General features: G+C 35.4%; 5 protein-coding genes across 9 annotated transcripts; 3 read left to right on the top strand and 2 right to left on the bottom strand.

The window, feature by feature from the left end:
- The first annotated feature begins 4954 nt into the window (after positions 1–4954).
- On the top strand, positions 4955–17585 carry LOC123534610 (uncharacterized). The gene is made up of 6 exons (XM_045316927.2): positions 4955–5173; positions 6762–6834; positions 10047–10110; positions 11366–11496; positions 13492–13516; positions 17508–17585. The coding sequence occupies exons 1-6, from the start codon at positions 5059–5061 to the stop codon at positions 17577–17579; spliced, it is 480 nt and encodes a 159-aa protein (XP_045172862.2). The 5' UTR covers positions 4955–5058; the 3' UTR covers positions 17580–17585.
- A 7556-nt stretch (positions 17586–25141) lies between these two features.
- Positions 25142–30026, top strand: LOC123534602 (uncharacterized). The gene is made up of 6 exons (XM_045316916.2): positions 25142–25325; positions 26115–26187; positions 27550–27613; positions 28104–28219; positions 28693–28720; positions 29755–30026. The coding sequence occupies exons 1-6, from the start codon at positions 25211–25213 to the stop codon at positions 29827–29829; spliced, it is 471 nt and encodes a 156-aa protein (XP_045172851.2). The 5' UTR covers positions 25142–25210; the 3' UTR covers positions 29830–30026.
- A 7222-nt stretch (positions 30027–37248) lies between these two features.
- On the bottom strand, positions 37249–62646 carry LOC123534573 (exportin-1-like). 4 transcript variants are annotated; one of them, XM_045316873.2, is made up of 21 exons: positions 62498–62646; positions 60500–60644; positions 58021–58195; positions 57367–57473; positions 56977–57092; positions 54790–55024; positions 53246–53300; positions 52770–52843; positions 51711–51869; positions 50769–50966; positions 50235–50373; positions 49728–49831; positions 49156–49390; positions 48374–48537; positions 47695–47934; positions 47083–47391; positions 46505–46652; positions 46035–46262; positions 45571–45736; positions 40211–40307; positions 37249–39090 (listed from the first exon to the last, which is right to left on the bottom strand). In XM_045316873.2, exons 2-21 carry the CDS (start codon positions 60626–60628, stop codon positions 38944–38946), a joined length of 3225 nt encoding a protein of 1074 aa, XP_045172808.1. In that variant the 5' UTR covers positions 60629–60644; positions 62498–62646; the 3' UTR covers positions 37249–38943. The 4 variants fall into 4 exon arrangements, with proteins under 4 accessions (XP_045172808.1, XP_045172815.1, XP_045172825.1 ...); XM_045316880.2 differs by lacking the exon at positions 62498–62646 and adding an exon at positions 62252–62339; XM_045316890.2 differs by lacking the exon at positions 62498–62646 and adding an exon at positions 62054–62184.
- An 8373-nt stretch (positions 62647–71019) lies between these two features.
- Positions 71020–100618, bottom strand: LOC123534593 (26S proteasome regulatory subunit 4). The gene is made up of 11 exons (XM_045316906.2): positions 100557–100618; positions 92863–92916; positions 90793–90889; positions 89505–89629; positions 87881–88066; positions 87306–87434; positions 86609–86705; positions 86056–86144; positions 85560–85660; positions 82017–82113; positions 71020–71043 (listed from the first exon to the last, which is right to left on the bottom strand). The coding sequence occupies exons 1-11, from the start codon at positions 100557–100559 to the stop codon at positions 71020–71022; spliced, it is 1002 nt and encodes a 333-aa protein (XP_045172841.2). The 5' UTR covers positions 100560–100618.
- A 5468-nt stretch (positions 100619–106086) lies between these two features.
- On the top strand, positions 106087–125107 carry LOC123545505 (uncharacterized). 2 transcript variants are annotated; one of them, XM_053550262.1, is made up of 10 exons: positions 106087–106337; positions 107313–107447; positions 107977–108024; positions 113651–113862; positions 114199–114288; positions 115294–115627; positions 117179–117343; positions 117629–117751; positions 119147–119264; positions 124642–125107. In XM_053550262.1, exons 1-10 carry the CDS (start codon positions 106148–106150, stop codon positions 124919–124921), a joined length of 1695 nt encoding a protein of 564 aa, XP_053406237.1. In that variant the 5' UTR covers positions 106087–106147; the 3' UTR covers positions 124922–125107. The 2 variants fall into 2 exon arrangements, with proteins under 2 accessions (XP_053406237.1, XP_053406245.1); XM_053550270.1 differs by lacking the exon at positions 114199–114288.
- Positions 125108–139889: the final 14782 nt, after the last annotated feature.

Here is a 139889-nt window from a genome sequence, read left to right as displayed (position 1 = left end):
TCAGGGAACACGGATATTGCAATATGTAAGAAGACTTTGATATCATGCTAACGTCCATTTACTAGCGGATTTGTAGAAGAAACTAGTGAATGAAGAATGTTTCCCATGAGCAATTGTTTGTTTCAGATAAACATCTTCCACACTGAACACCGGATGCACCATTTTCACGACCGACATTAGTGATGATTTTAGTACAGATGTATTTCAGACTGAATTGAACCCATTATATAACAATAATTAAGAACAATGCGATGTTCCGAATTCGTTCTGTATTCAGAACAACCGCAATTGTTTATTTCATTTGAAAATCGTACTTTAACAGTTGTTATCTTATGTTCTGACTATTCTGTCCTTAAAGTATTTTATTTTATAAAGCGGAAGAAGGAGAAACGCAATGTTCTAGTATACGTTCTAATGACAAGTTCATATATGTCTATGTCGCGGTTTTTATTTAATGTAGATCCTTGAAATTATTGAAATTTCAGGCTGCAGTCTCTTCTCCCACATAACAGTATCTAGGTTAAATTACTTTCAATAAACACTTATTAACTGGATTCAGACTGAAATACTGTTGAAAAACGGCGTTAAACCCAATACAAAAAAAAAGAAGATAATTCCAAAAGTGGTCCCCTTTAACGTTCAGAACCTGCCGTTTAAGAAAAATCGCTGTCACAACTGATCAAAAGTAAATGATATTATCAGCGTGATTACAAGACAGAAGAAATTAAAACACGCCTCACCAGTCGGTCACACGGAGAAATGGTTTCGAACGAGCCTTGGTAATGGATTTTTGGGCAGTGTCCCGGATTTCAGGATGATTTCTGTGTCAGTTACTATTATCGAAAACGAAAGCAGGTTGGCAGTTCACAGAATTGATGTCTGTTCAATATAAAACTTATTTTTAATAATATAGATATAGTGTAATTTTGTCTAAAACAAATGACTAATATTGAAAAAAAAGTGTGGAAACAGCAAAAAAAAAAACAAACAAAAAAAACAACCTGATATACCATTTGTCGCTTAAATGTCACGAATTTCTGTCATTTATACCTAAGAAATAAGGGTATGTTAGGCTTTTTCTTTATAGAAAATTCTTCTGTGATACATGAGACAGACACTTCTTGTATACCAGTAAATTAGGGGCCTATCCATACTTTTTTCAGTTAGTGTTGGTGGCAGTTCATACTGAACAAATTCTCTCGCTGGTATTTACCACATCCTGTTGAAATATTTTGTGAGCATTTATGCAGAACTTCTATGATTGGGGAATTGTCCATCGATTGGGTGTTTAACAGAATGAATCCCGGAACTATGCCAAATTTAAGTTCGCAAAAAACATTTTACATCGTTGTCAGGTTTTCCGTATGCACTTATCTGATAACGTCAACAGAAAAGAAAAGAAACAAAACAGGCTTGCTAAAAGTATTTGATTGTTTTAAAATAACCTTCAAATATGAAGTCCATTCTCGTGCCCATTGTTTTTCTTCTTCTTTTTTCAACAAAATGTGTCATAACATTTAAAAACAAAAATAACCTCCCAAAACAAAACTAAAGACATGAAGTCCATACTTGTGCACATTTTGTTTGTTTTTTCGACAAAATGTTTCATAGCCTTTGAAAACAACACTTAATTACAAAATCCGCAAGCAGACTGTTTAAGCAGACGCATGGGTAACCACATTGGAGCTGCAGCGTGGAACCAGATGAGCTATGTTCCAAAGTGGAGGAGATTATGATAGGGAACAGAGGTATGTAGGGCTATCCCTATTTCATTCAAAGTTCATCCGACCCGTGGGCGGTATTAACGCCGAATTGAATATAAACGGATATGATCCAGAAACAGAACCTGCCAAGTTTGCCTGTCCTGATGTAAAACCTTTGCACAAATAGAAAAGACGTCATAATCCCATGTATTAATATGTCAAACACCCAAGTGATGGAAATTATACCACTGGCAATTTCCAAATTACTAACGTTGTGTATAGATGCAGTAGGGCCTTCTTATGGTAGGGCGACAATTAGGCCATTCAAAAAGTTGAACCCGGACCCAATTTTTAACAAGGAAAGTTATATACTAAAATGTTCATAAAGGTCTGACGTACTCAGGGTACCATGAATGCTACTCAGTATGCAGTACTCACAGTACCGTGAACACTACTCAGTGAGCAGAACTCACGGTAATGTGAACACTACTCAGTGAACAGTACTCACGGTAATGTGAACACTACTCAGTGAACAGTACTCACGGTAATGTGAACACTACTCAGTGAGCAGTACTCACGGTAACGTGAACACTACTCAGTGAGCAGTATTCACGGTAATGTGAACACTACTCAGTGAGCAGTACTCATGGTATCGGGAACACTACTCAGTGAACAGTATTCACGATAACGTGAACACTACTCAGTGAGCAGTACTCACGTTAACGTGAACACTACTCAGTGAGCAGTACTCATGGTAACGTGAACACTACCCAGTGAACAGTATTCACGGTAACGTGAACACTACTCAGTGAACAGTACTCACGGTATTGTGAACACTACTCACGGTACCGTGAATACTACTCACAGTAACGGGAATACTACTCAGTGAACAGGACTCACAGTAATGTGAACACTTATCAGTGAGCAGTATTCACGGCGCCGTGAACGCTACTCAGTGAGCAGTATTCACGGAGCCGTGAACACTACTCAGTGAGCAGTACTCACAGTACCGTGAACACTATTCATTGAGCAGTACTTACAGTAATGTGAATACTACTCAGTGAGCAGTATTCACGGAGCCGTGAACACTACTCAGTGAGCAGTACTCACCCAGTGAGCAGTACTCACAGTATTGTGAACACTACTAGATGATCAATGTTCTGTGAAAAATACTCAGAGCTGTGATCACTTCACACTGATCATAAGCAATGATCACTGAGAAACTGTAACCCCAGCACACTAAGAGTCCTCCCCACTGAACACTTCTCACCACACTAAAAAGAGACACCGTTGTAAAAAAACTGTGACCGTGCGACCACATACACGCATCACAGGATCGATGCCCGTTTCTCTAACGAAAAAGGGGCGACATTTTTGTCAACCTACCATATCCCCTTTTTGGATAGGTTATCTGTCAACTATTAAACAAGGGGTTTGAAGAAATAGTTTATATATGGCATCTTTCTTACGTTTAAGCAGGGTAACAGTGTCAATTTGTTTTCAGTTTTGACATTTAAAACCGAATATGATTATATATTTGTTTGGAAAATATGACGATGTTTATTTTTTCTGCTGCTGTAAAACTGATTTATTAAACTTAAAATTGTTTCAGTGACATCGCCGAAACGTTTTAAAAACGTTTTATAATGTTCTGTCAAGGTGCATATATTTCAAGTCATGCAAAAATATACTCTGTTTTTGTACGTAAATCTTTGCTTAAGGCTATATGCGCACAATAATACAGTGTCGATTGTATTGAGGTCAGCTGCCACATTATCAAAGTTTATTAGTAATACGACATTATCCATGTCCATGATCACAAATATAAATAATTGTACTAATATATAGAATTTAGAACAATTACCGTAAATGAACCAAATATGTAGCTATTCTGATGTTCTGACCTCATAATGGATAAAAAATCCCTATCCTTGGGATAAAATTTAGGAGTTTTACCTTTTTTATATATTTTATTTTTACCATTAAATAACAATTAAAATGTTTTACGATTCATGAAAGGTGTGTTGTAATAATTCTACAAAACAAAGCCAGCAGTTTATTTCATCAAAACCTTATTTTTACAAAAAAGCACCTTTTCCATTTTATGGCGGCCATATTGGGCGCCATCTTAGATTTCTCAGCTTGCCACCAATATGCCAACTTATGCCGTCACTTTCGGAATCTACAAACTTTTACGAACATTTCGGTATATAACATGCCTTGTTAAAAATTGGGTCCGAGTTACCCCTAGAAATAGTGGCTTTTCTTGAACGAAGTCACCATACCATTACCAATCAACAAATCTAACCGTCTTCTGGAAACATTACGCAAAACACTGGAAGTCTTCGCCTACAACCGAGGCAGAACTACGCCGGTACCCCTGAGTTGCAAAAAAAAAGAGCATTAGCCTAAGATCCATCTATGTACAAATATTACCAGCCAGATTACGAAGGGCTGTTAGAGTAAATCTCAGTTAAGTAGATCTCAACTACCAACTTTAAAAATTAGAAGATTAAGATATATGGCCATAGAAACTTTTAAGATGATTAATAAGCAATCACCATCTTATCTCCACCACTTTGTTAAATACAAAAAAAATAAATACTTACTCTTTTAGATTCACCACATGGCTAAAGTCCCACATGTAAGAAGCACAAGGTACGGTCTCACATCTTTCCGTTCTTCAGAACTTTCATAGACTCTGGAACTCATTACCCAAGCATTTTAGAGATGTAACGGGGCTGAATCCGTTCCGGAGTGTGACGGGCACAATTGTAGATGCTCTTGTTGTTGTTCTAATTAAATTATTTTTCTATGACACAATGTTCAGTTTCTGCTTTTTTTCCACCATCGATCAACCTTTGTAGATTCTATTTTTCAGTGTGCTTAATATAATGCACGTGCTGGTTGCTTGTATTATGCACGTTGGTTTGCTTTATGTTTTACTTAGAAATAAGTTCTAGGCTATTTCGATGTGTCTGCTCTTCTTTTCTTCTTTTATTGACCTCTGATTTCTTACAGCTCAAATCTAGTTATAGTTTTAACTGTTTTATGAGTTGTAAGACATATATAGAAATCAATTAGGTGTCTTGTTTCCCATTAATCACTAGACTATAGCACGTGCGCACGAGAGACAAGTTGTTGTCAATGCGCGTGTCCGCAACTCAAATCCCAAAATAGTACAGCGTACGCAACGAGATGGTCACGTGATAGTAAAGTTCACGTGATGTGTCATATGATCATTTGAACCGGTGTACTAGTGTTTATTTACATAACTCAAACACTACGAACGTAAATGAAAATAAGGAAGTAAATCTGCTCCAATACAACGTCAGTTCTTGGCAGTTTTGAAAGAATGAATACGATAATGTTTGCAGCGTATTTCGCGGCCGCTCTGGGCCTAGCATCAGCTCATTTGTGTCTTATTGGCCCCCATCAAAGAGGAACTATGACTGGTTTAAACAAAAAAGGTGAGTGGAAAAAGAGGCTGCCAGGATTTCCGGAATTGTGGTTTATACTCCCATCTTTAAGTAAGTGCTTTTGTAGAATTGATTGCGCATTTCTAGTATGCTCTTGATACCCATGCTTGAAGCACAGGTATTGTAACGTTTTAGTGCCACACAAATCCCGTCAGTGAAAAGCTAGCTCATCATCAAAGGTGATTTAATGTCCATATATACTGTCATTTTACTCCAGTGACAATTGACAGGTTTACAAATTTGCATATTAATGCAATTACTTCCCTTTATGCATTCAGTTATCGTTACATTAATTTCCCCTCCGAGAAATCTCGTCCCGAGATTTGGCCTAGGAAATACATGGGTAAGGCAACTCCAGTCCGGCAGTTGACTTCATCCCACCGCTGCCACCATTTGTAACGTTTGTTTTAGTGCCACACAAATCCCGTCAGTGAAAAGCTAGCTCATCACCAAAGGTGATTTAATGTGCATATATACTGTCATTTTACTCCAGTGACAATTGACAGGTTTACAAATTTGCATATTAATGCAATTACTTCCCTTTATGCATTCAGTAATCGTTACAGTATCAATATTCCAAAATTTGACGTCAGAACTGATTCTGAGTCTAGACTGAGATATTTTCGTCATAGGGCAGAATCCTCTTGAGAAGAGACATTGACCTGTTGGCCTATGCAAAAATTATCACAATATCGTATCTCATGTACAGTTAGATGGATTAACGTATCAAACCTTGGATGAAAAAAAGTCTGACCAGATACAGATAAAACCCCTGGTCAAGATAATTCAATGTTCAGATTGTTTTATATTTGTTATATTGTCCATATGAAGAAATTATCTCATTATTTCCTAGGATCACGTCAAATTTGTTGGACTAATAAAAAAACCTGATTTTATACTGATATTATATTCCAAAGTGAAAAATGTGTGGTGAAAAGTGAGCCCCTTTCAAATGATATATAGATCTACCATCTACATAGTATGTATAATTTAAAAGAGGCTCATATGTAATAAATAATGCCTTCTCATGGTTTATCATCTTATTTACCATGGTTAATCTTTTAGATGCATGGATATTGAACCACTAGGGCTAGAGCCCTCTGATTTATGACAACAATATGTTCTTCTTTTAGATACATTGATATTAATCCCTCTGTTGTTCCTCCTTTGGTCTTGGGCAAATGAACTCTGAACTGTGGTAAATCAGGCAATAAACCATGCAATGACTATTTAGTAAATTCTATCAGTTAGACATGTCATCTTACCTATTTTACAGGATATTGAAATAATTCAATTTTATTCAAAATGAATTTCATCAGTTAAGTCATTTACAAATTTCAGTTAACACTAGTTTCCACTTCTAAGAAATAGTGACATGATTTGAAATACCAACAGTAAGTTTAAATTGTATGCAAGTCTTCATAATCTAATTTTTTACTGGTTGCGTAGAACAGACTGAGGTAAAAATGTAGGTGGTAAGTTTATAGTTATACTGAACAATTGGACACTTTCTTTAAAATGTACAAAAAGCATCAGTAAAGAGTTTTAATAGTGCTCATCTTTTTCTCTATTTATATAGGGTCAGATGATTGTATCTTGCTGAAAGGACCATGTGGGGGCAGACCATCTTCTACACCACTGGCAATCTTGATGTAAGTGTCAGTTTTTGGCTTGAGTTCTGTTTGGCCATTGGTTTCACTTTTGAATGTTTAAAGTTGCCTTTAAGCCTATGAAAGGAGATTCTTTATTCCTAGGTGTGCATACTTTTTATATGATAAAAAGAGAATTTTTAGCTCTACTATACAAAGTATGGACAGCTGTCCTACTTAACCGGGTGTCAGCGGTGGCATCGGCGTCCTTCCGCGTCCGCACTTTGGTTAAAGTTTTGATGCACTTTCACTTTATCTCTGTAATTACTTGTTGGATTTGTTTCAATCTTAAAATAGTTATTCCTCATCATCACCCACATCATATGGCACAAGAGCTATAACTCTCGCACTAATATTTCATGGATTATCCCCCTTTTTACTTAGAATTTCAGGTTTGAGTTTTGATGCACTTTCAATTTATCTCAGTTATTACTAAATGGATTAGATTCAAACTTAAAATAGTTGTTCCACTTTATCAACAACATTATTTGACACAAGGTCGATAACTCTGGTACCAATATTTCATGAATTATGCCCCCACCCCTTTTACTTAACTTTCAGGTTAATTTTGATTCACTTTCACTATATTTCAGTTATTACTAAATGGGTATGATCCAAACTTGAAGTTGTTATACCACATCGTCACCCACATCATATGACACAAGGTGCAAAAATCACTCTTGCACCAATATTTCATGAATTATCACTGTTTGCTTAGAATTGTATTTATTTAATGTTCTTTATCTCTCTTATTACTTAGTACTTTTGACACAGACTCAAGCTTTGTCCAATATCTTCTTTCTTATTGGAGTCATTAAACCCTAGTGAAAGCTCCAACTAAAAAAACCAACTTCCTCAGTTACACTATCCATCATCGAAATAGTCTCCTGTGACTGCTCATGTTATATTTAGTGGCTCATGTTGGTTTTCAGTCTGGCAGAAAATGCCATAGTGGCAGGTTTTTTAAATTCTTTTTTTTTTTTTCAATGGGCATGCTGTGAGGTGTACTTTAAGATATGATAATGTTTAAGCAGATAGGTATTTCAGTACTATTTAAGGAATATGTTAGCTTAAATTAATTTTGACCAACACAGCTAAATGAGTTTCTGCATTAATCTACAGATTTTTTTAGCTCACCTGTCACAAAGTGACAAGGTGAGCTTTTGTGATCGCGCGGTGTCCGTCGTCCGTCGTCCGTGCGTGCATGCGTGCATGCGTGCGTCCGTAAACTTTTGCTTGTGACCACTCTAGAGGTCACATTTTTCATGGGATCTTTATGAAAGTTGGTCAGAATGTTCATCTTGATGATATCTAGGTCAAGTTCAAAACTGGGTCACGTGCCTTCAAAAACTAGGTCAGAAGGTCTAAAAATAGAAAAACCTTGTGACCTCTCTAGAGGCCATATATTTCAAAAGATCTTCATGAAAATTGGTCAGAATGTTCAACTTGATGATATCTAGTTCAAGTTCGAAACTGGGTCACGTGCCTTCAAAAACAAGGTCAGTAGGTCTAAAAATAGAAAAACCTTGTGACCTCTCTAGAGGCCATATATTTCACAAGATCTTCATGAAAATTGGTCAGAACGTTCATCTTGATGATATCTAGGTCAAGTTCGAAACTGGGTCACGTGCCGTCAAAAACTAGGTCAGTAGGTCAAATAATAGAAAAACCTTGTGACCTCTCTAAAGGCCACATTTTTCATGGGATCTGTATGAAAGTTGGTCTGAATGTTCATCTTGATGATATCTAGGTCAAATTCGAAACTGGGTCACGTGCAGTCAAAAACTAGGCCAGTAGGTCTAAAAATAGAAAAACCTTGTGACCTCTCTAGAGGCCATATATTTCATGAGATCTTCATGAAAATTGGTCAGAATGTTCACCTTGATGATATCTAGGTCAAGTTCAAAAGTGGGTCACGTGCAGTCAAAAACTAGGTCAGTAGGTCAAATAATAGAAAAACCTTGTGACCTCTCTGGAGGCCATATTTTTCATGGGATCTGTATGAAAGTTGGTCTGAATGTTCATCTTGATGATATCTAGGTCAGTTTTGAAAGTGGGTTACGTGCTGTCAAAAACTAGGTCAGTAGGTCAAATAATAGAAAAACCTTGTGACCTCTCTAGAAGCCATATTTTTCATGGGATCTGTATGAAAGTTGGTGTGATTGTTCATCTTGATGATATCTAGGCTAACTTCGAAACAGGGTCATGTGCAGTCAAAAGCTAGGTCAGTAGGTCTAAAATTATTAAAATCTTTTGACCTCTCTAGAGGCCATATTTTTCAATGGATCTTCATGAAAATTGATCAGAATATTCACCTTGATGATATCTAGGTCAAGTTTGAAACTGGTTCATGTGCCTTAAAAACTAGGTCAGTAGGTCAAATAATAAAAAAACCTTGTGACCTCTCTAGAGGCCATACTTTTCATGGGATCTGTATGAAAGTTGGTCTGAATGTTCATCTTGATGATATCTAGGTCAAGTTTGAAACTGGGTCAACTGCGGTCAAAAACTAGGTCGGTAGGTCTAAAATTATTAAAATCTTTTGACCTCTCTAGAGGCCATATTTTTCAATGGATCTTCATGAAAATTGATCTGAATGTTCACCTTGATGATATCTAGGTCAGTTTCAAAACTGTTTCATGTGTAGTCAAAAACTAGGCCAGTAGGTATAAAAATAGAAAAACCTTGTGACCTCTCTAGAGGCCATATTTTTCATGAGATCTTCATGAAAATTAGTGAGAATGTTCATCTTGATGATATCTAGATAAAATTCGAAACAGGGTCAGGTACCTTCGAAAACCAGGTCAATAGGTCAAATAATAGAAAAACCTTGTGACCTCTCTAGAGACCATATTTTTCAATGGATCTTCTTGAAAATTGGTCAGAATTTTTATCTTGATAATATCTAGGTCAAGTTCAAAACTGGGTCACATGAGCTCAAAAACTAGGTCACTATGTCAAATAATAGAAAAAACGACGTCATACTCAAAACTGGGTCATGTGGGAAGAGGTGAGCGATTCAGGACCATCATGGTCCTCTTGTTTATATAAGTAAGTCATTAAAATAGCAAGTGACCCCTGGTCAGGTGGTGACCTTTTCTAAATTTTGGTGTGCATATTAAGCAATTTAATTCTAGTGAAAATTGCAGAATGAGATAAGTCATGGACTAAATAAAATTTGATTTACATTTAATGAAATGTGTATTTTTCTATAGGTCTGGAAAGAATACAACTGTAACATTCCAGAAAAATCTTGATCACTGGGTCAAGGCAAGTCCAGTAAGTTCATATTCATTTTACCTAGCTAGCTGGGTCGAAAGATAACAGGTCTTGTGTCTCACTTGATTAGTATGTGTACAGTCAAACTTGGTTATCTGGAACTCGACAGGACTGGCAAAGTTTGTTTGAGTTTACGGTAGTTTGAGCCATTGGACAATGTAGAATATAGAGGGATTTGGCCGGGACCTAAAGATGCGTTTGAGCAAAGGGTAGTATTCGAATTATCTGAGTTCGAGCGACATAGTTCAGTTGAATTCTGTTTTACTGTCTCAGTCAAACTTTGCTTAAATTATATACATTTTGTCTAAACCATTAAAAGTGATCAGCATTTAAAGTGTAACAAGAAATAATAAAAGAAGTGATAATATTGTGTATTGGCACTTATATATTACTTTGTGAACCTTAGTCAAAACGTTATTTCACAATTTTCATTCAGAGAATTCATTTTTACTTTATTTTATCTTTATTTGGGTAAAACATTTCTAGTTTGCCAACCACTTATAGCAACTTCCATTTTAGAGGAATTTCATCAACTTCAGTTGTTTAGAAAGTCCATGCTCTGCTGTGTGTAATGAAACGATTTTCTTGAAAATAAATGAAGAAATTAATGGTAAATACATGTTCGCAGTCTTATAGGCTGGTTCAGTATCATGGAATGGCAGAAAGTTAAAAAAAGTCAAATACTTTTTAAAAGTCTTATTTTTTGTTACAGCGCTTTTGAACGTTTATTTTATAGATGAAAAGAGCGCTATAAAAATCTGGTAAATAATAATAATACATTACAATTGTTTGCTTTTTAATAATCGAATTTTACTGTAAGGAAAGACCAAAGGGGTCCGGCACATGAGTGGATTAAGTTTAATGACTTATTTTTGAGACCTAGAGCCATAATCATGAAAAAATTCGAACTAATATAGGGAGTAGTTATATTAGTATGAAATTTTTTTTATAATTATGGCTGTAGGACTCAAAAGTAAGTCATTAAACTTAATGCACTCATGTGCCGGACCCCTTTGGGAAAGACTTTTATGGACTGAAAACATCAGCCATGGCAACTATTATAATATTGATTGACTATTTTTGTTTTCAGACATGTTATTTTAGACCCAGATTTTTAACATTTTTGGGGGCTCGAAGAATGAGACAATTATAATTAATGGTTATTTCTACAAATTAGTAAGAGGGAAACAAACTTGTTTCTTAATTTTGTTTCTTAAATTGACACTCTTGCATCTTTGAATGTTTATTTTTTCAGGGGTATTTTGCTGTGGCAATTATGCAGGAAAGTAAACAGAGAATCATGGATTATAAGGAGATAGCTCGGGTACCAGACATGGGTGAACCATCCCTCACCCTGTATTCAGTAACGGGCATGGTCCCATCAAGGTGAGCTTGCTTTTATTGCATTACAGAATATTACATTAAGCATGGTGTCATATTTCTCTTTTTTCCTTCCTATTTAGTGAAAATACCCTACTTTCATGAGAAGATGTTTGAAAATACCCTACTTTCATGAGAAGATGTTTGAAAATACCTTACTTTTATGAGAAGATGTTTGAAAATACCCTACTTTCATGAGATGTTTGAAAATACCCTACTTTCATGAGAAGATGTTTATAGGTTTTCCTATTTTTAGCTCACCTGTCACAAAGTGACAAGGTGAGCTTTTGTGATCGCGCGGTGTCCGTCGTCCGTCGTCCGTCCGTGCGTCGTGCGTCCGTGCGTCCGTGCGTGCGTCCGTAAACTTTTGCTTGTGACCACTCTAGAGGTCACATTTTTCATGGGATCTTTATGAAAGTTGGTCAGAATGTTCATCTTGATGGTATCTAGGTCAAGTTCGAAACTGTGTCACGTGCCGTCAAAAACTAGGTCAGTAGGTCTAAAAATAGAAAAACCTTGTGACCTCTCTAGAGGCCATATATTTCACAAGATCTTCATGAAAATTGGTCAGATTGTTCACCTTGATGATATCTAGGTCAAGTTCGAAACTGGGTCACGTGCCATCAAAAACTAGGTCAGTAGGTCAAATAATAGAAAAACCTTGTGACCTCTCTAAAGGCCATATTTTTCATGGGATCTGTATGAAAGTTGGTCTGAATGTTCGTCTTGATGATATCTAGGTCAAGTTCGAAACTGGGTCACGTGCGGTCAAAAACTAGGTCAGTAGGTCTAAAAATAGAAAAACCTTGTGACCTCTCTAGAGGCCATATATTTCATGAGACCTTCATGAAAATTGGTCAGAATGTTCACCTTGATGATATCTAGGTCAAGTTCGAAAGTGGGTCACGTGCCATCAAAAACTAGGTCAGTAGGTCAAATAATAGAAAAACCTTGTACCTCTCTAGAGGCCATATTTTTTATGGGATCTGTATGAAAGTTGGTCTGAATATTCATCTTGATGATATCTAGGTCAAGTTCGAAAGTGGGTCACGTGCCTTCAAAAACTAGGTCAGTAGGTCAAATAATAGAAAAACCTTGTGACCTCTCTAAAGGCCATATTTTTCATGGGATCTGTATGAAAATTGGTCTGAATGTTCATCTTGATGATATCTAGGTCAAGTTCGAAACAGGGTCATGTGCGGTCAAAAACTAGGTCAGTAGGTCTAAAAATAGAAAAACCTTGTGACCTCTCTAGAGGCCATACTTGTGAATGGATCTCCATAAAAATTGGTCAGAATGTTCACCATGATGATATCTAGGTCAAATTTGAAACTGGGTCACGTGCCTTAAAAAACTAGGTCAGTAGGTCAAATAATAAAAAAACCTTGTGACCTCTCTAGAGGCCATACTTTTCATGGGATCTGTATGAAAGTTGGTCTGAATTTTCACCTTGATGATATCTAGGTCAGTTTTGAAACTGGGTCACGTGCGGTCAAAAACTAGGCCAGTAGGTATAAAAATAGAAAAACCTTGTGACCTCTATAGAGGCCATATTTTTCATGAGATCTTCATGAAAATTAGTGAGAATGTTCACCTTGATGATATCTAGGTAAAGTTCAAAACAGGGTCACGTACCTTCGAAAACTAGGTCAATAGGTCAAATAATAGAAAAACCTTGTGACCTCTCTAGAGACCATATTTTTCAATGGATCTTCATGAAAATTGGTCAGAATTTTTATCTTGATAATATCTAGGTCAAGTTCAAAACTGGGTCACATGAGCTCAAAAGCTAGGTCACTATGTCAAATAATAGAAAAAATGACGTCATACTCAAAACTGGGTCATGTGGGAAGAGGTGAGCGATTCAGGACCATCATGGTCCTCTTGTTAGCTATGGCAGCACCTAAAATGTGTCCAAAAATTAATGTTATTGAATGATTTTTTTAAATGTCATTAGTTATGTAAAAAAAAGATGTGAAGTGCCTGTTTTCTTATTTCCAGGATATCAGGAACAGCTGTTTTACAGGTAAATTCTTACATCTGATTTACATTTTAATGACCTATAATTGTGTCCGTGCTACTTTAAACACAACAAAATGAATAAAATAAATTACATTTTAATGTGCCATGTACAATTTTATGGCTGCCTGCATCCATCACTTTCTTTTGTTTTGAACATGTACAATTTTTAACAAAAATGTAGCTTTTTAGCTCATCTGAGTACAATGTATCTAGGATGAGCTATTGTGATCAACCTTTGTCTGTCGTACATTGTGCATCATTGTCAACAGTTTATCTGTTAACACTTTTGAGGCATACATGTGATCTCCCGCGCGGGAGGGTCAAAATCCCGATTTTTTCACCTTGCCTCCCGTCTCCCGACCAAAACCATATTTCTCCCGCTTTTCAAAAAAAAAAAAAAAAAATCAGTATTATGACTGGGTTGATAATTACCGAGGAGTGCCAAAGATGTTTGCACAGTAAATCAAAGTGTCACCGACTGTTGTGTATTATACATGTTTGACACACATGTAACTGGAGGAAAGAGTTTTTTCACAGGTGAATTATTGATTGTTTGTTTTGATAAGGGATTAGACAAGCAGGGCATTTTCCACCTGTCTCACGGGGCCAATTAAGCTCCGTTTTTACCAGTTTGAAGCAAAAAACTCCCAGTCATAAGAAATAATTCCCAACTGAAATGAATTTTGATCATTCAAAGAAAAAGTTTGCTCGGTAATAAAATCACATAAATAATTGTTGGAAAAACCAACCCATAACTATTTTTAGAACAGTACTGAGTAGTGTTATTTCCCCTTATGCAGTTACGCCATTTTCTTCCAATGTTTACCAAATTAATTTATTACTAAATCGGACATATTTCATTGAAAATTGGATGAAAACACACACTCATTTATTTGATAACATCAATCTACATTATTTTGGTAAGGGTAAATACATGTTGATGCATTTCTGTTTTCTATTTTTCATGTCGAAATCATCAGTATTTTTATACAAAAGTGGGTGGGGTAAGGAATTTATTAGTTGTGTTCAGACCAATTTAGAGCTTCGTTTTTTGTAAAGTCCTCGAGTAGAATAATGTTAATGCATGTTCACCTTCATTTCAGACCTAAATTGAGAGGGAGCTTCTGTAAGATAACATGCTCGACTTTTCTCAGTGATTGATTCTGAATTAAAGCTTTGCCAGTAACAGGGGCAATTAAAGCTTTGCCAGTAAAAGGGGCATAAGCATAGTCAGTAGCTTTGAATGTAACAGAGATATTAGACATTATATAAAACTTTAACAAAAAAAAAAAATGAAGTTAAAAAGTGGCATAACTCTGTCAAAATTCAAATCAAGAGTTATGAGGATTGTTTCTTCTGGTGTAGACTTATATACATTATTTTGTGGCCAAAAATGTTGGATTTTGCCTGTAAGTTATGTGTCCGCGCGCTTAATTTATGTCGATGAAAAACCTCCAGTTTTGAGACCCCAACTCCAGCTGAAAAATGGCAAACCTCCAGTTTTGGGATTCTGAACTTATCACATGTATGTTTGAGGTCACAATTTTGGTTCAAGAAACTTGGTAAGAATGTTTGTCGTGATAACTGACACGGAGTCATCTTAGGTCAACAAGGTTACTAGAATAATAGACAAAATTTTATTAGTGCCATAGAGGCCACATTTTTCTACCAGAGTTTTATTAAACATGGCCAAAATGTTTGTCTTTATTACATCTAGCTCAAGTTTGAAACTTAGTAATGTTCATCTGTTGTTAAAAACAATGTCACTTCATCAAATAATAGAAAAAAAAGCTTGGTTAACACTCTTAGTACCTGTAGAGGCTACATTTTTACCAGATATACACAAGAAATGTGAGTCTTAGCAAAAATTAAGTGAAATTGCATACTGAGTCTTATGAGGTAAGACTAGGTCAGGTTAGCAATACAGGGCCTTTATGGCTCTCTTTTTTGACATCATCTGGACACAAAGTGCTGAAGTCAGTATAGATGAGCTCTTGTGCTTGTCTTTGTCTGTTGTGGTCAGTCATTCATTATTTTAATGCTAACAATCTAGAGGTAATAATTTTTGCCCAGACTTAGTCAAACTGAGCCAGAATATTTACCTGAATAAATTCTTAGAGGAGACTGATACTGGATTATCAGGGTCAAAAAGTATGTCTCCAGTCAAATCATCAACAAAACTTGTTAGTACAATACTAGTACTCCAGAGGCCACAATTTAGTTATTTATTAATCCCCCGCTGTGGCGGAGGGATTATAGGAATGGTCTGCTTCCGTCCGTCCTTCGTCCGTAACAAAATCGTGTCCGGTGCATATCTCCTAAACCCCTTGAAGGATTTTCATGAAACTTGGGTCAAATGATCACCTCATCAAGACGATGTGCAGAACCCATGAGTCAGCCTTGTCGGTTCAAGTCAAGGTCACAACTCAAGGTCAAAGGTTTGAGCCTGCCGTTTTGTGTCCGCTCTATATCTCATAAACCCCTTGAAGGAATTTTTTAAAACTTGGGTCAAATGATCACCTCATCAAGACGATGTGCAGAACCCATGAGTCAGCCATGCCGGTTCAAGGTCAAGGTCACAACTTAGGGTCAAAGGTTTGAGCCTTCCATTTTGTGTCCGCTCTATATCTTCTAAACTCCATGAAGGATTTTCATGAAACTTGGGTCAAATTATCACCTTATCAAGACGATGTGCAGAACCCATGGGTCAGCCTTGTTGGCTCAAGGTCAAGGTCACAACTCAAGGTCAAAGGTTTGAGCCTTCCATTTTGTGTCCGCACTATATCTCCTAAACCCCTTGAAGGAATTTTATCAAACTTGGGTCAAATGATCACCTCATCAAGACAATGTGCAGAACCCATGAGTCAGTCATGCCGGCTCAAGGTCAAGGTCACAACTTAGGGTCAAAGGTTTGAGCCTTCCATTTTATGTCCACTCTGTATCTCCTAAACTCCTTGAAGGATTTTCATCAAACTTGGGTCAAACGATCACCTCATCAAGGCGATGTGCAGAACTTATGTGTTAGCCATGTCGGCTCAAGGTCAAGGTCACAACTGAAGGTCAAAGGTTTGAGCCTTCCATTTCGTGTCCCCTCTATATCTCCTTAACCCCTTGAAGGAATTTCATCAAACTCGGGTCAAATGATCACCTCATCAAAACGATGTGCAGAAATTATGAGTCAACCATGCTGGCTCAAGGTCAAGGTCACAACTTAGGGTCAAAGGTTTGAGCCTTCCATTTAGTGTCCACTCTGTATCTCCTTGAAGGATTTTCATCAAACTCGGGTCAAATGATCACCTCATCAAGAACTCATGAGTCAGCCATGTCAAATCAAGGTCAAGGTCACAACTGAAGGTCAAATGTTTCAGCTCTATATCTCCTAAACCCCTTGAAGGATTTTCATGAAACTTGGGTCAAATGATCACCTCATCAAGACGTTGTGCAGAATTCATGAGTCAGCCTTGTCAGTTCAAGGTCAAGGTCACAGCTTAAATCAAAGGTTTACCCTTTCACTATCCGTAGCAGTGGCGGGGGATTTAGCTGTCTGGTCTTTCAGACTGCCTTGTTTTATGTATTTGGGTTTTACGGTGCACCAACACAGTATAGGTTATATCCAGAGGCCACAAAACATTGTGCCTGAAATACATGAAATCTGGTCAGAATGTTTGTCTTTATGAAATTCTTTGACAGTTCAAAACTTGGTCATCTGGGATCAAAACTAGGTAGGGCCTTCATTGCCCTCCTTTTTTCATGTGTAAAAAAAGTGTTGAACCATTATTTTGTAATCGATCTTTGTGCCTTTTATAATAATTATTTTTATTAAGTTCAGTGGGAATTTTCTTTCACACTTTATGTGGAATATAAGATCCCTGAAATCATGCCTCCACCCCCACCCCAAAGCACCGACAAAAAAAAGCAATTTAGGCACAAACCACCAAATTCTCGTGCATTTAAATTATCGCACAATATCGGGTTTCTTTCTTTCCTCTTTTCAGGTAACATATGTGACGAACAATCCTGATGCTCCGCCTGTGTTTTATCAGTGTGCCGATGTTGCAATTAATTAAAAAGAACAAACACTTTTTTTATGAACTTTTTCATTTTGTTGTTTACAGATCTAATACCTCAAATATATAACTAACACAGCTGTTGTGATCTGTATGATATTATACTCGTCAATGTACATTTAATAATCAAAATTTCTTTTACTTTTTGGAATGTTTATTTTTGTTATAAAATGCTGCCAATAAATTTTGTTTTGTATTTTTTGTGTTGTACAAGGTAATGTTTCTCTGTCATGTATTAACTTTATTTTCAATGCTTTATGTCACATGTAATTTTTAGCTCAACTATTCAAAGAATAGGGTAGTAAAGCTATTGGATTCTCCTTTGCGTTGGCATCAGCATCCATGTCTGCATCTGCATCCGCATCCCGATTGTTAAGTTTTGTGTAATGTAACCTGTATCTCAGTAACCACTTGTGGAATGGATTGAAACTTCACACACTTTATTCACTGTGAAAACTGACTTACATGCTAAGGTTCCATACTCAGTTTGCTTTTAGCTCACCTGCACATAGTGACAGGTGAGCTTTGTGATCACCCTTCGTCCGTCGTCAGTTCCGTGCGTCCGTCCGTCAACAATTCATGTCTGCACGATAGTGCTTTCATTATGATTTATTTTAACCAAACTTGCACACAACTTGTATCACCATATGATCACGGTTCCTTTCTTGAGCTGGCCAAGTCCCATTATGGTTCCAGAGTTATGGCCCTGAAGGCCAAAATTAGCTATTTTGATCTTGTCTGCCACAATAGCAGCTTTATTTATGATTTGAATTTACCAAACTGGCACACAACTTGTATCACCATAAGATCTTGGTTCCTTTCTTGAACTGGCCAGATTCCAAATGGTTCCAGAGTTATGCCCTGAAAGACCAGAATTAGCTATTTTGATCTTGTCTGCACATAGCAGCTCATTATGTTTTTATTTAACCAAACTTGCAAAAACTTGTGTCACCATAAGATTCGGTTCCTTTCTTGAACCGGCCAGTCCCATAATGGGTTCCAAGTTATGGCCCCTGAAAGGGCCAAAATTAGCATTTTGACCTGTCTGCACAATAGCAGCTTCATTTATGATTAGATTTTAACCAGACTTCACACAACTGTATCACAAAGATTTGGTCCCTTTCTCGAATTGGACTAGATTCCTTCATGGTCCAAGATTATGGCCCCTTAAAGGCCAGAATTGGTATTTTGGCTTTTGCAGCTATATGAGACTTCATTTATGGTTTATTTGATACAAAAATTCCAAATATCTTCAACAACAATAAACTTGGATTCCATGACAAATCAGATCCAATCATAGTTCCAGAGTTATATTATATCTGATTCCTCCCCTGATTGTAATCAAAATGGATTATATCAGTAAGTACCCTTACAGACTATTGTAATTTCATTTGTATAGTTGACTGAGACAATCAGGGTAGATAACTATGGACTGATTTTTGTCAAATTACCTCCATGAATTTCAAATTAAATTGTTATATCTCAAATAATGAGATACTGATCTGAAATTTCATTTATGTCAACATATTTATTTGGCAGATCCTTCTTTTGTCCACTTACAATATTTATTTTTTTTAAATTACTTCCCTTTTACGTTACTATAAATAGCTTATTTTTAGTAACTTTTTTATTATTGGCCGTAGGGAAAACACAAGACCAGTTTTCTGTGGTACAACATGGACGGTACTTCCAATTTTTAGGTATATTTTAACATATCTATACATTGTAAGTTTTTTTTTCTTTTTGGTTAAATTTCTTCCCTTTGTTGTTCCTGTCCTTTGGACTTAGATATTTTTAGGACTTTCTTGTCCTCAAGTGCAATGATAACAGGTGAGCGATATAGGGCCATCATGGCCCTCTTGTTTACAAAATTATGCCCCTTTTTCGACTTAGAATGTTTGGTTAAGGTTTTGTATGTAAGCTGGTACCTCAGTACTCACCAATGGGAATGGATTGAAACTTCACACACTTGTTCACTGCCATCATCTTACATGCACTAAGCAGGTCCCATAACTCTACTTTGCAACTTTCAAAATTATGCCCTTTCCGACTTAGCAGTTTTTGGTTAAGTTTTTGTATGTAAGCTGATATCTCAGTACCCACTAATGGGAATGGATTGAAACTTCACACACTTGGTCACTGTCATGATATGACATGTACTATGCAGGTCCCATAACTCTACTTTTCATTTTTTCAAAATTATGCCCCCATTTTTACTTAGAAGTTTTTGGTTAAGTTTTTGTATGTAAGCTGGTATCTTAGTACCCACTAATGGGAATGGATGCAAACTTCACACACTTGTCCACTGTCATGAGCTGATAAGCACTGTGCAGGTTCCATAACTCTGTTTCCCATTTTTACAAAATTATGCCCCTTTTTCGACTTTTGTATTCATACAGTTGACAAGGCTGTTGAATAGTCGAGCGTTGCTGTCCTCTGTATTAAAGAAATTAGTGTGGCCTACTTTTTAGCTGACCTGAGCACAAAGTGCTTTGGGTGAGCTATTGTGATCGCTCAATGTCCGTCTTCTGTTTACATTTTTTTTTCAGGTGACACATCCTCAGAAACTACTGGTTTGAATATCAGAATTGCACCAAACTTGGTCAGTACCTTCCTGGCATTTTCCTCTCAAGTTTGTTTAAATGTTTCAGCCTGGGCCCTTTCAGGGGCCACCAGAGCTAAAAAAGAAAAAACAAACTTTAAATGACTTTTTCTCATGAAACGTTTGATAAATCATCATGCGACTTCAGTTCTGTAGCATCATTATAGGATCTTCTCCAGATTTTGTTCAAATGGGGATACTTGGCCCCTTTTGGCGGTTGCTAGAGCTAAAAGCAGAAATACCTTTAACCTTTAGCCTGCTGGCGGCAAGTGATTCTGCCTTTGCGACCAGTGCAGACCAAGATCCATGCAGTCTGATCATGGTCTGCACTGTTCGCTATTCAGTCAGTAAATTTTCAGTGAACACCGCTTCGAATAATAAATGGTATTGCCCAAATTGAATGATGGACCAGTCCATTTTAGAAATTTAGCAGGGTAAGGGTTAAATGATTTTTTTCATGAATCACTTGATGGATCTTCATCAAACTTGATCTCTAGTATTATTATACAGTCCTCTCCCAAACCTGTTGAAATAGGGAACCTCTGGAGCTAAAAATAGAAATATCTTCAAATAATTTCTTCTCAAGAACCACTTGATTGACCTTCATGAAACTTTGTCAGTGGCATTATTATATGGTTCTCTCCAAAATTTCTTCAAACAGGGAACCCCTCATAGGGGCCGCTGGAGTTGAAAGTAGAAATACCTTTAAAGGACTTCTTCTCATGAACTGCTTGATGGATCTTCATCAAACCTGGTCTCTAGCATTATTACTAGAGCTAAGTATAAAATATCTTTAAACAATTTCGCATGAACCACTGGATGCATCTCATCAGACTTAGTTTGTAGCATCATAATAAGGTCCTCACCCAATTTCAATTATATGGGGGCATTTGGCCTCTTTTAGGGGCCACTAGAAGTAAAATAAAACCATTATAAAGAGACTTTGTAAAATACTCTTAGTCTTTATTTCGATGTAAATGAAATGTGGAACAAAAATTTGTAGTCCTGTGTGGCGCCATATAACATATACTATGTTGGTGCGCCGTAAACCCTCCCCCTCACCCCACACCAAAAAAAAAAAAAAAGTCTGTCCTAGTTATCTGTGTGTATTTCTCCTTACAGTTTTAAAGACCTAAGAACCATAATTATAGTGTTTGAACTGTTTGTGACCTATCAGACTGTCACATCAATTTATGAAATCATCTTCTACTACTTCTGGAACTTTTGGCACCTGGAGCACATTATGATCTCCTTCCATAGTTGCACAGTCTTTGTTTAAGCTCTCAAATTCAAGTTCGCGATCTATGGCCATTATGACCCTCTTAGCAAAGCAGTTATGGTTCTTGTGCACTGCACTTCCTCTGAATGGCCTCTGTCGATATGTGAAGTTAGTCTTTTTCTTAGTTATGGAATTCTACTGAGGACAAGAGTAATGAGTAATTTGATCAAAGGGAGGAAATTCATATCCCCCATTTCTGTGTGCAGTTTGAATTAAACCCCTTCCACGCTTGAAAATCAGTTATATATTTGTTAGTCATGGTTCTTTCACTATGCACTTCCTCTCAATGGGCTATTATTAATGTGTGAAATTTTAGAGTTCCATAAGGCTTTAAATTTTACGTTAAAAACAGATGAAACAGCTGTCCAAATAGATGTTGCGCATAATTGCATTGGTATAAATTTTAAAGCACTAATTTTAATACTGCACATGAACTTTTACAGTTAAAGCCATAAAGGGAGATGATAAAAAAACAATTGATTCAAGAAAACTTTCCACTGTGTTAATCAGTTTTCAGTCTTTTGTCAAAAATAAGAGAAAAACAATTATCGGAAATAGGATTTAACTGTGTAACGGCAGGCAGTTAGCCTGGATTCTGTTCTAGTTCAATGCTGTTCTCCGCAAGTAACTGCCGACTTCCCCACATGAATCAGAGGGGGAGGACGGATGATTTCAGACACAATGACTTCTATCAAATCGTCACAGAGAACATACGCCCCGCCCGGGGATCGAATTCACGACCTCGCGATCCGTAGATCTGCGCTCTCCCTACTGAGCTCAGCGGGCGGATGTGATTTTAAGGTTTAGCAGTACATCAACAAACCACAACAATCTGACTAAAGTACTTGATCTTCTAAACGAAGATCTGAGAACGACCAATTCACATTCGTCTTCTGTATATTTTGGATTTCCAGTATTGCTATTTTTATTTTATCCAATCAGACGACATGTTCGAATGTCAAAGAGTAAGAAAAATGTGCAGTTATTCCAGGGCTCGAACCCAGGACCCCTCGCTTACAAAGCAAGTGACCTACCGACTGATCTAACCGGCTATCTGATACATTATGACATAAGAATTGTAAATATCAAAAGTCAAGGCAACAGGTAGATTTGCAAGATGTTGTAAGTTAGACTCTGATTGGCTAGCGAAAGGGTCGTCAGAACGAGGCAATGAATAGGTCGTTCTCAGATCCTATGCGTAGCGTAATAGGATATGTACTTTAGTCAGATTGCAAACCACAACGAACAACATCTTTAACTACCATTTGCATGTTGTACATTACTCTGCCGTGCGACTGAATACTTGAACTATTCTTTAAAAGGTATCCCCCATTAGCAAACTGAGAATGCCATTCAGTGTAAAGAAATAAAAAGAAACAACTGATGAAAACTACGTTAAACTTGGTTATGTGAAATATCGGCACTGGGACATTATTGAAGATTTATCAAAACAAACATATATTCCGAAAATCGTTTGAAAATGGTTTTGTTTTAATGCTTTGAAATTTTGTGTGGCAACTTCCTATTCCGGAATTCTATGCATATATCAGTAACTTTAAAATCGTTTTAGAGTAATAGACATGTATTATATGCTGTTCAGTTTTCAGGTGAAACAGCTCTTTCTTTATGTGGTTTAGTGCTTGAACGTGGACTTAACTATTAAATGTTCATGCACGCAAATTTTAAAGTAGGCTTTCGGCCCAGATGATACACCATATATTTCAGTTCCCCGATGTCCTCGATGAAAGCTAGTGCAGTTGCCCACATAGCTGTTTGACCTTGAATAACGTCGTAATAAATAGTAAAAGCTGTTGGAGTTCTTGTTTGTGTTCCCATTACCTTTTGGAAAGTCTGTTATAGAAATTATTATCTTATATGTTCTGATTGTTCTGTTTGTCGTCAATTGACATGTCAGTACAATTTTAGCCACAACTCTTTCACCAAAAGCGGACTGGAGAGACAGTACCGGTTCTTTAGGCCGTCGTTCTAGAGAACCGAGAGCCAGATATTGACAAATACATGTTTTTAGTCGTCTTAAATATTTCCTATTTTAGCGACAGGGAATAGGTTCCACACTAACAGAGCGGACCGAGTTGTCCAGTGTTAATACTGTCCGACAGCGAAACCAGGGGTTGTGCCCCTCGAGCCCCGGCTCCTACAGCTAAACTATACTAGCATTGCGATAAGAGTCCCGTGTATGGATGCTTCACGCTAAGGAACCAGGGAAAATTCTTGCATTGGGGCTTCTTCTCTTTCTTTCACTATTTCTTGCAGTCTTCTGCAGAAGTTGCCCAAATATGTCACAGTGTCTACTATACTATTAAGTAAACTTTCGAATAAACAAACATCTACACTTGTATACCTCCATGATCAAGTTGCTTATATCAAGACTGTCGGATTTTCTTAAAGTGTCATAAAACTAATGGTATGCCATAACAACTATCATTCGCATCATTCAGAGGGTCGTAAGGGTCTCGAGACGAGCGTACAGTCAGGGATCTATGCTAGACCTCTGGCATGCAAGAATGAACAATTAGCTCTATTAGCCCACAGCTTAAAATTGTAAGCCAGACAACTTAATTTCAATCGCATACAGATATATTTGGGATGCTGATGTCTAAATGCCAGTTATTTGTTGGCACACCGTCTCAGTGACATGAACATTGTAGCCAATTACAAAAGGCAGTGATCTGACATGACCTTTGACCCTTTGTTGTGATATTGACCTTTGATATAAGGACCAGTGTCTTTTCAATGAGATTATTATTTCTGCCAAACAAGAACATTGCTCAATGCATGTCAAATGTATGGTCCAGATAAGGTCTTATGTGAACTTTGACCCCAGTGTGACCTTTGCCTTTGATATTGGGACTTGTCGTTTGTGCGCGACACTCCATCTCATTGAGGCAAACATTTATGCCAAATAAAACTTGTGACGGCTATACCATGTATGCTTAAGTTACGACCCGGACAAGCTCCATAATGATCTTTGACCCCAAAGTGTGAGCTTAGCCTTTCGAAATGGAGGCATTGAGTTTGCGCATTCACTTCGTCTCAATGCACGAATACAACAATCATAAAATGGGTCCGGCGATGTGAGAATGTCTCGGCTAAACAAATTTAATTGCTTGAATTGATCTTGGATTTATTAGAAACTGACACGTCATTTGTTTCAGTTGATATACAAACGCAAGATTAACTCTTCAATTCGGATAAAGTATCAAATGTTACCACGTCGAGAAAATAGTGCCATACGTATTATTATTATACATGTCTGGTCGGGATCCATGTTCTTCGCTAACGGTTTCTCTAATTGCAATAGGCTTTGAAAGCGAACATCATGGATCCTGACCAGACTGCGCAGGCTGGTCTGGATCCATTCTGGTCGCAAATGCACTATGTTTGTTTTCTCATGGCGCGGCTCATTTATTAATGGTGGCAAACTTGGCTATTGTTATTTCTCAATAGTTGATAGCTGAGGTGTTGTTTTTAAAAAAAAAATAAAATCTGTTACTTCAGTGAAAGTTTTTTCTCCAAAAATAAGTCATTTGTAATGTACCCTTAAACGGTAGAATATAAATTAGTACAACGAACGCGTGATAAGAAAACGTTCACGTGATGTATCATGTGATCACCTAGCTGAACCCCTTTACGCAATCAAAACAACTGATATACGTATATATAAAAGGAATGTTGAAACGTTTGTAGTACAATTCTGTTCTGATACAACTTCCAGTCAATTTAGCAAGGATGAATACTATATTCTCTGTAGTGTGTTTCGCGGCCATTATGGCACTATCATCAGCTCACATGTGCCTTATTAACCCCCATCAGAGAGGATCTATGATGGGCTTGAACAAAGCAGGTGAGTAGTTTCTCACAGAAATCATTTACAGTTTAAAGTGTCAGCTGGTCACTAAGAATGCAATCATACGTTGTGTTTTTGTGGTTAGAAAAGGGTAAAGTTTCTTGTAAAACGTGGGAAGTTTACGGAAGTCCCCACCTGGAATGGATGGAACAACTTATTTCCAGCCGAGTCCACTGCAGGCGTCATATTTACTTCTCCAGCATTCAGTCTAGGCCGATACTGCTGGAAACAGTACCCATTTAAGTAAATCATCCAGCATTGAACACTAGTCGGGAGATCAGCCGCGACCGGGAATCGAACCCGACGTTGTAGTCCAACCTGCTAACCACTGCACCACTGACTCTGCTTGTTGGGCAGTTACTGGTACAATTAATCTTATTTATATGTTGAAAATATTTTTAAAAATATGATGAAAAAAAAAACACAAAAAAAACACGAGTACAAAAGTAAAAACTGTTGCAGTATATTTTAGATATTATCAATTTATAATGTAGCCACACATGAGTTTTTAAACCGTGTGACATTTCTGTCACAGACTTCATTGAAGAAATTTACAGATAAAATGTACAAGCTACATTTGAATTTCATTTTATTTCTTTTTGTTTAATCACAAGGGTTTGAAGTTATTTCAACAAAATATTGAACGAGCAGTGAATTTTCAGATACTTGTAAACACATGGTTACGTATGAAAGACCAACGTGCCGCACTGGCCTTCCATACTTGCATTACCGTTTTTTTTTCTTTAGAAATGCAGTGTTCTACAAAATGAATTATTTTTGTTACAGGATCAGATGATTGTATCTTGTTGACTGGACCATGCGGAGGCAGAGCAATCTCTACACCAACGGCAATCTTAAAGTAAGCGTCACTTTCTTTCCCCGTTGTTTGCTGCCACAGGTTCTTGGTTCGAGCCTTAGTTTGGTCGTTGTTTGTCTGTTTGAGTGTCCACTTGAAATCTGTGTATGTGATTGTTTTGTCGAGCCCGCTTGTCGTCCAAATGGTTGTTCGGTGTATTTGCGTGCGTGCGTCGGAATATGTTTGGCCAGACCATAATTTTAACATGCATGGAGCAATTTTGTTTATATCTGGCATGAATGTTAACCTCAGTGGGACGGAGTGTCATGCGCAAGGGTCCTAACTCAAAGTTCAAGGTCACAGGTGGAGGTCAAAGGTCATGTCAGGTCCTGTCCGGCCCATAACTTTGACATGCGTTTAGGAATCTTGTTTATATTTGACATGGAGTGTAATGTGCAAACCCCAGGTTCCTATCTCAAAGGTCAAGGCCACAGTTAGGGGTCAAAGGGCGGGCTTGACATGTTGCCCGTGAGCATCTACTTTATTTGTAAGTTCAAAACTTAATGTGAATTTTTTTTTCATTTAATTGATGTCTAATCAAAGGGGGCAAAAGACACAAAGCAGATGTACACAAGTTGTTTCTGAATTACCACACAGATATAGCTTAAGCATTTTGTGATTTTATGTTAAAAATGGACTTTCCTCTTCAAAACTGGCTTATTAGCGGCTCTTGCTGTTTTTAGTTTGGATAATTATGAACATATCACCTCATAGCTATCATATATAATAATTGTTGATCAAAGCAAACGTTGCTAGTGAGTGAACTTTAGGACGCAAACGGTCGAATTGCACAAAAATCTCTACCTTATGTTAGTACTTCGGCTTCTTCAAAGTTTCTGGTCTTAATACTAGAAATGGTACATTTTCTTAGTTAAAGAAATGCAAAGACAGTCGCATCTTTTTGTTGTTGTTAAAATGAGGACCAAATGCCAATTTAAATAGATTTGGCCTCGTAAGTGATTTGATGTTTAAATTGTAGCAAAGTTTCTATAAGTATTCTTTAAGACATTCCATGAAAACGTTTTGAGCAGACAGATAAATAATTTAAGTATCAAAACCCCAAAGTGTACAGGTTATAAAAGATTAATTTATGATTTGCTATAAATTACTTATGGAATCACGACATTTCTTTAATTCCAGTTATATGTACGTGTGTGTACGCCAATATTTCGTAAATTTGTCAGAATGTGACTGTTTCTATAACATGTGACTGCTTCTTTTAAATTTATATTTACTTGTAATTCTAACATCCATAAATATTGAACTGAGTACATTTTATGCAATATTATTAACAATCAGTATAAAAAATGTGTGGTTTACAAATTTAAGAATTTCAATTTTACTGAAGTACTTCTTTATTTATAGCCCTGGAAAGAATACCACTGTAACGCTACAGAAGAATCTTGACCACTGGGCAAAGGCAACTCCAGTAAGTCCATATTCATTTAATACTCTCATGCGACTGACGTACAAGGATGAGCGTTCTTTGATTATCTAAACCACTACTGTTTCAGTTTTGCTTTTATGAAGGATTTATCGCTATTTGTAGCAAATGGTGACTTTGGTGGAATAGCTTCATCTTCAAATGGTGGAAGAAAACCCAGAAGCCCGTTAGGGCGACATTTAATAAAAGGTGACCCCCTATTTACCCATCCCCGCTACAGCTTGTAGAACCATCAACCCTTTCTCTCATTAGAGCTCAGGTTGATACTTGGACACACATCATTGAAGGGCATGTGATTCAGCGTTGTAGACCAATTGACCATGTACGAAAGTATGTCTTTTGCTACGACATTTTTCAAGTCCTGTGCAGCGGCAAATTTGAAATAAATGTTGAAACGATTTTGCTTAAATTCTGTGAATTTAAAAGAGCAACACTGTATGATTGTTTCTTAAACATGTATATGTTTGTTTTTCAGGGATATTTTGCCGTGACAATTATGCAGGGAACCATGATGAAAGAGATTGGCCGAGTAATGGACATGGGAGAACCATCCCTCCACCTCTATTCAGTAGAGGCCATGGTCCCAACCGGGTAAGCAATATTTATTACAATATTTATTTTATCTTTTTTACGTTGTAGTAGTTATACATGTATCTCAAAAAAAGTGTCTGACCCCCTCCTCCCACCCGCCCTTGAAACCCACCCTCACCCACAAAAATGTCACTTGTTTGTTAGTTAAATTTATTTGATGACTTTTTGAAAGTCACAGCTTCCCAATATAAATCGGAAGTGGGGGCGAATGACTTCAGACACACATAGCCTTATGTCAAAATTTCCCTCTTTGATACTGTTTTAACGAACTAATAAATCGGACTCCCACATGAACCTAGCTTTACTTATTCGGCTTATTAGGATGTTGTTAACGTAACTTAATAAGACATTTTTCGTGAAAAAAAAAGTTTGATGCGACTCTACTGTATGCAAAATAATTTTACCATTTGATTAATGATTTTTTAATGATTTCTTCTTAAACAGTAAAATTCTTCTTTTTGTCTTATTTTCAGAATGACGATTGGGGGAGCTGTGCTACAGGTAACTTTATTTTTTATTTGATATACAGTACATTTGTGTCTGTACATCACAATATTTGAGCCGCACCATGAAAAAACCAACAGAGTGCATTTGCGACCAGCATGTATCCAGACCAGTCTGCGCATCCGCGCAGTCTAGTCAGGATCCATACTGTTCGCTTTCAAAGCCTATTGCAATTAGAGAGAACCCGTTAGCGAACAGTATGGATCCTGACCAGACTGCGCGGCGGCGCAGGCTGGTCTGGATCCATGTTGGTCGCAAATGCACTATGTTGGTTATCTCATGGTGCGGCTCATTTGTCACGTCCTTCTTTCTGGACTCTACAATGCCTGCAATTAATTGAAAATAACGTAGAATGTTTTCAAACGAATTGTGAAACCACCACTGGCGAAATATTTCAACATAAATTCCTTCTCTTACCTGAAATGAATATTCTTATTGACTAGGATAGTCAATACGTGATTTATTATTAGCACCAACCGATTCTTGGACAAAAATCAATGTTGGATAACACCACAGTGTGATTTAAAAAATAGAGATAAGATGGCGATTTGATAATACGAGTTCATGGAAAAATCGAAGAAAGGGTACATCTTATTCGATCAGTTGCCTCTATAAGGTATTGATTAGTCCCCATACTAGGGAAATTTCACCGTTCTATCATGTGTGTGTGGGGGGGGGGGGGGGGGGGGGGGGGGGCATAGCGTTGCTGCTGTCCGTACGTCCCGAAATATTGTGCGTCCAACTCTTCCCACACTATTAGCATAATGATCAAGCTTAATGTGCAGATGACCATAAAGGATGAACAATTTTACTGCAGTTATGGCCCTTTGACAACTTTTGCCATATAGAGAATGATGCAGTATGTGGGTGCATCCGTGTCCTATGGGCACAATATTATGTACACACCTGCCAGGTTGTCATCCTAGTCTTAAGAGGCAAGAAATAAAAATCTAACTTATCTTTAAAATTCTGAATTCATGAAATCAGTGACTATTTTAAGGTTTTAAAGGGTTTCTTCTACTTTTTTTCAGGCAACATACGTAACAAACAATTCTCAGGCTCCAGCCGTCTTTTATCAGTGTGCTGATGTGAAGGTTGAGATGTGAGCTGGGATCCAAAACACAAGACTTGGCCTTTTTGTAGTTTACCAATTGACTATACAATCATATACCTCACCCATTTAATCCAACATAGCTGTTATGATGTATATTGTATTCACTGGTAAATGCATGCCTTATAATCTACATAACGTTTTTTTCTATTCTTGAATTTATTTATGTATTAATAAAAAGCTACCAATTAACTCAGTGTCGTATTTTTGTCTCCATGTATTCATTTTCGTTGGGTTTTACGTCGCACCGGCACAGTTATAAGTCATAAGGCGGCTTTCGAACTTTAATGGTGGAAGAAGATCCCATGGCTCTGGCCGAGCAGGCATCTGGGAAGAATCGCAGACTTTTCTAAGCTAGCTGGATTGCTTCCTCGTTGTTAAGAGTTCTACGCTCTAAGGGAGGATTCTAACCCACAGCGGTGAGCGGCAAGTGAGTGAGTCAGCTACATTAACCACCCGGCAACAGAGGCCCTTATGTCTCAAATGTTCATGAAACATTATATGGAACAGGTTCTCCTATGTGTATTATTAAAACAAAATAGCATTTTTTTGTAAAATATATTTTTGTTATTTACGGGGTTTAATCTTTTCTACAATGTAGAATTTGATTAAACTCTGATTTTTCAAAACTTCGGAATATACTTAGAAAAATCAGCAAATAAAAAAGATAGGGTCATGTGCTTGATTTTTTGCTAGACTGATTTGAAAGTTTGGACCGCACGCAATCTTTCATAATGGGAGCCTATGGGAAAATTGCAACTTTCATAACATTTTCGCGAATATTTTTTTTTTCTAAAATGTAGATTTTAATGAAACTTCTCACAGTCGTAAATAAACATATGGCCTATAATATGGTGAAAAAAAATGTATAGGTCCGTGTGCTTATTTTTGTGATATTTGGCCATGATTAAAGTGAACCGCCTATTTCAAGCGAATTTTAAGACATTATTTTGAATTATTTAACGTGTCACATGTTTAAATAATATATTTTAACTTTAGAAATATAGTAACTGTCCTATTTTAATAAAATAACGCACAGGTTGCCATTAATTCATAAAATGATTTTCATTTCCGTACGCCGAATCCAGGCTTTATTCTACGTTTTCCGGACAAGTGACGTTACGCCATCACTTCCGGCTTATCAAACGTGCAGAACTACCTTAAGTCACACCAATACAGTTCTTATCGTTCAGGTGACTTTTCGGATTGAATGTTGGCAGCAGGACCTAGACGTTTCTTCAGTTGGGTATCTAAGCGATAACAACGACCTTCCACAAGTCGGCTAGATAGTTCACAAGAAACGTTCGATGCCCCCACCCAAAACACACTTTGTTACATAATAGGTATCAGACATATCTAACTTCCTTCCTGTTCTGTAAAACTTAATTGTTGTTGAGCGCCAAGGAACTGCGGATGGGTTTGAACGTGTGGCGGTTTCCCAACTAGGTGCTCGAGTTTGAATCACATGAATGGAATTTGTGATATAGTATTCAGTGCATATAACTGGCGTCAACAAGTTAACTTCTTAAACTGATCAGATGTATTCTAGATCATGTGTTTAGTTGGTACAAGTTGACGAAATCTGGTACAAACCAGGGTTGACGGAATTGATATAATCTAGGACTGAACAGACAAGTTTGTTATCTCGTCTCAACCTTTCGACCTCCCTTGACCCATTTTTATCTAATTTCACTAGTGTTATGGGAAGAGAATAGATTTAACATCTGTTATGTCAGACAATTTAATCAGTTTTGCTCTAGATTTCATCATTATAGTATGCAAGGACGAATTTTAAAAATATTGGTTATCAGTCAAAGTTCACAAGCACTACTGTACTCTATCAACGAAAGCTTTATACCATGATTCAGTGGAAGGTAGATTTTATTTACAAGTATAAAAACAAGAAACTAGCTACCAGTAACAGACAAGAAAAAAATCTTCCAAAACCAGCTTTAAATAATTTTCCTGAATATAGAGTAGGTGTACATAGATGGACTAGCTTTATACCTTTTTTTTGTTATTTGGCCAATCTGTTTCAAATACAATTTCAAACAGAAATTCTGTTTGTATCTCATGATGTTTCAATTATCTAGAGAAATTGTTTTATGATGAGGTTTTTATCTGAAAACGCCAACTTCACTCTAAATAGTTCTAATATTCAGCAAGCACTGTATGAAATGTTTAAAATTTATGTGATGTAATGATCAGTTTAACTTCCCCAAATATTTGACAAAAATATAATGTACACCAAGTCATCAGCTTGTGACAGAAAAATGTCCCCACAAGGACGAATATGAACCATTGTTGTAATGCAGACAATTTCTCCACAAGTACAAACTAGAAGATGCTTTTGTAGAAAAGCACACGTTTCCCCCAATGCATAGTCCTATAGGCAAGAAGTCAATAGGAGACAGGAGCAAAAGTAAAAGAAACACTGATGGTTGGCTGCAATAGTGTTCATCTACTTGGCATGTCCAATCACCACACTAACTTTCAACATTTTGGGTCAAGTGGTTCTCAAGTTATTGATTGAAAAGAGTTTTTTATGTTCAGCGCCCTGTGACCTTGACCTTTGATGGAGGCACCCCAAAAACAATAGGGGTCATCTACTCTGTAAGTCCTATCACCCTATGAAATTTGAGGTTCTAGGTCAAATGGTTCTCAAAAGTTACCGGAAATGGATTTCCATATTCTGTCTGCTGCGACCTTTACCTTTAATAGAGTGACCCTAAAAACAATAGGGGTCATCTAATCTGTAGGTCCTATCACCCTATGAAGTTTCAACATTCTGGGTCAAGTAGTTTTCCAGTTACTGACCGGAAATGGATTTCCATGTTCTGTTTACTGCGACCTTGACCTTTAATAGAGTGACCCCAAAATAAATAGGGGTCATCTACTCTGCATGTCCAATCATCCTATGAAGTTTCAACATTCTGGGTAAATTGGTTCTCGAGTTACTGACTGGAAAAGGTTTTCCTTGTTCAGGCCCCTGTGACCTTGACCTTTATCAGAGTGACCCCAAAATAAATAGGGATCATCTACTCTGAATGACCAATCGTCCTATGAAGTTTCAACATTCTGAGTCAAGTGGTTCTCAAGTTACTGATCGGAAATGGTTTTCCATGTTCAGGCCCGTGACCTTTAATAGAGTGACCCCAAAATCAATAGGGGTCATTTACTCTGCATGATCAATCGTCCTATGAAGTTTCAACATTCTGGGTAAAGTGGTTCTCAAGTTATTGATCGGAAATGGTTTTCCATGTTCAGGCACGACCTTTGATAGGGTGACCCCCAAAACAATAGGGGTCGTCTACTCCATAAGCCCTGCAACCCTATGAAGTTTGAAGGTTCTAGATCAAATGGTTCTCTAGATATTGATCGGAAATGAAGTGTGACGGACGGACAGGGCAAAAACAAGTTCTTGGTATCTGCTTGTAAAACGCAACTGAAAACTTGCACATTCAATACAAAATATGTTCTCTATGAAAGTGACAACTTCCTCACATGAAAATAATCCATGGGCAAGTTGCCTGTATTACAGTAGATTAAGTTGTAAACTAGCAACTGAATTTGAGAACAACTTCCCCACCACTGAACAGATAAGCTATACTATTCTGACATCAAAAGAATAAATAACAACAAAACCAATGTGTTTCTAGCCATATTTAATTTTTTATCAACCATTTATCAATCATTGAATATAGATGCTGACAGCTAGGATGACTTGACCAACACTGATCTAAATTACAAAATGTTTAATCACAATGTACATACACAATGATGTTATGAAAACGGAGATAATCTACTTGAAATGTCATAATATTTAAATTTCAGACAAGCTCGAATGTGTTTGGTCAATTTTCCAAAATCATACAGCATGTCCTGTCCAAGTTCTATTTTCCTTCTACTGAACACAGCATGTCAATTCAAAATACTTGACTTTGCAGGTATATTCACTGCCATTTGTTTAACAATAACAAATATTTATATAATCAATTATAATACAGAAAAACAAATACATATATAAAACTATATCCTAGAGCTTTCATATTTAATGGACCAATACAGGACAAATTCACCCCTATCAAACTGTATAGGTAGACAAGCTCCCTATCTAACTATGTCAAGACCTATCTGTTTTTTTTATGTACTTTCAATAACCATCATGCATTTCAAGTTTTGATTCTATTGGTTTGAGAACAGGAAAGTTTGTTTTTGTTGGGTTTTTAATTATAGGTCTTGTGAATTTTCTAGTTTTATGGTGGATGAAGAGTGCAGGCATGGGTGTGTAGCTGAGTAGAACCGCAGGCCTTACATTATGCCAGTTGGATAGCTTTCTCACATTAGAGGATTCTACACCCCAAGAGAGGTTTCAAACACGCAGCTGTGTGGGGCAAGTTATTTAAAGTACAAGACCTTAACAACTTAGTCATGGAGGGCACAGAGAATATGACAGACTACGAGGAAAGAGAGTTGGAGGAATTTGTCCATCTATACACTTGAGAAAAGGGAATTTGTCCCAGATTCTGTGCCACTGAAGCAAGATATTACATACAAAGAAATTATGACAAATTACAATCCAAACTTTCAGTCTTTAATAAATGGTTGACATCCAAGCAAAATATTAAATAATAAAGAACTTGTGATGCATTACAATGTTATCTTGCAGTCTTTAAATGGAAAACATGATTTCTTGGTCAAATATAATCACTATTCTTCCTTCAACTGAAAAACTTTTACCACCTTTTTCATTATAGAATTGACATTTCACAGTTATTAGAATACACAACCATTCCTAAAATCAAAAATATAGAAGTTACATCAAGTAATTTTTACACAAGTTTTTCGTTGGTTTTCTGACAGTGAAACAGTACGATCTTATTTTAAGAATACACCTAAATTTGATAAAGGCATACACTTCAAATGCACTAGCATTAAGAGAAAGAGACATACAGGTAGCTGCCTATAATATCTATGTCAAGACTCCTTCTCATAATATCTAACCTGAAAACATACTGTCTTAACACAGAGGCAAGTAATCCAAATATACATAAATATTTTGTTTAAAGTACAAAAAAGTTACTAAACAAGCAAAGCCTTTTTTGTAACTCACTGATCAATACCATCGTACTTTATATAAAAAATATCAAATTACAGCTCCTAAAATATACATATCATACCCTCTATACATTGTGCGCAGTAAAAAGTGTTAACAGAAAGACAATATAACTTTACGGATTTCACATAGGGGTCTGCCTTTGATAAAGAATATAATAAAAATGATACAGTAAAACCTTTTTATTAACCACAACTCTAAAGTCCACATATCTCCTGACAAAGGCAACAATTCAGTTTCTGACTGGACCAGTTTCTTAGTAATTTAACCTTTAAAAATCAACAAACTCTCTTTCTGTCTTAACAGCTACATGTATGTTTAAGCATGTTAAGTGAAGAGGTTTAACTGCAATACTTATCACTTTTACAATCTGAGGCCATTTCAATTTTGCTGCATGAAGTTTTGAATTCTAGTCAATTTTTCTACAAAAATTTATCCATTTAGCCAAATTTGTTGTTATAAAAAATGAACGGTATCTATACAGAGTTAGCTCGCTGAACAATGTATGTGTTGCTGACAGCAACATAGAGTACACATATAAAATTAGGTCAAGGAAAAATTGCAAACAAGTATAAAATAGCATTGTAAAATCTAGAATCAATTACACAATATTTCAGAAGTATATATATACCATTTGTGGAGACAGAAACATGCTAAAAACAGCTACCAAAACTATGTCTATGAATATGTACTCATGGTCTGTACAGTCTGAAGTACAAATAATTTAAGGCTTAAATTTAAGTAAAAATACTTTATTTAAGGAGGTAGGTTACCTTGTTACAAGGGTAAATTCAAATTAGTTGAACCGCAGCATCTTTTTGTATTTCGTGTAATATGAAGTTTTAACTGCTAAAATCTCAGTTTCGTTTGTCCCTGTCCCTTCAAGTTCAATTTTTATCCAGGTTTGAAGAACATGACCATCCAAAGGTATTTCATATTGAAAGAAGAAGGAAAATACGGATATTTAACACTTTTCGGTGTATTTTAGTTTCATTGATATCCGTAGAAGTCAACATAATCTATAATTTTACTAGTATGCACGTTAGCTTTCTAAGATAAGCTTAAAATGTATATGTCGCGGGGCTCGTGTTTCCATGGTAACGCATTTTCTCTCAGTTTTAAACAACTATGTATAAAAATAGGGGTTTTCGACGGCTTCAGTGCCATTCTGTTAATGACCAACATTGAATATTTGGGTAATATTATTAGCAAAATACCAAGCACTATACATGGTACACTATTTTTCTTAAAGTTTAAAGTAACCATGGCAACAGAGATGTTTAAAATGGCTTATATCTTGCTTTTTGTCGTAATTTCTTATAAAATGATATTGAATAAGATTATCTTTCTAGTTGATGTAGCTTTAAAACATATTATTTCTAACGTAAGTTATATTTTCGTGTAATCTGCATTTATTCAAACAAATTTCTAAGCTTAGAATACTTACAGCAGTACCCCTCGTCTGGCATTTTTCATGGAAAAATCGTTCAGCATGCTACTATTATTCTCATGGATATTGTTGAAATGAAAATAAAAAGCCGAAGCTGTGTTTCTTAAATAGACAAGTGTCAACGCTTTTGAATTTTACATTTAGATACATAGGTCACGGGCTTCGTTTCCATGGTAACATCAATTCAATTCAAGAAACCACAATTTTCTACTGAAATTTGAACAATTTTAGATCTTAGTTTTAGTATATAAGTAACAAATTATCAACGGAACCTGTAAAATAGGTATTACAAATCAAACTGCTAGATTTTTTATTTGAAAATGGCCGTTACAAGTAACCTCTCACCCAACTATATTCCAAATAATATTGGTTACCATCATCCATTTTCTTACATTCCGCATAACATTTCAATATAACTACATAAAAGAAGCAAAATATTGATTATTATTCAGAGCAAAAGACTCATAAAAAATATTTCAGCAAATAATGGTTACTTGAAAATAGTTTGAATAAAGAAAATGCACAGAATTACGTACTTTCAAGATAAAAGCTGTTAATTTTGCGCGGTAACTGACACGTAACGTCATGACGTCAATGACGTCATTTTAAGGCAACATTGTTTTGAAGCGTTTCTGCGGCAATTTATTCATTATTTCTGCATTATTTAACCATAAAGCGTCAGATCGAAGACAGGTCTATGATTTGTTTTCAGAAGAATGGATATACAAAGACATTTAGTTTGTCGTAAACGTCGTCGTAAATCGTCACGCTAGCTTCCGGTTGGACATGCGCACATACAAATATAAAGGTAACCTACCTCCTTAAAGGTTTGGTTTTGTCTTTTTAGGTTTAACACTTTTTTTTCAAGAGTGTTTCAGTTATGTGACGGAGAGCAGTTTACCTAACCAGTGTTCCTGGATTCTGAACCAGTACAAACCTGTTCTCCTCAAGTAACTGACGACTTGCCCATGTGAATCAAAGGTGGAGGACGAATTACTACCGACACAGTGTCTTTTATCAAATTGTAATGGCCTTGCCCAATGATCAAACTCATGACCCCGTGATCTGACCGTAGATCTGGTGTTTCTTTTTGTTTTTAAGGACTTCTTTGCATTTTTCAAGGATTTCAGTAAATGATGCCAAATAAGTCTGCTCAATACTTAATGAATATGCCTTTGTTTGCCATATTCCTTGTTTTTCAAAATCAAAAACCTAAACAGACATTCAGACAATAAAATCTCTAAAATATAGCAGAATGTAATCCCATGTAAAATTTGAACAAACCAATGTCACTCATTTCACTTATTTTTAAACCTTAAAACTTATTCCTAAAACAAATACATTCATGTTCTTTGTACAGCGTTTAGGCTCATGACATATCTAAAGGACCATTCCCTCAAAAAATGGACAAAATTTACTTTACACAAGATATTTCATTAAAGACTGCACAAACCCTGGTACATGTTCTTACTGCAATACAAAGTCCTTCCAAAAACATCTCACACACTGACATATTATACATATAAATGCATATTGTCACATGGTAATACATGAACATTTTGTTGGTCAAATGAAAAAATGAAACAAAATTCCTAGTAAACTAAAGCACCTTCACTTTAAATATTGTTGTACAGTACACAGCACTTCTACTACAAGATTTGAAATATATCAACAGCAGATTCAAACACTATAATATACTGTAATGTAGTTCAGTGCATGGGGTTACAATTCATATAAATGTGCATCAGCTGTACACGTGCACCAAATGTACACTCTATCCTGTTTCCACATTCACAACATTGAAATTTATTGCACCAAGATAACAAGATATCTCTGAAGAAAATTGTAAAATTTCTTTCATGAAAAAGTCTGTAAATTACTTTAATATAAAGCAACTGTCAGAATGCCGCATTTTGCATTTGAATCAAAGTTTAATTCTGTTCAGATATCAAATAAGAATATATGCCCAATTTCAAGCTAAAAGTAATTTTCAGACCTTGGATTTTGATCAAGGCACATTAAAAATCTGCACAAGAAGAATCTTGTTTTCTTCCTGCAACAGATTTTTGTACACTTTTCCCAACAGAGGTATCTCGAACTTGTCGGCCTAAACTCCAATTTAATGTACAGTCTTCAACTTTCATCACAATGTTCCCAGATCACATGTCACAGAAGAATAATTTAATAGTATTATTACATATGGCCATAGTAGTTTTTACAGTCACAATGTGAACCCAGTCCATAATGTAATCCATCTACTGTCAGGTTCTCTCCATTTTTGAGACAAACACCAATCCACATTCCACATACCGTATAAAAATGTTTCCTTTTTATGTGGATTTGCTTTTCACCAACCTCTTCCAAAAGACTGATACAGTCAACTATGTGGACCCCTCTTAACTCCTAGCGAGATCCTTCAAACCAGTGCAAACCCAACGGCACATTTTCAACAGCCTGTCTAAAACTGTGATTACAACCCATTTCACATTGTGCCATTTTTGTTTGGTTAACGTGTCCCCAATTATGTTTCAGTATTGGCCCCTCTAGTCTTGCATATCCTCCTGTATCTCGTGAGGACCTATGATACCTGGAACAGACATTTGAATCTTCTTCTTCTCCTCCTGGGCTTGTTTGATTGTAAGTTCTCGCTCCTCCAGGAATAAATCACTGTTGTCCTCACCCGCAAACTCCTGAAATTATAAAATTATTAGCTAGTTACTACATCACTTCTTATACCAGTTAGGCATAAGATATAATATAGGGCTGGGATGATTTCAAAATTTTGAAACCGGTTAATCATTTGTTTGAAATCGAATCGGACCGGTTAATCGGCGGGCATATTGAAAATGCTGTTTTCTTTCCTGACGACGATATCAAGGTACTTTCAGTAGCTGACTTCATTTGAAACTTACTGGCCTTATTGTTCGCAAGCAGTGTGACAATAAGTCATATTTTGGTGTTCTTTATTCTAAATATAACACAACATACAAATCCGAGACTACTGATTATGTTCAGCTGATGTGTTTTAGCAGAAATATACTGCGGGTCTATGTGCTGGTCAAAGAAACACATGAAGATAAAGTGCGACTCATGATGTTTATTGTTTGAGAGCGATTTTTCCGGTTTTGTAAAACTGAAACCGGTTTCACCCAGTAATCGAATCGCATCCAATTAATCGTCCCAGTCCTAATATAATATGGCAGCTTCTCTTTAGCTACAATCATTTTAGTAAGTATTTCATTATTTAGTAAATTTTGCAGCTAACCAAAAAACTCTCTAACTTGAGCTGCTTTTGAGAAAAACGCATGTCTCCCACAACTGCCTAATCATCTGAATAGTAAGTCTGTCTTTATATACTGTTTACTCACAGAAAATTTTCCTTTGACAGTTTTGGAGTAAGCGGCCAATCAGTAAATTTTGGAGTAAGTGGCCTATCAGTAATTCAAGGGCCATAATTCCGAAGTGCCTGGGCCGATTTCGCTTGTTATCGAACTTGGCCGAGGACTTACTGGCAAACACATTTTGTTCAAGTTTGGTGAAGATTGGATGAGAAATGTTTGACTTGAGTGCCTACAAGATTTGTGGCAGACAGATGGACACACACAGACAGGAGTAAATCAATATGTTCCCCACCACATATGGTGTGGGAGACATAGTTATATCTGGTGCCATTTAGTTATATCTGGTGCCATTTTAGCTTTTCAAGTTTTTAAATATGGAAATATGAATATTCGCAACTCTTAATAACATACAGAGACAGACCAGAACAAGCATTTATGAACAGCAAATACTATCTGGAAGAGTACTTACCCTAATTTGTACCAGGAAATCTCTAAGATGCTCTTTAAATGCTGAGATGTCTTGATTGAAACTGAACAACCCTTCAATGAATATCTTTATCTGTGGTCTGAAAAACATTAACAATCTTGGTACATACTGCATGCTTTGAAAAAAGACATACAACTACAAATTTGTGCAAATATAAATATTTTCTTTTTAAGTAATACGAATTAACAAGGCTGATTATCCCACAATTACCATCCCAGGTCTTATTTTCTCACCTATAAGTTCTAATCAATCAAAAACATGATTGTCATTTTTGACATTTTAATTCACAGAATGAAGACAACAGCACTCTTAAGGCATTTTGTTTGTCAACATTTAAACAGCAAAATCTACTGTATGAAACAGCATATCCATTCAAGTCTCCCCGAATATATACAAGTGGGCTGTTTTAAAAAAAATGGCTAGTTTTAGTTTTTCTTAAACTGCTATCACATTATGCATTATTAGATGCTGATTAGTTTGTCTAAAAATGCAAACTGGTGTCATAGAGCTGTATGTAAAGTTTGGTCAAGATTGCTTAACAGAAAAAAAAGTTATGTCTGAAAAACATGCCAAAAATGTCAGGAGTGCAACAAAAAAGTGTGACACTTTAAGAAAAGCTTAAAATTCAAAATATTATTTTAATGTCAAAATGTATATGAGAGAGTAAAACATGTATTTTTTATTCAAGTTGAATGTCTTGACTAAAAGATAACATAAAACTATGGATAATATAAGAATGTTTTAGACAAAATACAAGGCTGAAAAGGAATGAGGGCGGTTTTGTTATTTTCCATAAAAAATCAGTATAAATCTATGTAAATGACTACAAATTTTTGGTACTAATAGTATTTCATAACCTACACTTACTATTATAGAGTAACAGGTATAATTGACTTTAAAAAGTAATAATTTAATCATAATATCTCCCAAAACTATTTTTAACACGGTATATCGCAGTGGACCCAAATTTGGTCAGGAGTGAAACATTTGCGCTTAATGAGCCACCGTGTTTGAAAATAAAACATACATGTATCCAAATGCAGTTTTCCAAGTAGTGTGTGTAGTGTGGCAATCATAAAAGACAGTCATGAGTGAAGTTTGTGTTTTTGTATGGAGTACGTGGCTCGTATGTAAATGTCAGGAGTGAAACATTATTTTCAATTTTGGTGCTATTCTTAAAACTAGCATATTAAAAAGCAACACTGTTCAGCTGGGCATTTGTTAAAATTCTGGGTGATGAATGGAGGATATCACTGCAAACTAGTTCATGTAAGGTAAGTGTTTTACTGCTCTATAAACTGAAATTGATACATTAATAGTTTAGCAGTAGAAAATATGTCTTATAAATATCTATGTCCACAAAGTAAAACATTTTTATGTATTACTTTTAAGTTTTTCCTGTTTATGTTTTATCAAATGTATTTACCTATTGCTGAAAATAACAAATTACAGCATATATCTTTTCTTTTTAGCATGCTTTTTTGCATGAGTAAAAATGTTTCACTCCTGACATTAAAATGGTAAAATTGCATACATTCATTTTATAGAGTAAATATGAAGCAGCCAGATGAGAAAACTTATTGTTAGCCTTCCAGCCATAAGAAAAATCACAAAGAACATAAAGACTGAAACCAATAGAATAACATCCACAGAAAGAGTTTGAAAACTTACAAAAGCTGAAAAAGGATGGAAAACTACTTGAAAAGGCGAAACTGAAAAAAACAGAAACAAGTCAAAAGAGCTGGTCAGAAAAGAAAGAAAATCAAACAAAGTTGTAGATGAAAGAATGAAATCTAAACAGACAGAATGGATAAAAGAAAAGTAGAAAACAAGCAGTATCATTGTTGAAGGTAATACTAAAAACACTAAGGCTATCACTGAAGCTGATGAATGTACCCTACTCCCCTGCACACAATGACTCAGTACATTGCAATTTGATGCAAAAAAGATTGCATAATTATGTGGAGTGTATGTTTAGTAACAAAAAACAAAGTGCCATAACTCTGCGGAATATTTATCAAACAGAACGTAACATGCACCGTTCACTGTACTAGAGTTTTTACTGATCACTTGTGTGAAGTTCCATTAAATTTGTATGCAGGGGTTCGGGATATTAGGAGTGCACAAGATTGCATCTGCAGATTGTATGTATATAGTTTATTAACAAAATACAAAGTCCCATAACTGTGCAGTATTTTTTTCTGAAAGAACCTAACAAGCACCATGCACAACTAGGGTTACTACTGATCACTTGTCTTAAGTTTCATCAAATTGTGTGCATAGGTTCAGGAGATTAGGCACGCACAAGAATGCATATGCAGACTATGTATATAGTATAGTAACAAAAAAACAAAGTCCCATAACTCTGCATATTTTTTTTTCTGAAAGAACATAACCTGCACCATGTACAACTACAGTTGTTAAATTTCACTTTTGTGAAGTTTGTTTCATCAAATTGTGTCAAGGGGATGAGGAGAGTTGATTTGCACAAGATTGTGTATAGACAGACAAAATGAAACTAGTATACCCCCTTACAACTTGAGTTTTTTGGGGGGTAACAATTGGTGAGCACAAGGTTGTGTCTACAGACAGATGGACAGACAGGCAGATGAACAGACTGATAGTCAGACAAACTGAAACCAGTTAACCCACCTTACAACTTTGATGTTCAGGGGGTTTAATTACCATAGTAGAAACTGACACTTCAAATAATATAAAATAATCAAGTTTATATGTTAAGGTAATAAAATATGACTTATGTAATATTTAGCTCGAATTTCAAAATATAACCTTGCAGTTCACATAATTTTGCAGGTTGAAAAGGTTGATGAACCGGAAATACAGTTGAGGTTCCTCCAGAAGACACTGCGGCCTTCTGGGAGTTCAAACATAGTCAAACAATGGTGTGTCCTGGCAGTCACTAAATGATACTTAACAAACTCTAACTCAGCCTGAACTGTTGCCTTGCAGTGGAATCAAAATGGAGTTCAACATACCAGAGCTTGAATGTGCAGGATGTACTATTCATTCTTAGTGTTTAAACGTGTCTGGAGTGAAACATTTTGACATTTTTATGTTTTTAGAAGTTATCATGGTTATATTCTATTAATAGCACATTGTTACTTTGACATGAAACAAAGCAGCACTGTGAGGAGCTGTTCTTATAAAACTGTTAGTAAGTTAACTCAAAGTTGAAAATCTATTGTTGTTTCTTGAATCAAATTCATCATTGTTGTTCTAAAACTGTAAAAATATCAAAGTTTCAGAATCAAAACTGTTAAAAAGTCGCTTCTTTTCTGCATTGCAATAATAAATTAAGGTGTTATTACACTTGCATTCTGTTTAGATCACAAGATTAAGTTCAAATCTAAGTTATGGTAATAATGTGTATTATGTCAGGAGTGAAACATTTATTGGTCAAACTGTTTATCAGTTCTGTAAGATGAAATACTAACAGGGTTTTTTTTTACGACTGGGGGAAGAGGCCCCAGCCTGTCATTGGGGGAAGAAAATAGCGCGCAACGAGCAGTTTTGGGGGATTTTTTCACTCAGGGGGGAATTTACAATTATGCATAATAAACACTTTAAACTATGTTTTTATTACATATTCTTGCAACTTTTAGCAACTATACACACTGTCACTTAGCAATAGATGGACTTGCACTAATGTTCACTTATCATTGTAACAAGGTGGGTGGGGAGAGTTGAAATGCTCAAATCATTCAATATTTAAAGGTCACATGCTTTTATTCACAAAAAATGCTTTAAAATAAGAGTTGCTTTTGCAAGAGTCATCATATTATTATTAAATGCATACTTTTGTTGGCTTTTTATTTCAATTGTACTAGAAAATCTTGTAAGAAAGGATAAAAAAAGTCCGAAAATCACGATCGCGAAAACGTGTGACAAATATGAAAAAACGAAAGCAAACATTAAAAATTCTTGATAAAATACTCGTTTTAAATTTCATCTTTTCACCAGAACTATTCCATACTTATAATATCTGATTACTTAAAACATTTATATTTTATTTTGCTCTATCAAAATACGTCGGCAAAGATAATAAATTTGCGTAACGGCCGACCGGCTTATTTAATCGAATCAAGCACATAAAATAATTACTTTAAATTAACAACACATATTACACAATACAGCATAAGCTGTTACCGCTAATTAACAAGAGGTACAAACACGATAATCTGACTCTGCATTGTTAATCAATCATCTATATTACATACTGATGATAACCACGTGTCAGTCGGCGCGTGGCGTGATTGACATCTGTCAGTAGCTAATTAACATACGACGCTCCGCCTACTGTCATACTTACGCTGGTGTCGACAAACAGTATGAAGTTCACTGGGATTTTGATTGACAAGGGGCAGAGCTTTCGAACTCGTTACGCATCAAAGAGTATTACCGCGAGACAAGCAGACGCCCACGGCATATTATGTGCGGGTCAGATACGAGTTTTTATCGATTTTCGCTGGTCAAAACCGGAACCTCGGGTCCACTGAACGCTCTTCTAACATTTTTCTACTATCTCTAAAGGTTTTCACACCCATTGAAAATTGTGAAAGACCGTCTGCAATTGTGAACGGGTCCGATATTCGGTCGGGAAAATCGCTGGGAGTAATCTCCACTGCTTTGTTTACGATTTTGGAGGGGGGAATTTCGGACGTAGGGGAATTTCGACTGCGGTAGGGGAAATCCTTGGCTGTGGGGGAAATCCTCGGCTGGGGGACGAGGCCGATATTCGGCCTCTGCTATAGAATAAAAAAAAACCCCTGACTAAGTCATGTTTATGTAATACCTTGTGGTATTTATTTGATATTCTTTAAAATATAAGGCAAAGTTGCCTTTTTGTATTAAGGGTACACAGTTAATTTAAAAAACAAACTTTCTTCATTATAATAGCCATAAAATTGGGCTAAATAACGAAAAAAACAATTAATTTAATTTTTTGGAGGCATATAGCTAGCTCAGACATTTTTTTCATTTTCTTTAACACCTTAACTAAGAAAAGTTAGCATAAAAAGACACAAAGAATTATATTTTTTGTTTCTGCAGTGACTTTGAAGATGGTATGTTGTTTTCTCTTTTTTTGTTGGGTCAGTTGAATTAAAGATAAATAAAAAACTTAATATGTGTTGTATTGTTTGCACCCAACCATTTTTATAGACTGCAATGACGGCTTATTAAAATGAGGTAATAAGAATGCTACTTAGACCTGTTTTAATTTTTGATCATTTTTACATGTTTCCTGCCATTTTTTTTAAAACAGCCCAAGTGAGAAAATGTTCACGAATTCATTTAGATAAAGGTATAAAAATATCACTTACTCATTTAAATGCGGGAATGCTGCCTTGAGAAGGTTCAACAGGAATCCCTGTATGTATACATTGTTGTCAGCTGCTGTTGATGTATTACCACCCAATGATACAGTGATCTTCCCTCGTTCCACGAGACTGAACATGTACGACAAAATTGTAGCTTGCATTGTCAAACCTGAAATTGATAGGTGAATCACTGTAATAAAATTAGCAAGTTACACTCTTATATGTAAAAAAAACCCAACTGCTTATATTGTCAGAAAATCAGATTATGATTGTGAAACATATTTTTTTCGTATCTATCACAGAAATACTTTTTTTTCACAGCTGGTGACATTTATGAAATATATTTGGCCAAGTTTATTCACTTTTAAATGTCTTGAGGAAATGACTATCAAAAGTTGTGGTTTTTGCTACTATAACTTCATGAACGATGTAATTAAAACCATCACTTTTTACCAGACAAAACTCACCAGCTGTGTGTGAACTGTCAGTGACTACAGAGAATATATGTTGAAGTATATCGGTGAAGAATGTCTGGTAGAAGCTCTGTGCAGCGTTCTCCTCTCCAGCTACATTCTGCAGCAACACGTAAAGAATGTCAAGTCCAGTGTCCGCTACATTCCTCATAGTGTGCTTGAATGCCCAGATAATTGAATCCAACACTAATTTGAACTGTGCTGCCGGTATATTCAAGAATGCTGCAAAAAGAAAATGCACCAGTCTGAAAAATTAGCAATCCTTGCTGAAGGTCTAAAAGTATCAAATACATGCAATACATGTTTCAAGAGTATCCGTTTTACTATTTAAATGATTACAGATTAAGCTCTCGTTGTATTCAATTTCATTCACGTGAACATAATCAAGAGGAGAGATTTCATTGCAAACGGCTAATTATATGCAAACTGTTACAGATCCAGTGTGATTATAACTGTATGTTTACCTTGGAAGCAATGTGTGTTGACAGACTGTAAGAGAAGGAAGAAGTTGGTTCTATGTTCTGGGAACTCCTCAAAATCTTTGTTGATCATTTCAAGCGTACACTCAAATACTGCATCAAATATCTGTGGAATGTCTTTTGTAATATGATTCTGAAAGGAAAACATTTCAAGTTTATGAATCGCTATCAGTAAATATCTAACAATCAAGGGAAATCACTCAGTAGAAGCAACAGTCTTATTAATCAATACAGACTTATGCATCTTGTGAAAGTTATCTGACACAGGAAATATTTCTAAGACATTTTTATAAATTTAGCACTTGTCCATAATTATTCAAAACTTAGAAATATTCAAAAATATACTACATCTGAAGCATAGTTAGAAGCTAATGGTAGTCTTACCATGTTACTTTGGACACTACTCCAAATATGGCTACTTTTGTCAGCTGGTTATTTGATTAGAAACCAGGTCAATATAATGTATGTAAAGTTGTTTTTTTCCCATTTATGACATATAATTAAAACAATGGACTTCGTTAAAAGTCCAAAGTGTAGTTGAGCAAGTATATTCTATTACTCACTTCTAATCTGTTGACTATAGTCGCCATGGTACTAAGGACTTCTGGTTCTCGGGCTGCCGGAACGTTCCTCTGGTAATCCAATAACACAGCGTCTAACAGTGGTGGTACAAAGTTTTCTGCTACCATGGATGGGTCACTAGATCGACTCACCCACCCAGATATCAGTTTCAATGTTTCTTTTTTCACTGTTCTCATACTGCGTATTAGCGGTTGTTTTGTAACACTTTCACCGTTTGTTGCTATAGCACTACTAATGTTTTCACTCATCACTTTATATACATTCAACATATCCAAATAAATACGTCCCAGCTGAAAATGTTAATATTTTTCCAATTAACATAAAAGCTCCAAGACACCTTTGAATGAAATGTGCTGCACAAACATTTGTACAATATGTGTATGTGACATAAGTGACAAACTGTTGTTCTTTTTACTTTATACAGTATTTATCAAGAATTTTGAAAACTGACTTTTAATATCAAGCAAGAAAGTAATTACCAGAAATAATACTAAAACGATCACTTGAGAATCTATGCATATAAAAATTCTTCATTTGGGTAAATATTTTACATGTAGGTATAAAAAACCAACTTCATTAAACTAACTGTTTACCTGCACAACATATGGGTGCCCAAGAGCTTTACAAGCTCTGACGTTTGTTTTGAGAATATTGCCTAGCTGTTTAACAGCATCACCGTCTTTCAAGACTTCAACGTTCTGTGTTGCCTGGTTAATGATGCCGTCCCAGACTTGGTTTGGCAATAACATGTAGCGTTCTATCAGGTGCTCCTGGGCTACCTGGTCTGTCTGTGCACTTATCATCATACCAACTGCCTCGTAGAATGTGTGTACCTGAAGAATTGAAGCACAAAGTTGCAAATATATCACATAAAACGCAACTTCATTCAAGTATAGGGTGAATATCTAGCATTTCACAAAGATCAAAAACTTATTATTGTTAGTTGTAAAAACTCATCTGATCCAAATTCCGAGCTTTTCTAACTGGAATCTGGTTCAACATGTTTCCTCAAGCCTTTTCAATTATCTTTAAGCTCAATTCATAACTCTTACTGTTCAAATCCAGACTTAGTTTTTTGTGTGTATCACAATGATTTTCAACATTAAATGGCAACTTCTCCACAAGAAACAGTAGAGGAGAACACTTGATCTTTTACTAACCTGTCCTTAACAAATCAAAAGGGTGTGGTATAAAGCTCTCCAAGTTCAGATGATCATGATATTTGTTTAATATTATCAAGTATGTATTCAAAATATTTACAACTTTATTTACCTGTTGTGGTTGCAAATCACAGATTATTGTGTTTATACCATTGAGTATTTCTTCAATAAATGGCATCACTTCCCCAACCTGTACTTGTACAAAATGTCGTCTACATTTCTGTGCTATCTTGATGAATGTGTCACATGCCATATCCTGCACACCGTCATGTGTTTCTACAATGCGAGAATCAATTTCAATACTGTAAAAACTGAAAGCCTTATTGACTTCATTCCAAAGAGTTAACTTGACTATATAATGTTGTATAAAGAAAATATTAATGGTTGACTTACTTGATTAAGTTCTTCCATGAATGTTATTTCAAACTTATATTTATTTTATTTCTTTCTTCATTGACATTTAGTTCAACATCACACAGATATAATTATAAGTCATATGGGGACTCTTCAGCTTCTCATATAGGAGGAAGACCCAAGGCGTCCCTCTGCACATTACATCGAAGGAGGGCACCTGGGTAGAGTCACCAACCTTCCAAAAGCCAGCTACATGGCTCCCACACATGAATTCAATGCCCCCCAGTGAGCCTCGAACCAACATCGGTCAGGGGCAAGTGATTTGAAGGCAGCAACTTTAACAGCTCGTCCACAGAGGCCCCTCAAACTGACATTCCTATTTCTTAAAGTCAAATTTTCATAAAACTGCTAAGACTCCATCAGCATACATGACAGCAATCCCTTTAATTTAGAGTAGATCAATGTAAACAAATCATGCATGAATTAGAACTGTTATAGATCACAACACCTATAATTTAAAATATAGTACAACATATTTACCATGCATGAATTCAAACAGTTTATTGACAACAGTTTTCAGAAATCTCCAGTGGGCCCTCAGGAATCTAGGGTATTGACCAACCACATACATGATGTTTGATGCTACAATAGCTTTGTTGTCCTTGCCACGTTTCTGCTCACACAGACCAAGCAGGTCTTTGATTACCGTAACCAGGAATCTTTTCTCATCATCCTCATGCATAGCACCACTGATAGATCCTATAGCCCAACATAACTGAAACACACCGCCAGAAATCAACATTTTTTATTCTAACAAAGTAAAACTTAGTTGTGAGTGTTCCCCACTATAAAACCAAAAAATAAGCTAAGAAGTCTCTGCCTACAATATAACTGGTGTCTTTTCTTTTTATTTCCTGTTTGTTCCCAAAAGAAAACTATTCCATAAATCATCTTTATCTGAAAACACAAGGCATTCAAAGAAATGCAAAAGTAACAGCTATCCAAAATTTGTAGTAGAAGAGTTAGACCATGTTGCTTATGCTGCAAACTATCTTGTATTTTCGTAAGAAAGAACCTGTTCTACCACTTATATTTAAGAAACAAATACTAACTGTATTGAGATTTTTCCATGACCACTCAGTTCCGTTGACTTGATTGTGTAGTTTCTCTGTCATGATTGCCTCTGTATCCGCATAATCCAAATGTGTTAAATATACTGAAATGAAATACACACCATTGAAAAGGCTGTCGTATATTTTCATACAGTGGACAAAAAATACTCTGAGATCTTTCTCGTAAGTTCCAGCTTAATAATCAGGTTTTACTGGTAAAAAAAAATGTTTACCAATCACTGTCCATTCTGAAACACTGTGTTCAAAACTAAATCATGTGAAACAATCCTCTGAACAGTAAGTCACAGTTTCAAACTTGATGAATTGTGCTTGCATCTCCTAAACTTTGTGACGCATTAAGCAAATAAGTCTTGAAACAAGCGCATGTAAAAGGCACTAGATAAGCATTTGACATTTCTTAAAGGGACAATTTTTCCTGCAAAAGGGAAGCTAGCCTAGGGCATTAGACAAAATTTTAGTAAAATGGAAACAAATATAGAACCTTACCAAGAGTTTCTCTCATGTTTTTGTACAGATTAATGGAGTCTGTGTCCTTCATAAATTCTCTCACAACTTCACCCTGGTCATTCTCTACAACGAGAACTTCCTCTGGCTTTGCCATTCTAGAGATCATCACTCTTCGAACCTGAATAACAAATACAATTTTTATAATCAATCAAAATCATTTAACTTCTCTACAAACAATACTTCAGCTGCTGAAGGTCATTCACTCAATGTCTTGAGATTATTTGGTAATTTCTATGACTCAAACAGAATGTTTCCAAAGTTAATATGTGACTGCTCTTACATTATTATCTAAAAGTTAAAATCTTAATTGTGCTGCAGAGTACTTTACAAATAAATTGTTTTTTTTTTTAAAGAAGTACATATTTATAACAAGAATAAAATTATCACACGATTGCAACATCTTAAAGAACTACCAAATTTTCTGAGAATAATGCATGTCATATCTTGTTAATATCCGCATTAATCTGTATCAATAGTTTAAGGAAAAAATTCATTTTCCAAAAATAAGCTTACCCTTGAAAGAACTGGATTGTAGAGCTGTCGTCTGATGGGCATCTCATTATGGGTTTTACCAAGCAGAAGTGGAGATGATGATGCAGAGAAAGGACTCTCTCTGTACAGATCTGCTGCTAATGAATTCCAGTATTCTAAACAGATCTTGAAGACCTCAACTTCTTCTACCATTGATATGGAGATCAGATAAGTAAGGGCCTGAAATAAAAGCAGAATAAACTTTGATGTAAAAGAAATCTGAAATGTAGATCTAATTCCTATTCAGTCAGTAAATTTTCAATGAATGCGGATTATGCCCCTTTGAATAATAAATGGTACTGCCCAAACTGAATGATAGACCAATCCATTTTCTACAAGGAAGCAAGAAATGTCTAAGCCGATGTGTTCAACTTTTAATTTCTAACTTGTACATGGGCTATAACTTCCATCACAGTCAAGCAAGACTTACACAGGACTATTACTGCATTACAAATAAATATTTTCATTATGGCAATGTAACTTGGTTACCTATATCATATTTAAAATTCTATCATATTGAGACATTTAACCAAAGTCTAAGAATTCACAAATGTATTGTGATAAATTTCAAGAGCATTTTTTTCATGATTTCAAGTGTTTCTCATGCCTAAAAGGGATGTTGTTTCCAAGAAATCTTAGCTAGTAAATGAGCCGTGCCATGAGAAAATCAACATAGTGGGTTTGCGACCAGCATGGATCCAGACCAGCCTGCGCATCCGCGCAGTCTGGTCAGGCTCCATGCTGTTCGCTTTTAAAGCCTATTGAAATTAAAGAAACTGTTAGCGAACAGCATGGATCCTGACCAGACTGCGCGGATGCGCAGGCTGGTCTGGATCCATGCTGGTCGCACACCCACTATGTTGGTTTTCTCATGGCACGGCTCAAATGTATTTTTTTTCCACAAATTTTCCAACACATACTTACAGCCATTAAATGTTCATTCAGGTCGGGTTTTTTCTCTATTAGAGGGGCGTGTTCCTTCATGAAGGTACACAGAAACAGACTAAGGTTCTGTATAAACATTTGTTCATCATCTGTTCCACGCTGATATGCATCACGAATATTTGTTGTTACTGGTAACATCTGGCAAAAAAAAATCTTCGTCTAATTTTATGATGCAAATTGCACATCTGCAGAAAACATGGTATCTGACAAAATGAAATGACACTTTATCAGTAACACCCTGTTCCTACTAAAGTACAACCATTCCACTTGTCAAGGTGTCTTTTGATAAAATTTTCCTTGCTCTGCCAAGATGCTATAACCACCCCCTCCAAAAAAGAAATTAATTCAGTACACTCAGTAGGGCCTTCATTTAATGTAATACGCAGGCTGAAGTTTGACCCCACTTTCCTTCACCAAACAATGTATTTATTTCCTTTCCCCCCCACTACTTTTGCAAAGAATCCCAACATAAAAGGTAACAAGTTTTCGATTTCATATTCTTCAAGGACTATATCTGATAGATAAAGTAACCCGAAACAATTACAAATATATTAATTATCATTTATCAATGTTTTATCTTGACTATCTTTTGACCTTTATAAATTGTTACAGAAACAATTCCCACCATCTTAAAAATGCCCTAAAATTCAGCTATCTTTTGAAATTACTAAAATTGTTAAAGAGCCCATCCCAACTGTTCTAAAAATGCCATAAAATTCCTGTCACAGGGCTCTAGCTCCAAAGTGAACCAAAGTTACCAAGTAAAGTGAAGGCTTTTCTCAGAAGCGTTTTCACCTAACTCTATAGGCATGTCAACTCAATATCTGAACACAATTAACAGTACTCTCCAATTGTTGTATTTATTCAATTATCTATTAGTCAATTTAAGATAGTATCAGAGTGAAGGACTATGTGACACTGTACGCATAAACATCAAGTAACAGTTCATCATTTTGATTGTTGTCTCAAGAACAAGTAAGTAGTGGCACCTCAGTCAATCTAGATAAATTGAAGACGCTTCAAATTCAGAAAACTCACCTGTTTTAACTGTGTTAATGTAAAACTGAAGAGCTGAATGAATTGTTCATCATACTGGGACACTTGAACACTTGCTGAAACAAAGCAAAAACTTTCCACATCTAACATCAGTCCAGTTCTAACCAGTTACAACTGGATGATAACCATCAACAAATAACAATGCACCAAGTTTGCAAAGTCTGGTATATCTTATGGCATGACATAATGCCCTACATTACAGACAAAATCTATTATAAGTGAAATAACTGGTATGAACAAGTTTAATACATTTAACAAGTAATATCATGGCTTACTAGTACCGGCTTTCTATTGTATACTTAAATACTTTCAAGTTTGTTACCCATTATTTGCCAAATGAAGCTTCCTTTTACAATATTGTACATGTCAAGATCTTTAAATTCTTATTTACTGATCTTTTTCTATCTAAGTATCATTACATACTGTAAGTTAACAATGGTGAACCATTCTATACATACCAATTTCCGTGAGACATTTCAAGGTGACATTTCTAAACATCGGTACATTCAAGAACTGTAAAGAAAAAAACATTACACAACATTGGGATTTATGCAAGAAAAGGACAAATTTAAACATGATCTTTTACATATGTTAACACATCTAAACTGCTGAACATATACAACTAATGAAGCAAATAGTATATAGTGCAAAATAATTTGGACATTCTCCTGAATGGTATTGTTTAGCACTTCAGGATGATGTACACTTAATTTCATTTCAATTAGATGGAAAATGTGTGAGGAGTAGAGTACACAGATACAATTTTTAGTACAGCACAGTCCCCAAAAAGGCTGTAACTTCAGAAAAAAATAATCGGACATGAAAACTCAATATGTTCATGTCAGCTTCAAGTTGATAATGTACCGTATTTTGGTGTGTATAGTCCGCATCTAATTTTTGCTCTGGAAATGGTCGGAAAATTTAACTTCTAGCGTATTAGTCGCAGTTAAATTTCGGATTTTTTCCCCAGCAATATTTATATTTACCGGCAAAAAAGTTATGGCGGCGGCCATGTTGATGCCGCGTACTGAATTATTGTCAGAACCTGATTGGTGGAAATCGGACTGTGTTATTTTCGTTCCCAACCATTTCGTACCAACAGTAGTATCGGTAACAGACTACATCAAAGAAAAGCGGCTTTTTGACACTAATTGTCAGCAGACGGTTTGCGTTTACATTCTGTTATCATGCAAGTTTAAGTGTGAATTGTTTGCACAGCAATTATAACACCTTTCTTTGTCATGTAATTAACCGCGTTCGTTTGATTCTGAGTAAAAAGATTAACAAAATATCTCTTTTTGGATTTTTTCTTTTATTTAAAAATCAAAAGTAAAAAATAATCATTCAAGTTTTTTAATACGCTAAGAATTAGTATAAACAATGTTTGGAATTGAGGACGGATCTGTCCGGATTTTATCCAACCCGGAGTACATGTCAATGGCGTCCAGTAAAAAACGTAATTCAGATTGCAAAACATCTTTGAATTAAAGTCATTCGTAATTTTAATAGTCTGTATGGGTTATTTACGATATATTTTATTGAAAGTAACCGCTATTGGTTGAAAAACCGCCGATATTGATATTTTTTATCCATTTTGTTCGTTCGTAACAGATGCACGTAATTTTGCGAGAGCTACGGTCAGAAAATTGGCCCGAAAAAAAAAAACTGCTGGCAATGTTCTGTCGTATAGGTCGCAGGAACTTTTTCAGGCAGCAAAATGGGTAGAAAAAGTGCGACCTATACACACCAAAATACGGGTACACCAAGTTTCATTTCAGTCTGGCATGAACTGAAGGAGTGAGTACAAAAGAGTGACAGACCAACAGGCAGTTCAAACAATATATGCCTCCCTGTTTTTTGACATGAAGGTGGCATTAAAAAGGACACAAACCATTTAACAGACCAAGAGAGAAAACACCCAGCAAAATTTAATCTTTTAAGTTTATAGTACAGTAATCATAGCTGGCGAAAGAATTATTTAACACTGAACAGGAACACTTACTTTGTAGATGAGAGTTGTGATGAGTTTGGTTTCAAATATGTAGCCAAGTGGGATCCAGTTTAAGAATCGCAGTAACGTCTCTAGCGTTGAGCCAACAAGTGGTGCATTCTGGGAATTGTCCATGACGAACTGACATAACTGGAATATTTGTGAAAATTCACTGCACATACTGTCTTTCAAATGTTTTGCCTTGGCCTGTGTCATTTGTCCACTTGAGAAATCAAAAACTTCCTCACTGAAAAAATAAAAAGTTGAATAGGTTACAAACAACAAACTTTTGAAACTTAGGGTCAACACATAAAATATTGTATAAAAATCATCATGCTTTTAATTTGTAAACAGTTAAAGTAGAAGAAAACAAGAATTAACAATGACTTTTACAAAAGAAATTACTTATTTAATCATATTAATTTATACCGTAAATTCAATACCATTTGAAAGTAAAGGAACATCTCATGCTGTTATAGTGATAGATTTGCAGCACCCCAGAGCAGTAAAGTTTGAGGGCACCTTCATCCAACTACTCTAGCAATAAAACAGTCACATTTCATTACTGATCTATCTTTATAATCAAATAAAAATCAATTTACCTAAAGCACACACATTTAATATAAAATCAAGTAAAATCAAGATCTATACATTTGGAAACAAAAGGGTTAACATAACGAAAACATGCATGCATGTTATAATAACTAACTACATGTATAGTTTTAGTAAATGGTTGATATTACAGAAGACAACAACTGATGTTATCTGTCCACAAAACTTCAAAGCGAATTTCCAACTTTATTTAGGTACATTTTTTCTGAAATGACCAACTATCAGTCCAAAATTAACGTATGAAGACCTTTTAAATACTAGAAGAACTTAAAACAACTAAACAGCCTAAAAACAAAACAACTAGTGACTTCAGGCTTCTTAGTATTTCTAATACATCAAATCTTTTTTTTTTTTACAAAATTCATCAATCTAAACTTAAAAAGTCATATCTGTCTAAAACATTAAATGTTTTATGAGCCGCACCATGAGAAAACCAACATAGTGCATTTGTGACCAGCATGAATCCAGACCAGCCTGCGCATCTGCGCAGTCTGGTCACGATCCATGCTGTTCGCTTTCAAAGCCTATTGCAATTGGAGAAACCGTTAGCGAACAGCATGGATCCTGACCAGGCTAATCTGGATCCATGCTGGTTGCAAATGCACTATGTTGGTTTTGTCATGGTGCGGCTCAATTTTCAGTAAATGCAATATGCACCAATCTTAAAGTACTACAGATTAAGAGACTTTTAGTGCTGAAAACAGGATTCATATTGATAACCTCAAGCAAATAACTCTGCATGCAGCCCAGAACAGTGAAGTATAGAGTTATATACAAGCAGTACACTTAAAATCACGCGTGTGAAGTTGACTGAACTTTATTTCTGAAGTTTGCTCCAATTTGCCAATTTTACCAACAATGAATTTACGACTGCCAAAAATGCATTTTTATTTGGATATCTACAATTAGTAGACATCTTTGAAACTGAAAGAAATCTTTAAATTTTTATACAAGTAAAACCATTCGATGGGTTCATCATTGCTGCTCTTATCTATAATATACAGTAAACATTTGGAGTGTACATGGTTGCAATTTTCTCCCCCAAAACAAAGACAAAAATAAAGTTCATGCGTAAATCAAGTGATTTAAAGAAAAAGTACAGTTATTTCAAAGGTGATGGAGAACAGTCAAAACTATTTTACAAGGTTAGCAGGATGACATAACTTTTTCCCAGAGGGCAACAAAATGTTTTCATCATTTACAAGGGACAACTGTACAGCTTGACCATTCCAAAATCACCCTGACATGAAATAACTTTGAACATGCTCAATAAATGAAATTTAGTTCAAAATCCAAAAATATGTGTAACAAATATTTATGAAACAAATTCCTTGGAAATGCTTTCATATGACCATAGTAAATGAAGTATTTAAATGCATGATGTGTATTTGAGGAATTCAGCTTTAATCGCACCTCTGCATAAAACAGTTCATCATAAAGTTCAACAGATTAACTTGATACAAAGCTTGATTAAATTTGTGAGAAACAGTCAAGATGACTAAAAGCCATTTATATTGAGCATAAAGAATACTAATTAGTAAAATTATCACACTCGCTACAATATAACATTACCCGAACAAGACTAACCTTAGAAGTTTCAGTATTGTCATGTTATTCTGGCATAGAGATTCGTTTGTTTTGCTGGCACCTACAATATCTGATATAAATGATGGCCAACTCCTAGGCCACTCATATTTCAGTATCTGAAATGAAAGAAAATTCTAACCTAGAAACAGTTTGCTGATACTAACAGGTGTGATTTTAATACAACCAAAAATGTAAGAACCATTCCAAACATATCAGATCTGATCACTAAAACAAAGTTTTAGCGAAATAATATTTCTTTTGTTTAAAGATTCCATGACTGTGCAAAGTTATTCGAAGCTTATTTTCATATTAATCATAATTAAACTAAATAACTTATTTCAAAAGACTTATTTGTGTAGGAATTACATACAGAGAACATCAAGAAATTACCTGTACAAGTATCATGTTCAGTTTCCCAAGGTACGTCTTTTCCTTTTCTAAAGAGGATGCCTCGGATGATGTCTTAATTATAAGACCCACAATGTACTTCTTGATACCTAAAACACACAACTAAACAATAACTTCTGTTGTCAAATTGACTTTAGGAGAATCACACACTAGGACATTCTACAGCATTTTACATACTTAACAATACTAGTTAAGTCTGCTCTGCTGAAAGCTTTGGGTTATTATTAAGTTGAATCTGCATACAACAGACTCAAACTGGATTTAACCAAAATCTTATCAACCATGAACTGGACATGTATATATTTGCATTAAAAATACCTCAAAAAAAAAAAAAAAAAAGTGATCATAAAACAAAAATGAGCCGTGCCATGGGAAAACCAACATAGTGGGTTTGCGACCAGTATGGATCCAGACCAGCCTGCGCATCCGCGCAGTCTGGTCAGGCTCCATGATGTTCGCTTTTAAAGCCTATTCGAATTGGAGAAACTGTTAGCGAACAGCATGGATCCTGACCAGACTGCGCGGATGCGCAGGCTGGTCTGGATCCATGCTGGTCGCAAACCCACTATGTTGGTTTTCTCATGGCACGGCTCAAATAGACTGAAAATTTAGGACTTTAGTTCTGCCGCCACTTACCTTCACATTGTGGTCTTGGAAGGACTTTCCAACGAGTTTTAATGACACTTTCTAAGATCTGAAGTGCGTAGTATTTGGTCTGCTGGTTACTTGAATACTCCAATATAGTATCCACTCGAGTCCAGGCATCAGGATGATCTTTCAAGGTAGTTAAAACCTCTTGTGCCATTCGTTGCTGTAATGAACATGCATGAATGCAAAAATATTTTGACATATACCACCTAACTACACTTCTCTTTTCAACCAATGTTCTTACTCAATATTATAAAAACTTCAACCTCAAAGATAGCATATGGTAACATAAAATTTGTTAATGTAGTGTTTCCTGCAGACTCTAAAAGGGGCATGGTGCTTCCCTTGAAAAAGGGCACTTTTAATGCGCGGTTTGGCACTGAAAAGGCATTCGTCCAAGTACGCTTGCTGGCATCATTTTACAGACACCATTTTACATACTATTTTCACATTGCATTTGAGAATTTTTCATATCTCAGATATGGGGTAGATATTTTGTATTATTCCTTAGATAATGTTTACCATACTTTCAAACATTCTTATTTTGTTACCAACATGAAGTGCTGGCTTGTATTTTCAGAGACAGATATCAGGTGATAATTTAATAAGCAACAAGTTTTATTGAACAACTATCAATGCCCAACTTATTGTGTCAATCATCATTACCTTTCACCACTGAATTACGTTAAAGCATAGCAGTTCGTCAAATCTACATGTAATCAATGACTGTGTACCTATATCGTGATTAAAACAATTGTTCTTTGTTGTCAGTAGATTTGAAGACAAATTACATGGTAAAGTTACATTTTTCTTTTGTTTGGGCATACAAAACGAAAGTAGAATGTAGTAAAAGTACATGCTGTGAAATTTGCTAGATTAGAACCTTGCACTATTTTATCAAGTTTTCTGCGATACTACACTAGTTTAAATCAACGATTGACTATGAATTGGTTTTTTTTCTATCTAATCATACAGTATAGTAAAATAAAATACATGTGAAAATCCCTATGGTTCAGTGCGAATAATAATTCAAAATTTTGGCTTGCTTGAATGCGGCCGTGCACTTTAAACTTAAATTTTAGCCTTATAAAATTATTTTGACAAATTATTTACTAAAACAAAACTAGGGCCTTGCATTTTTAGTTTATTCATTTAAATCTCGATCAGGTTTTATAACTTAATCGCTAGGTTATCGGTTATTTTCATACCGATGTACGCTTTCAAATTTTCAAGATGGTGGCGACTTCTGCGTCGGCGCGTCATGAATGTCAGGACATTTTTTCATCAATTTGGGAATGCCACCGACACCGGTGGAACTGGGAAAATGCTCTCGGAAATTGTCTTAATTGGGACAATTTGCAAATTACCAAAAATCTACATAAATGTGTTTTTGTGTGAAATATTAATGAATTGCATTCCAGTAATTGTTCAACAGTATTATAATTTACCTAAATATACATAAAAATTAGCAAAACTATCTTAAAACAGCAAAAGCCCTAAAAGGTATAATCATTTGGGAATTTTAAATTAAACTTTGGGAAAAAAACATTTTTTTTAAATTGGGATTACCTCCTTTTACCGGAGGTAAATTTATAGGGGAAAAAAGCCCTGAATGTGCTTTTGAAAGTACTACTTCGTAATTATTAAACAAGACATTTGTTGATTTTAATGAATTTGGTATCATTCTGAAGCTTAAATGTTTATCTTGTATTATTTTTATAAATGATACCCATGAAGGAATAAAATATATCTTGTAGATAAAATCGATGTAAAACATTTTGAGTCTGGTCATTTTTCATGGGTTGGTCGGCGATCGGCAAAGGGCAAACATTCAACATTTTATTTTTATAGGCCTAATGAGCGCATCAAAAATGTGCGACAATCAATCTACATTTTAATTGATTACAACCTTTTAAAATAATTATCCTTTAATCATGTGTTAACTGACCGTTTTCAATCATCTCTTCCGTAAAAAGGCTAAATGTAGCTTCTCCGCCGACGTGCTAAAAACAACAAATTTTCATCTACTGTTTCCAATTAAAGAATCATAAAACAGTAATTGATTGCATAATCCTGTCAGTTCTTAATCAGGGTCATTCACGGTTGATGCACCCACGTGTCGACCTGTTGATCAAAGCCGCTAATTGACTGTACAATACACGGAACATGCCCCGCGAACATTGGCTATCCAGGCTGGTTTTGAAAGGGCACTTTTCAAGATAAATACAAAAGCCTGATAATATAAAAGGGCACATGGCGCAAACAGGCAGCTTGAAGAGCACCTTGGCGGCACTTCAAACGGGGCATGGCGCTGCGCCATGTTAAAAAGGCCTGCAGGAAACATTATAATGGAACTGGTTCTTCAAAATGTATGAATTCATTAAGTGATGGAAAGGCTGAATGACAAGAGTAGTAAAAAGGGTCCTACAATATCGCAGAAACATGCAATAAATTCTAAATTGCTCACCCGCTGACCATCCCCTGTATACATGCATGTTACAATGCTGTCAAGTAAACTGATGTCTAACTTCTGATTGAAGTCCAGCAGTTTCGCGGCTTCATCCGCCAACGTCCCCATTGCTGCTGTCGATGGCATCCAGTGTGTTTATGAACTGAAAAATAATAAGAACAAAATTCTAAACACAAACTTTTCCATCATAACTCCACTGAATATAAAACCTGGAAACACTTGACAATATGCAAAGCTAGCTTAAGTATGATAAATGCCTACTATGCAAAAGGAAAATAATCAAACATGATTGCCCTTTATTCAAATTTAAACCAGAATCAACTGGCTCTCAAAATTCTTCAAAAAGGAATTTTAAACTGATACATATCACTAAAAGTCAAAACCAGACTGGTAAAAGGCTTATAGTCTACTATTAGGAAAATAAAATATCTGAAGTTTCATATTTTTAGTCACTTGCTAATCGTTTTCTTCATACACATATACTTTCTAAAATATAGCAATCCATCCTGCTGCAAGAGATATATATATTTATTTAATAAATAAGAATATTTAAGAGGGACTCCAAAATCTGAATGTCAGGCAGTCCTGACTCCATGAAACTGAATCTTAATGGAAGCCCTGTATATAAGCATTTTTCCATTTTTTTTTTAACATGTAAATACTGACTAAAAGTGATCACAATACTTCATAAGCTCTTCCAGATTAACAGATCAATTTGCCAGTGTTAGGTTCAGCAATGCCAAAACATACAATATGAAACTGAAAGTGTTTATTTTCAGACTTTTCAAAACAACCTGTGGCTTTCTGTAGGGGAAGTTATAGATCTAGCAAAAGCCATAAAAGAGAAATCGCGCTAGTAGGACATAATTATCTGTCAATAAAGACCGCGCAACATGGGGGTAATTGGGGTTGAAAAATATATAAATGCCAACTATTTTTACTATGCATATTACATATATGACCCAAAGTACAAAATTTTCCACACAGTTTTTTTTTATAACCAGGTTACAATGCAACAGATCAGAGCACGTGGTTATTTTTGAAAATCAAGATCAAAATTTTACTTATTTATGAATTTAATCAAATCATAAACATAACCATTTTCTATAAAATTCATTAAAAAAATTACCTCAGAAGGTTTAAGTTCCCAGAAAAGGTCAATAAGTAACGATTCTATACTGCCTATTGGTTTTCAAAATAAAGAGTACCCTGATCAGGTACCAACTGCAATGGCGGACAAAATATTGCAGACATAGGTACCAATTTGAAACTTTGTGTGTATAACTTGTGTTCAAATTATGTTGCATGGATTATGCCAGATCAAAAGAAAAATGGATTAGAAATATTTTAAAATAAAAGGCAAGTCTATTGCATTTTATTTGATGAAATTGTAGCGTGACAGACTTCTGGCACAATTCTTGGTTAGGTTTCAGTACTGGATTCGTTTCGGCTCAGAGATCCGTGACAGCATCTAGAACATCTCCGAGCTGAATTTTTTTTAGCTAGATGATGAAAATAGAAATGCAAAACTGTGGTATGAAAAATAATTACATAAAACCAATCCTGTCATATTTTCAGCGAACGCAGCAATTTTTGTTTTAAATTTCTTCCCTTTGTACGAAAAAAATATTAGTTACGAAACTGGGCGAGTGCGAAATTACGAACTACAATATTCCCAATTTCTTCTGAAAAGTGATGTTTTAATATGATATATTTGGTTATAAATGTCGACAAAATATGTTTTCTAACCGTAAAATTTAACTTCTAAGCGCTTAAATAAAATTCAATTTTCGGGAAAATTTTGATTACGCGCCTTCTTTTTATATGTTGAAGGCCGAGGTCACGCTGTTCGACTTCCGTGATAAACAAAATCACAAAATGGCTGCGCCCATGAACTCCGTGAAAGCATAGGAAATCCTTAATAATTACGAAAATGCTTTTATAAGAAAATAAATCATTTTCTGACCTTAAAATGAAAACATATTTGAATTTTACCTATGTTTTCTGGTAGACCTCTTCCAAACGTAAGAATGTGTATTCTAGCAAACTTTCTTGAAACCGGTTGGAACTGGAACGTAGCCGCCATGCTCGTTTGGTATCGGGAAGTTCCGTATTTTTCCGTAAATCAAATTTCTTTGATTTTCTCGTGAAAATACATGTAATTTATTTATTTTTCAGTATTTCAAATTCTACAGCTGTAAGATCACTTTAAAAAATATGTCGTTTGATATTTTTACAATAAAAATATTTCAGCCAGTTACTTGTTCTTCACGACTGTAAAAGGCGTTTTTTGATTGGACAAAGTGAATGCGCTTGGAAAACCAAAACATAGCTTCTACTTGCAAATTTTCGGAAGACAGGAAAGTTTTTGGACAAATACACAAATGATCTACCTTTTTATGCTGCTTTGAATTCTTTTTATGAAATTACATGGCAGATGTGAGGAAACTATTGGCATTTTGTCCGTGGAAAACTTTCATATTGCTATAAATATTATCCAATGAAAAGTAAGGTTAAGTACAAAATATCGGTCATGCTTTAGGACAAATAAATTTGCATATATTGCGTAGACGTCTGTTCGCTGTGGAAAATTCCAAACATCAATCGGCGTAGCCCCGGCCTACTTTCGTTTTGATCACCTTGGCAACCGCATTGGCGTACCTTTGATAAAAATTAAAATATCTTTAAAGTCGACTCATCCCGGTTATATCCAAATAAGGTGAAATAAGTTATTTTGAGTTGCATATTAGGATTTATTGGGGCGTTCCTAGGCTGGAGTAAAGCTTCAGTTGACATACGCACAGGGACGGAGAGGGGTGTAGATTCTAACACAGGCACGGATCCAGTGTTTATTTTTTGTTTAATATCAAAAATACCTTTTTTTCACACAAATGTATTTTTTATATGTTAGAAGCTAGTCAAATGAAAAAAAATCGATGACAAAAAATCAGGTCACAGTATCATATCGATCTACATAAAATCCGGTCACAGTATCATATCGGTCTAGATCTACATAAAATCCGGTCACAGTGTCATATACATTGAATGTATATGATACTTCGATTTTGTCATCGATTTTTTTTTCATTTGACTAACATATCAAAAGTAGAGGTCTATATTTGTGTGAAAAAGGGATTTTTGATATTGAACAAAAAATAAACACTGGACCCGTGCCTATGGGGTGTACTGTACGTGTGTCTAAGAGACCCCGACTACTGTTCCCCTGCGACGGGTTTTGGTAAGGAGATCAACCTCCGAGAAAGTTTTCCGGAGTTTTTAAGGGCTAGAATCTATATTGGTTACATTTTCTGGTCATATTGCTCATTTCAGTATTTCTCATGAACACACTCGAGCATACCGTGTTCACGAAAGGATTTTCTTAACTATCACAACTTGTAGGCCCACAGCAGTCTTTAAATACCGTGTGGCGTCTGCAAAAAGTATCGTAGATCTACCAGGATTCAGTGTTGTTATGCATTTTCTGGTCCTTTAGGGCTTCTTTAAAATAGAATGATGTTCCTTCCTCACATATTCCCCGTTTCACTTTTGTTTGTTTGTTTGTTTTGGGTTTAACGCCGTTTTTCAACAGTATTTCAGTCATGTAACGGCGGGCAGTTAACCTAACCAGTGTTCTTGGATTCTGTACCAGTACAAACCTGTTCTCCGCAAGTAACTGCCAACTTCCCCACATGAATTATCAGAGGTGGAGGACGAATGAGTCCCCGTTTCACTATCCAGCATCGAATCGCAGAGCGCACTGTCTCATTTGACAACACTTAAAATTATTCAGTTCGATCCCCATCTATATAGGGCCTATGCCATACGCGTTAAATTTTGGACCGCTATTTTTTTCCGATAGATTTCACTTAAGACGTGCGGACGTGATGTTCGCATTTCAGTATGAACACTGACATATCATTTTAGCACAAAAAATTGCGTTTTTTAAAAGATTTTTTTTAATGAACTAGATCTATCGTTTTTAGACTTTTAATGATATTTAGGGCTGTCATTGATTGGGTCTTAGGCGTATCGACGATACCGATATATCAGAAGACAAATATCGACGATACATCGATATATTGATTATTAAGTTAGATTAACGACCTATTTGTTCATATAATACTTTATACCTTCCTGTAAATGCTATTTTAAGTTTTATTGCCTACTTTCCATATTTCTGTTTGATTGTGTTGTATTTGTATTTATGAAATAAAGAAATACATAAAAATTAATAACATCTTTCATTTTTATTTTGCCTTCACTGCTTTTTTTGCATTCATCCAAATTTACAACTTTGTGAACTTAAGTTGTTTTTTAGGGTCTGAGTGTTTATTTGGGTAGTTTTTTCTCCCTGTAAAATATCGATTTTTGAAAATGGGAATCGATAATCGATCGACCAAAAAAAAATCGTTGATACATCGATATCGTTTCTATCGATGACAGCCCTAATGATATTATCATACGTACATGTAAGCTAATTGCGACAGGTTTAAGTTAGCTGTCTATACAAAACACAAGCCTTTTAAATTGATGGAAAGTATCAATTTCTCATTTTTATTTAACCTTAATTTGTCGAGATGAAAATAATATTGCTGAAAAATAGTTTATTGTCTGTTCATTATAAATCCCTAATTATCAGATATAATGCGCATTAGTTAAAGTAGATCTATCTCATTTTGAACAAGGCAGTTGTGGATGTGTACATATATTTTCCTTTGTCCTGCAGTGGTAATTAAGAAATAATATATCCCAAACAGTGATTTGTCGTTGAATAAAATCATTGTTTGGAGTTTAGATGCGAAGGGATATCACGAGGGCGCAGCCCGATTGATATAATAATACGCATCTAGACGACAGACAATGATTTTATTCATGAGCAAATCACTGTTTGAGATCTATTATTCCGATTCTAACACGTTATCAAGGATTATTTGACGATATCTATCAAATATGTGTCCGATTTTTGCTGATTTCTTTTCCAGCACGCCTCTATGCTAACGCTATATATGAAAACAAATTGGGTCGTGTAAGAATTTATAATAATACAGACTCGTATTGCTCGAATAGATTGAAATGTAATATAACTTTAACGTAGTTAATATATTGTGCGGTCAAGTTTTTTTGCCCGACGTAAAGTGCGCACGCGCGAAATTTTACTAAGGATTACGCAGTGTGTAATTCCGCCATTCATTTCTTTGATGGGTTTGCCAGACCTTTTTCCAGCCAAAATGGGAAAGCAGTAGAATACAGACCTGTCCAAATCAAGAACTCTGGTGTCCTTGTCCAAATGTGGCGTAGTCTAGGCCTAGATTTCTATATTAAAACTGGTAGTCTTAATAATTTGTTAAAATTATTATCTGCTGTTGTGGAGGAAGTCTTAATTATTTCAATGTCCCTCCTTTTCAAAAGTACGAAAAACGTTCGCGTATCCACAATTAATGTATAGATTGGAAGATTTGGGGCTTTCTAGCAGACATAATACATAAATATAGTCCTCTCCCGTCGACCGCCGTCCGTGTTGTGTATTTTGGGGCCGCTCCCTCCAGACCCCGTAATGTCATCAGCGGTTGCTATTCAACGTACATTTTTAATATGCACTTTTATATGTAGATCTACTCAGAAATGTCGCCCCAGGCTTCGGAGAAAAGCCTTTGAAATATGAAGCTGGAGGTATTCGTTACCTTGTGAGGTTATACGACGTTGAATAAAGCTTACCTTTTCCTTGTGAGGTCTTGGTAAGGTCGACTTCAACGCCATTGTTTCCCATCCAGTTGTGTATAGTGATCTGGGGTAACTACTGGTAACTTTCTGTAACAGCATGCGTCTCCCCATACAGCTTTTATTTTATTGGACATTGCTTATACGTTTTTTGAAACAGACAAAAAGAAAAGTCAAAGAGCAAGGAATGCCTGACGGCAAGTTAATTTCATATGAGTCATCCTAAAACCTTCCATAACTCTGAAGGAATATTTAAAATTTGACCATGGCAGTTTGAAATTTTAGAAAATGTCTGATAATGCATGCGTTTAGGACGTCATTTACACACTGCTGAAATCTTTATTTAGCAAATAGCCTGTTAAACATATTAATTTCATGTTTTTTAGTGTAAGATGTAAAACTTGGCAATTTCTTTCATCATAGCTGGAAAATGTAGAGAAATTATTATACGGAAATAAGTAAATACAGTTCAAATATGTATCTAAAATCATTTTGTTTTTTGTTGTCATGGAATTAAAATGGCCACCATTTTCATAAAATATTTTGTGATCAATACAAACAAGATTATTTTTTTTGTAAATAGAAAGGGGGGAAAAGTTTGAAACACCTTTCACCCTTGACCTTTCAAGCAAAAGGGGACCAAAGCAATAGTCTTATAAAGGTTGACAGCTGCAAAAATATTTTCAGTTATAAAATCACTGTGACCTAGACCTTTGACCCTAAAATGGTATGGGTCATTGGCTGACCACAATCGTTCTATGAAGTTTAACAGCTGAAGAACCCTTAAAGATTATTTTTAGATAAGTTGAAGCTGTGTTGCTAAAGAACAACACAGCGTAAAACTCTCAGTTTCTGTATTTCCCAAAAGGGATAAAAAATAGCCCAGTGGGCTAAAAATTCAAAAGAAAGTTAATATTTAAGATTCTAAAAAAAATATCCTCCAACATGAACGATTATTGTTCAGAAACAATAGAATTTAAAGGCAGTTTATTACACTATTTGAAGTAATTTCTCCTAGTAGTATAAGCCAGCAATAGAAGCTGGAATGAAGTCTTCTGGATTAATTAAACCATTCACTGAAATAAAAACCAAACCCACCTGCATAGATGGCGATTGGCCATTTGCTTTTAAAACAAAAAAACCAAAAGGGGGGGGGAAAACAATGTTAAAAGCTGCGACCAAACATGGCATGAATCAGCCCCCAAATCTGTATAGAACCACATAGTGGTCTTTTACTGAATGTTCTTTATTCAACGTTAAATTTTTGAATCAGAAGAGAACTAATTGTTTTAAACCCAGGTGGTCTCTGTTACAGGAGAACTTTAACACAGATTTGAAACTTGAAAAACTATAAAATGAAAAGAACTGATTTTAACACACACTGTATTACTTAAATGTGGGGTGAAAAGGGAGTTCGTGTATGCTTATGAAAAAAAAATTAACCATGTTTATTCTGTAAATTGCCCAAATACAAACCCCTTGTTTTACATAGAAAAAAGATTTTGAACTGATGTTCCCCTATGTTGTTTTTGAAAGACCACAATGAAATTGTTGTCATTTGCCCTCCAATTGTTGTGAGGAAGTTGTCTTTTACATGCTGAGAACAAGCAAGCACTTGTATATCTGTTGTCATTTGCCCTTCAATTGTGAGGAAGTTGTCATTTACATCCCGAAACAAGCCAGCACTTGTATATCTGTTGTCATTTGCCCCCCAATTGTTGGAGGAAGTTGTCATTTACAGCCGAAAAAACCCCGCATGAAATCTTTTTGTCATTTGCCCTCCAATTGTTAAAGGAAGTTGCATTTACATGACGGAACAACCAGCATTTTGTAATCGGTTTCTTTTGCCCTCCAATTGTTGTGAGGAAGTTGTCATTTACATGCCGAGAACAAGCCAGCACTTGTACAGGATCAAGAGCACTTGATAACTGATCACCATTTAAATAACTGAAAATATGGTTGAAAAATATTTTCCATATATCAAACAACATTTGTTTGTCTAAGTGAAAGTTTTGTAGAAAGTGCCGAATAAAACACTTGGTATACAATAAATTTTTTTTACCAAATTTAAATGGAATAAAAATTTTTTTGTACGTGTAACTTGTACCAAGTGTAACTGAAAAAAAATTTAACACTCATTTGCACTGTTAATTTTTAACTGGGGTTTATTAACAACACTTGCTGACAAAGTTAACTTTTGCACAATGTAATGTTACAAACACTTGCATTTACAAAATGTAACTTGTTCTGGGTGTAATTAATCAAAAAATTTTTTTATACAAAGTGTATTTTTGCTTGGTGTAACTGAATAAAACCTTTTTTTTTTACTGGGTAACGAATAAAACTCTTTTTGTACTAGGGTAACAAATTTAAACACTTATTTGTACCAAGTGTAACTTTTGTTTTTGGGGAACAATTCAAACACATTCCATATACTAGGGGTTTTAAATTTGAAAAAAGACTTTTTTGTCCCAAATTTAACAAATCAAATTTTTTGCTTTTGTCGTATAAGAGTTCTCTTGGTTCAAATTTGGGCATCCTAAAAATTGTATACTTACTTTGTAAAAAAATTTCAAAAGCCGTTTATCAATATAATTAATGTTACAACCAAAAAAACAAAATCAAGACTTTTTAACATCAATTTATTTAAAGTTATCACAAACATTGTTATGGACCAACATAAGACTGAGATTAAGTCACATCATTCCCCTTTATGCGGTAATTAATCATTTTTTCTCCACAATTTGTTTTATCAAAATTTTTCAAACAACTTTAACTTCAAAACAAGAAATTTGATAGTTTTTTTTCACTGTGTAATGGTTTTTTGGAAAGAAACACAAACATGTTTTAAAAATGTTAAAATTTTGAGACTGTTGAACACCTTTTTTAAAATTCCAAAATCTTAATCCACTGTTGCCCCAGAAAAGCACTGTTTTATAAATAGATTTTTTGGGTGACCTTCATTCTTCCTGTACAGCACATTTTCTTTACATTTTTAAAGTCCTCATTTGTCACTTTCTTTCTCCGTTCTCTCAGACCCAATAACCCCTCTTACATATTTTCCTTAAAAGTTAAATACTTGAAGTATGTTTGTAAATTTTTGCAAAATTCTTTTCAAAAAAAAAACATTTCTAACTACCCCTTTTTTTGAAACAAGGCCGGTTTAGTTCTGATTTTGGTCCACAAACCCAACCCAAACCCTCACTGACTGAACATTTCTATCCAAAATAACAACATTTATCAAAAAGCATCAATATTTTTCAACGCCTTTTTAATTTTCGAAACTTTGGGAGGACTTCTGTTTTTAGCAGTGTCCGACAAAACCATTGCCCGGACCCCGGCTACCAAAATTTTCGTCGGGTTTCCAAAAAAAACAGACTAACCCGCCGGGGAAACCCTAAATTTTTAACTTTTGTAGCCCGTCATTGTAATTTTACAAAAACAACACTGGGCCCTTTCCTCGATTATACTTTCAAAAAACAACAACTGACCATGTTAATGATTATCTGGGCGTAACTGGTTCAAACTCGCCCATTATCTACTGATTCTGCTAGAAAATTTAGTTTGAAGTAAAACATCTCAAAAAACATTACCATTTATTGAAAAAAGGGAAAGAAAACGTTTTGACAGTGTTTTTTACACCCTTTAAAATTTAAGTCAACATTTTCATGACCCTATTTTTTTCCCCCCCCAATGCACCACACTCTACTTTTTAAAAAATCTTTTTTATTGGCGTTAAAAATTACGGGGTGAAACATATCAAAGTAAGTTTTTTTTTGCAAACTGTCAGAACCACAACTTTTAAAAAAAAAAACTCAAATTTCACTTAGATTTTTAATGCACTAAGCTTGCCATAAAACTTGAAAAAAAATTTTTAAACAAAATATTAATTTTGACAATTCACCAGTGAAAAAATTCCAAAATTTTTCCGGGGCCTTTTTTCCCAAAAAAACCAACTAATATGACAGAAAGTTTTGGAACTGGAAACAACACAAGTTATTTTTAATTTTTAAAAATTTAACCAAACATTGTTTTTAGACCCCTTTGTTTTTTTACATCCAGTAAGTCGGTTCGGAAAGCAGTTTTTACTTTTGGGTTTTTAAAATTTTTCAGCAAACCCCAAAAAAAATTGGGGACCCGTAAAATTAAATTTTGGCACTGTTTAGTCAATCAAGAAAAGGGGAATTTTTTTACTGTTTAAATCTAAGAAAATTCGTAAAAGAAAAATAAAAAATTACACTTTTATTTTATTTATTTTTTTTTGTAATAAATAACTTTTTCACACATATTTTCCTTCACATGCTTTTTTGTTTTTAATTTGCATCTTTTTAAATTTTGGACCCTGTTTCCAATTCTAAACCCGCCAAACTAATTTTACCTTCTCAAGCAAAGGCCATTGAACATCCGACAGAATGAAATTTTCTATAAAATATCCTGAAATAACAATATTTTTGGGGTAATTCATACATTTTCTATTCCCGGTGCACATTCTCAAAATTTTTTCCCCCTAAAAAATTTATAAAGTTTTTAAATTTAATTTTCTTCAAAGCTGAAATCTACAAGCCCCTTTTATACCGCCTCAAAACTTTCCCGCTTACAAAATTAAATTGCTCCTGTAGGAATTACACACCTTAAAAACGCACCAGACAGGTCACCTTACCATAACAAATCACAATGTTAACATCTTCACCAAATCATTCTGCTTTATGGATGGTGAATATTCTACGCTTTGTTTTTCTCCCTGTAAAGGGGAAATTTTATCTTCCGGCAATAACCACTATCAAAGCTGGATCAAAAGTTCAATCTTTTGTGGCCATAATTACCTGGAATATCAAATATAAAATGTTGCAATACAAAAACTTAACATTACTGTCTTAATGATCCTCATATAACCATTTTTGATCTTCAAATATGTATTTCAAATTCCATTCAACAAAGCATTTTATATTCTATTAAACAGTAGCCTGATAAGTTACACTGTGTAAAATGTTCTTTAAGAACTTGCCATTTCCACAACTATAAATCATGCTGCAAATATGGCCAAATAAGTAGCTTAAAACTGGTAGCAGGTGATCTATGAATGTGCACATCAACTTCTGCATACCAAAATGTTCGTCAGAATATGTAGTTTTCAGAACTGCCTGATGCCAGTTTCTAGTCACTGGGCAATGTCCTCAAATTCAAGATGGCCGCCAACATGGCCGCTGATACATGAAAAAGATACCCAATGCATAAAATTGCAAAATAAAAGCATTTAACTGTTGTAAATTAATTTGAAGTTATTATAAAAATGTAAAAGTTATAAATCTGCAGAATTATATGCATTTATCGATATGAAATACAACTTTTTGACACATTTTATACCAATTTTATATGGACTAAAATGTAATGAATACTATTTTCTTGAACATACGGTCAATATACTTTGTTTGTATTCCTCTATTCACTGTTGTTCCTTACACAATGTAATCCCATGTTGAATAAGGGATAATAATTTGTAATAACATTATTATTTTGTTAAAAGATACGTTCAAATTATTGATAATATATATATTTAAGAGGGTGGGGTAATTCAATATAGAATATATCTAATAACAGGTAAAGTAAAAAATAAATTGATAATCATCTTCAGTTATGTACACATCCTACTATAGTTTCATTATCAAAACAATGTATAAACTACGAAATATATATTTAAATGAAACGTAGCAAGTTTATTTAAAAAAAGGCCGCCAAGTTGGCTGCCGCAATGTTTTTGCTATGACTTATGTGTTATACCAGCAGCAACACCTTTGAAGACTCTGCTATAGCTTGTTGATTTCGTTGCGTTATAACAATCGTACATTATGTTGATTATTTAATTGCATTGTGATTTATAGGGTAAACTGCAATATTGTTTTTGATATTTATAAAATAAACGAAACAGAACATAGGTATATACAGCCATACCAGATATAAGTTATAAATGTAAATATTTAATAAATGGATCTTTCCCCTACATCAAATACACAGTGAATAAACACTGCTTAATTAAATTACCTAGATCAAGGGAAACTTTCCCTTACATCAAAGTTACAGGAAATAACGAAATTGTCCGCTCTTCTATTGGAAATACAGGGCCTGAGTATTTTTGGCTGTTTGGGTCAAAACACCCGTTGTGCACGTTCCAATAATGTCGGCCACTGTCTGGGCAGTCATGCCCAACAAATGTTGGCTGCCAAATCTGGAAACACCATGGCACAAACTGCTCAACAAATGTGGGCTGCCAAATCTGAAAACGCCATGGGACAAAATGCCCACCAATGTGGGCTGCCAAATCGGAAAACGCCATGGACAAAATGCCCAACAAATGTGGACTGCCAAATCTGAAAACTCCATGGGACAAAATGCCCAACAAATGTGGGCTGCCAAATCTGAAAACCCCCATAGGACAAAATAATGAGCATTCGACTCCAGCATTAACAAACTATCGGGAATTTATTATTTCCAGTCGGTGACCTGGTGAATACTAAAAATGGCCTGGGCAACCATGTGGTAAATGCATGGAAACAGATCCTTGACAACATACACTATACAAAATGGTAACCTCCCTGGCTTAATATCTTACATCATATAAAATTTACAAGGGCAATCTCCCCTTTGTTAAACATCCTAAACTGACCAATCATAAAATAGGCAATTCATGTACATTATACTAGTATACAATTACAAATGTAACCTCCCCTGTTTTATATTTCATGAATTGATCGGTTGTAAAATTTCACCTACATCATGTAAAATTTACAACAGTACTCCCCTGTGTAATTCAAAATATAAATATAACAAGAGGACCATGATGGTCCTGAATCGCTCACCTCTTCCCACATGACCCAGTTTTGAGTATGACATCGTTTTTAGCTCACCTGTCACAAAGTGACAAGGTGAGCTTTTGTGATCGCGCGGTGTCCGTCGTCCGTGCGTGCGTCAGTAAACTTTTGCTTGTGACCACTCTAGAGGTCACATTTTTCATGGGATCTTTATGAAAGTTGGTCAGAATGTTCATCTTGATGATATCTAGGTCAAGTTCGAAACTGGGTCACGTGCCATCAAAAACTAGGTCAGTAGGTCTAAAAATAGAAAAACCTTGTGACCTCTCTAGAGGCCATATATTTCACAAGATCTTCATGAAAATTGGTCAGAATGTTCACCTTGATGATATCTAGGTCAAGTTCGAAACTGGGTCACGTGGGGTCAAAAACTTGGTCAGTAGGTCTAAAAATAAAAAAACCTTGTGACCTCTCTAGAGGCCATATTTTTCATGAGATCTTCATGAATATTGGTCAGAATGTTTATCTTGATGATATCTAGGTCAAGTTCAAAACTGGGTCACGTAGGGTCAAAAACTAGGTCATTAGGTCTAAAAATAGAAAAACCTTGTGACCTCTCTAGAGGCCATATTTCTCAATGCATCTTCATGAAAATTGGTCAGAATGTTCATCTTGATGATATCTAGGTCAAGTTCGAAACTGGGTCACGTGGGGTTAAAAACTAGGTCAGTAGATCTAAAAATAGAAAAACCTTGTGACCTCTCTAGAGGCCATAATTTTCATGAGATCTTCATGAATATTGGCCAGAATGTTCACCTTGATGATATCTAGGTCAAGTTCGAAACTGGGTCATGTGGGGTCAAAAACTAGGTCAGTAGATCTAAAAATAGAAAAACATTGTGACCTCTCTAGTGGCCATATTTCTCAATGGATCTTCATGAAAATTGGTCAGAATGTTCACCTTGATGATTTCTAGGTCAAGTTCGAAACTGGGTCATGTGCGGTCAAAAACTAGGTCAGTAGGTCTAAAAATAGGAAAACCTTGTGACCTCTCTAGAGGCGATATTTTTCAATGGATCTTCATGAAAATTGGTCAGAATGTTTACCTTGAAGATATCTAGGTCAAGTTCGAAACTGGGTCACATGGGGTTAAAAACTAGGTCAGTAGATCTAAAAATAGAAAAACCTTGTGACCTCTCTAGAGGCCATATTTTTCATGAGATCTTCATGAATATTGGTCAGAATGTTCATCTTGATGATATCTAAGTCAGATTCGAAACTGGGTCACGTGGGGTCAAAAACTAGGTCAGTTGGTCTAAAAATAGAAACAAGAGGACCATGATGGTCCTGAATCGCTCACCTGTCCCCACATGACCCAGTTTTAAACCGAGTATGATGTCGTTTTTTTCTATTATTTGATATTGTGACCTAGTTTTTGAGCTCATGTGACCCAGTGTTGAATCTGATCTAGATATCATCAAGATAAAAATTCTAACCAATTTTCATGAAGATCCACTGAAAAATATGGCCTCTAGAGAGGTCACAAGATTTTTTATTATTTGACCTACTGACTTAGTTATTGAAGGCACGTGACCCAGTTTCGAACAAGACCTAGATATCATCAAGGTGAACATTCTGACCAATTTTCATGAAGATCCATTCAAAAGTATGGCCTCTAGAGAGGTCACAAGGTTTTTCTATTTTTAGACCTACTGACCTAGTTTTTGACCGCAGTTGACCCAGTTTCAAACCTGACCTAGATATCATCAAGATGAACATTCAGACCAATTTTCATATAGTTCCCATGAAAAATATGGCCTCTAGAGAGGTCACAAGGCTTTTTAGTTATTTGACCTACTGACCTAGTTATTAAAAACACGTGACCAAGTTTCGAACAAGACCTAGATATCATCAAGGTGAACATTCTGACTTATTTCATGAAGATCCGTTGAAAAGTATGGCCTCTAGAGAGGTCACAAGGTTTTTCTATTTTTAGACCTACTGACCTAGTTTTTGACCGCAGTTGAACAAGTTTCGAACTTGACCTAGATATCATCAAGATAAAAATTCTGACCAATTTTCATACAGATCCCATGAAAAATATGGCCTCTAGAAAGGTCACAAGGTTTTTTTGTTATTTGACCTACTGACCTAGTTATTGAAGGCACGTGACCCAGTTTCGAAACTGACCTAGATATCATCAAGGTGAACATTCTGATAAATTTTCATGAAGATCCATTCACAAGTATGGCCTCTAGAGAGGTCACAAGGTTTTTCTATTTTTAGACCTACTGACCTAGTTTTTGACCGCAGTTGACCCAGTTTCGAACTTGACCTAGATATCATCAAGATGAACATTCTGACCAACTTTCATACAGATCCCATGAAAAATATGGCCTCTAGAGAGTCACAATGTTTTTTTTTATTTGACCTACTGACCTAGTTTTTGATGGCACGTGACCCAGTTTAGAACTTGACCTAGATATCATCAAGATGAACATTCTGAATAACTTTCGTGAAGATCCCATGAAAAATATGGCCTCTAGAGAGGTCACAAGGTTTTTTTATTATTTGACCTACTGACCTACTTTTTGTCCGCAGTTGACCCAGTTTCGAACTTGACCTAGATATCATCAAGATGAACATTCTGACCAACTTTCATACAGATCCCATGAAAAATATGGCCTCTAGAGAGGTCACAAGGTTTTTTTATTATTTGACCTACTGACCTAGTTTTTGATCGCAGTTGACCCAGTTTCGAACTTGACCTAGATATCATCAAGATAAACATTCTGACCAACTTTCATACAGATCCCATGAAAAATATGGCCTCTAGAGAGGTCACAAGGTTTTTTTATTATTTGACCTACTGACCTAGTTTTTGATTGCAGTTGACCCAGTTTCGAACTTGACCTAGATATCATCAAGATAAACATTCTGACCAACTTTCATAAAGATCCCATGAAAAATGTGACCTCTAGAGTGGTCACAAGCAAAAGTTTACGCACGCACGGACGCACGCACGGACGCACGCACGCACGGACGACGGACGCTGCGTGATCACAAAAGCTCACATTGTCACTTTGTGACATGTGAGCTAAAAACCTTGTGACCTCTCTAGAGGCCATATTTCTCAATGGATCTTCATGAAAATTGGTGAGAATGTTCAGCTTGATGATATCTAGGTCAGGTTCATAACTGGGTCATGTGCGGTCAAAAACTAGGTCAGTAGGTCGAAAAATAGAAAAACCTTGTGACCTCTCTAGAGGCCATATTTTTCACGAGATCTTCATGAAAATTGGTGAGAATGTTCACCTTGATGATATCTAGGTCAAGTTTAAAAGTGGGTCACGTGCCTTCAAAAAATAGGTCATTAGGTCAAATAATAGAAAAACCTTGTGACCTCTCTAGAGGCCATATTTTTCAATGGATCTTCATAAAAATTGGTCAGAATTTTTTATCTTGATGATATCTAGGTCACATGTGCTCAAAAACTAGGTCACTATGTCAAATAATAGAAATAACGATGTCATACTCAGTTGAACACTGGGTCATGTGGAGATAGGTGAGCGATTCAGGACCATCATGGTCCTCTTGTTTCTATTATTTGACATAGTGACCTAGTTTTTGAGCTCATGTGACCCAGTTTTGAACTTGACCTAGATATTATCAAGATAAAAATTCTGACCAATTTTCATGAAGATCCATTGAAAAATATGGTCTCTAGGTTTTTCTATTATTTCATCTATTGACCTAGTTTTCGAAGGTACGTGACCCTGTTTTGAACTTTACCTAGATATCATCAAGGTGAACATTCTCACTAATTTTCATGAAGATCTCATGAAAAATATGGCCTCTAGAAAGGTGAACATTCAGATCAATTATCATGAAGATCCATTGAAAAATATGGCCTCTAGAGAGGTCAAAAGATTTTAATAATTTTAGACCTACTGACCTAGTTTTTGACCGCAGTTGATTCAGTTTCAAACTTGACTTGCTAGATGTCATCAAGATGAACATTCAGACCAACTTTCATACAGATCCCATGAAAAGTATGGCCTCTAGAGAGGTCACAAAGTTTTTTATTATTTGACCTACTGACCTAGTTTTTTATGGCACGTGACCCAGTTTCAAACTTGAACTAGATAACATCAAGGTGAACATTCTGACCAATTTTTATGGAGATCCATTCATAAGTATGGCCTCTAGAGAGGTCACAAGGTTTTTCTATTTTTAGACATACTGACCTAGTTTTTGACCGCACATGACCCTGTTTCGAACTTGACCTAGATATTATCAAGATGAACATTCAGACCAATTTTCATACAGATCCAATGAAAAATATGGCCTTTATGGAGAGGTCACAAGGTTTTTCTATTATCTGACCTACTGACCTAGTTTTTGATGGCACGTGACCCACTTTCGAACTTGATCTAGATATCATCAAGATGAACATTCTGATCAACTTTCATACAGATCCCATGAAAAATGTGACCTCTAGAGTGGTCACAAGGTTTTCCTATTTTTAGACCTACTGACCTAGTTTTTGACCGCACGTGACCCAGTTTCAAACTTGACCTAGATATCATCAAGATGAACATTCTGACCAATTTTCATAAAGATCCCATGAAAAATGTGACCTCTTGAGTGGTCACAAGCAAAAAGTTTACGGACGCACAGACGGATGACGGACACTGCGCGATCACAAAAGCTCACCTTGTCACTTTGTGACAGGTGAGCTAAAAACTAAGTCTCCTAACGTGATCATCACGGAGGACACCCTACTTTATTTGAAATATTATTGCTTACTCTTGAAAAGCGACCCTCCGGTCAGTCGGAGAATCACTCTGCTCCTTCAGCTCAGGGCAATCTCTTCTCAGGTGATCTCCCTGACAATTAAAGCATCTCCCTGGAGATCTAGGCAAAGTACGATTCTTCAGCCAATGATTTCCCCCGCAATTAAAGCAGCCTTCCCCATTCCGTCTAGGACTACCTGATCTACCCGGACTGTTTTCCCAATACTTATTTCTTCCAAAACTGTACGGAGAGGGAGACAATGATTGATCAACTTTGGCGGTAAGCTCAGACATAGCTTTCAACAAATCTGTCTGCTGCTTAGTAGCGTTTTCGTTGTATTTAAGTTGGCTTTTGCTAGCGGTCTCCTGGCCTTTAATCATACTGTTTTGTAACTAACTCTGAGAGGGTATGTTGCGTTGGGGTTGGAGCGACTTTAGAACTATTAGTCGGACTAATTCTATAATTAGTTCTGCATAGGAGATGTTAGGCCTACGTGTGATTGAGTTTGAGAAGAACTGCCCCGCCTTCCCGGAAAGGTTCAATTCCATATGAAATTTGCTCTGTTCTTCCCCCACTTATTATAATGTGCATATGTTTCAAACTTATGACGGAAGGTTCGCCAACTTGAAGTGCCATCATATGGTGGCAGTTTTGGCAGCTTAGTCTCTTCTTGGAATTTTCTTTTGGTCTTGCAGAAAGTTGTGCGAGGGCAACCCCATTTTGGTTCATAAACCGCACACCCGAGCTATTATAGTCTTGCAAACCAGAATTACTGGGGAGCACGTAAGGCGCCTTCTGTTGAGTCCCAAATAGCCGATTGGGGGCCCAGTTTTCATGGTTCAAGATGGAACCATTGGTTGGTAAATTGACTTGAGCCACAGCACTGACTTGATATTCATAAGGCGTTGTACCTCTTGAATCCGAATATAACAGACCAGAACCTTCCCAAGGGTACATGATCTGAGCCGCAATCGACTCATTTACCCTATGTAAGATCTGTGGCCTTGTGGCAGGCACTTGGAACGGTGCCCTAGCATGTATATTTGCATAAGCTGGGTGCGGATCATTGGAGTAGCCACGGCATCAGGTGGCATTGAAGCAGCCATAGTGTATGGTGTTGAGGCCACTAAAGATATATTGGCGGGCATTTGCACAAAGGCCGCAGTCGTATGGTAAGATGGCAGTGCAGCAACTGTAGTATTTGGGATTGAGGGAAGACCTGACCAAGCTATACTGGTTAAAATGGATTGAACCCCAGCGAAACCCATTCCGGGTGCCAGGGGTTGACACAAATGACCACCCCTGGGTTGCGCTACACGAGAAGGAGCTTGTATATTTGTACTAAGTGTGCCACTCATACAGTAGGGTGTTTGTGCAACAACATGGTCACTAGCTCCATGTGGAAAGGTTCGAACCACCGTTTGTTCCACCGGTGAGATGTGGTACAGGAGTCATAGCCGGTACATTTGTACTAATTCTAGGGACTTGAACCCCTGTGTCAGCCATAGGGTAGGGTGGTCTAACCAGAGCGTTTTGATCAGGTGGACAGATATTATTCCAAATGCCACTTGTGGGTTTTGGTGCAGAAACTGTTGCGGGTACATTTGTGTCAACAGGAGAGGGTGATCGCCTGTGTTACCCATATGGTAGGGTGGTCTAGCAATAGCATTCTGGCCCCCGTCAGGTGGACGGGATTGATCCCAAGGGCCACTTGTAGGATGTAGTGCGGGCATAGTTCCTGGCACATTTGAACCAGTTGTAGGGCCCTGCAGTTCTGCTTCTCCCTTATAATTGGGCGGTTGTACCAAAGTGGACTGTTTTATGTCGGGCGGACACAGCCTATTCAATATTTCAGCCTGAGATAGTTGTACCGTACCCAAAACTGGTACAGCTGTACGATGATGAGGGTCAAGTACCCAACTCCCACTCATATGATATAGCGGCATATACTTGGATGATGGTACAATTGTACCCTGTTGCGGGGCACGTTCCCCGGAACCACCCAAAAGATAATTTGACACAAAAGCTGATGAAGGCGTATTCGTACCAGGCGGAGGTACTTGCCCCCGGTACCACTACTAAGACACCGATGCGGGCGTATTTGTACCATGTGGAGGTACTTGTCCTCTGGTGCCACTACTAATAATACTTGACACGGAAAGCGATGTGGGCGCATTTGTACCAATGGAGGTACTTGTCCCCCAGTACCTCTTGATGCCATAGTCAGAACTAGTTTATATGCAGCAGGAGTCTGGCACACTTTGCCAGCATAGAGGTTCGATGCTGCTTGACCCATCGGTTCAGACATACGGGAGGTGGGGGCTCGGACCCTCATAATATTCGCGTGGTGCGATACCAAATATGAACTCTTTTCATTTGTATTTGGATAAGGGGAATGATCCCTCGTGCCACCCGTAAGGTTCGAAGATGTATGCATTGCTGGACCAGACATACGGGAGGCGGGGGCTTGGCCCCTCTGAACATTCGCATGAGGCGATACCAATTATGAACTCATTCCATTTGTATTCGGGTAATGGGTATGATCCTACGTGCCACCCGTAAGGTTCAAAGATGTATGCATTGCTGGATCAGACATACGGGAGGCGGGGGCTTGGCCCCTCTGAATATTCGCTTGATGCGATCCCAAAAATGGACTCATTTCTATAAAAATAAGTAAGCATTTTATTTCTACAGAAACAACTTACGTCTTACAAGTAAACTTTGAATGGGAAATATATTTTATGTATGAGTTGTGCGTATTTGACGTATACAATGATATCCCATTAAAAAGTGCCTAGATAGCTTCATGCATATGTTCTCAAAGACCTTCTTCAATTTAAGGCTTTTCTAAATTTTGTTCTGCTATAATTACCTCATACTACAAAGTATGAGAAAACATATGCTTTCTTAAATAACAAATAAACAAAATTAAGATGTTGCTATTTCAAAACCATGACTTACATGTAGATTACTTAAAACATATTGTGTCAGTTTGTATCAATCAATATGTGTTCAATGTATGTTGTTGTTTGTTTTTTTGTTGTTGTTTTTTAAATTTAATAACATTCTTAAGGTTATTTATCCAAATCTTAAAAAGATGTCATTGCAGAGCAGTATTCCATATTTTACTGACATTATCATATCTCACAAGCTTACAACTGAACACAAAATGTCGAAGACATTATTACGTATGTTGTATAGTAATCATTTTTACATTCTCTTTTTACAAGAAAATGACTAGCACACAGTTCATAAGTTTAAATCAGTATTTTATGTAATTGCTAAGAAATATTCTATTAAATGCTGTTTTAATCTTCGAATTTACATTTCAGCCTGTTTTAATTACTTTTAGCAAACATATGTTTACTTCAAGATCGAACCTTGTCATAATGTGAAAATGATATATTTTCATCATTTACAGATTACCCACACCAGTTATGTAACTTAGTCTTATTAATGTCGGTATATATGCCACATTTTATTCATGTAATCGTTCTTTTTCACGTATTTGTTCCGTCAAGAAAAAAATGCACATAAAAAAACCTGCACCTTTACTTCATATGAATTTTAAAGTATTACACATATTATATGTAAGTGAACATAGATTTACCCCACCCACTAAGCTGTTTACTTATCCCTTGATTGTTGGATTAACAGATAATAATTTTATTAAAAGTTGTCATGTCAAATACTTATGATATAGTTTGTGAAATTCTGAACATAATAAAGCATAAAACTTGTAAAATAAATCCAAGCAATTAAAAGTGGTAGAATTATTAAAAGAATGTATGTAAAACAACGATTATTTTGTGATCATTTTGCATGCAAAATCCATCATATTTTGTAAGAATATATTTCAATTTACGTAAAGATGAAATAAACTATGTTTTAATCTATTCTGCAACAGAAACTTGTATAAGACTAGGACGATGCCTTTAAATTTGAAATATATTGTCCAGTCAATATGTATAGTATGATTTTTAATTTTCGGCAGCCATATTGGCGGCCATCTTGAATTTGAGCACTTTGCCCACCAGTTGCATTCTGGCATCAACTGGTTTTGGAAACTTAAGACTCTTACAAACATTTTGATATATAGTTTGCGATGTGCACATTCGTAGACCACCTACCCCTCATAGAGGTGAACTTGTTTGCGACAGTAAAAAGTATGAAGACAAAAAGTACTTAGTTACCTTAACATCACCCCTGGAATCAAAACCATCTAGCTGATTGAGCAGCTCCAACATAGTTCTCTGTATTTCCCTCTCTCCACCCGAATTTGAATCATATCTGAAGTATAGAAATATATATTAAGCAAGTCTCTAACTAAACATGACATGCAAATCTACTGTTATCCTATATCAAAGGAAGGAATCATGTTGCAAGAACGTAGATGGTCTGATGTTTCTAATAGAAAACCACAGAACAATTCGAATGTTTTGTTGGATTTTATGTCACTCTCACAGAGTTAAACTTTCAAGCTTTCATGGTAGATGAAGCTGCAATGTGCCCCTATGTTAACCCTTATCATGCTGGACACAATTGATTCTGCCTTTGTGACAAGTCTGATCATGATCTGCACTGTTTGCCATTCAGTCAGTATCTTGGTAAGCACCCTTTTAACAGTTAATGGTACTGTCCAAACTGAAAGATGGACAAGTTCATTGTAGAAATTTAGCACAGTAAGTGTTTATTATTTCAAGAACTTAGAATCACCAACTCTCCACAAAACAGCTTAAAATGGTTTCCTTGCATGAAATAATTCACCATCCATTGTGGGGATTTGAACCAAAGCTGTTAGGGACCTTAACCACTTGGTCACTTTATCATTCTGGACCTAGTAAATGAATAATCTGGCTGGTGAAAATTTTGTTTTTACAAAATGGATCATGGACAGCACTTATATATAGCAATACAAGAGGGCCATGGTGGCCCTATATTGCTTACCAGAGTTGATCTGGCCTACTGACCTAGTTCTTGACCTCGCATGACCCAGTTTCAAACATGACATAGTGATCACCAAGACAAACATTTTGACAAAGTTTCATAAAGATTGGGTAACAAGTTACAACTGTCCTTTAATTGACCTGGTGACCTAGTTTTTGACCCCACATGACCAAGATTCAAACTTGACCTAGAGGTCATCAAAACAAACACTGACCAATTCTCATGAGTTTTCACTTTAAACTATGGACTCTAAGAGTGTTAACAAGATTTTCCTTTGATCTGGCCTACTGACCTAGTTTTGACCCCACATGACTCAGTTTCGAACTTGACCTAGAGATCATCAAGACAACCATTCGGACCAAGTTTCATATAGATTGAGTCACAAATGTGGCCTCTGGAGTGTTAACAAGGCAAATGTTGATGGACGCTGCCGGACATGACCGGTTACAATGGCTCACCTTGAGCACTTGGTGAGCTAATAATGCATCAAAATGTCACAAAGCAATTTTTTTCAAAGCAGAAAGAAGTAATTTTATATGAAATCATCCAGACAGTCATTTTTTTAATTGTACAACTATTAAATAAGATGGCAATCTGAAATTTACGAAAATGGCTAAACACGGAGGAAGCCATTTTTATGTCTATGACATCATTAAGTGATTACACACGGTAGAATTATTTAGCAAGTACCCTTTTAAATAAATTAATATCCCTCTGGAGTTTTTAGATATAAATCAAGTTAATATATTTCCTTCTACAAGGAAAAGGTTGCGAAATTTATAAGCTGCCAAGTTCTTCTTAGATTTTTGAATTCCCACACTGGCCAAATTCATGAGTGTACAAGAGATCACAGAGTGATCTTGGCGCCCACCAAGTGCCATTTTTGAGTGTTCCAAATTTCAAGACTTACTGACTAGCTCAAGGTCAAATTTCATTTCCGTACACAACACTGTGCATGTGGTCCAAACTCGAAAGCTGTAGCTCGAGAAATGTGAAAGTAGGTCACTAGATCAATCTTAAGGTCAAAGTTTAATTCGGTACACAAAACTATGCAAGTGGTCCGAATTTGAAGGCTTAGCTTGAGAAATGTGTAAGTAGGTCACTAGGTCAAAATCAAGGGTCAAATTTCACTTCAGAACACAAATCTATGCATGTGGTCCAAATCTGAAGCCTGTACCTTCAAAAATGTGAAAGTAGGTCACTAGGTCAATGTCAAGGTCAAAGTTTGTTTCGGTACACAATCCTATGCAAGTGGTCTAAATTTGAGGCCTGTAGCTACAGAAATGTGAAAGTAGGTCACTAGGTCAATCTTAAGGTCAAAGTTCATTTCCGTACACAAAAATATGCATGTGGTCCAAATTTGAAGGCTGTAGCTTGAGAAATGTGAAAGTAGGTCACTAGGTCAAAATCAAGGTCAAGTTTTATTTCAGAATACAGAACTATGCATGTGGTCCAAATTTGAAGCTTGTACCTTCAAAAATGTGAAAGTAGGTCACTAGGTCAATGTAAAGGTCAAAGTTTGTTTCGGTACATAAAACCATGCATGTGGTCCAAATTTGAAGGCTGTAGCTTGAGAAATGAGAAAGTAGGTCACTGGGTCAAAATCAAGGTCAAATTTAATTTCGGAACACAAAACTATGCATGTGGTCCAAATTTGAAGACTGTACCTTCAAAAATGTGAAAGTAGGTCACTAGGTCAAAATCAATGTCAAATTTCATTTTGAAACACGGAACTATGCATATGGTCCAAATTTGCTGTACCTTCAAAAATGTGAAAGTAGGTCACTAGGTCAAAATCAAGGTCAAAGTTTTTTCAAGTGCACAAAACTATGCATGTGGTCCAAATTTGAAGGTTGTAGCTACAGAAATGTGAAAGTAGGTCACTAGGTCAAAATCAAGGTCAACTCATGTCAAGGTTCATCTTGCCACTCAAAAATATACATGTGGTCCAAATTTGAATGTTGTAGTTATTGACAAGAAGATTTTAAAAGCTTTTCCCTATATAAGTCTATATGAACCATGTGACCCCGAGGGCGGGGCCACATTTGACCCTAGGGGGATAATTTGAACAAACTTGGTAGAGAACCACTAGATGATGCTACATTACAAGTATCAAAGCCCTAGGCTTTGTGGTTTGGACAAGAAGATTTTCAAAGTTTTTCCCTATATAAGTCTATGTAAACCATATGACCCCCAGGGTGGGGCCATATTTGACCCTAGGGGTATAATTTGAACGATCTTAGTTGAAGACCACTAGATGATGTCATATACAAAATATCAAAGCCCTAGGCCCTGTGGTTTTGGACAAGAGGTTTTTCAAAGTTTTTCCCTATATAAGTCTATATAAACCATGTGACCCCCAGGGCGGGGCCATATTTGACCCCAGAGAAATAATTTGAATCATCTTGGTAGAGGACCACTAGATAATGCTTCATACCAAATATCAAAGCCCTAGGCTCTGTGGTTTTGGACAAGAAGGTTTTCAAAGTTTTTCCCTATATAAATCTATGTAAATTATAGAAATAAACAAAGGGCCATAACTCACTCATAAATTGTTGAACCAGTCTGATTTTCGGGGGGACACAACTAGGGTACCAATACATCATTCTGACAAAGTTTGGTCAAAATCCCCCCAGTAGTTTCTGAGGAGATGCGATAACGAGAAATTGTTAACGGACGGACGGACGGACGGACGGAATGACGGACGGACGGACCACGGACGCAGAGTGATTTTAATAGCCCACCATCTGATGATGGTGGGCTAATAAAAATGGCAATGGTCTACCTACCTTTTTGTACCAATGGCATCAATTTCATCAATGAACACTATAGATGGAGCATGCTCCTCTGCCACACGAAATAGTTCTCGTACCAACTTTGGACCATCTCCCTACAATATAACTCTAATTTGTTAGGACCTGCTCATCAATTAAAACTTTTGTATTTTAATCAAGATTATAATTATTATATTTCAACTGATAATGAAAAGGACAGACTTCATTCTACTTTTAAGTGGTTTATATGAAATATGCTCTACAATTTAGCCAGGAATTCACTCAGAATATCAAAAGGAAGAATTTTACAAAAATTATATTTCTGTTTGCAGGAGTAGCTGATTCAAAGTCAGTGGATTTAACCACTCTGCCACAAACGACTGCTTTGTTTAGAAAAAGTGGAAAGAAATAAGAGCTCTAAGTATCCCAGTAAAATAGTCAACAACTGTTTCTGTTACAGCAGATGTATTAAACTACTTCCTACTATTTAAAAGCTTCTTTATGGTCTTACCAAATATTTTTGTATAAGTTCTGAGCCTACTACTCGCAGAAATGTTGCAGATGTTTGATTGGCCACAGCTTTTGCCAGTAAAGTTTTACCTGAAATAAAAGGTTCAAGTATTCAATTTATTGCATTTCATACAGAATGAGTTTTTTACAATGAGCATATAGACAAACTGAAGGCAATCTGGCAATGGAGTAAGCTTCAGTGCAAAAGATCAAAAGAAATTAGAAAACAAATTCTGTTCCGACAATTTTTCATTACTTGTGACTATTACTGAAATAAATGTATCCATGGCTTTAACAGAATTGAAATGACAACAAAGGACTTTAAAATATTTTTCATTTAAGCATTTTCAATGAAAGTTACATTTAATATTATAAAACAAAATATTTTCAAGAAAAAAAAAAAGAATTCTCTGATTCCAAAACAAGAGCAACGAGGATGCTAATTATGTATCTCTCCCTTCTTATTACATTGTCACAGCTGACATCAGGAGACTGCAGATTTGTAAACAATATATAAGACTATAATTTATAAGAAGAGACTATTAAATAGTAACCTGTTCCAGGGGCTCCATATAAAATGACACCTTTTGGAGGTTTGATACCCATTTCTTCATAATATTCTGGATGTGTTAAGGGTAATTCTACAGATTCCTGCAAATACATATACATATTATAAAATAGTTTTACACTAAAACAGAGAACAACAACACTGCATTAACCTATTTATACCATACTTTTTTAAAATTACAATCAAGTGACGAATTGACAATATTTTGGATTCAAAACCAATCAACAAATTATAAATGATTATAAATAATAAGCAATTGCCTAAAATGCCGCCAATGTGATCCAAAACTAAAACAAAGTGACTTTTTAAAAATGACTTTCACAATAAAAGATTTGCTAGTTTGTTTTTAATTTAACACTGTTTTCTGACAGTATTTCTGTTAAGAGTCAGTTTACACAATCATTGTTACCAGATTCTGTATTATTATTAGTACTAATATGATGTCTGTAAGTAACTGATAACTTCCAACATGTATCAATCGGAGGACAAGAACAATTTTGTTTTCTACCTACCTGGCAAAAAATTATAATTTTTTAACACTTATATCCATGCAATTACACAACCAGAATCTGATTATCTGCTCATGATGGGCTTCAGACTGAATGTAGCAAGAAATACTCTCATCTATAAACAAAGTTGTGATCTTGACAGTGTGACCATATACACATTAGTATTCATTATACCTTGATTTCCTGTATCTGTGTATCAAGACCACCTATATCAGCGTATGTCTCTTGTGGAGCTTTCTCAAGTTTCATCACAGTCACCATGGGATCTGTATCATCTCCTAGCACTCCTACAACTGCATGTACCTAGTCATATATTAATGTACATGTTTCAACTTTTCTTGGTTTTAGATAAAATAATTCTGCATGATTCTTAGTCAATATATTATACTAGCTTTATATAGTGCCCTTTTTGTAATCTCGTTCAAAGACACTTTACATAGCGCAAAGTTTCAACCAGTTACGAAGAAAGTTTTATGATTCTGAATAAATTTAAAGCTAAAGACTAGATCTGTAAATCAGCTGACATATTTGTATTTGCTTGTCCACATGGAGAAAAACAGAATCCTGCAAAAGCAATTTATGGCAGGAAATTAAGTTAAAAGAATCATTTCTTATATACTGTAGATGTACAAACTGTGTTTTCTACTACAAGTTTATATCTAATATAATTAGTTAAAGACATTCCTCATCCATGTATGTCTCCTTTACTACTTTAAAGTTTCTATTCAAAACAACAGATAAAATTTTACCTTATGGTTGAGAAGAACCGAGCAGCCAGGCTCTAACTGATCTTTATCAACGAATGACAATATAGAAACATAATGTTCACTGCCGACAGATGTCGACACAATTGCATGGTTATCATCTATGATCTCCTCCAATGTTCCTACAGACATCGGCGATCCTCTCAATTCATCCACTTTACTTCTCTCCTCCTGTTTGCAAAGAAATCATTAATAAGATTATTTTCCAATACACATTTAAATCAAGAGCTGTCACTAATGGTGACAAATGCCCCCGCAGCACCCTGACCTTTGACCTGGTGACCCCAAAGTCAGTAGGGTTGGTGTACTCAATAAGTACTACCAGCATGTGAAGTTTGAAGGTCCAGAATGAAGTGGTTTGCATGTAAAGTGCCTTCATGCAAAAAGTTAACGTTGGCCCCTGTGATCTTGACCTTTGACCTGGTGACCCCAAAGTCAGTAGGGTTGGTGTACTCATAAAGTACTATCAGCATGTAAAGTTTGAAGGTCCTGGGTGAAGTGGTTCGCAAGAAAAGTGCCTTCATGCAAAAAATTAATGTTGGCCCCTGTGACCTTGACCTTTGACCTGGTGACCCCAAAGTTGGTAGGAGTGGTATACTCAATAAGTACTACCAGCATGTGAAGTTTGAAGGTCCTGGGTGCAGTGGTTCGCGAGTAAAGTGCCTTCATGCAAAAAGTTAACATTGGCCTCTGTGACCTTGACCTTTGACCTGGTGACCCCAAAGTCAGTAGGGGTGGTGTACTCAATAAGTACTAAAAGCATGTGAAGTCTAAAGGTCCTGGGTGCAGTGGTTCGCGAGTAAAGTGCCTTCATGCAAAAAGTTAACGTTGGCTCCTGTGACCTTGACCTTTGACCTGGTGACCCCAAAGTCAGTAGGGGTGGTGTACTCAATAAGTACTATCAGCACGTGAAGTTTGAAGGTCCTGGGTGCAGTGGTTCGCGAGTAAAGTGCCTTCATGCAAAAAGTTAACGTTGTGACTAACAAACGAACTAACGGACGGACAGTTGAAAACTAATATGCCTCCCTTTGGGGGCATAAAAAAAATTTGTCTCATGCAAACCTGTAAGTGAGAAGTTTCTTTAAACCAAAAATATAATGTAAAGTACCGGTAGCTCATTCTAAATATTGAAAAAACAATTTATTTTCATTGACAAAACATGAAAAGGAAAATTTCTCCTTTTGCGTGTACTTCTTAATTATGCCATTTTTAAAATTTGCATAAAATGTTGTTTTTTTTCTCATTTAAAACCACAGTTTTCAGCTCTACATGACATTTTTCCTACCTGCAGTATTTAAGTTAACTTATTTTCTGCCAGTAACAAACAACTTAATATGAAATGGAGGTGAAGGAAAATCAACTACAATGTATTTACTTCCTGCTGTAAGTCAATAAGAGACCACCTGCCTTGCCACAGTATGAAACTTGAATGTCTTGAAGCCCCTGGATTGGCAATGTTACGCAATGCCTACTGCATTAGCCGAGTGGGTATTAATTATATTGCTGAAACTTCAAAACATACAACTTTACTGACAGAGAATATTGCAAACATACTGACAGAGTTTGCCAACATTACTATACAGACAAAGAACTAAGATTGCCAACATACCTCATGTTTTTCTTCTTGTGGTTTGAGTCTTTCCTGGTTCCTGATAAATTCTTCCTCCATCAGCAGATAATCTTTGATTCTCTCCAGCTTGAGCAACTTTAACCTGCATCTTGTGTACGGTGTCACTGAAATGCCAAATCAAAGTTTTGTTCAAAATGTTTACATATCAAATACTTAAGTGCAAACAGGTCGAGTACTGATAACATTTCAGGTCACTTTCTTAAAGCAACAATTCAGAGATAATCATCTAATTTCTGACTAAAATCTTCTTCAACTTGCTACAATGGGATCTGGTATAAGTATTGGTCTAGTACATGTAGTAGTTATGTTGGACATTTTGTAAGCTCAATTCTAATAGGGCTTTATTAAGATTTTTAAGCATTCATTTCCTTTGAAATCTATTTTTTCTTAGTTATAACTGATAATCCAATGTTCAAACATTAAGCATTTTTCATCTAGGACGTTTTCATCAAACATGAGAATGTCAAAATAAAACAATGTTAGGCTCAGATAAAGTGCTACTGAGTTATCAGGGATAAAAATTAACACACGCCCAGTTGTCCTGACAACCATGTTTTAAACTGGATAAGTCATTCTTTTAGACAAATGCCCAGCCAGCAAGCTGCAATATACTGGGATTTCCTATAATTCTATCTAAACTTCATCTTTTAATGCATGTGGCTGACCAATTAAAATCATTAATATATATGTCACAAACTTGGCATACTTGATACATAATTTATGGAACATCTAATGGCTGCGCCCATTTAAAGATTCTGTCATGTATTATTTCCAAAATGGTGTTTGACTGAAAGCAAAGTATCTAAATCTAATCCCTGTGATAAATGACAAATTTTTATGTTATTTAAAGATCAAAGTTGCATATAGGGCTTTCCTTGAAAAATTGACAACGGAGGTTGCTATAGTGGTCCAAGCTCAGTTATTGCTTTTTGTACAGTAATGAGCATGCTGGTAACACAGCCTTAGTTTTAGGCGTGCAGAAATCATGCAGATTTATTTGAATAATATTTATGTCCAAAACAGCAAAGTTTTCCCTGATGATTAACATTACCAGTAACCATAATGGTATTTATAATTTTGTTTGACGATATAAAGGGGTCATCAAAATGAATAATTTTATTGATAATAATACATTTATGCATCACTGAAATCTTAAACAAATAAGTATATTAGGCATAGTGTAATGTATTTTGCTATAAAATTTTAAGCTGGGACCCTAAACTTTGAAAGTTAACTTATATCCCTGGTTAGAGAAATAGTTCCTTACCAAGTGGAAGTTTGCTGGCTGCATCAGGTCCCTTAATTTTCTTCTTCTTCTTACCAACCCTGGTTGGTATTGGTGGCTCGTACTTCTTTTTCTTCTCCTGCATAAAAAAGATCTTACAGATGATCCTTTCAGTTCTTTCATTTTAATTTTGAAAGTCAACAGTTGAACTACTGTAAAAATATTTGATCTTGTTTCTTAATATTATATACATAAAACAGTGTCAATTTAGAAAAACATACTGAAAACAAGAGATCACAGAGTGATCTTGGCGCCCACCTATGTGCCATTTTTGAGTGTTCCAAATTTCAAGACTTAATGACTAGCTCAAGGTCAAATTTCATTTCCGTACACAACACTGCATGTGGTCCAAATTCGAAAGCTGTAGCTTGAGAAATGTGAAAGTAGGTCACTAGATTAATTTCAAGGACAAAGTTCTTTGTACACAAAACTATGCACGTGCATCAAGTTTGAAGGCTGTAGTTTGAGAAATTTGAAAGTAGGTCACTAGGTCAATCTTATGGTCAAAGTTTATTTCAGTACACAAAACTATGCAAGTGGTCCAAATTTGAAGGCTGTAGCTTGACAAATGTGAAAGTAGGTCACTAGGTCAAAATCAAGGTCAAATCTCACTTCAGAACATAAATCTATGCATGTGGTCCAAATCTGAAGCCTGCATCTTCAAAAATGTGAAAGTAGGTCACTAGGTCAATGTCAAAGTCAAAGTTTGTTTCGGTAAACAATCCTGTGCATGTGGTCTAAATCTGAAGCCTGTAGCTGCAGAAATGTGAAAGTAGGTCACTAGGCCAATCTTAAGGTCAAAGTTCATTTAGGTACACAAAACTATGCAAGTGGTCCAAAGTAGGTCACTAGATCAAAATCAAGGTCAATTTTATTTCGGAATACAAAACTATGCAAGTGGTCCAAATTTAAAGCAGGTACCTTCAAAAATGTGAAAGTAGGTCACTAGGTCAATGTAAATGTCAAAGTTTGTTTCAGTACATAAAACCATGCATGTGGTCCAAATTTGAAGGCTGTAGCTTGAGAAATGTGAAAGTAGGTCACTGGGTCAAAATCAAGGTCAAATTTCATTTCGGAACATGAAACTATGCATGTGGTCGAAATTTGAAGGCTGTAGCTTGAGAAATGTTAAAGTAGGTCACTGGGTCAAAATCAAAGTCAAATTTCATTTCAGAGCACGAAACTATGCATGTGGTTCAAATTTGAAGCCTGTACCTTCAAAAATGTGAAAGTAGGATACTAGGTCAATGTCAAGGTCAAAGTTTTTTTCAGTGCACAAAAATATGCATTTGGTCCAAATTTGAAGGTTGTAGCTACAGAAATGTGAAAGTAGGTCACTAGGTTAAAATCAAGGTCAACTCATGTCAAGGTTCATCTTGCCACTCAAAACCATACATGTGGTCCAAATTTGAATGTTGTAGGTTATTGACAAGAAGTTTTTAAAAGCTTTTCCCTATATAAGTCTATATGAACCATGTGACCCCCAGGGCGCAAACTGTTTGTTCCTGGTCACTGTGACCTTGAACTTTGACCTACTGACCTCAAAATCAATAGGGGTCATCTGCTGGTCATGACCAATCTCCCTAACATCTAGGTCCAAGCATTCTTGAGTTATCATCCGGAAACCGTTTAACTGTTCAGGGTCACTATGACCTTGACCTTTGACATACTGATCTCAAAATCAATAGGGGTCATCTGCTGGTGATGACCAACCTCCCCATCAACTTCCATGATCCTAGACTCAAGCGTTCTTGAATTATCATCCGGAAACGGATTGGTCTACATTCCGACCGACAGACAGACAGAGACATCCGCAAAACAATATACCCTCCTTCTTTGAAGGGGGGCATAAAAAGCTTAGAATAGATCTCCAAAACAACTTTCTACATTCATTTATAACACTGTTGTTTGTCAAGAAAAGTATTAAGCAGTCTTTGTTTCTATAATCATCAATGAATGTTTGTTAAATGCTATTAAAATATTTTTATCACAGAGACATTGTTTAAAAGAATGACCACAAAAACATAATGCTGACCGAGAAGGTGGTCTTACCTTATCATCTTTCTTCTCACCTCCACCACCACTACCACCAGACTGTTGTTGTCCCTGAAAGCACAAAAACAGTACAATATAAATATATTCTGCAAAATAAATTGTTCCGCTTCATATGGAATCACATTAAAACAGTGCCAATTGTAGCATGTAATTGAAATATAAAATCAAAGCCTTGAGATGTCTGGTGGTTCCGGGTTTTGGTAGATTATTTTCTGTTTAAATGCCAATCTATAGATGTATGGGAAACAAATACAAATGTGCCTCATATCTAAGATTAACTCTGCCTGACCTTACATGAACTTATCTAAATTGCCAGCTGGAAGTCAGTGATGTAACCAATGGCTGAAATACCTTATCATTGATAGATATTGTATAATCTAAATTGTCAGTGTGAATGGATACAGGCTGAATAAGAACTGCTTGATCATTGATAATTCATCCGCATTGTTCATGAATTGGACTATTTTGTGTAGCACATGAACATCCTTCGGATGTGATTGATTTGGAATCAAAACAAGATGTATATGATTGTCAGAAATACACTTGTAACTTTGGTAGGGGGATAATCCTGCAACCAAAAACAGTCTTGACTTTGTGAAAATTTCCTTGAATTTCAATTTGTGAGTTTTTCTCTGTCACTTAGTAAAATAAATGCAATATGCAACTGTGGGCCCCAGTTTCAGCAGGCAAGAATTTAGCAAGGCATGTCTACAAGATACCACAGGTAATGGGTGGCATAAGCAGATCAAAGGCAAGCGGGCACATTTTAAGGGTAGTGCAAATAATAGTACGTTTCAGGACCGCGTGATAACTTTTGACTGTCTCCGTCATGTCCAAATTTATTATGCATATTTCTGTTAGGAAATCCCCAATGAAATCCGTTGGAAACGTTTTCTGGTACATGTACAAAGTATTTGTAATGATTACATCTCTGATAATGAATTTATGTTGACATTCAAGCAAAAACTTGCCTTGATGACATTTTATGAAGGCAGTGGCTAGAGAACCGGAACTGGTTGATTTTGGTTCCCTTGGCAGCAAACTTATTCGTCCGGAAACAGTTCTCTAGCCAAAGTACCGTTCATAGGCTAGGGAACCGGAATTTTATTTCTATGCATAAAGCTGCCGAAATTTACTTTATCTTTTGATAAGTATCATGCACATTATTATCTTAATTAAGTTAATTTTACCATGCCCTTGCATTAATCTGCGTTTATTGTGTCTCCAAAAGTATACTCGCCGCATACTGTCCGCCATACTGGAATGATATGAACTAGTACGAATGAATGCGTGAAAAACTACTTTGCTGTTTTTAAATGTTATTTGCTTTAAACATGTACTATTGATGTTTAAATTATTTAAATGTAAAATTGTATTGTTTTGTTTATGCATCATTAGATGTTTACGGATGAACAAAATAATATAATTGCCTTAAAAGCTTCCAGCGGATTCTTTGATCACTTTAAATATTGGTTTGTAACACCTCAGCATTTCACGTGCATCAGTTTTTTTTATTGGATTAAAATTTGTAGTGATTAGCAAATTGGAAACAAACAAACACATGTGAACAATACTTATTAACAGAAATTACTTAATCTGTTTCAATTGTTTCTTTTATTGTAAGTTTATTTCAGCTTGCTCTGATGCCGAAAATGATTTTCACATTCATTAGTACTAGTTTACAACATTCCAATATGGCCAACCAGGCCTTGACACTTTTTTCAGTGGTGTCCCAGAGGCCCCCTACCTGTAAAATTTGGTGTCCGTCACCAAGACTTGGGATCCCTTAAGTCTGAAAGGATGAAAATGTATACTCAGCAGTATGGATTTTGATGCACATTAGGCGTAAAGTAGTAAGATTGCTGTTTACTCAATCAAGATTTTGAAAAAAAAAATTAAATCAGAAAACTTACTGTGTCCTATGTCTATGTTTCATATAGAAAATGGGAAATTTATTGGTGTAAAATTAATGTATATCGCTGCTAAAAACTGCTTGTTTCCAGGTTTTTTCTACTTCATAATAGGGGCTGTTAATAGACACCTTCCCCTCAGAAAGTTTCTTTTAAATCATGCAGTTTTCCCCAAAATTTGACTTTACGTCGGTTTTTTTATTCCCTTTGCCCAAATACAGAGTTATTTTTCCCCAAATCACAGGCCTGGGCCCTTCTCCTGGTAAAACAAATGCCCCCGCAGCGCCTTGACCTCTGACCTTTGATGTGGTGACCCCAAAGTCAATAGGGGTCGTGTACTCAATAAGTACTATTAGCATGTGAAGTTTAAAGGTCCTGGGTGCAGTAGTTCGCGAGTAAAGTGCCTTCATACAAAAAGTTAACGCTGACCCCTGTGACCTTGACCTGGTGACCCCAAAGTCAGTAGGGGTCGTGTACTCGATGAGTACTATCAACAAGTGAAGTTTGAAGGTCCTGGGTGCAGTGGTTCGCGAGTAAAGTGCCTTCATACAAAAAGTTAACGCTGACCCCTGTGACCTTGACCTGGTGACCTCAAAGTCAGTAGGGGTCGTGTACTCGATGAGTACTATCAACAAGTGAAGTTTGAAGGTCCTGGGTGCAGTGGTTCGCGAGTAAAGTGCCTTCATGCAAAAAGTTAACGTTGTGACTAACGAACGAACAGCCGGTTGAAAACTAATATATGCCTCCCTTCGGGGGCATAAAAACACTGGACTTTCTGTCAGGTTTTGAAAGTTTGAAATTATAGCCATACTGGCACTAAAAAGTATCCAGAAAAACACAAAGTAAGGGTACCTATGCATATTCCTTCCTAAGCCCGGGACTTCAGTTAGGTTTTCATTGTTGTGCACATATTTAAGAATATTTAGAATTTTACATGAAGATTGCAGGGCTAAATGTGAAGTAAATTTGACAGTGTTTGCAGTCACAAGTGGTATGTGCACCACAACATATTCATATCATATATATCTTGCCATTTTTGATTCTCCAACATCAACCGAAAATGCTACTGGTCAGCGACACCCCACGAAAACACTTTATTTTGTAGCTAGCTTTTATCAGTATATCTTAAATCGTATTTTATTCCTCACTATTTTCAAATAAAGACAAATTTCAAATAAATTTTTAACAGGTTATGTCACGCCCTCGATGAAATTCACATTTTTTCCTCGATTACGGTCGCGAAAACTGTTTCAAGGCGACGAGTTCTCCCCCTTAGGTAATTGGGATATCTCACATAACTAGCTGCAGGTAACTCACCCAAGATTATGATTTTGCACTACATCACACTAAAACACCGGTAAAGTGAAATTTCAGTCAAACTTTCTGTTAGAATTAAGAAATTATTGAATATTATTCGATACTGAATTAGGACTATTACATTGCCTTTATTAAAAATAGGTATCCCGGAGGAACACCAAGCTTTGAAAAGTTGGTGTCCCTCGCCAGAATTTGGGGTCCTCTGGATCCTGGGACAACGTTAGTGTCGAGCAGGGTTTCCTCTGCGTCAATTTCACTTTGCGCCAACAAATTCGCCAATCAGGAAAAGTTTGCGCCAGTGGCTCTCAAGTTGGAGCCAATAGTCTGTGATGGGCGACATACCATTTTCTTTTTCAATCTCTTTTTCATTTGATTCTTTACAGTAACCATACAATTTGCTCTTGAACCAGTCTATCCTAATATCACATTAAATCAAAAATAGTTTTTAATCTTCTCAACCATTTTCAAGAACATTTTCTAAACAAAAGTAATTGCTCAATTTATAAATTTATCCCTTTATAGTTTGCCATTTTTAATTATCTCCCTTTAAGGGTCATTTTCACTAAATAGATGTTTTTAAAACATGAATATTTATCCTAATATCACATTGAATCAAAAAAAGTTTTTAATCTTCTCAACCATTTTCAAGAACATTTTCTAAACAAAAGTAATTGCTCAATCTATAAAATTATCCCTTTATATACTATAATATAATTTGCCATTTTTAATTATCTCCCTTTAAGGATCATTTTCACTAAATAGATGTTTTTAAAACATGAATATTTATCTCTTTATTCTTTTAACTTTTTATTTCAGAATTAATTTAGATCATTTATCGAAAAAAGTGTTGTTCTATATTATTTTATAACTTTTGAAAAGCTTTTTAAAATGCTTAAATTTCATTATATATATAACTAAATTTCTTTTTCCTTTCATACATACTAATGTTTAGCGAAAATACCACCTACAGGTATTATTAGCACTTTGTTTCGAAGCTCTGGGTTTGAGCTTTTTAAAATTATCCCCCTGTATCAATGCTTTACGTTGGGCACGTAAAAGAACTGCTTTAGTTCATTTGTATCTCAAAAATTCTCCAATTGAAATTATACGACCGCGAATGAATTTTACGAACGCGTAGATTTATTTAACAACACTTGTGCAAAATTTATCCATTTCCGATCGGAGAATATGTGTATCTTTTGATCGCGCTTTGAGGTGTCATTATTTCCGGCATTTTCTCGGTCTTGATTACTTCGGCAAATCGGATTGTCATTGAAATAACCTGTAAATTTATCTCGCATTTTTTGCATCATATAAAAGGTGGTGCATTAGACGAAGCACACAGCTAATATTTCGTTTCATTTGCTTTCGTGTAAGTGGGCAGGGCTAAATTTAGCGAATCAGATTGACTGATAATCGTTCTTGCGTGGAGGAACGTTCTAGTGACTCGGCGAAGTTTAAAATTATGCCCCCGAGGTGTAAATCGATATTGACACATTGTGTATTGTCTTCATGTAGTGTTAAATATCCGATAATCCGTTATTGCGTCATTGAGAAAGATCAGAAGATCAGATCGACGATTATCTTGTAGGCGCCAATGAAATTCGCCGATTGAAGATTTTTAGCGCCAGAATTTATATTTTGTCGCATTTGGCGCCATTGGCGACCGACAGCGGGAACCCTGGTCGAGGCCTGCCAACAGTATGTGGCGAGTACACTTTTGGAGATACAGTAAACGCAGATAAATGCAAGGGCACGTGGCTTGCTGAAATGGTAAAATTAATTAAGATAACAACATGCATGATAATTACCAAAAGAAACAAAGTAAATTTCGGCAGCTTTATGCATACAAAGAATTATAAAATACACAGAAAGGCAACTGGCTGTAATCTCGCGTGATCTTGTGCCAGAGCGTGAATCAGCGTTATCTTAGTAAAAACAAACATGGGCGAGCATGAAGTTACAATTTGTACCTTTAAAACTACATTTAAAATACATGTTAGCTTCTAAAACAACATTAGTTTAATGTGAAATAGTCTTAAGACACAAAGTACACGTTTCTTACCATCAAAAGAAGTATGGTCATATAGTGATAATTAATTTACCGATGAATAATTATTGCTTTCGCACACAAAATGGCGCGTGGAGAACGCGTCACTTCCGGTAAACGAGATCTCATTCAGTTGTCACGTTTTTTTGGAGAGATTTGCTCTATATGCCTTTCAAGTTGCCGATCTATTTATTTTTATAGCTCTTTGATGCATAGAAATAAAATTCCGGTTTCTTAGCATATACCTGGTACTTTGGCTAGAGAACCGGTTCCGGTTGATTAAGTTCGCTGTATAGGGAACCGATTCTGGTTCTCTGGCCAGTGTCTTCATAAAATGACATCGAGGCAAGTTTTTGCTTTAATGTCAACATCATACATGTGATAAGTTCAGAATCCCAAAACTGGAGGTTTGCCATTTTTCAGCTGGAGTTGGGGTCTCAAAACTGGAGGTTTTTTATCGACATAAATTAAGCGCGCGGACACATAACTTAGAGACAAAATCCAGTATTTTTGGCCACACAATAATGTATACACCAGAAGAAACAATCCGCATAACTCTTGATTTGAATTTTGACAGCGTTATGCCACTTTTTAACTTACATTTTTTTGTTAAAGTTTTATATAATGTCTAATATATCTGTTACATTCAAAGCTGTTGACTATTATGCCCCTTTTACTAGCAAAGCTTTAATTGCCCCTTTTACTGGCAAAGCTTTAATTCAGAGTTAATCACTGAGAAAAGTCGAGCTAGTCCTAAATATAAGACCTGACATAACTCATATCACTTTATAAGTTCATTTTAATTGATATTTTACATTTTTTATTTTCCATGTTATGTCAGGCTTTGATAGTAAAAATGTAAAATGTCAGAATATTGACTGTTGAACGTCAAATGACAACTTTTTTCACGTCTAATTATTTGGACTAAAGTCGAGCATGCTGTCTTACAGAAGCTCCCTCTTGTTCCAACTTTAAACAGAAACAAAGTCTCAATTTAGGTCTGAAATGGTGGTGAACATGCATTAACGTTATTCTACTCGAGGACTGAAAAAAAAACGAAGCTTTATATTGGTCTGAATACAACTCATAAATTATGTAAATTCCCTACCCCACCCGCTTTCGTATAAAAATACTGATGATTTTGGCATGAAAAATAGAGAACAGAAATGCATCAACATGTATTTACCCATACCAAAATAATGTAGATTGATATTATCAAATAAATGAGTGTGTATTTTCATCCAATTTTCAATGAAATAAGTCCGAGTTTAGTAAAAAATGGATTTGGTAAACATTGGAAGAAAATGGCGTAACTGCATAAGGGGAAATAACACTCCTGTTCTAAAACTAGTAATGGGTTGGTTTTTCCAACAATATTACCGAACAAAACTTATTTTTGAATAATTAAAATTCATTTCAGTTGGGAATTATTTCTTATGACTGGGAGTTTTTTGCTTCAAATTGGTAAAAAAAAATTGGAGCCTAACTGGCATTGAGAATAGGCCGATATTCGGCCCCGTGAGACAGGTGGAAAGGGCTTGTCTAATCCCTTATCAAAACAAACGATTAATAATTCACCTGTGAAAAACAACTCTTTCCTCCAGCTACATGCATGTCAAACATGTATAATACACAACAGTCGGTGACACTTTGATTTACTGTGTAAGCATGTTTGGCACTCCTCGGTAATTATCAACCCATTCATAATACTGATTTTTTTTTTTTTTTTTTTTTTTTTGAAAAGCGGGAGAACTATGGTTTTGGTCGGGAGACGGGAGGCAAGGTGAAAAAATCGGGATTATGACCCTCCCGCGCGGGAGATCACATGTATGGTCAACATAAATGCATTATCAGAGATGTAGTCATTACATATTTTGGCAGATTTTTGGGAAATTTAAACCTTAAAATTGGGAAAATAAGCAAATATCTGCAATTGGGCTGGGGCCGGAATACGGCCTTAAAAAATCCCCGTCAGTAAAACTATAGAATATCAGATCATAAATAAGTCATCCCAATAAGCCAAATGAGTAAGGCTTCATGGGCTAACTTTAAGGGCAGCATGGCATGAAGTGGCAGGGCACCCCACTGCATCGCTATAGAAATAACATTAAACTGGGGAAAGCTGATGTCCACAATTTTATCAAAATTACCCGCAACAAGGTTTCAAAAGCTTTTCCACTACAGTATGATATTCACATTTCCCATACCCCACCCACCAAAGCGAAACAGTGAATCAGCAGTTTGTTAATATTCGGCGTTATGCAGTCTTCCATTTACAAAAGGAAAACATATTAACACAACTAGTTATCAATTGTGTGATCATATGTTAACAATGACATTCTAAGATTTCTCTCACTGAAGTATAGTTTTCACAAACTTTGACAAAATTGCAAACAATTTCTTTATTTTCTCACCATTTTCAACTATACGGGTACGCATGCGCAATAACAATTTTTTAAAGAAAACATGAAATTTGGTTACGGTTTCACTCCACTAAATATTATTAGTATAGGCATAGCTGGCCAAAAGAAATGGAACTTTCTCGAATCGGACAGAATTGTTCAGTAATCAAATGCAGGCTAATCTGACAAATTTCAGACTACTTCAGTAGAATAAAAACTTGCGAACTACTACCTCATTTCACTACAGTATAGGTAAGAACAATTAAGACAAAATGTGACAAGAAGGCATAGACATAAAATTCATGATATTTTTTTACCAATAAATCACAAATGTGTGTAAAAAGCAACAAGATAAACTCTAACACAGGGCATTAAGAAGACTTCTCCGTGTTTGATGTGCTCTCGGGAAATCTATCATTATCTTTTAATTTTCCTTAAACTGTGAAGCCTTTTAAAACGCGATCGCGTTGGCGGCATTGTAACAGAAGTACAATCATAGTTTTTGTTTAATCATTTTTTCCCTTTTTTGTTTCCACTTTTTCTTTTCCTTTTGTTTGTATAATTGAAACATTTTTCTATGTGTTTTCCCTCAACTCTTTAAATTATAAAAACCGCCATTAGTTTAATCTACAATTATTTGACGCAGTGGGAAGGGCTTATAACTTAAAGTCCAACCCATTTGCTATTTTCATACTTTTGTATTAGATATGTATATATTATGTATATGATGAAAATACGCAATAAAATGTGATTAAACTTACCTAAGCCCTTTAAAAGTGTCACGAGGTCAAACACCACTGAATGTCAGTATTTTGTGTGTTGTATTGTCCTTGTACCTTCAATATATTGTATTAAATGTCTTCATGTGTCATTATTATGTATGATTTCTATACAGCCCGATCCTATATGAATTCCTATATTATTTTTCATTTCATTCGTCAATGTAAAATTGTGACATTATGCGCCCAACATGGGACCATGGCATGCTCGCTTGGTCAGTCTTACGACTATAGCAATATCATGTACCTCAGGAATTCGAGGACGAATTACCTACCTACCTACCTAGCTACCTATCTACAATCTAACCCTTTACAAGGACACAGGCAATTTCGTGCGCGTCAAGTCAAGAAAATAAAAGAAAACCGGGCAAAATAAAAGCGAAAGGAAAATTTGTTAGTGATTTAATAGATAAAAACAGGGGTTAAGAGCAAGGTTATGTTGAAGTATTTTCTATGTTGCAAACAGCGGCTTTGAACTGCTCAAGGAGTGGAAGTTTATTCCATAGGACTATAGTCCTGGAGAAAACTGAGCTCAAAACACTTAAGCAGAACGCTAATCAGGACTTGGTGCGACCCAACCTGCAATTTAGATCTAGTGCTAGAGATCAACCAGTGACACAAATAATAATTTTACATTGCATTTACCTACACACATCTATGGCACAAGTTACAAGGAACAATGAAGTAACTGTATGGTTAAAGGTGGTTAATCAGATTTTGGTCAACTAATGGATCCGTTCGAAACTTAATCAACTGATCATTTACACTTATATGTGTTTACCGAGTTCTTGGTACTCGTCAGATTTTGCATAATTATGATTTCCTATCCTGATTGCCCAACCAAGAAAGCGTTATTCTAGCAGAAGTATAAATTTAATAAGCATACCGGTATTCTCCTAAGGAATACTATGAATATAAGCACTATTGTATCATAGTTGTCAAAAATTAGCTCATTGACAAGTACATATTTTGTCAAAATTCATTAAAATTACAAGTTTATAAATGATTATTATTACCTCCCTTTGTCTAATTCGGTTGCGCAACAAAGATAGGTTGAAAATAGACGAATTCCGAAGTTACACGCTGTTTTAAAACTCGTCATTTGTTTCAGATAGTTTAGATGTCCTAATATTTGTCAGATACAGATGTAAAACTAGAAGTTATATTGAAATAAAAGGAATTACACGACTTTTTAAATACCTTTATGCTAAAGGGAAGTAATTGCAAAGTTCCATAAAAAAATATACATTTCCAATAGGGATCTTTCTCTATCTAATAAGTCATTTTGTTCCTTAGATAACAGAAAATATGAAAACCGAAAAATGATAAAATGTTGCTCAAATAACACTGACTACCTTTAAAAACTTAGTGATAAGTCATTTCATTGTAATGTGTATTTACATGGTAAATACTGAAAAGTGTTTTCTTGTTTTTATATATGATTTGTGATATGGTACAAATAACATTATATCTACATTTCAGCTTAAATGGTGGATCTGAATTTATTTTATTAGACTGAAAACATTTTTTGTTGTCATATAATATGCATGTATCTGACATTTTTTTTTTACATGTAGATATGTTCTTCCCGCAATAATCCAGTTGTAATTGTGGATTAAATATCAATGGGTTGACACTAAGGTAGGACTATCTGTAAGAGCGGCTGCATGTATATTAAATAGGAAGTTTCTGAAAATCTTAAATAACATGGCTCAGAACTTAAGTATGGCAATCTGTCTTAATGTTAGCGTTATTTTTTTAATCGTTTTTATACTTTTAATTGTCGACTTTTGCTACACGTTCAGTTTTCAGGTGCTCCTTCAAATTTATACGGCATTGCTCTGGAGGACTGACAACGATCTTATGGTTTTACTTGCACGTAAGTATTATATCAATAATCAACTTTTCGTATATACTCTGTGCATATTTGATATTGATTAAATATAGGCATATGTCAGAGTTTTATATGTCTAAAGTCACTTTTATTTATTGGGATTAAAATCATATACATGTATATAGAACTTTACAAATAATCACCTACTTGCATTTTATAAGTTATGTTCAGCTTATTGGAGAGGTCTCAAACTAGGAGGATTTAGACTAATCTACTAATTTGCTGGCGTTAGATTTCACTTTCTAGCGCAAATTACGGTGAGCCAGTCTAAAATGGCCCAATGCGCTTGCGCACAAGTAAGTTTTGAAATCCTCTAAGACAAAAACAATTGTTTGTTTAAAAAAAGAAATATATATTGGAAACGGTTCAGTTATTAATAGCAAAATATATAGATATATGTTTACTATTCTTTGTTCGCAGTATTCAAAGGTATGCATATGCATTGTATCACGTTAAAATATATTTTGTTCAATTACATAAATTGATTGTTTAACTGCCCGTTCGTTTGGGCCACAGAAGATCTGCCGGAATAAGAAGAGCTCTTCCGAGATGTTCGATTGTGCACTAGAACAAATAAAATGTTTAGAATTTCTTTTTCAAATAGCACATTAACAATAAAAATCTCTGAAAAAAAGTTATATTTTTTCACTTCCTGCAGACGTCCGTTCGATTGGGAATTTCTTATGTCCCTGACATAACTTTAAAACGAGCAAAACTGGACCTCTCCTAGGTTTCTGTTTTAAAAGAAGCCTACTTGTTACCTACTTGTTTTTATTCTCGTTCTTGGTTAGACATTTTATTGAAAGCCGGCTTTGGATTGGTTGAAACACGTAAGAGTCAGTGAGACGTAAGCTGATTGGATAAAAAGCTTATGATATGTGTTAAAATCAAGCAATACAATGTTTTCTGTGAAATTTGGAATATTTTACAAGTGTCTGGGTGAATGCTTGACTTTTCAATTCTCTCTTTAGAATAGTAGGTGTCAGTGGGCATTTTGCCTCTAAATGTCATTCAACAAAGGGGGTAGGTTTGTTTGAAGAGAAATTGTAAGAAAATGGATTGGATAAGCCTATATAAAATTGCTATTTTTATGTGTCTGAAATGCTGTCTTACTGAAAGAATCATATTTTAATGGTCATTTCTCAATTTTGGGGCATGTGACAGGGTCATTTCTTATAATGGAAGTCTATGGAAAAATAATAGTAGTGCCTGACCTCTTTAACGGAACAATATTGCGCTCTTAAAGTCTTTCCACTGCAGAACTCGTGCGTATTTCTCGATACAAAGCAAATAATGTATTAGCATTTTTTTTAACTTTTTAATTCTCAGTAACTTTTTACTTAACTTACCTTACTTTTATCCATACAGGTTTCAAATACATATATGTTTTGTATAGAATAATGTTCATTGTTATATTAACCCCCACCCCCACCGAAAATCTTTAAAATAAAGATTCTCGTATCTTTGATCATGGAAGAGTGGCATATGACCCAAGTTTCCACATCATATCGTATCTGAAAACCTATACAAGCGGTTTGATTTCTGGAAGAAATAGCAAGAGAACAAGAGAATTTAAAAAACCTCGAATTCGTTGTTATGGAGTCTGGTTATTTTGCGTTCGTAAACCTGTATAACAAGAATTTGCTAACGTCTCATCCACCAGAGTGTTTCGACCCTAAAGACATTATGTGTCAGATATAAGCTTCCAGCTCTTTCTCTCATATGCTTTTATGTGGGAAACCTGTTGGTATAACCCACTAGTATAACCCACTGTTTTAGAGCTATGAAATCTATAAAAAAGGGATCTCTGTCAATTTCAGCTTCATTCTGCGTTGTCCACATGAAAGTTATAATCATGCTAAAATCTTTTGGGGCGGTATTAAGAACTTTTGGAAATTTTAAGATGCCTTTAAGAATGTCATGTTTATGACAACAATGCATTTTGCCCGTTTAAAATTTTAGCGGGAACGAAATATTCGCATATTTATTGCTAAAATTTTAAACAGGAAATCAAAAAATCTAAACAGAATGTTAAAACATTTTGGTGTCCAAAATGTTTAAGTCTTCATTTGAAAATTCCGCATTAAAACTACAGTTTTTTTACGATAAATTAAAACCTGATCAAGTTATTTTGAATGTAGTACCGTTTATATTTTAAAGAGTTCTATATATTTACTGGTAAAGACCGAATTAGGAACCTAAGCTTTGGTGATTCGTAGAGTCTAAAATCTGTTGTTCCACATCAACCCTTTAGGCTTCATGCCTCTTGCTTTGCTAAACACTTCTTTCTGCTCAGCCCGACATGTAGTAATTACCTTTGTTTCAAATTCGAGCTTTTTTTGGAGTCAAACCTCCATGACTCCACCATAGAAAGCTCTCTCAAGTTCAAAAGGACCTGCAAGAAATTAATAGGTTTGCACTTAACGATTGCTAATCATTTAGTTGGGTGGTAATAATAAATATAATAAATATCTGGTAGTCTCAAACGATGAGTTATTGTAGTAATAGGGTAGTCAAGAGCACTCGCACAGCAGTGTCATGTGGAACTTCTGTTTTATTATTATTATTATTATTATTATACCAGATTTATTATAGCGCCCTTTTCATGATCAGTTTCACGTTCAAAGGCGCTTTACATAGTTCAAAAGTTTTTCAGCGTGTTTGAGGACAATAACAGACGAATCATAAAGGAAAAAAACATTGTTATAAGGTGAATGCTTTTAGAAGAAAAATACAACGTTTTTCCTTTAGCTTTTCAGCTTGATGTCTGAAAGACAATTACATTTAAAGAAATCAACACAGTGTCACGTACATGAACTGTGTAGGACTGAGATAAGATAACAATTTATATCTGCATTCTGTACTTATTTTACGATCTCGTAGCCGGAATTCAAAACACTTTTCTTAAAGACAGAATTAACTCGTCTGCGATGTTAGTGTTTGCATTTTGCCTGTTATCATGTGTTTATGGATTACAGAATGGACAAAACACCATACCGGCAGTTTTGAATTCCGTCGGCGTTGGTTATAATATTTTACGCGGGAATCCCGACGGTACAGACTGGCGAAATGGTGGAGAAGACCCAGGACTCCTGGTCACCAGACGAATATTAAAATTAGGTAGGCTATTCTTCTAGGGGTCTAGAATTAAATTTTCTTGACCATTTAGACACGGTGTTGTAGTCGTAAACCGCATCAATGTCTCAGTTCACATGATGCACCTGAGGTGACGTACATGTATAACGCTCAATATGAACTTTTATGGGCTAAATCGTCAAAAGTTTTGTAATTTAGTTTATATAAGTAAGTATAAAATCCAAAGGGATTGATGATATCAATTAATAATAAACAATTCTATCCAATACAAAAATAGAATAGAGCTGTTAATTTTTACATTTAGAAACTATCAAAACCTATACATTTGTGGAAAGGTCAACCGGAGAAAACAAAACAGTTCTCTGAACTTACGACTATAAACAAACTATAGGTCACTAAAGGGAACATTATGCCTTACCTATCATCAACTCTTAAACAATTAGGGGTACCCACTATAGGCCAAAATCCGAAAGATACACTACCCAATGCTTAAATGAATCGTGTCACATATTTTTTTTTGAGAAACAGTATTTGTTTAAAATTCACTGCCTTTCTGTATGGTTAAAGGGTAAAACACTCTGACAATGAACATACAAGGGCATATAGAATTATTTGAAGACGGCTATCAAACATTTTGTATTCACTTCCAAACGGATACTAAAATATTCAATTAATAATAATGTAATGATGGCGTCCCACCGTTCCATACGTCAAAAGTCTATACCGTTTCAAACGTATCTATGAAAAATTATTATCAATTTTGACTGACCTAATAGGTAATGTAAATGTATATAATAAAAGGGCAAGTAAACAGTACCTTGATCCGCAAATATGCATTTAGCTCTCCTGGATATTGCCAGGCCGGATTACAGTAGGCACAAGCGCCTTGTGGGATCCGGGCCTGGCAAAAGCCTCGCGAGCCGAATACAACATCGCAGATCAAAGTACTGTTGTAATAACCCCGTAGTAGCGATCTATGTCTTTCCATTCCCGGTGTAGAGTCCGAACCAGGATCTGTTCCAAACCAGCTAGTATATGTACGTCACGATTCCTGCCAGTCGTCTGCAACTGATAGACTTATTTACAGCCCAAAGACGTACCAGGACCATCTCGGACACAGAGTCTCTTTCGCCGGTAAGTTACATATGGAATATTATGAAACAGTTGTATACAATAGAATTTAATGTTAAAAACCAAGATTCATAGGAACCTATTTTATCTGTTGCTAAAAGATCAATGAATAATTTCGATTCATCTATATTACATAATTATCACAGTTTCGCAGTCTTCCGTTGCATAGATTCAGTATTGCTACTGCTATTTTAAGAAGATATAAATGTCAGATTACTATTCTAATTATCTGACAGAAATCAAATTAAAGAATGCCTTGATGTCACATCGTTCTGAATTTTGTAATTTGGTGAGGAATTTGAGATACATGTATTTTTATGATTGGAGAATACCCCACCTAGACTGTTCATTTATAAAGCCGTCCAGAATTCCAATGTGTAAAAAAGTAATCATGAAACGCCTTCATTTTACGAAATTACGACAATGCGATACGACAAGGTACAGGCAACTAAGGCCTTCCATGATTTTGATGATATATTGAAGCACTATGGGATAGTTAAAGAAATCATAAAATATGCTTAAATTGTTTCAGGGACTTTATTTCCAGACTTACAAGCTTCGGCCTTTACACTGAGTACAGGTAAAGTTTACTATTTAAGAATGGTTTTCTTTAATGCTAACGTGTGTAGACTTGTTCGAGCCGCGCCCAGCGCTTGCAGCCGAATTCTTTTATGTGGCGAAACCATCCTAACTGGTGGATTTACTAAAAGAGCTGCGTATTGATTAATTCTTTGTTTTACGCAACAGCTCGCAGGGGCCGGAATAATGTTTGGATGGGCACCATGGGTCTTCCGCCACTTTGTTATCGTATTACGTAAACTGTGTCACCTAACAAAAATCAAAATCAAATTGATAATTGATTTCGATTTTGTGACTTTCAATACATGGCAGTGTTTATTACTATGGAACGCCACATTTGTCTTATGTCGGAACATTTCATGTTATCATGTCCAAGTATGGTGTTAACTTGTCAAGACAGTGTCTTTTTTCGGGGTTCATTAAATCAACGACAGAATAGGATCTGCGAGCGACATTCGTGTTTAATTTGGCTATTCGTTCATTCCGCAAGAACTCTGAAAATTCATTTTTTTTATATTTAGGCCTACATTACAGCAGAGCTACCGGCGCCGCAAAGCGGCGCCGACAGCGTCGCATTACGGTTAGACGTGTGAAAAAGAAAATGAATAGAGAGATCTAGATCTACCTGGGTATACTATCGAGTTGAAAATTCGTGGTACTTTCTGGAATCGGTGTTGTTCGGATTTTTTCATATGATCTATGTACATAGTAATTAATCAGTAAAGACGTCAGTAGACGCTTACTGTTTACGGTTGACAAAAGCGTCTCGCTTACTGCTTTGGATATTGAATAAAAATGTAATTGATCGTTCGATTATAAGAAATTAGTGCTAAATACATTTTCTACGAAGAAAAAAGAAATAAAATACAATAATTTCATTTTGAAACAGCTTCCGTCACGCTGCCATTACTGAACTTTACAATAAATACTTATGTTTGTCCACATGATGTCATAACTCCACAGTGGTGTAGTGGTTAGCGAGTTCGCGTTGAAATCCAGAGATCGTGAGTTCGAACCCTACCTAATCCAGACATTTTTTTAATTCCTTTTTTATTTCAGTCTTTTTTTTTGTATGATTATAAGTTTTGAAAATATTGTATAACTAAAGTCATTCATGTAAAAATTAACAAATGTTTATAATTTTGATGTCAGGTTCCAATGCAGTGCCTGTGCAGTAGTCAGTAGACATAACTTTAAAAAAATAGCTTTAGGATCAAAATATACAGGCCTTGAACTGTGAAAAGCAACTAATGCTCTTCTCCCCGTTCACATATATTTCGTCCGTTAGCTTTAAAATCACTAACCAGAGTTTATATAGGGTAAAATGGGGTAACTGTGACACTTAAAGAAACACTGTTGAGTAATATTTTAGAAAGACAAAATATAAACTTGATTTATTGATATTTCAGTATGCGCAACCTATATAATATATGACGTATATAAACTTTTACAAATACCTGATAACCTTTGATTAACTATAAATTAATTAAACATTGGTCAAGGACATTTTAGTTTTATTAGAATATATGTATATTACAGTCGCATTTATGACAAATGAAACCATTAATGTCCACAGATCAAAAAAGAATTCTAAACTGAAAATATAGCTCAGTATTAATTACAATTTATGACTGTTTTGTAAAACAAGGATGCATAAAGAAATCAATATGTCCATTTTTTGCCTAAATTATGTTATTATTTGTTTCAATATATGCTTATTATATAAATCGTTTAAAATAAAAAAAATGTTATAAGTGTAAATAACTATGTATGAATTAAACATAAACTTGACATAATCCATTATATACTTATATATGTGATTTTTACACTTGAAACTGATCAAAATTTTAAAAAGTCTTAAAACATAGATTTAATCAAATATTAACGGGACAATTAAAATGTGTGTCTTTTTTCACAAAGAAATAAGGACATTAACTAGCTTTTTGCATACAGGAAGACTCGGGGAGGAGGGCATGAAATGTGAGGGGAATGAAGGCAGGGTTAAGGAGATCTAGAGGGACACATGGGCATACGCTCTCGGAAACTATTGGCAACTGTACCTAAAATGTGTTGTCTGGCCAATATTTGGTGTTTGCTTTAGCCTGAATATTTGACACAACGTCATCTTTTAAATGAGTAATTAACTAAAAGAACTACCATGTTGGCTTGATTGTCAGTTGGTTCCTGCGCTTCACCTAGTATAAATACTACTTATTAATATAAGATTTGCCGACAGTTTCTTTAAACATGAAAGAAATATCAGTATTAGCCTACTAGACTATCAAAAATTCTAAACTCACCAGATTTTACGCGGAATGAGTGGGAGGGGTTCACGGAACGATCTCCCTTTAAATAAACTTATGTGACTAAACAGTGACTTAGATCATGTAAACTTGGTATCGGGTAGAAAATTCAGTAGTTGCACCAGAGTTAAGCTAATATATATTATGACCACGCCTGTGAACTAGTGGTATACTTACAAAATATCAAAGTTTCGTCATTACTAGACTTTCTTTCCTATTTTCATTTCATTTGTGGACAAAGATTAAAAGTTGACAATTTATAGTGGTTATGTCCAGTTATGTACAACAATTTATGTACTGTCCATTGGAACATATCCCCTTTTCCTTCCAGCATCCAGTTTGTTCAAAAATAAAATCATGGAGAACTTTGTTCTTAACGACAGTGTCCCACTTGCCCCAATGCATTTGGGTAAGTGGGACACTTTTGAAAAGGAACGTTCAAAAATAAAGTATGTTGTAATTTCTCAAAAACAAATCTCATTGTATGAAATAGTAATGTGATACCTACAGTTTTGCAACTCTTCCCATAACTGAAGGTATCAACACATACCAATATAAATATTTTGGACATGCCATATTTCACAAACAAGCACCTGTTTTATAACGTCGTTGTCTGACGTCAACGCAACGGTTCATGACAGGCCACTTTATTATTCAAAATGAAAGTCGATAAAACAAAATCATTATACTTTTTATAGAATTAAAAAAAAATAATGCCATGTCCTTGATTTGCAATGATACATAATACGCTTCAATATTTCAAACAAGTTAAATGCGATATTACATGTATACGAGAACCAGCTTCTTGCGTCAAAGTTGACGTCACATTTATGATCAAGTCGTTACGGTATATATCTTATATATATATATATATATATAATATATATATATATATATATATATATATATATATATATATATATATATATATATATATATATATATATATATATATACTTAAATATCTTTAAGATCTTATTGATATACCGACCACATATAAGCAAATATATCTAGAAAGTCAGACGACTATTTCCGCTGTGCGTTTCACTAGACAGGAACATAACGAGAATATTTTAATGCACCATCTGAAAAAAATAGGCATAATTATTTACAGCGTGTAATTTTATGTTTTCTTATTTTTATTTAATTAGTAATACTTTCAACATATGTCTAAGAAAATCGATTCTTAAAATATTTTCCAATCCATCGGCAGAAAAGTTTTGTCATAATAGGCTTTAACACTGAATGTTCTTTTTCAACATATGATCTTATTTAGGGAACGTAACCAATATTTACCCCAATTTACTTAAAAGTGTAAAGTGTCCCAGTTTCCCCATTGTCCCAGATACCCCATTTACCCTAAATAAAACTATAACTATTGGCAATGAATTATCAATAAATATCAAAAAGGTTCTTACTGCCATCCCTATTCTCTAGTGCTAAAAGATTAACCATAAAAAGCCATAGATAGTGAATTTAAAAGTTCTGCAAATAAACAGGTGTTTTCGAGAATTTCGGCAAACACTGTTTTTCTCTAGGTAAAATTCTGATCTGCCGTTCATTAACTTTTAAAAATTGCTAGTCTTTGGGTTAAAACAAGCTTTGTACAGTCATGTAAATAATTGTAATTTTCCAATACAAGGCATCTCTTATAGCAGTATTTTTGACTAAAAGTTGGACACATTCTTCCATCCAAAAAGAACCAAAATTTGACAATACTGACATTTAAAAGAACTACAATAGTCATTTCCAGGATTACGTTAATTCTAATTTCTGTTAACTTTGGAATTGGAACATTAACTTTTTTCATTAAGTCCTCATTGCCAAACATTTACACGCAAAGAGACAGAATTCCTTTGGCTGTTGGTCTAATGAGATTCTGTTAAGTTTGAAATTTTCAAGATTCAAGCTTTTCAATTTGAAGAAGTTATCATTTGTGACTGGTTTCCAGTATGAAATCTATATCAAACTTTCTTTTGATTATAATATATAGAATATCTTTGGAGTTTTTCACATGTCAAGAATTAATCTTGATGCAGTCTAAAACATGCATTCAGAAATAATGAATTATCATTAATATTTATAATTTTAATAGATCTAATAGAGCATAAACTTCCTAAACGAATCCATAATTCCAGATAATTCCAGCACCACTCCTTTAATTTTTAAGGGGCACTGGTGATTTTTCAAGGGAGCTCTGCCTTTTAGGTAGCACCTAATTTCATATTATTCCCTTTCTATTTGTAAACAATGTTATATTATATACTGTACACATTTTGCTGCATTTAACATTAATATCAGCTTCACTGCCATTCTGTTCGCTAAAACAACTGCGACGTCATCCAAGGAACGTTCTCCCTGACTATACGCAGACGTCGTCAGCTCAATGGCCCGTTATAACTAAGCAGCGTTGTTTTGACTTTGGCGTCTTTCCTTTTGCTGTTCATACAAAATGAACGTCAAAATTTTCAATGGAAAAGAATACTGCGAATATAAATGTAAAGATATGTTGTCATGTCAAAGTGTGGTTAAATTCATTATATTTACATTCGCCCTATTCTTTTCCATTGAAACTTTTGACGTTCATTTCGTATGAACAGCAAAAGGAAATGCGCGAAAGTTACGTCATCGCTGCTTAGTGATAACCGACCGCTCTTTTGACGACGTCCACGTATAGTTAGAGAGAACGTTCCTTATATTTCGTCGCAGTTGTTCCGTCTGGTGAACAGAATGGCCGGGAAGCTGATTTTAATGTTAAATGCAACAAAATGTGTGCAATTTATAATATTACCTTGTTTGAAAATGGAAAGGAAATATAATGTAAATATAAGAAATGAAACTAGATCTAGATCTATTTTTTTCTGTGTTCATGCGAAATTAACGACAGAATAGGATCGGCAAATTCATAAATCGCGCTAGCGATTCATGAATTTGCCGATCCTATTCTGTCGTTAGCGCGATTCGTGAATTTGCCGATCCTATTCTGTCGTTCATTTCGCATGAACACCGAAAATAATTACTTCATTTCTTAAATGTTAAGACATATCTTCTCAGAGTGTGCTGTTAACTTGTTAAAACAGTGTCTTAATACGTTAAAAAGCTATTTTATCATGTCAAAGGATGATCTGGCCTACCGGGCGTGCCATTATGTTAACATGAAGTGTCCCAACATAAGACAGGTACGGTGTTCCATATGCTTCTGTTTCTGTATTCATATAGTCACATAAATGAAACAATCCATTTTACATCAAAATTGTCTAAACAATGAAAAAGCATTACATGTAACAAATAACAATCCATTCAAGTATATTTCTACGTCTGTAGGTTACCTCTCGGTGAAGAAAGAGACGGACACATTACACTACGTGTTACAGGATCGCACGAGCACATGTATTAACGGCACGGCACGTTACACGTTGAATCTTGTCTCTGCTAACTTTTACCACCTTACAGATGAGTTTATGTCTGACGTCTGCTCCTTGCCGGAAGTGTTTGATACAGACAGTTACATGCACTTCCTCGACCGATGGGGAACGGTGCGTACTTGTTGGTGTGTAAAAATATTCATGTAATATCATGTCATTGAATGTGTTGAAATAATATATTTTCATAGCTTTAGTTCTAAAATATCTAAACACATTTCTAAAGTGACCGCCACAAACAACTTAATGCAGTTCAACATTCTCACGTCGCAGAGGTGCAATTTGGAGTCTGATACTTAACCTGGTATAACCAAGTCTCCCAGATGTTTGGAAAGTAAATACAAAGTGCATTATGAAATACTTCAATTAAATAGAAAAGCTGTGCCTTGGAAATGGCCTTATCATCACTTGTACGTTAATTTCAAATACATTTTATTAAAAAAACAACAGCACGTGGTGACAGGAATGAAAATTGGTTCACGGCAGACGACAATGACCATTGGAACACGTCGAGATTACATAGAAACCGTCCGCAAAAAGGTGAATAGGAAACTTACGGTGGCACAGAGGTGACATAGATGTTTTTTTTATATTAATACGTGCGCACGTAATAACTAATACGTGCGCACTTACTAGTATAAAAACATCATCGCACATACTATAATAAACATCTTCGTACGTATAAAGTAATACGTGCGCACGTACTAACTAATACTAGTATGTGCGATGATGTTTTTTGTACTAGTACGTGCGCACGTATTAGTTATAACGTGCGCACGTATTACTATATACGTACGAAGATGTTTTTTATACTAGTACGTGCACGTACTAGTATGTGCGATGATGTTTTTTGTACTAGTACGTGCGCACGTATTAGTTATTACGTGCGCACGTATTACTTTATACGTACGAAGATGTTTTTTATAGTATGTGCGATGATGTTTTTTGTACTAGTACGTGCGCACGTATTAGTTATTACGTGCGCACGTATTAATATAAAAAATATCTATGTCACCTCTGTGCCACCGTAGTATGAAACTGTTTATTTAACAAATAAGCATCTGCCACTAGTCCAAAATCAGTTACCGTATTGAATATTGTGAGTACGGTCAATACACTCAATTTGAGACCATTACCCTTTTTCACAACCAAAGTTTAATATCCACACAAATTGATAATTAACTTTAGACATTAGATTACAGAAAAGGTAACTCAGGTTCCATGTTCACAAATATTTTTCGGTCTCAGCTGAGTTTGAGATTGAAATTTTAATAATTGCAAATTTTAGTAGATCTTCAATCGAGATTGACTATCGATTCTGAATAGTCACTTGGAAATAGCCACTAGCTTAACATATAATTTTAAACATGAAATTTAGATATAAATGACAATAAAATTTCTTTATCAAACTCAGCTGAGACTAAAATGGTTTTGTGAACATGGGGCCAGGTTTTTCTTACTTAGCAAAACTTTGCGGGTGCGTTGGGTGGGACAGCGATTAATTTTCTTTCGTACCAACATATTTTGATAATTCTCTCACTGAAGTCGGAAGCTGACGTTACCATTGGCGGACCATTGTACAACAGGGACTCTTCGTGGGTGGTCGATCTCCAGACGTTTAAGCTACGCCCATCATTCCCAGTTATTGTCGGAAACTCCACCTACAAACTGGAAACCGGAAGTAAAGATTCTCCAGAACCAGTAGGTCTCAACCTGACATCTATAGATATGACTTTGACAAACGATTTTTGGAATGACGAGCAATACTCAATTGGGCTGTGCCCGAACAATATTACTCGTACCATAGCGATACGGAGACAGAATCTTATCAAAGCTCTCCAGCAATATGCATCACAGAAAGGAGCCAACATACCACCAGGTTTTATTATCCTCCGCCGATGAAATCGGGAGCGGGGTATTGAAATGGCGTTGTCCGTCCGTCCGCAGCCATTTCTCAGTAACTACCTGGTAGAATTTCATGAAACTTGAAATAAACATGAACCAACATACTGCGATGATGCCCGTCAAGGTGTTTTTTTGGATTGGTCAATTTCACTTAGAGTTATTGCCCTTGATTTAATGTAAAATGTCCGCCCGCAGCCATCTCTCAGTAACTAGCAGGTAGAATTTCATCAAACTGGAAATGGACATGAACCAAGATACTGCGGTGATGCCCTCGAAGTTTTTTTTCGATTGGTCAATTTCCCTTAAAGTTATTGCCCTTGATTTAATGACAAATGCACAAAAATGTCCGTCCGCAGTCATTTCTCAGTAACTAGCAGGTAGAATTTTATCAAACTTGAAATAAACTTGAGCCAATGCCCGTCAATATTTTTTTTTGATGGGTCAATTTCCCTTAGAGTTATTGCCCTTCATTTGATGAAAAATGCACGTCTGCAGCCATTTCTCAGTAACAAGTGTGTAGAATTTCATGAAACTTGAAATAAATATGAACCAACATACTTTGATGATGCCCGTCATTTTCTTTTTTCATTGGTCAATTTTCCATACAGTTATTGCCCTTTAATTGTTTAAAAATCCACAGATTTGTACATAACAAACCAACCAATTGGAAGAATTTCATTTAACTTCTTTCATTCTTTTCCATGAACATTTATTATGAACATGTGAAGTTGTGTACCCACACCTGGTCGCCACCTTGCCTTGGTCACACCCCCTCACCCTCCAAACCCCTCCCCACCCCCGCTGCATTTTTTTTTCATTTCTTTTTTATTTCTTTTTATCAACATGCAAAGTTGTACCATTCTCTCACCTCACTCCACCACCCAGTCATGCTCACCACCCCGATCATGCATCATTCCACCCCCCTCCCCCACCCCCACCCCCATTTTTTTTTTAATTTTTAATTTTCCATCATTATTTATAATCAACATGTAAAGTTTTGTACCCTCCCCCTCCCCACCCCTGTTAATTTGATTTTGACTAATGAAATTATTTGCTTCTTTGTAACATTCTTAACTTTTTGCTGGATATATTTTTTGGCCGTTCCTCGCCACAGACCCTTTCGGCGGGGGATACCAGTTAATTGAATTTGCTTGTTTAATTTGTGATTATATGTCACTGCTAAACAGTAAAAGTTTCTAAAATACTCTTATGTAACTTAATTCCGATATTTTAACCCAATCATCTAATCAAAGACGAAAATAACCACAGAAGAATATATATTTCAAAATAAATTTCCTTGATGTCATTGCAATAAAATTCACACTCATGTCCGCACACATGCACGCACAATAGGCAAATAGATAACACATTTAATGCTCGAAATATACTGAAAATGATTAGTATTTTACGGGAATACTATAGTATATGGGCCTCCTGTAGATAGTTACACTCGAGTAAATAGAGCTGATCAAATGTGGCAAGGATCAAGGCCAATACTTAACCGGTATCACTTTTTGCTATTTAGATTCAAAGCTTGCTATGCCTATTGTGTGGCCTAGCGGAATGGCGGGACTACCTAAACCCAAAGACGGTTGTCCGGAACCTACAGCAAAGTGGGTAGAAGGCTGGCTGAGACACGATACGGAAACGCAGAGTCCTAGCAACTCTTGGAACGCAACCCATCTTGACGGTAAGTCCATAATTGCCGTAATTACATTTAAAAACTATATATCAAGTATTTTAACATATTGAAGGGAAGAAATAAGAACCTGTTAATGCAGTTTTTGTTTATGGCTTCATTAATCTGATAAATGTCAATTCTAGCTACCATAATGTAGGCACGATTTTATATTACAAGTTTGGACGACCACTTCATATGGCGGTAAAGAAACCATTGCTAAATACTTGATCTCTATACGCAGGCTTTTTATTTTTGTAATTATTTTATGAATGCCCCACTATATATTCATTTTAGCAACACTGACAGTAAGCAGACATCTTTTGAGGTTTTGTATAAAACCTTACACAGTTGATGAATTTTCAACCAATTGGCCAGCTGGTGACTATTGTATATTCATGTACAAGCATTGCCCACTTGGTAAGTATATACTCAGTATGCGTGATACGCGTAATTGGACTTACCCGCGCTAGATTGTTGATAGGATTCCTTTTTCATCTTCTTTTTCTATTGTTGCATCAGTTCCTCAAAGCGGCTCGCGTTTAAAACAAAACAAAAAAAAATCTCCAACAAAAACAACGGCAACAAAAAACAGCAACAGTATTTTAACAAAAGTTTGCTTTTTTTTGCAAGAAATATTTATCCTTTTAAAAATGTCAAATATCCTCGCTATGCACTAACATCAATCGATAAAATCCAACGTTAGTTTCGGGACAATGACAGCCAGTCTAACAATCAGATGGAAAATTCACGTCAATGCCAAGTACTGCATGCGATACTGAAACTTTTCCTTTCTTTTCGAGAAAAATGATTGATTTCGTGAAATTTGGTTCGTGAAAGAATTGTTTCATTTTTGCGGAAATTAAAGAAATTAGAGAAATGTTCTGAACTTCCTGTTTCAATTTGAGGATATGTTGAAGATCCTTTTTTTATTTTTCGCGAGAACTTTAAACCTTTGTGTAAAATTGAACTCAGATGTCAAATTTGTCATATTTCGTGTCCGGAGCAATCCCCACCCTAACTCCCACATTAACACCCCCATCATTTTTTTTTTACTTTTAGTTTTGTGTGTCTTTGTATCCTGTCACCGCACAAAACCACACTCCAACCCACACCCACCACCACAATACACAACCCAACACCCAAATATTTAAAAAAAATGCACACATTGCACTGACTGAAAGATACGCCGGACTGGCTGGTTATATGATACCTAGTTGACGAGTAATAATATTTCCTATATGTGTTTAATTGATTTGTAAAATCATAATGGATATATGGCTACGTCCTCGTCGTGTTGATGGACCTCATTTGGTCTAAAACTTCGGGCATATATTGCCCCATTTTGCGGACATGATGCCCTTTACCATCGTAGTGTTAAATTCTACAAGACAACAAACTTTATGTAACTCTTGGTATTCTTTTTTTTTCTAGGAACTAAAACATGATTTGAAGACTGTAACCTGTGCTGATGTAGAAGGTTTTGTTTTTCTTTTGAGCAAAATCCGTTCGTCAGAACATTCTCATATGATCTACCGTGTAGAATCTTTTGTATAGAAAAACATTTTGAAAGTAAATATATGTTATACACAGATTTTATTGATTGCAGGATAAATAGAATATTAGGTTACTGACTTTCTTAACTTAAGTTTATCCACCTCGTCTCCAAAAGATTTATCCCCCTCGGCAAGCCTCGGGTGGATAAACCTTTCTCCAACTCGGTGGATAAACTTAAGTTAAGAAGGACAGTAACCTAATATTCTCTATTTATTTTCATAATCTAATAAGATGGTAATGTTTGACGGTCACATTTAGGTTTCTCAGAGGGTTTTGTGCAATGGGACGACGAAGACACAAACAACGAAAACGCTCACGGTGGTTATCTTCCTGATGGGTCGTATGGGAGTGATATACGAATGAAATACTGTTGCAGGTGAGACAGGCTGTCGTGATGTGATTGTTGCATAACATGTTCTGTAATTTTAGAACGGAATTCGACAAAATCCATTATATCACATTTTTTATAAGAATGTTACCGTATTATGACAGAGCTATTACATGAGTATATCCTCCACAAATTTTAGCTACAGTTTCTTTTAAGGTAAAATGTGCTACATCCCATTTTTCACCAGACTGTTATGAAAAGTTAAGAGAATAAATTTGACGATATTTCGGAAACACTGACATTTATTTGTTTTCCTGATTTTATCCATTTTGTGCTGCATACCTTCAGAATTTTGAATAAATCTGAGACAATAATGTATTTATCTGATGCGTGTTTAGAAAAAGAAATTCTCAATATTTTCTTAAAATGTGTTCAGATGCTGTGTTTTGGTCGTATGTTTATGACACGCATTTATTTTTAATAAAATTGAACTATCTCGTGCGCATGACATCTTATCTCATGCGCACGACATCTAATTTATGATAGGTCCCTTTGTGTGTATATAGGTCATCAGTAAAAACATACGGACAAGTAGATAATTAGGGTCCCGCCTATTCAGGTGTTATTCAAACTTCTCACAAGTACAAGTTTGTCACATCATTTGAGAGAGCATTGCACATAATTGCTTATTTTTGCTGCCTTTTTATCAGTTTATGTATTTTACTCACTACCCTACAAACCTGTGAAATGGTTATTAGTATACAGTCTAACCCCTCTTAAGCAGTCAGCCAGGGGAAACAGACAATTTGGCCGCTAAAGCGAGGTGACCGCTGATCGGAGGGGCAGCCAGAATATTTATATATTTCAGACTTCTCACCAGTTTCATCTCTTCTGTTAAGAAAAATGCAATGCTCCTAAGTAGAGCAATTTTTGAGTTTAGTTTATTGGCCACGGTACTAACATGGGATTGCCAAGACAGAGTTTCGTCGATATATACACCTAGAACTTTCTGACACTTCACGTTTTCAATGACCGAACCATCTAAATTTAACTCGAGTTTTTTTAGTATGTTTTATTTTGACGCTAGTGCTTAATACCATACATTTTGTTTTTGAAAGATGAAGTGACATGTTATTTATTTTACACCAATTATGGACACTACTGAGGCTATACTGAAGTTCAGACTGAATTTTTGTAATACTGTTGGCGAACTTATGTAAGGTGGAGTCATCGGCATATAGATCAATATTGGTAGTATTTGAAATTAACGCCATGTCATTGATATATATCAGAAAAAGAAGGGGTCCTAGTATGGATCCTTGCGGGACACCGAATTGTACTGTCATTCTTTTGGAATGCAGCTTCTTCACTTCTAGAGTCTGCGTTCGATTCGCTAAATAAGATTTATATATATCCGATGTTCTGTCTGTAAAATGGTAAAGTTTCAGTTTATAAATCAGTATTTCATGATCCACCATATCAAAAGCTTTCCTTAAGTCAAGAAAGATAGCCCCTACATACTTCACATTGTCAATGTCATTTAGCCACGTTTCTACTAGGTATGTTAAAGCAGTCTGACAGGAGTGGTCAGGTCTGAATCCTCTGATTGATTTTTGTGTATTATATCTGTTCGTTTAAAAATAGTCCTGTAACTGTGTAGCAATGTGACGTTCAAATATTTTAGATATTGTATTAAGTATGGAAATAGGTCTACATAGTCTATAGTTTCCTGGGTCTTGTTTGTTACCTGATTTAAATTTAGGAGTATACCTTGCTTCTTTTAATTTATCAGGAAAAGTACCACTGTATATATTATTATTAATGATAGATGCAATTGCAGAAGTAATATGATTTCCACAATACCTCAACAATATTGATTCGATACCGTCAAGACCAGTCGATTTCGATAAGTCAAGTTTGTTAATGATATTTTTTACATCTAATGGAGTTATGTATTCAATATTAAACTGTATATGGCGTAATTTCGCATCAACATATTTTTTTAAGTTGTGAAATTTGTATCAACTAAAGGTATTTCTTAATTATATGGGATACATTTACGAAATGGTAGTTGAGGGCATTTAATATTTCCAACTCACCAGTTACGACATTATCGCCAATTATGAGTTTATTAGGAATATTAAGTTGTTGGTTTTCCTTGTCATTATTGGTAATATTCTTTAGATTTTTTCACAGATGTTCCGGGGATTTATTATCTTTTACAGCGTTGTTATAAAAAGATTTCTTACTTTTCCGTATCATAGAAGATAGCTTATTTCTAGTTTTTCTTAAAATTTTCAAAGTCTTGGTGCTTATAATAGTAGTCTTGCAGATAAATTGCTTGTCGAATCTCGTCTGTAAACCAAGATGGTTGACTAACCTATTTAATTCTTTTCTGTTTAATCTTTGTATGTTTAGCTAGAACACTGTTGACGATATCATAAAACATATCTAGCGCCAGATTTGGGTTAGGTACATTTTCGATAACATTAAGATGTGAATTTGCTAAGTCAGTTCTAAAAAGTTCTATATTAAAGTTTTTGAAACACCTGTAAACTATTGTTTCATGACTATTTATATTATTTTTCATTATCTTCTTTTTTGTAGATCTTGTAAAAGAGACAGGTAAATGATCGGTTATAGCGTAGTCATATACAACGATATGAGATATGAGATCGCTTCTTGTGGTATAAATGTGATCTATAATAGAAGTACCCGTTTTATGTATTCTTGTAGGTGTTTCAAATAATTGTGAAAGACCATATTTTGCAAGGAATATCTCCCAGCGTTTGTTTTTGAATTTATCATTTTTGCAGTTGGGAAATAATTTATATTGAAATCACCCAGAACATGTATTTCATAATGTTGATACTCTAATTTACTAAACTGACTGTCATATAAATCTATCCATGACTGCTTAGAATCAGGGGGTCCACATACAAAGTTAACAAGGAAAGGTTTATTTCTGGTTAAACTGATTTGAATCCAAACTGATTCTAACGCGTCTAATTCTAAATCATAGCGCTTTATTTCATATATATATACAATTAAACCTCCACCTCGTTTACAAACACGATCTTTTCTCTCAAAATTATAGCCTGGGATTACTAATTCATTATCGTGTACATCTTTTGTTAAAAACGTTTCGCATATTAATCCAATAATATCAATATGTAAAGACTGCATTAAATGAAATTTTAATTCATCGCGCTTATTAAGAATATGTTGAATATTTAAGTTAAAAATGCGCAAACCTTTACTTTTACTTTTTTGCTGAATATTAATTGCATTTCGTGAGGCATCCAATACATACCTGTCGATAAATTATGGGAGTCGCGATAGGTCGTCCAGGCTGATATTAATTCTTAAGCTGTCCGAATTACTCGCACGCAGACAATCACTTTTTAAAGTAATACATGTAAATGCAGTGTATTCTATCAAAGCAAATAAATTGTAAAAGTTTGTATACTGCTGCAATATTTGCACAGGTTTAACTGAAAAGTGCTATTGTTTACGTTCGAGCCAATTTCACATCTACTGGCATTTTTATCAAATGAACAATGGTCTTTATGATGTTAAGGTATTAGATCACTAATAGAGAACCTCCTTTTTGAAGAGTATTCAATTCATATGATAAACCTACTTTTACTGCAGTTCTTAGGGGTGCGTAGGTTCAAGCCCTACTGGGACCAAATTTTTTTTTCCTTATTTACCCTTTTTACTAGTAAGTTTTTACTTCTTTCAAGACTTTTTATTGATTTTTTGTACAAAAATGGAAAAAGATGAATATTATAAGCGATTTATTGGTGTTCAAAGTGAATTTACTACTTAAACAAAAGGGGTAGAGTTACACATCTTTAAAAATATTGAGTTACATGCGGTGAAAGTTTTCTATTTTGCTTTCACTCTTAGATTATATATTGTGGAAGAAATTTAGGTAGGTTTTACATCTTCCCTAAGGTTATTTTTAAATGGAGTAAGAAAAATCCAAAACAGAAACACATCATTCAACCATATTTTTTTCAATGTTGAAGTATGAATTCTGTCTCATTAAATCCGTTTACTTGAGGTACCATAGAAAAAATGACATTGACATTTTTATTTTGTGTTTTATAATTGTTTACCAATAGTTTGATGTTTCTTCTATTGAAATTAATGGTAAAATGAGTTCTCTGCAAACGTTTTGGATAGTGGCTATCACTTTGAAATTTGTCTCTACTTGAGCTTGAGGAGATACCATAAGTTACTCAAAATTTATAAAAAACGGCATGGTAAATGTTGTTTAAAATTTGCAGAATAGTGCAAAACACAGTTACCTTTCAGAATATACCAAGCAAATGCCATTTTGTAAACATTACTATTAGTGTCCTAATACCTTAACTAATAAAGTAACACTTATATTTCATAGAGTTACAGTTTGTGCATAAGATATTTAGTTTTTCGAAAAAGTTAGTATTTTTGTGATGAGAGTGCTTGTCGTCTGATTCCTAGAGATATCTTCTGAATGAATCAGGAGAACGTCTATGATATCCAGTATTGTGTCTTCCTGTTTGCGCAAACGCCGCGTCTTGCCAACTTCTGTTTCCTTCCCAGCGCCGTCCGCAGTCATCAGTATTACGGTTTGTCATTCTACAGTTTGTACACCACTTCCGTTGTCTATTCGAATTCCAACTTTGCCTATTTTGGTAGGTATCATACTCTGGTCCACCAGAATAACGCCGTTTTTGTCTGCCACCTCGATGTTCTCCTGAATGTCCATATCTGGCTCTCGTCCCTCCTAGGAGTAGATTGAGATGACACGTTTGCATCAAAGCGGTCTTTTCGAATATCAGATCTTCGCACTATCCTGATCGATTTATCAATAGTCTTTACTAAGATGCTCGTTCCATCTGGGTGGTAGTAATCTTGAATTATCGAACCGTCTCCGTATACGACAATTCAAGATTACTACCAACCAGATAAAATGTCGTGCGGTCGATATAAGATGTCGTGCACACGGGATAAAATGTCGAGCGCTCGAGATAAGATATCGCGTGCTCGAGATAAGATGTCGTGCGTACTAGATAAAATGTCGAGCACTCGAGAGAAGATGTCGTGCGCTCGAGAAGTTTTAATCTTAAAAGAAATAAATGCATGCCCTTAACAAATCACCGTATAAAGATACTACTTATGAAGCTGAAAATATATATGTAAGATCTATCGGAAAATAATGCTTATTTATCGCGGTTTTATTTCACAGAAATGCGCCGCTCAAAAACAGTCTACCATACACGTAATAGGGAAATCGAAAGGACTATTTGTTAGTATTGGTACAAATATATCGCCGTGCAAGTGAAAGAGATATGAAATTGGCATGACTGCTTATCATCGCTTAGAACACGAAATCCAGCAATTTTGAAAGTCATATACTCATATTTTGTTATAGGTCTGATGGCGAAGCATTGCACGAAGTCGTTTTACCAACGGAGAAACCTTTCTACTTGTTTCAGTACAAAAATGGATGCCAGGCTGTACGCGGAATGACAACTAGTGAAGAATACATCCTTTGGGATGATGAAGATTCCAAGACCAGAACATCGGCAGCAATCGGAGCTGTACACCCTGGAATGAACTTCTGCAATGACAGCCCTTGTGGTTTTACAGGCTCATATATTTACTATTGCTACTACAAGAGAAATAATCAAGTACCCAATATTATTGGATAAATCTGTGGATACTTTGACACCTGATAAAATATGCAAAGTTTTTTTCATTACATGCATTTCCAACTGATAAAATGAACATCTGGACTTCTCTTTGTATCCGCTTATAAAATGACAAAATAAAGCACTAGTGTCATACAGTTATGTTTCATATAATGTATGTCAATTACAAATACAAAACACAAAGTGTGTGATTCTATATAAATACGATTTTCATGGAATACTGTAATATCTTAAAATATAATTAAACAAATTCTTGAAGGCCGTAAGTCGCCTTCTAACCTTGGCCTTGACCTTTCTACCTTGCCTACCTTTCTACCTTGTCTTGACACGCTATATCACGAAATTTTGTTTAATATGAAAACATCCATTCATGTAACAAAGAGTCAGTCAAACAGAACCATTGAACGCACTTGAATGAGGTCTAAACAATGATGCTTTTAACCAAGTTTGGCAAATGTCCATCAAGCGGTTTTGTCTAATTGATTTTCTACTTTTAGCTCATGTGGTTTTTAACTCGGTCAAATAAAACTGAGAAACTCCATGCAAAGATGCCTGTGACTAAACTTTGTCGACAAGAACTAAGAGATTTAGGAGTCGTTTAAAGGGATTTTAGCCCCTATTCATTGCTATGGGAACCCCTAATTGTGGTTAAGCGGTACCATTAAAAAACTTTAGAACTGTTGGCATTGTATGGAACACCCTTTCGCCTAAATCGAATAATATGAGCAGAACTTTATTACTTGGTTCCTCTAACATGACGATATGATTTATGTCATTCTACGTGCAACATTTGAACTAAGGGAATTATCCTTAAGTACAATTACCGTTCAGTTATTATGTTAGTACACTATCAACGACGGAAAAATATTTCTGACTTGCGCTTATACATCCATGTTTGAAAGAGGTAAATGCTTTTCTAGGAAGAAAAAATCAGATTCGAACCTGGATAATTCACAAATAAAACTCGAAATGTTAGAGGCATTTTGGCCGTATTATTACAGTTGCGTTGTAATAGTAATAGTAATAGTAATAGTAATAACTTTATTTAAGTAAAAAAAAACAACAACAAAACAAGAACAACAACAGTCCAACACAAAAATTAATAAAAGGCGTTGACAAAATGAAAATGTAAATATACCCGATCTTTGTCTTTTTTTTTACAATGTGTGGAATGTCAAGATTATGCATAAACAGAATCACATGAGCAGTAGTCTGATGCTTGTGTCAGCCAGCATTAACACGATTGTATACTAAATGTTATGTTACTTTCAACATTTGAACTACACTAACAGTTACTCTGTACTATAGGCACTCTATGCACGCAATCACCGGCAAATACGTTATTATTCTTTCTATTGCCTATATAGGTAAGTGCATGTAGACAATGGAATTCGGAAAGAACATTCCTGACTTGTGATAATACATTCGGAAAGTTTGGAGGAGGAAAAAATAACGTTCACAGCAGATTCGAACCGGGTCATTTGACTCGATGGTGGACATGGTAACCGCCGGGCCACGGAGTCCACTTCCTGCGAACGAATTTCCTGAATATATATCTAAAATTGGATCGATTATATCCCATAGATGAAAACTCCGTGTTATATTAGACAATGCATTCTCCGCTTTAACATGGACCTGTTTGGGGTAGAGTTAAAATGCTGGCTTAGCAACCGAAAAGTTACATATAAAAAATGAAATGGTCAGGGGTTAGAATTCTACATGCAGCTAAAACTGCATTCTTTTTTAAGTAGTACAATTTCATTTTTCATGTACATAAATATATATTTAAATTGAAAGCGAACACTGAGAGTGTTTTTAAACATTAAAAAGACAATATTCTCTTAATTATGTAACTTACGTTATGAACACATTTGCGTAATTCAGCTTTCTATTCTTTTTGTCTCAACAGTAAAACAAAAAAGCTACACGGTGTGAAGTTAGCTGGTTAAAAGGTACTAAATGCCCCAGCTTACTATTTTCTATGTAAAAATGATTTATAACAATTATTTTTATCAGCATTTCTGGCCTTTCATTTCCTGCGAGACTACCCTTGTCTTGAAGGTCTGTCTTTAGGCAATCAATAATAATAATAATAATAATAATGATAATAATAATAAATGGGATTGACAACAGTGCAATGATAAATAGTAACGTAACTGAGACACGTGATGAAAACGCCAATATTGCGTGGGTAGATATCGAGAAATACCTATTTTCACTTTCACTTTACCAAACAGCTTCGTCTCACTCAACTTGTAGCTTAAAATCATCCGCAAACTTTCCTCTTTACAATCAAGCATCAATAAAGCTTATTTCTGGGATAAAAAAAGACTTTTACTAGGCGTGAATATTGAACTTTATATTGTTATGGACTACATTCGACCACGGAGCATATCCAGCGAATTACTACCTTCATGCCTGTACAACAGAAGCAGCAGTAGTGGTAGCCGTTACAGCAGTTAACTTCCAGCAGTTACAGCAGTTTATTGCCTATGCTAACAGCAGTTACAGCAGTTAATAAAGTTGATATACTTGTAAGATGATATTACTGACATTAGGTATTTGGTTTATCAGTGTCATACATATAATAGTGCCAGGAGTTAAATTGTGTTACTAAAATCAGTTTTACAAGTTTTCAGTAGAAGTTCCTGCCAGTAGGTAATGATGTATCTACGACCATCTTCGTCATTTCTTTGTTCTATAGATATCAGCAGATTCTGAATACTTTTTGGATCTTAAACAAAAAATAACTGACCCTTCCAGAATCTCAGATATTTCCTCCACATTGTTAGATCGCATCTTATGTAGTCATTAGGCTATGCCAAATGTTCTCAGTTAGGTACTTTCCCGGTAGGTCTAAAGGATCATCTACCCATATCTTGTACCAGAAGGACTTGTAAATGTATATTCAATAAACATAGAAATGTTGTAATAAGGTCTTTAAAAAATTAGTATGTAGATGATGTCGTCCAAAATTTGAGGTTGGGTGGCTGGTCAACTTTTTTATGGCTAATTCTGTTCAGGATTCCTGGCTTTGTTTTATAGAAACGTTTTTTTTTAGTTTTTGACTAAGTATCTTCGACGGAAACAGAGCAGTGAGCCTTAATTGGTTGAACTCCCAGATATTAGACCTGATACAAATTACTTCGCCTGACATAGTTTTAAAAATCGACGAAGAAAATTGCTTCGACTCCATGAAAATAGCTAACCATTTTACAAATGTAGCCTCTATTTTAGTTCAAAAGCTCTCCTTACCCTCTGAAATATTTGATGTAGACTCAAACAGATTTGTAGATTTGAAAAATTGTATAGGAAAAGAAATCCAGATTGTATGAAATTCAAATTCATACTGTCTTTGAAGATTTTGTTTATAAAAAAAACCTATATAGATATTACTATATTTAAACTGTTCTGAAAACATTGAACTAGATGATATTCCAACAAGATTTTCGATGAATGAAACACCTTTTAAAAAAAAATACATGTTACTTTTTTTTTTGATAAAAAACTCTATTACTAGTAATGTGGACAGAGCTGTGTATTAGTAGTTAGAGTTATTTCTAGTGAAACAAGGTACGTCTTTTATATGTATTTAAACGTTTTCGAAGGAATTACTCCATTGACTCCTGCCTAATTCATCTATCTCACCATATAAAACGTCAAAATTTGAAAGGAATTTCTTATTGGCATGGTAATACTACATGTTCTAAAGGCTTTCGATACAGCTGCTAGTTTAATTTTGTGTCGTAAATTAGAGGCAATGGAAATAGGGTCAGTGGAGTGGTTCCTCTTTTCTATCTAACATGTCGTAATCCAAAATTTCATTTAATAATTGTATGTCTCATTCTGAAAAAATAATCATCTGTGGTGTATCACAAGGGAGTATCTTAGAACCTCTACTGTGTCTATGCTATGTAAATGATATAGCATAAGTGAAAAATGCAAACTCATTTTGTATGCAGACGGTAGTGTCATCCTATTCTCTCAGAGGGACCAAAATATTACAACTAATGTTTAAAAGTAATGTTTAAGGTAAAGAGCTGACAGTTGTAGTGATTGGTGGGTAGATAATAAAATGTCTTTACATCTTTGTAAAACACACTGACACATCAAGCAAACAATAATGCAAATGAGATTAGACAATTATTGACACGACAGCAAACACGTCGCGTCTTCATGTCGTGACGTCGCCTTTTCTCCTTTGAAGTTTCATTGGTCATTCTTGTGTCAGAACGTCAGTTATTCAATTGACGACGTCACTTCCTTAGTTCCTGCGTCAATATGGCACTGAATAAGTCGCCGTAAGTATTTGTCTCGTTTTATTTTCTTAATATATGTATATAAAATATACCGTACTTAAGAAGATAGCAACGGTAAAATTCAAAGGCAACTTGTCTATTTTATGGTATTATGTGTTAGAACCATAATTATAATGTAACAGTTCAAATAGTTTTAGGAATTTATATCTCAACAATACACTTTCGTGGGATATACAAATAGATAAAGTATGTTTAATTGTTAACTAAAAAATTAAATTGCACTATTGAAGAAGATTGTTTATTTTTTAACAGAGGATATGAAAAAATACTCTACAATGCATATATTTTGTCTGTTTTAGGTTACTGCTGTACAATTTGGTATACATGCAGTAAAGGCTTATTAAATAAGATTTTTGCACTTCAAGGAAGAGTTGTTAGAATTGTTTTGAATAAAGAACTGCAGACAAGTAAATCTGAAATGTTAAAAGAACTCTGATAAGACGTGGTAATCAAAATTGTTTTGTGTATTAACGCCTGCAGAAGCCCTTGGGATATGTTTGTGACCTCGACCTCCGGTCTCGGTCACAAACAATCCCGTGGGCTTCTGCAGACGTTAATACACAAACAAACGTGTACGGTATTATCCCTACATTGGTTCTATCAAATGGTGGATACGGTGAATTAGGAAGATTCCCTTTATATATAGTTAGAAATGTTAGGATATTGAAATATTTCTTGAAATTGCACTCAGAGAAAAACAACAATGGTATTTTAAAAACAATGATTATGACAATGAGACAAGATATAGACAGAAACGTTAACTGTAATAACTGGGCCAGACAAGTAAAACAGGTGTTACAAAACGCCGGCTTTCCTGATGTATGGTTATTCCCAGAATCTGTAAATGTTAATATGTTTATTCCTCTATTTAGAAACAGACTTGTTGATATATATATTGGTAACTGGAGAAATGATATTGCATTAAGAAGTTCAATGATATTGTTTAAAGAATTAAAAATTATTGACAGCTTTGATATATCAGTATATCTGGAAAAGATAAAATGTTATAAACTTAGAAACGTGATAGCCAAAGTTAGATTATCGTCACACAACTTAAACATTGAAACAAGAAGACATCAAAACATCACAAGAATAGATAGAAAATGTTTTTTATGCACAAAAAATGACATTGAAGATGAATATCACTTTGTATTGATATGTGAAACCTATAATTCTTTAAGGCGTAAATATATATCTAGATTTTACTACGAACGACCAAGCATGTATAAATTTATACAACTATTAAATTCCACAAATGAACAAGAATTATATAAGTTAGCCATTTATTGTAAATATGCTTTTAGACACAGATTGGAATTGTTGAATAATACAACTTAACTTTGTATTGTAATGGAAATACTCTGATGCATACTTTATGTTATTGCTAATTAATGTGTGACCAGCCGTGAGGATTTGCGCATAATAATTTTATATATTTTTACCTCTTTAAAAGACACGTTGTGTTAGTTACTGTATACTTTTGAATATTCTTAAATGCAATTGCAAAATGTACATACAAAAATGCTCTATTTTTAGTGAATGCTTTTCGGCATGTTCAAGTCTTAAGATAAACCTTGTGTTTCTTTTCGGCAAGGTTTATAGTGAATTAAGATTGTTCGTGTCAACCAGTATTGCGCGCCTAAAGTAATCCTTGCATTAGGTAAGGTTTACCAAGTTCTGCATACTTTTACTTTATAATTATACTAGACGTACAGCGACACGAAGGGACAGACAGTATTGTCTCGCGCGCTTTTTACATTCAATGAATGTGTACATTGTATCCTTCGTATATTATCTCATATTGTACAATCGCTGAAGAAAGATTATCCCTGAGGGAATACTATCTATATGTCTTTGGTTCTCACGGCAGGTCACACTGCAAATAATATTGAATGAATTTTAACTGAGTGTTCTTTTGTTTTGTTCACTCTTGCATTGCTATGCATATTTAGTATATTTTGTTCTTATAACGATGAACTGTACGTGTTCAAGTTATATCAATAAATTACTGTTCTGTTCTGTTCTGTTCTGATATATGAAATTTTCTGAACGATGCAAATACCATACTGGTGTAATGATATATAAAACTACAAAAAATCTTATACCATCTTACATATCTTACATATCTGATATTTTAACATTTTCCAGCAAAGAAATTTATGACCTTAGATCAGTTGTACATAGTGATATTTTAATACCTAAATGTCGCACAAATTATATGAAAAGATCATTTGGCTATGATAGCGCTAAGTATGGAATATCATTCCACAGAATATTCGTTGTGTGGATTCACTTACTTCTTTCAAAAGCAAATATAAAAAAATACATATCAGGATCTGAATAAGCTGCAACTTTTTTTTTGCCATTGCTATTTATTTATTTTCTTTTTTTACGGGTGAATGTATATTTGAGTGATTTAACATTTTTATGATTGTATACATATTTTTTCTAATTAAATGGAGTGTTTGTCAAGAGTGAATGTTGTATTTAGATGCTTGTCTTATATTATAATTAGATAATCAATTTTTATCCATTTTTTGTGTGTTGAACTGTTTTATTAATATTACAGAAGGCCACATTGAAACTTAAGATGTTTAATATATTCTAACTGTGTTATATATCTTTATGTGTTACCTTCTTTAAATAGAGTTATTATTACTATTATCATAATGTAATCAGAACTTACTACTGCGCCTTCCGGAAGAACCATGATTATAACTGGAGGAACAAAATACAATGTGAGCTAAAATAGACATAAATCAGGAACCGCTCTGTGCTTCGAAGGTGATGACGACCTTAATGCGTGACAAATAACCATTTTAATGATGAAAGCTGAGCATGGGAGATATACATGTACCATTCTTCATTTCGTTGGTATAACGCGGTCGGTGAGCGAACTCGTAACTCTACACACACCAAGCGGCGGTCGAATCGCCAATAACTTTAAGTAAACTCATTAATAGCAAATACAGGCATGATGGAAGCTAGCACTTGTAATGAAAATATATGTCATGACTTATATTAATATGACGATTTCCAGTATTCTTATGCAAACATTATTTCGTGCTCTTGGGGATATATGTTTTAACTAATTAGCCTAAAACCTCTGTTGCCAAGGCAAACATCGCTGCTGAGCGACTGTCGGTGAAAGATATAGGCAGTTGTACTGGCATATCAGAAGGCAGTGTGCAACAATTCTGAAAAATCGTTTGGACCTAAGAAAGGTTTGTGCTAGGTGGGTACTTTATTTGCTCAATGAAGAGCAAAAGAAACAACGTCTTAAATGTGCCCGGGAACTTTTGAAAACATACAAAGGCTGTGATAGTCGGGTTATTTCTAACTTGCTTACAGATGACGAAACCTGGGTGCACATGTTTGAGCCACAGAGAAGGGCTGATAATAAGCAATGGACGCGAAAAGATATATAAACGCTCCTGTATTGCCAAGAGAATCATAAGTTCGAAAAATATGTTGAACGCAATTTTCTTCAATTCTAGCGGGCCAGTCGTTCAAGTACCTTATCCATCTGGTCAGAGTTTTGCAATAAGAAACGTCCAAGCAAAGGATGGTCAGGAATCCATCTTATACACGACCACGCCTCCTCTCACAAATGCGAGGTTGTTAAGTCTTATTTTGGCTTCTGTAAAGGTGGAAGTTGTAAACCATACGTCTTATTCACCTGACTTGTGTCCCTGTGACTTTTTTTTATTTCCAAGGCTAGAAAGTGCTTCCTGGAAAGAAATATAAGTCCAGAAGTTCTCTTAGCAGCGACATTTATCAGTGTCACAAACAGATACCAAAAGAAGACTATTTATCTGCTTTTCGCGATTGGGTAAAAAGGTTACAAAAATGTGTTTCGGTAAAGGGGGAATACTTTGAAGGTTTGTAATAAAATAATTTTGATAAAACGTAGCACTTAATAAATCCGAACCCAATGACTGAACATTTTGCAGGACTCTCGTAATTTTAGAAATAATTAATGATGTCATGAAATAGATTTGTGGTATCCATAAATTATCATAATGATCTCCACAAATGAATTAATGATACACAAAATGTATCATTAAATGAATAAAGGATATCAAAAATGATTTTAAGATATTACAAAAATAGTGAATAAATCCTAAAACAACACCATAAAGGATACACGTATTTTTGCTCAGATTTAAATCACAAAATGAAATGGCAGCTGACCCTTTAATTTTTGACGACTCGAACAAAATCTTTTTGAAACAAGCCACTACTTTGGCTGTTCAAATGCCTTACACGTCCGAAACGTGAGGAATAGGATCGTTTTTTTACACAAATGGTTAAAGAATGTTATTTTGGAAATATATGGCGCAACCCAGCTGTCTACTCTTGATGAGGTTAAGAACATATAATATCCCATCAAATTGACTATAGTTATAAAAACCAAATTGTCCGAAATTAATTTGAAGGTAGTTAAATACTAAATAATCGTTTCAACGACCGTCACAGCGGCACTCATTGAAAGTCAAACAACGTAATAACGTCATCTCTCTCATGACGTTGCTCTTTATTATGTCATTGGCTAATCAAAGTTCAAAGGTTAAAGGACGACGTCAGTTTCTTAGTAACTGCCTCAAGATGGCACTGAATAAGTCGCCGTAAGTATTTTTCTTGTACTAAATTATTTATACAATGTTTATTAGACAATATTTACTCCAAATTTGTCACTTTTAGCGTTCAGTGATAATTGCAGATAAATACATGCAATATTTTCCTCAAATGCAATCGAAATGGGACCTATAATTTATGTTTATATTCACAGGAAGAAACTTGCAAGACCGATGCACGGAAATACAAGTCTGATATCTTTATCCAAGTCCTCTGTCTAATATAATTTCTTTTCAAACATAAATTGTTAGGAGTCTTTAGTCAGAAAGTACCAGCGCACTCCTTACATTTTAAAATCGGTATCTCAGATAACTTTTGACATTCATAGACTGTTGGGACAAAAGAGGACCGGACCCGAGAATTGTAAAAACGTTGAGATACAACCATTTTGTTTAATGCAGCTGAGTGGTTCGGGTCCTTTCTGTTTTCGTTTTCTTTTTACATATTTTTACCGTTTGTAAAGGGGATGTATAGGTTAGAGACCACCAATTGTTTTCCCATAGACTTACATTGTAACATTATGGCGTGTACGGCCTTCCATACATCGAAACATGTATATCTAATTACAAGTTTTTCAAGAACTATCTTAGTTCTACCAAAATATCGGACGAAAAACATATGAATAGTGATACTTTATTAAAGTAATTTTCGTGTGAATGAGATGACCCCCTGTTTACATCAATGACATGGCGGGAGATCTGATTCACGCCTCCTTATGTTCTACAAGATAGTGAATGGTTTGGTTGCTGTGCCACTCCCCCCCTATGTCAGCCCCACATCCCGTCTAACAAGACATATGCATCCCCACTCCTATACTCAGATCCTCACTCCCTGTAATTACTATAAGTACTCTTTCTTCCCAGCCACCATAATACTTTGGAATGCCCTTCCAGTACAACTTGTGCAAGCCCCCACCCTGAATCAGTTTAAACAGGGTGTGACCAAACTTGTACACAATGCTTAACACGATAGACCTGTTTTTAAACTGCTTTTATCTGTAAATCCTTCTTGTTTTTAACACTATCAACTGTATTTATACTGCAATACACACCGTGTATTACTTTTATCCTTCTATCCAATCTACTTTTAACTTCTTGTACAGGCACGCAGCTGCACATAATACTCGCAGAGAGGAGCGCTGCAGTATAAATAGATAGATAGATAGATAGATAGATAGATAGATAGAAATTTGTTTGATAAAACTTTTTTTCAAAACACATAACATGTAGCAAATTTTGTCAAAATGTATAATAAAATACTGTAAATGCAGTGAAAAATTATCAATTTTGAAAAAATAATCACTTCCTGGGTTTGTTTACATGACTGACCGGTCAGAACGCACAGACGTTACCTTATTCCCAGGTATACACTTACCTCATTCCCAGTAAGTTCCCTGTACTTTATTGAATTGGTGGCCTCTGTCCTATAGGAGTCTCCCAGTACGTCGGCCCAAAGGCAAACCGTTGTGGAATGAACTTCATTTACGTTTTATACGTATACTTGTCATGAAAGAAGATATGTGTAATAATCGTTTTTGGCCGATCCAAGCATAACAGAGCTATGGGCCCTTGAATTTAGACAATATGTGTACACTGGCATTACTGATTACATGTGAGTCAATGGCACGAAGAACTTCCACCCACACAAGGGTTTCCAATGGAACTTCATTAAAACGATTACCATGAAGTGTGGATGTGCATAACATTTTAATTTGCCCTGGAATATTTGAAATACAATCTTCTAGCTTGCTTATTATCTACTAGAAATGAAACAGCGATTTGTAATTGCAGCTATAGAAGTAATATAAGGGTTATTCATTTCTAAGAAATATTTGATTTTAGTGAGGGGATTAATTTTTGGGGATTTCGTGATTGAGTCAGTCCACCAAATTAAACCCCAGCGAAAAAGTAACTTGAAATTCTTAGTAACTTTATGTTCTAAATTCGAAATTCTACGAATTCATATCCCTACGGAATAGCTGTTTTTACCAAAACCACGAAATTTAGTGATCACGAAATTAAATGACTTCACAGTATATTAATGTTGCTAAATAAATTAATAAAAGTAAGCATGTTGCCGTTAAGCATACGATCTATAAATCTTCATTATTTCATCATCAAACGCCATCAAATGCGAAATCGGTATATAAAATGACACACTTTAAGACAATAAGAATAACTAAACATGAATAAAGATTTTACTGTGACATATATTATTATGTTGGGTTAGACTGAACAACACAAGCTGAATGAAATCTGAAACGCATTTATTTTTTACGAACCTTCAATACCGAAAAGCAATCATCAGAAGCCTGAAGTAGGTAGTACACTATTAATTTCAGTATGACTTCAATAGCCTAATTAGACACATACACCTAACAGACTCAGAACATTACATATATGAAAAAAAAAAAAAAAAATAATTATTAGCAATTTAAATTTACCATTAAAAGAATGTTGACCTCTTTGTTTTTTGTCTATTAAAGAAGTCCAAAGTGACCGCAATTATTTTTTGCTACATTGGTAATCATTATTTTAAGGTCGCGGGTGTTATTTCCTTCCAGTTGAACTATATTCTATTGTTTTAAACACATAAAAATACATAACACATTTACATAATGATTTCAAACCAGCGCATGGACTGGACACGCAATTCTTGCAATACAAAATGTAAACCCTTCCCAAGTACAGGCGGCACATACTGGCAAATGAAAAATAACTGCGCCTATAAGCTGAATGCAACATTTCTAAATATATAAGAACATATTGCAATGATGATGACGGTGGTGATGACGATGATGATAATAATGATGATGATGATGAAGAAAGAGAATATTTTACAGTTATTGACTTATGTTTCGGTCAATATGTGTTTTACCGACCTGTAAAATGATATTGAGCGAAACATAAGTCTATAATTGTTATATTATATGCTCTTCTCAAATACACTCGTTTGACTGGCCTATATTTCATACATGTAAGAAAAAAGTGATATTGGAAGAGTCATTATCACTTTTGCGGATCAAAATCGCTTTTTGCGGACCCGCGCGTACATCCCTTTCGACCACTCAGATAAGCGCATTTGACAAGGGTATATAATATCATCATATATTGCCTCTTGTCTAGTAATATGTAGATTGTTTCGCCCCGATATAACTGAAAGGAAAGTTATGTGCAATCTAAGTACGAAATGTTTGAAGGAATAGAAAATTGGTTGACAATCTGTAGCTATCAAGCCCATTCAAGTAAGATGGAATGTTAGATCCCGAATTTCTAAATTTTAATATTACACAAAGATGCTTCAACTTTAGAAGGTTAGGCTTTAGCAACCTTGGTAGCATGGTCCTGACACCCTTGGTCTCCAAAACAGCGACCCCCTGCCTGCGCGATCGGGAAGCTTTGAGACTCACCAATTTATTTCTGTTGATTAATTTCGTATTTGAATTTTGATAAATGTTTTATTTCTTGTTCTCAGATCGACGACGCATCCTAGCTGTTCAGTGTCGAGTAATCGACCTGTATCCAGCGTGGAGAAACTCACAATGCGAGCAAAGTGAGTAATTTTGATTTGAAATTATGGAAGACCGGTGCTTCATGCTAATTGCCAAATCCTAATAACAAATAGTTAATGCAAAATGGCATTTGCTAAATGCTGAATGTCAAATACTGTACTTGCTGTCAAATGGCAATTGTCAAACGATAAATGCAAATTTTTAAACAATAAATGGCAAATGCTTATTGCTAAGTGCTTATCAAAAAGAAGAGCTAAATGATTGCTTCATGTAAATAGTCCTTGGTCTTTGTTACATAACTTTGTCTTTATTAGAACATATTTCTAAACATTTTTAGAGTTAACAGTGTCTGTTTAATTTTCTTATGGCCGATAGGACGTGTTATTGTTTCAAGCTAGACTGATAGAATATTGTATGTCTTAGATAGTTAAAAATACATTTTTTTACTTTAAGAGAAAGAAATGTTTAAGAATTTGAGGATTTAGCAATAAGCATTAGCTATTCGGCATTTAGAATTCGGCAAATAGCATTAAGTAAATGGCATAAAGCATTTGGTGTGTAGCATTTAGCATTAAGTAATGGCATTTAGCATTATGTAATTGGCATTTAGCATTAAATATTTGGCATTTGGCAATTAGTATGGCGCATCGACCTTCTATAGTAATGTAATAATCGCACTCGAACGGATTTATTTATGGAAGGCCGGTGCAGTATGCTAATTGTCAAATTTAATACTAAATATCAGTTAGTCAGTGCTAAATGCTGTTTGCCAAATGCTTTATGTCAAATATTGACCGTCAAATGGTACTTGTCAAACGAGAAATGCTAATTGTTAATTGTGAAAGTACGAAACAATAAATGCCAACTGTTTATTGCTAAGTGCTTATTCATTATAGAGCTGAATATATCAATGGAATGATCCTCTGAAAAGTAGTTTGTGTTCGTTGCGCACTTTGTCTCTGTTTTCTTTGCTCTTAATATTGTACAGTAAACCGTTCAGGTCTCACGTTGCCATAACCGCCAGAACATATTATTGCTTCAAAACAGACTGGTGGAATAGTAAATGTTTTCAAATAATTCATTCATTACATTCGTTAGTTTTTTTAGAACTCCTAAATTTAAGGAAGTTGACGGTTATCAGCTGGCAATAAGCATTAGGTATTTGGCATTTAACATTTAGTAGTATGGCATATATCATTTGGCAATTTGCATGCCTCATCGGTCTTCTATAATAAAGGTCTTAATACATGCCTATGCTAATATATCTATGCTAAATACTAGTTTCCGAATGCTTGATGTTACACACCGAATGTCAAAATGCTGAACGCAAAATGATTATAGCTCATTGTTAAAAGCGCGGCGACGATTTGACTGTGTCTTTTACATCGTCGCTGGATTTCGGTCACTTTGTCTCTTTTCAAACTAGTTCACGTGTTAATTGTAGTTCTAAAAGTTCCGTCCAATTTTCGCAAGATTAGTAAAACGTGACTGAAGGTCACATTAAGCTGGTCACATAGATCCTTAGACCATCTACTGATAATGCTAAAGAATATTATATAATCTTTATTTAGCATTAAGCGTTTGGCAATTTCCATTTTCATTATAATTAAGTATTTAACATTAGGTAGTTGGCATTCAAAATTCAGTGCTTGTATTTAGACTTTGTATTTAGCAGTCGATATTTAGCATGAAATATTTTAGATATTAACGCTACGCACTGGCCTTCCGTAATATGGTAGATATTTAGAATAGACTACGTTTTTACTGTTCCGTATTTAAAGACTTCTTGCAGTGAAATGAAATTGCAGCATCTTATACATCCAATTAATCATCTTTACGAATCTTGTGCAGTCATGTGCAGAGAATTCACTAAAAGCGTTTCTTTTTGGAAATATTTTGCTAATATTACCTGCACATTCAAAAAGCTGTATTCAAATAAGAAAATAATGGTCTTTATAAACTACTTTAAATTTAAATGTTTCAGAATTAAAACCGCTAAAATTGAAAGATCAAACAGCCAACCGCTGAAGCCCAGCCACATTCCAATACCAGTCATTAAACCAGAGAGACCTTCCAGTGTCCCTGACATGGAAGTATTGTCATCTTCGTCGAACACTAACACACAGAGGACCTCAAGTGCCGCCCACACAAGGCCTTGGAGGCCCTCCAGTGCTTTACCTCAGCATGTACAGTCTGAGAACCATCTTCCAAACCCAAGACTTGCAAGGCTGTTAGACAGGTATCTGTTTATATTTTGTTTATTTATTAAAAAAAAAAACCTTATCTTTTTTTGCATATACTCTTAAAAAATAAAATACCCACTAAATACGACACAAAATGAATAGTAATTTAACTGAATTGGGTGCACTTGGGGCTGCGGGAAATTGATGAAACTGGAAAGTTTTCCGTATTAGAAATAAGAAACGGGCACTTACCTTGTCATATTGCAAAGCATTATCTATTGCCTCAATAAGTTCTACTCAACCAAACTTTGCTTATA

This window comes from Mercenaria mercenaria, chromosome 1, assembly GCF_021730395.1.
Source record: "Mercenaria mercenaria strain notata chromosome 1, MADL_Memer_1, whole genome shotgun sequence".
Taxonomy (NCBI): Eukaryota; Metazoa; Mollusca; class Bivalvia; order Venerida; family Veneridae; genus Mercenaria; species Mercenaria mercenaria.
The sequence above is the reverse complement of the archived record's forward strand: the minus strand, read 5'-3'. Positions and strand labels throughout refer to the sequence as shown.

What these genes read in the sequence shown, in the direction of transcription:
- LOC123545505 (XM_053550262.1), top strand. Translation starts at nt 106,148, where the DNA reads ATGTTAGTGTTTGCATTTTGCCTGTTATCATGTGTTTATGGATTACAG. An exon ending in CAGACGAATATTAAAATTAG is followed by an intron (nt 106,338 to 107,312) that starts GTAGGCTATTCT and finishes TTCCCGGTGTAG; the next exon opens with AGTCCGAACCAGGATCTGTT. An exon ending in AGGAGCCAACATACCACCAG is followed by an intron (nt 115,628 to 117,178) that starts GTTTTATTATCC and finishes TTTGCTATTTAG; the next exon opens with ATTCAAAGCTTGCTATGCCT.
- LOC123534602 (XM_045316916.2), top strand. Translation starts at nt 25,211, where the DNA reads ATGAATACTATATTCTCTGTAGTGTGTTTCGCGGCCATTATGGCACTA. An exon ending in GAGGCCATGGTCCCAACCGG is followed by an intron (nt 28,220 to 28,692) that starts GTAAGCAATATT and finishes TCTTATTTTCAG; the next exon opens with AATGACGATTGGGGGAGCTG. An exon ending in TTGGGGGAGCTGTGCTACAG is followed by an intron (nt 28,721 to 29,754) that starts GTAACTTTATTT and finishes ACTTTTTTTCAG; the next exon opens with GCAACATACGTAACAAACAA.
- LOC123534610 (XM_045316927.2), top strand. Translation starts at nt 5,059, where the DNA reads ATGAATACGATAATGTTTGCAGCGTATTTCGCGGCCGCTCTGGGCCTA. An exon ending in ACGGGCATGGTCCCATCAAG is followed by an intron (nt 11,497 to 13,491) that starts GTGAGCTTGCTT and finishes TCTTATTTCCAG; the next exon opens with GATATCAGGAACAGCTGTTT. An exon ending in CAGGAACAGCTGTTTTACAG is followed by an intron (nt 13,517 to 17,507) that starts GTAAATTCTTAC and finishes TCCTCTTTTCAG; the next exon opens with GTAACATATGTGACGAACAA.
- LOC123534593 (XM_045316906.2), bottom strand. An exon ending in AGCCAGCAAACTTCCACTTG is followed by an intron (nt 89,630 to 90,792) that starts GTAAGGAACTAT and finishes TTGGCATTTCAG; the next exon opens with TGACACCGTACACAAGATGC. An exon ending in CACAGATACAGGAAATCAAG is followed by an intron (nt 86,706 to 87,305) that starts GTATAATGAATA and finishes ATGTATTTGCAG; the next exon opens with GAATCTGTAGAATTACCCTT.
- LOC123534573 (XM_045316873.2), bottom strand. Translation starts at nt 60,628, where the DNA reads ATGCCATCGACAGCAGCAATGGGGACGTTGGCGGATGAAGCCGCGAAA. An exon ending in TGAACATGATACTTGTACAG is followed by an intron (nt 57,093 to 57,366) that starts GTAATTTCTTGA and finishes CTTTCATTTCAG; the next exon opens with ATACTGAAATATGAGTGGCC. An exon ending in CATGGAAAAATCTCAATACA is followed by an intron (nt 49,391 to 49,727) that starts GTTAGTATTTGT and finishes GGTGTGTTTCAG; the next exon opens with TTATGTTGGGCTATAGGATC.